Below are 144,179 nucleotides of genomic sequence, written 5' to 3' on the forward strand. Positions count from 1 at the left end.
TGGAGCTCTAAAAATATAAGCTTAACTTATACAACAACCTCTTCAGGACATTGTTTTAGGGTGTTATCAGTATCCAATAAAGGCGTCAGGGGAAGAGGTAGGTAGGAGTTGGTGGATACCAATGAGCTTGATCTGTATAGTCACACTGAAATATCACAATAATGAAAAAGGTTGCTGTGCAAGGTCACAATATTAGTTTCAGTGTCATTATTTTCTCCTTTAAGAAGGTAAAATGCAGGACTTCTGAATAAGGATAAAATGTTGAATGTATGGTTTTATTTTTAAAAAGTGAGGAATGACGTCACCAAGATGGCAGAATAGGTCATTCCTGACTTTGGTCCCCTTCACGAGAAGAACGACTAACAACCATTCAAGAACAAGACATCATTGAGAGAATCCTAGAACATAAGGGTGAGGCCCCTGCACCAGAGGGCCATGCTGAGAGGTCTCCCTTGAACCTCTAGTTCCTGCAGTGGAAAAAAAGAACCCAGGGAGCTAGTGGAGGGAGCTAACCCCTCTAGCCTTGGGTTGCTTTGTGGGACCCCCAACTCTGATTCACTCCACGAGGAGTGCTCAACAACTGTGAGACTCAACCACTGGGAATCTGTGATGGAGAAGAGGGAAGGGCTTGCAACCAGTACACAGATCTTGGCAGACCAAGTTCAAACCTGAAGTGCCCAAGTAGTAATCCCAACCAGCAGCTTTGCTCATATGCAGAACCAAGTCTAGGGTGCACTCTGACCAGGGAACTCAGCAGGGTGCAGCTCTGCCTGATTTGGATCCTCAAATGAGGAGTTTTGCTGGCCGTAGAGCTTGGTTTGCCCATGCCCAGGCAAAGAGCCTCATGCACTGTGAAGAGAGTCTTCCAGCTGCATCTGACCAGAGGGGCTGGTGACAATTTCCGGAAACTGTGTCCCAGTGCCGTTGGAGCTGAGAGGTCGGGGAGCACAGTCAGTTGCCTCCAGAGCAAAAGCCAGTACAGGGAGGGTTCCCATGCTATGAGTAGGCAGGGAGATTAATCCGTAGCCAAGGCTAAGGGTAGCTCCTGGCCCCTTCCAACCAGAGAGCTGGTTTGGGAAATTGAGAATAGCCTGGAGCAACCCCTCCCCCTCACACCCAGGAAAGGAAGCTGAGACATAGTCCCACTCACTGTGGAGAGTGTCTTCTGGCCCCCTGACCAGAAGGGCTGGTGACAACTCCTGGAAGCTGTGTGGCCCAGCAGTGCTTGAGCCCAGAGAAGGGCAGGCAGAAGAGATAGTTTGCCAAGTAAAGCCAGTGGCCTTATCCCGCCAGGGAACTTGGGATTTGGGTTGGCTTAAGTTAAGACAACAGACAAAACTCTTCCTCAGCTTTAGAGCTACTTCTCGTGTTGCACTGGGCAGGGAATCTAATTCACAGCCCCACTCATTGCTGAATACAGCCTTCAGCCTGTTTGACCAGGGAACCTAACACAGTTAGCTGCATAGGCCATTCAGCAGCCCTGTGTACTGTGGCACTTGAACAGAAAGCACAGCCTATGGCTTCCCTTGTCTGCAGAACAAAACCGGTAGCCTCACCCAACCAGGGAATTCAGTGCACACTTTGGCCTGATTGAGGTCCCCAAACAATGAGCTGGACCCTATCCTGTTGCCCTGCAAGGGCAAGGAAGCTAATTCATAGCCCATCTACTACTGAATATAGTGCCCAGTCCCAACCATGTAGTAAGCCTGACCAGAGAATCCAGGCAGCCACAGAGCTCATGCTGCAGCATCTCTTGGGTATGGAACCAAGCCAGCAGCCCTATTCAACTGTTCTCACCAGAGACACCCCACCCCCATCCTCAGAGCTTGAACAGTTGCCTTGCCCCAAAACAGACCATAATAGCAGGTCCCACCTGCCGAAGGACATTACCAGCAGGCATACCCAGAAACCCATACTGAGCTGACTGGTGTAGAACGGTCTCTGCCAGAGCAAACCAGTAAAGTCTAAAAGAGGAGGCTGATCATGAAAACTTAGGTAAATAGGACACCTCCAAAGAAATCTAATGAAACTCCAATAACTGACCCTGAAGAAATGAAGATCTATGAACTGTAGGACAAATAATTCAGAATAATCCTCTTAAGAATGTTTAGTGGGGGCTTCCCTGGTGGTGCAGTGGTTAAGAATCCACCTGCCAATGCAGGAGACATGGGTTCGAGCCCTGGTCTGGGAAGATCCCACATGCCACGGAGCAACTAAGCCTGTGCGCCACAGCTACTGAGCCTGTGCTCTAGAGCCCATGGACCACAACTACTGAGCCTGTGTGCCACAACTACTGAAGCCCACATGCCTAGGGCCCGTGCTCCTCAAGAGAAGCCACTGCAATGAGAAGCCTGCGCACCACAACGAAGAGTAGCCCCTGCTCGCAGCAACTAGAGAAAGCCCACGCACAGCAATGAAGACCCAACACAGCCAAAAATAAATAAATGAAATAAATAAATTTTAAAAATAATAAAAATAAAAAACTAAAAAAAAAAGAAAGTTTAGTGAACTACAAGAAAATACAGACAACAAAATTAGGAAAACAAGGCATGAACAAAACAAGAAGGTAAACCAAGAAATAGCAACCATAAAACAAACAAACAAAAACAGAAAACAAAAAAACAGAAGTCCTAGAGTTAAAAAATACAATTACTAAACTGAAGAATTCAATAGAGAGTTTCAAAAGCAGACTCAATCAGGCAGAAGAAAGAATCAGTGACCTTGAGGATAGGACATTAGAAATCACCCAGTCAGAGGAGCAGAAAGAAAAAAGAATGAAAAAGAGTGAAGAAAGGGCTATGGGGATTATGGAACACAATAAGAAGAAACAATATTCACATTATAGGAATTCCAGAAGGAGAAGAGAAAGAGAAGGGGTCAGAAAGTATATTTGAAGCAATAATGGCTGAAAACTTCCCCAACCTAGGGAGAAATGGACATTCAGATCCATGAGGCCCAAAGAACCACAAGTAGGTTGAACCTCTATAGGGCTACACCAAGACACATTGTAATTATCAATAAATTGCCCAAAGTCAGAGATAAAGAAGATGTCCTTCAGATACACAATATAAAAGACATGTAAATTGTGACAGCAATAACCTAAAATGTGAGGGGAAGGAGGAGTAAGAGTGCAAAGCTTATGAATTCTAGTGAAGTTAAGTTTTTATCAGTTTAAAATAGGATTCTATCAGTTTAAGATGTTTTATGTAAGCCTCATGGTAACCACAGGGAAAATCCTGTAGTAATTATCCAAAAGAACATAATAAACAAGTCAAAGCATACTTATACCAAAAGAAATCAAAACACATAAAGAAAGACAACTGGATAGGAAACAAAGAACAGTGGATCTACAAAATGACAATAAATCAATTAATAAAATGGCAATACAGGTTGTCCCTCAGTATCATGGGGAGTTGGTTCCAGGACCTACTGCAGATATGAAAATCTGCAGATGCTTAAGTCCCTTTTAAAAATTGGCATAGTATTTGCATGTAATGTAAACACATACTCCTGTATACTTTAAATCAGCTCTAGATTACTTAACACAATGTAAAAGCTATGTCAGTAGTTGCAGTCCACTGTCAAGTTTTGCTTTTTGGAACTTTATGGAAAATTTTTTTCCAAATATTTTTGATCCACATTGGTTGAATCTGTGGATGTGGAACCTGTGGATATAGAAGGCTGACTGTAGTAAGTCCTTACATATCAATAATTAAACATAAATGGATTAACTTCTCCAATTAAAAGACAGAGAATGGCTGATGTATATTAAAAACAAGATCCAACAATATGCTGCCTATAAGAGACTCACTTTAGCCTTAAAGACACATGTATTCTGGGAGTGAAGGGATGCAAAAACACATTTCAAGTAAATGGTAACAAAAAAAACAGACAAACAAAAAAACACAGCTATACTTATGTCAGAAAAAATAGACTTTAAAAATAGTAAAAAAGAAACAAAGAAGGTCATTATGTAATGATAAAGGTGTCAATCCATCAAGAAGATATAACAATAGTAAATATTTGTGTGCCCAACGTTGGAACACATATGTAAAAACTAACAGAACCAACAGGAGAAATAAACAGTAATACAATAATAATTGGGGACTTTAATCCCCACTCTCAACAATGGATAGCTCATTCAGAGTATCAATAAGGAAACAGAGAATTCAAATAACATTATAGACCAAATGGACCTAACAGACATATACAGAATGTTTTATCGAACAACAGCAGACTACACATTCTTCTCAAGTGCACATGAAACATTTTCTAGGATAGACCATATGTTAGGCCACAAAACAAGTCTTACGTAGCAAATTCAAGAAGATTGAAGTCATACCAAGTATCTTCTCTGACCACAATGGCATTAAAATAGAAATCAACTACAAGAGGTAAACTAGAAAATTCACAAATACATAGAAATTAAATAACACTCTTCTGAAGAACCAAAGGATCAAAGAAGAAATTAAAGGGGAAATAAAAAGTTTGAGACAAAGAGAAATGGAAACAGCACATCAGAACAAAATGTGTTGAAGCAAAAGCAGTTCTAAGAGGGAAGTTCATAGCAATAAATGCCTACATTAAGCAGGAAGAAAGATCCCAAATAAACAACCCAACTCTACACCTTAAAGAACTAGAAAAAGAAGAACAAACTGAGTCCAAAGTTAGCAGAAGAAATGAAATTATAAAGATTAGAGCAGAAATAAATAAAACAGAGAACAGAAAAACAGTAAAAAAAGATTAACTAAGCTAAGAGTTGTTTCTTTGAAAAGATAAACATTATTGACAAACTCTTAGCTAGACTAGCCAAGGGAAAAAGAGAAAGAACCCAAGTCAACAAAAGTATAAATGAAAAAGGAGACATTACAAGTGATAACACAAATATTCAAAGGTTCATAAGAGGCTACCATAAACAGCTATACACCAAAAAACTGGAAGACTACCAAGACTGAATCAGGAAGAAATAGAAAATCTGAAAAGACCAATTACTAGTAAGGAGACTGAATCAGTAATCAAAAATCTCTCAACAAAGAAAAGCCCAGGACCAGATGACTTCACTGGTGAATTTTACCAACCATTCAAAGAAGAATTAACACCAGTCCTTCTCAAACTCTTCCAAAAAATCTAACGGGAGGAAGCACTCCCAAACTCATTTTATGAGACCAGCATTATCCTGATACCAAACTCAGAAAAGAACACTATAACACTATTAGAAAAGAAAACTAGAGGCCAATATGCCTGATGAATATTGATGCAAAAATTCTCAATAAAATACTAGCAAACTGACTTCAGCAGTATTTTAAAAGGATCATTCATCATGATCAAGTGGGATTTATCCCTGGGATGCAAGGACGGTTCAACATATGCAAATTAATTAATGTGATCCATCACAGTAATGGAGTGAAAGAAAAGAATGATATGATCATCTCAACTGATGCAGAAAAAACATCTGACAAAAATCCAACATACATTCATGATAAAAACTCTTAACAAATTAGGCATAGAAGGAACATATCTCAACATAATAAAGGTCATATATGACAAGCCTACAGCTAACATCATACTCAATGGTGCAAGGTGGAAAGAGTTTCCTCTAAGATCAGGAACAACACAAGGGTGCTCACTCCCACCACTCCTATTCAACATAGTACTGGAAGTCCTAGTTAGAGCAATCAGGTAAGAAAAAGGAAATGAAAGGTATCAGAATTAGAGAGGAAGAAGTAAAATTGTCTCTGTTTTTCTTTTTTTTAAATATATTTATTTTATTTATTCATTTTTGGCTGCACTGGGTCTTTGTTGCTGCGCATGGGCTTTCTCTAGTTGCGGTGAGTGGGGGCTACTCTTCGTTGCGGTGCACGGGCTTCTTATTGCGGTGGCTTCTCTTGTTGCAGAGCACCGGCTCTAGGCGCATGGGCTTCGGTAGTTGTGGCACGTGGGCTCAGAAGTTGTGGCTCGTGGGCTCTAGAGCACAAGCTCAGTAGTTGTGGCGCACGGGCTTAGTTGCTCCACGGCATGTGGGATCTTCCCAGACCAGGGCTCGAACCCATGTCTCCTGCATTGGCAGGTGGATTCTTAACCACTGCACCACCAAGGAAGCCCAAAATTGTCTCTATTTGCAGATGACATGATTTCATGTATAGAAAATCTTAAAGACTCGACCAAAAAACTTTAATCAATGAATTCAGTAAAGTTGCAGGATATAAAATTAACATAAAAAATCAGTAGCATTTCTATACACTAACAATGAATTTTCTGAAGAAGAAAGAAATTGATCCCATTTACAGTAGCACCAAAAACAATAAAATACCAGGAATAAATTTAACTAAGGAAGTGAAAGATCTCTACTCTGAAAACTAAAGGACACTGATGAAAGAAATGGAAGAAGACACAAAGAAATGGAAAGGTATCCTGTGTTTATGAATGAGAGGGATTAATATTTTTTAAAATTTATTTAAGTATAATTTATATGAAGTATAGTTGATTTACAATGTTGCATTAATTTCTGTTGTACAGCAAAGTGATTCAGTTATACATATATATATTCTTTCTCATATTCTTTTCCATTATGGTTTATCACAGGATACTGAATATAGTTCACTGGGCTATACAGTAGGACCTTGTCGTTTATCCATTTTATATATAATAGTGTGCATCTGCTGATCCCAAACTCGCAATCCATCCTGTAATACCTGAAACCGTAAGACTCCTAGAAGAAGACATAGGAGTAAAGCTCCTTGACATGGTGTTTGTAGTGATTTTTTGGATATAACATCTAAAGCACAAGCAACAAAATAAAAAATAAGTGAGATTACCTAAAACTAAAACCTTTCTGCACAGCAAAAGAAACCATCAACAAAGTGAAAAGACAACCTATGGAATGAATAAAAATATTTGCAAACTATATATCTGATAAGGGGTTAATATCCAAAATATATAAAGAACTCGTAGAGCTCAATAGCAAAACCCCACAAATAACCCAATTAAAAACTGGGCAAAAGACCTGAATAGACACTTCTCCAAAGAAGATATATGAAAGACCAACAGGTACATGAAAAGATGTTTAATATCACTAGTCATTAGGGAAATGCAAATTAAAACCACAATGACCTATCACCTCACACCTGTTAGAATGGCTATCATCAAAAAGACAAGAGATAACAAAAATACTGTTGTAGATGTGGAAAAAAGAGAACCCATGTGCACTGTTGGTGAGATTGTAAGTAGGTGCAGCCACTATGGAAAACAATATGAAGGATCCTCAAAAAATTAAAAATAGAACTACAATATGATCTAGCACTTCCACTTCTGGGAATATATCCAAAGGAAACAAAAACACTACACTAACTCGAAAAGTAATCTGGGGGACTTCCCTGGTGGCACAGTGGTTAAGAATCCACCTGCCAATGCAGGGGACATGGGTTCGAGCACTGGTCTGGGAAGATCCCACATGCTGTGGAGCAACTAAGCCCGTGTGCCACAACTACTGAAGCCCTTGCACCTAGAGCCCGTGCTCCGCAACATGAGAAGCCACCACAATGAGAAGCCCGCGCACCACAATGAAGAGTAGCCCCCACTCACCGCAACTAGAGAAAGCCCGCACCCAGCAATGAAGACCCAACACAGCCAAAAATAAAATAAAATAAAATAAAATAAATTTTTAAAAAAAGTAATCTGCATCCCCATAGCAGCATTATTTATAATAGCCAAGATATGGAAACAGTTTGTGTCCATTGATGGATGAATGGATAAAGAAGTTGTGATACATATGTGATATCTATATCTATATCTATCTACAGTACACACACACAGGAATATTACTTAGCCATAAAAAATGCGGAAGTCCTACCATTTGCAACAATATGGATAGACCTGAAGGCATTATGCTAAGTGAAATGTCAGTGAAATACTGTATGATCTTATGTAAATGTGGAATCTTAAAACACAAAAACAAAAAACTCATAGAAAAAGAAATCAGACTTGTGGTTTCCAGAGGTGGAGGGTGGGTGAGGGGGAATTGGAGGAAGGGGGTCAGAAGGTACAAACTTCCAGTTATAAGATAAATAAGTACTAGGGATGTAATGTACGACATGATGGCTATAGCTAACACTGCTGTAGGATATATAGGTTAGTTACTAAGAGAATAAATCTTAAAAAATTCTCATCACAAGGAGAAAAATTTTTTTCTTCTTTCTTTTCTTTTTATTGTGCCTGTATGAGAAGATGGATTTTAGCTGAACCTATTGTGGTAATGATTTCACAATATATGTAAATCAAACCATCATGCTGTATGCCTTAAACAAGTAATGTATGGTAAGTACTTCTCAATAGAGCTGGAAAAAAAAAGTGAAAATTCTCTATGCACTCATAGAGCAACAAGAGCAGTTTTGGTTTTTTTTTTTCCCATTTTAACATCTTTATTGGAGTATAATTGCTTTACAATGGTATGTTAGTTTCAGCTTCACAACAAAATGAATCAGTTATATATATACATATGTTCCCATATCTCTTCCCGCTTGCGTCTCCCTCCCTCCCACCCTCCCTATCCCACCCCTCCAGGTGGTCACAAAGCACCGAGCTGATCTCCCTGTGCTATGCGGCTGCTTCCCACTAGCTATCTACCTTACGTTTGGTAGTGTATATATGTCCATGCCTCTCTCTCGCTTTGTCACTGTTTACCCTTCCCCCTCCCCATAGCCTCAAGTCCATTCTCTAGTAAGTCTGTGTCTTTATTCCTGTTTCACCCCTAGGTTTTTCATGACATTTTTTTTCTTAAATTCCATATATATGTGTTAGCATACGGTATTTGTCTCTCTCTTTCTGACTTGCTTCACTCTGTATGACAGACTCTAGGTCTATCCACCTCATTGCAAATAGCTCAATTTCGTTTCTTTTTATGGCTGAGTAATATTCCATTGTATATATGTGCCACATCTTCTTTATCCATTCATCCGATGATGGACACTTAGGTTGTTTCCATCTCCGGGCTATTGTAAATAGAGCTGCAATGAACATTTTGGTACATGACTCTTTTTGAATTATGGTTTTCTCAGGGTATATGCCCAGTAATGGGATTGCTGGGTCATATGGTAGTTCTATTTGTAGTTTTTTAAGGAACCTCCATACTGTTCTCCACAGTGGCTGTATCAATTTACATTCCCACCAACAGTGCAAGAGGGTTCCCTTTTCTCCACACCCTCTCCAGCATTTATTGTTTCTAGATTTTTTGATGATGGCCATTCTGACTGGTGTGAGATGATACCTCATTGTAGTTTTGATTTGCATTTCTCTAATGATTAGTGATGTTGAGCATTCTTTCATGTGTTTGTTGGCCATCTGTATGTCTTCTTTGGAGAAATGTCTATTTAGGTCTTCTGCCCATTTTTGGATTGGGTTGTTTGTTTTTTTGTTATTAAGCTGCATGAGCTGCTTATACATTTTGGAGATTAATCCTTTGTCAGTTGTTTCATTTGCAAATATTTTCTCCCATTCTGAGGGTTGTCTTTTGGTCTTCTTTATGGTTTCCTTTGCTGCGCAAAAGCTTTTAAGTTTCATTAGGTCCCATTTGTTTACTTTTGTTTTTATTTCCATTTCTCTAGGAGGTGGGTCAAAAAGGACCTTGCTGTGATTTATGTCATAGAGTGTCCTGCCTGTTTTCCTCTAAGAGTTTGATAGTTTCTGGCCTTACATTTAGGTCTTTAATCCATTTTGAGCTTATTTTTGTGTATGGTGTTAGGGAGTGATCTAATCTCATACTTTTACATGTAGCTGTTCAGTTTTCCCAGCACCACTTATTGAATAGGCTGTCCTTTCTCCACTGTACATTCCTGCCTCCTTTATCAAAGATAAGGTGACCATATGTGCGTGGGTTTATCTCTGGGCTTTCTATCCTTTTCCATTGATCTATATTTCTGTTTTTGTGCCAGTACCATACTGTCTTGATTACTGTAGCTTTGTAGTATAGTCTGAAGTCAGGAAGCCTGATTCCTCCAGCTCCGTTTTTCGTTCTCAAGATTGCTTTGGCTATTCGGGGTCTTTTGTGTTTCCATACAAATTGTGAAATTTTTTGTTCTAGTTCTGTGAAAAATGCCAGTGGTAGTTTGATAGGGATTGCATTGAATCTGTAGATTGCTTTGGGTAGTAGGGTCATTTTCACAATGTTGATTCTTCCAATCCAAGAACATGGTATATCTCTCTATCTATTTGTATCATCTTTAATTTCTTTCATCAGTGTCTTATAATTTTCTGCATACAGGTCTTTTTTCTCCTTAGGTAGGTTTATTCCTAGATATTTTATTCTTTTTGTTGCAATGGTAAATGGGAGTGTTTTCTTGATTTCACTTTCAGATTTTTCATCATTAGTGTATAGGAATGCAAGAGATTTCTGTGCATTAATTTTGTATCCTGCTACTTTACCAAATTCATTGATTAGCTCTAGTAGTTTTCTGGTAGCATCTTTAGGATTCTCTATGTATAGTATCATGTCATCTGCAAAGAGTGACAGCTTTACTTCTTCTTTTCCGATTTGGATTCCTTTTATTTCCTTTTCTTCTCTGATTGCTGTGGCTAAAACTTCCAAAACTATGTTGAATAAGAGTGGTGAGAGTGGGCAACCTTGTCTTGTTCCTGATCTTAGTGGAAATGCTTTCAGTTTTTCACCATTGAGAACAATGTTGGCTGTGGGTTTGTCATATATGGCCTTTATTATGTTGAGGAAAGTTCCCTCTATGCCTACTTTCTGCAGGGTTTTTATCATAAATGGGTGTTGAATTTTGTCAAAAGCTTTCTCTGCATCTATTGAGATGATCATATGGTTTTTCTCCTTCAATTTGTTAATATGGTGTATCACGTTGATTGATTTGCGTATATTGAAGAATCCTTGCATTCCTGGAATAAACCGCACTTGATCATGGTGTATGATCCGTTTAATGTGCTGTTGGATTCTGTTTGCTAGTATTTTGTTGAGGATTTTTGCATCTATGTTCATCAGTGATATTGGCCTGTAGTTTTCTTTCTTTGTGACATCCTTATCTGGTTTTGGTATCAGGGTGATGGTGGCCTCGTAGAATGAGTTGGGGAGTGTTCCTCCCTCTGCTATATTTTGGAAGAGTTTGAGAAGGATAAGTGATAGCTCTTCTCTAAATGTTTGATAGAATTCGCCTGTGAAGCCATCTGGTCCTGGGCTTTTGTTTGTTGGAAGATTTTTAATCACAGTTTCAATTTCAGTGCTTGTGATTGGTCTGTTCATATTTTCTATTTCTTCCTGATTGAGTCTTGGCAGGTTGTGCCTTTCTAAGAATTTGTCCATTTCTTCCAGGTTGTCCATTTTATTGGCATAGAGTTGCTTGTAGTAATCTCTCATGATCTTTTGTATTTCTGCAGTGTCAGTTGTTACTTCTCCTTTTTCATTTCTAATTCTATTGATTTGAGTCTTCTCCCTTTTTTTCTTGATGAGTCTGGCTAATGGTTTATCAATTTTGTTTATCCTTTCAAAGAACCAGCTTTTAGTTCTATTGATCTTCGCTATCGTTTCCTTCATTTCTTTTTCATTTATTTCTGATCTGATTTTTATGATTTCTTTCCTTCTGCTAACTTTGGGTTTTTTTGGTTCTTCTTTCTCTAATTGCTTTAGGTGCAAGGTTAGGTTGTTTATTCGAGATGTTTCCTGTTTCTTAAGGTAGGATTGTATTGCTATAAACTTCCCTCTTAGAACTGCTTTTGCTGCATCCCATAGATTTTGAGTCGTGTCTCCATTGTCATTTGTTTCTAGGTATTTTTTGATTTCCTTTGATTTCTTCAGTGATCACTTCGTTATTAAGTAGTGTATTGTTTAGCCTCCATGTGTTTGTATTTTTTACAGATCTTTTTCTGTAATTGATATCTAGTCTCATAGCGTTGTGGTCGGAAAAGATACTTGATACAATTTCAGTTTTCTTAAATTTACCAAGGCTTGATTTGTGACCCAAGATATGATCTATCCTGGAGAATGTTCCATAAGCACTTGAGAAAAATGTGTATTCTGTTGTTTTTGGATGGAATGTCCTATAAATATCAATTAACTCCATCTCGTTTAATGTATCATTTAAAGCTTGTGTTTCCTTATTTATTTTCATTTTGGATGATCTGTCCATTGGTGAAAGTGGGGTGTTAAAGTCCCCTACTATGAATGTGTTACTGTCGATTTCCCCTTTTATGGCTGTCAGTATTTGCCTTATGTATTGAGGTGCTCCTATGTTGGGTGCATAAATATTTACAATTGTTATGTCTTCTTCTTGGATCGATCCCTTGCCATTATGTAGTGTCCTTCTTTGTCTCTTCTAATAGTCTTTGTTTTAAAGTCTATTTTGTCTGATATGAGAATTGCTACTCCAGCTTTCTTTTGGTTTCCATTTGCATGAAATACCTTTTTCCATCCCCTTACTTTCAGTCTGTATGTGTCTCTAGGTCTGAAGTGGGTCTCTTGTAGACAGCAAATATATGCATCTTGTTTTTGTATCCATTCAGCCAATCTGTGTCTTTTGGTGGGAGCATTTAGTCCATTTACATTTAAGGTAATTATCGATATGTGTGTTCCCATTCCCATTTTCTTAATTGTTTTGGGTTCGTTATTGTAGGTCTTTTCCTTCTTTTGTGTTTCTTGCCTAGAGAAGTTCCTTTAGCAGTTGTTGTAGAGCTGGTTTGGTGGTGCTAAACTCTCTCAGCTTTTGCTTGTCTGTAAAGGTTTTAATTTCTCCATCAAATCTGAATGAGATCCTTGCTGGGTAGAGTAATTTTGGTTGCAGGTTTTTCTCCTTCAACACTTTCAATATGTCCTGCCACTCCCTTCTGGCTTGCAGAGTTTCTGCTGAAAGATCAGCTGTTAACCTTATGGGGATTCCCTTGTGTGTTATTTGTTGTTTTTCCCTTGCTGCTTTTAATATGCTTTCTTTGTATTTAATTTTTGACAGTTTGATTAATATGTGTCTTGGAGTATTTCTCCTTGGATTTATCCTGTATGGGCCTCTCTGTGCTTCCTGGACTTGATTAACTATTTCCTTTCCCATATTAGGGAAGTTTTCAACTATAATCTCTTCAAATATTTTCTCAGTCCCTTTCTTTTTCTCTTCTTCTTCTGGAACCCCTATAATTCGAATGTTGGTGCGTTTAATGTTGTCCCAGAGGTCTCTGAGACTGTCCTCAGTTCTTTTCATTCTTTTTTCTTTATTCTGCTCTGCAGTAGTTATTTCCACTATTTTATCTTCCAGGTCACTTATCCGTTCTTCTGCCTCAGTTATTCTGCTATTGATCCCATCTAGAGTATTTTTCATTTCATTTATTGTGTTGTTCATCATTGTTTGTTTCATCTTTAGTTCTTCTAGGTCCTTGTTAACTGATTCTTGCATTTTGTCTACTCTATTTCCAAGATTTTGGATCATCTTTACTATCATTATTCTGAATTCTTTTTCAGGTAGACTGCCTATTTCCTCTTCATTTGTTAGGTCTGGTGGGTTTTTATCTTGCTCCTTCATCTGCTGTGTGTTTTTCTGTCTTTTCATTTTGCTTATCTTACTGTGTTTGGGGTCTCCTTTTTGCAGGCTGAAGGTTCGTAGTTCCTGTTGTTTTTTGTGTCTGTCCCCAGTGGCTAAGGTTGGTTCAGTGGGTTGTGTAGGCTTCCTGGTGGAGGGGACTAGTGCCTGTGTTCTGGTGGATGAGGCTGGATCTTGTCTTTCTGGTGGGCAGGTCCACGTCTGGTGGTGTGTTTTGGGGTGTCTGTAGACTTATTATGATTTTGGGCAGCCTCTCTGCTAATGGGTGGGGTTGTGTTCCTGTCTTGCTAGTTGTTTGGCATAGGATGTCCAGCACTGTAGCTTGCTGGTCGTTGAGTGAAGCTGGGTGCTGGCTTTGAGATGGAGATCTCTGGGAGATTTTCGCTGTTTGATATTATGTGTAGCTGGGAGGTCTCTTGTGGACCAGTGTCCTGAAGTTGGCTCTCCTACCTCAGAGCCCCAGCACTGACTCCTGGCTGCAGCACCAAAAGCCTTTCATCCACAGGGCTCCTTAATTTGGGATGATTCGTTGTCTATTCATGTATTCCACAGATGCAGGGTAGATGAAGTTGATTGTGGAGCTTTAATCCGCTGCTTCTGAGGCTGCTGGGAGAGATTTCCCTTTCTCTTCTTTGTTCTCACAGCTCCCAGGGGCTCAGCTTTGGATTTGGCCCCGCCTGTGTGTGTAGGTCGCCGGAGGGCGTCTGTTCTTTGCTCAGACAGGATGGGGTTAAAGGAGCCGCTGATTCGGAGGCTCTGGCTCACTCAGGCCGGGGGGTAGGGAGGGTCAAGGAGTGTGGGGCGGGCCTGCGGCGGCAGAGGCCGGCATGACGTTGCACCAGCCTGAGGCGCGCCGTGCGTTCTCCCGGGGGAGTTGTCCCTGGATCCCGGGACCCTGGCAGTGGCGGGCTGCACAGGCTCCATGGAAGGGGGTGTGGATAGTGACCTGTGTTCGCACACAGGCTTCTTGGTGGCGGCAGCAAAGGCCTTAGCGTCTCATGTCTGTCTCTGGGCTCCGCACTTTTAGCCGTGGCTCGTGCCCGTCTCTGGAGCTCTCTTAAGCAGCGTTCTTAATCCCCTCTCCTCGTGCACCAGGAAACAAAGAGGGAAGGAAAAGTCTCTTGCCTCTTCGGCAGGTCCAGACTTTTCCCCGGACTCCCTCCCGGCTAGCCGCGGTGCACTAACGCCCTGCAGGCTGTGTTCACGCCGCCAACCTCAGTCCTCTACCGGCGCTCCGACAGAAGCCAGAGCTTCAGCTCCCAGCCCCGCCCGCCCTGGCGGGCGAGCAGACAAGCCTCTCCGCTGGTGAGTGCCGGTCGGCCCGACCCTCTGCGCTGGAATCACTCCGCTTTGCCCTCCGCACCCCTGTTGCTGTGCTCTCCTCTGCGGCTCCCAAGCTCCCCCACTCCGCCACCCGCAGTCTCCGCCACCCGCAGTCTCCGCCTCCGAAGCTCCCCCACTCCGCCACCCGAAGTCTCCGCCCGCGAAGGGACTTCCTAGTGTGTGGACACTTTTCCTCCTTCACAGCTCTCTCCCGCTAGTGCAGGACCCGTCCCTATCCTTTTGTCTCTGTTTATTTTTTTTCTTTTGCCCTAACCAGGTACGTGGGGGGTTCCTTGCCTTTTGGGAGGTCTGAGGTCTTCTGCCAGCGTTCAGTAGGTGCTCCGTAGGAGTTGTTCCACGCGTAGACGTATTTCTGGTGTATCTGTGGGGAGAAAGGTGATCTCTGCGTCTTACTCTTCCGCCATCTTCCCGGAAGTCTCTACAAGAGCAGTTTTAAATATCAATGCTCTTGTCCTACTCTCTCAGGTCAATTTTTCCCCCAATACTTAAATTTAAGTAAAAGGGCAGATTTCAACCTTCATTTGAAAAGTAGAGTTGGTAGGAAGTTCCAGGGTGTTCTAAGACACTGAAAATATTCACATTAGAAGTTTTCTAAAAGGCAAGGACAGAGGGTATTTTAAGAAGGTGTTTTCAAATTGGCTGAAATCCTTTGCATTAGTTATACATTTTGTTTATATAAAATATCCACCTTTTTTCTGGAAAGCACTCTTCCGGTGATTGATCCAATTATATTTCTCCACACATTTGGTTATAGTTGATAGTTCCAGGGAGGACATCTGACCCAAGCCTAACAGACCTCTTAAAGGATTTTTGAATTGGACGTCAGAGAAAGAAAAACTCATCGTTTCTTTAGAGGCAGATTTGGAGATCTGGGAGCTGTCAGCACTTCTGTTTTTGATTTGCAGAGATCAGTTCCAGAGAAGAGAGCCAATAAACCAGAGATGGCAAGTCTTGGGGTTGTGCCAGTCCAGGGTTGCAGTCATCCTGAGGTTTACAGTGGAGATTGGTAATAATATTTATCTGGTCCTTATTAAGTACTGGAGATTCAGCTCTGGGTGTTTTTTATTTAACCTTGAAAATCCCATGAGATAAATACCATCAAGATCATCCTCCTAGTTTTATAGATGCAAATATTGAGGCATAGGGGTTAAGTAACTACAATAAATAGCTGAGCTGGGATGCAAACCCATGGGGTCAAACTCCAGAGCCCATGCTCTGAACCAGTTATTATTTTTTAAATAAATTTATTTATTTTTGGCTGCATTGTGTCTTCATTGCTGTGCACAGGCTTTCTCTAGTTGTATCGGGTGGGGGCTACTCTTCGTTGCAGTGCATGGGCTTCTCATTGCAGTGGCTTCTCTTGTTGTGGAGCACGGGCTCTAGGCACGCGGGCTTCAGTAGTTGCGGCGCACGGGCTTAGCTGCTCCGCGGCATGTGGGATCTTCCCAGACCAGGGCTCGAACCTGTGTCCCCTGCATTGGCAGGTAGATTCTTAACGCTGTGCTACCAGGGAAGTCCTGAACCACTGTTATTTTGTCTCTAGGCCAGCAGTAATTTCCCTTATCAAAGCAGGTTTGAGTTGGGTATCTCCTACTTCTGGCCAAATTATGTAATGTGTTGTAAGCATACTAAGTAATATACTAATCAAAGGAATACCTCAGTATATGTCCAAAGCCACTTTAATATCCTCCCCTTCAAGGTTTCTCCTAGGTTCCCTTTCTCACTAAATCACATTTTCATCCATCCCAGAAAAAATGAATACTTGGGAGTCATTCTGGATCCCTTTCTTCCTGACCTCCACATCACCTCATTTTATATCCAAAACCACTTTATTCTACAAGCACATATTTGGGACTTACTATGGACAAAACCCTATCCTCAAACGAGTCCCCTTCTCTTTATTCCCGTAGTTAATGCTCTTGTTCATACAACTGACCTTGACCTTCTTCAGCCTTTTTGTGCCCTAGTTTCCTCACCTGTAAAATGGGGTCAATCATGCCTACTCTAGAAGGCTATTTTGAGGATAAATGAAATAAAATATAAAAAAGTATTCATCAACTGTTATTTATTCTACGAATGAAACAATTCTTATGTGTGATCATGGAGATTTTCATACTGTTTGCTTTTACAGTAAAAACATGGGCTGTAATGGGAAAATAAAGATTCCAAATGAACAGTTTCATATTTTTGTATTTTCCAGCTGACATGATTGCCTGCAGAAATCTTTTAACGTAATATAAATTCTTAAAACCCCACCAAAAAACCCAACAGCCCTAAATCCCCCCTCCTTATTCGCTATTAGCAGATATGCTGATGACTGTCATGTATCTGAATAGTGCAACAAATTTAGAGGAGATACTACATCCATAAGAAGAATCAAGCTATGAAGATTGGCATCTGCTACAATTTCCTTGATTATACCAAATCACCTACTGGAGCTTTAAGTTGTTAACACTGCTCTCCTTGATCAGTGAATACTCAAAGGTACAAATTCATTTTTTCAACAAAAGATGAAAGGGTCTATGTATCATATAGGTTACATACAAATATACTATTCATATTCAGCTTTATGTTAGAGATTTTTATCTTTTGCTCGATGCCAATATTTGTCCAGGTATTGAACACATTTCAGGCCTTTTACGAAAAAGAAAAACTTCAGTTTTATATGTTGGCCAAGTCTTTTTGTAGTGGCGTAATGATTATCTTTGATCCATGAGATTAGGGAAACTGCTACCTACACATCTACTTCTTCAGAGGCACTGATGTCCATCTCGGGAAACAAAAGTCAGAAGCCTTCACAAACATATTCAACAAAATCTCAGATTAAAGACCTGACTATAAAAATGAAATGAAATGAAGAAAATGAAAATAGAAGAAATTTAAAAAGACTATCCATGTAACTTCAAAATGGGAGAGGTATTTTGAAACAAGACATGAAATCCAGAAGACATAAAGACTGACAAGGGTTGACCACATAAAATTTGGTACGACAAAATGGTTATCATAAATCATGTCAAAAAACATTGGCAGAAAATATTTGCAACACAAAAAATTAATAATTACATAAGGAACTGCTACAAATTAAAAAATTTGTAAAATTGGCAATTCATTTATAGATGAGGAAATGCAAATAGTAAGCATGAAAAGAATGTTCAATAAAAATATCACAGACATGCAAATTAAAACAAGATGCCATTGAATTGGCAACAGAATCAGTCTTAGTATTATTAATCTGCGGTACAACTAAGGATATGGGGTAATGACTACTGATGGAAGAATCGTACACCAGTACAAGGCCGACTTCATTAATTTCTGGAAATCCATCTGTATCTACTTAAGTTTCACTATGTATTATGTAAAAGAATGTTCACCACCTTGCTTCCCTGGAGTCCAGTGGTTAAGAGTCTGTGCTAGCAACGCAAGGGGCACCAGTTCAATCCCTGATCTAAGATCCTTGGAACTAAGATCCCACATGCCTCATGGCATGGCCAAAAAAATAAAAATACCTAGTAATAAATCTAACCAAGGAGATGAAAGACCTGTACTCTGAAAACTATATGCCACTGGAGAAAGAAATTGAAAAGACACAAAGAAATGGATGTTCACCACATTAATCTAACAGCAAAAAACTACAAACAACTTAAGTGTTCATACCCAGCAACTGATTAAGTTGGGGAACCTCCATACGACAGCCTACGGTGTCCCTACTAAAAATAGGTAACACACATTGTTATTACCACATACAAGGCATTGTTTTAAGTGTCTCATATGCTTATATTTCATCTTGATTTACCTCTATTTTATAGATGAGGAAACTGAGGTAGAGAGAGGTGAAGTAATTTGTTGAGAGACTGTGCTATACTGGTTTTGAAGATGGAAGGGGCCAGGAACCATGGAATATAGATGGCCTCTAGGAACCAGCCCTAATACCTTGACTTTTTAAAATTTTTAGGCCATGCCGCATGGCGTACGGGATCTTAGTTCCCTGACCAGGGACCAAACCTGTGCTCCCTGCAGTGGAAGTGTGGAGTCAACCACTGGACTGCCAGGGAAGCCCCAATACCTTGACTTTGTATTTTGGACTCCAGAAATAAATTTGTTGTTTTAAGCCATTCAAGTTTGTGACAACTTTTTATAGCACCAGTAAGAAACAGATACAACATAAGGGGTATTAAAATACATGGACAACAGTTTCCAGAAATGCTCTCACTAAGCTAAAATTCAAGGTACAGTCATCAATTTCTGATCTGAACAAAAGGTTCTGTATTATTTACAAACCCACTGTTGAGAGCAGTGCTAGGTCTACAAAAAATTGATAAACAGCTTAGTATAGATGATTTCCTTTTTTCTGTATAGATTTTGGAAATTAGAAGAAATATATCACAACAGGATCAGTCCTATCAGAATACCTGTTTTTTTTTAAGATGGCAGCTTCAACAAACTAGAGTCTGGGTATCAAAATTTCACTTTAATGAAACAAGTTCCTCTTAGGCATCACCTGAAACTTATTTTTTTTAATAAATTTATTTATTTTTGGCTGCGTTGGGTCTTCATTGCTGCACACGGGCTTTCTCTAGTTGCGGTGAGCAGGGGCTACTCTTCGTAGCAGTGCGTGGGCTTCTCATTGCAGTGGCTTCTCTTGTTGAGGAGCACAGGCTCTAGGCACACGGGCTCAGTAGTTGTGGCACACGGGCTTATGTGCTCCGCAGCATGTGGGATCTTCCTGGACCAGGGCCCAAACCCGTGTCCCCTGCATTGGCAGGTAGATTCTTAACCACTGAGCCACCAGGGAAGTCCCCTGAAACTCATTTTAACAAGAAAACCTTTTTGTGTTAATACATGTTCTACTTGAAATTCCTAAACTCAAAGGATCTAAAACAGGTACTCTAATGCCTTAGTGATATCACACTATTTACAAGTATGAAGTTAATACAGTGAATGTGTTTCTACTCCCACTATAAAGTCATCAGATTAAAAAAAAAGTATAATCAATCACATAAAGGAATATAAAACTATTTATTGACCACTGTTCACCAGTATTTACAATAAAGTAAACAATATACAGTTGAATAACATTCTGATTACTACAAAGTTATTGTTTTTCCTGGCTTCTGCTGAACCAGTAACCCAAAATACTGAGAAGACTGAGCCTACATGTAAGGAATGGGTTGGGGTAAAGTTTGAAAAAACATGCAGGTGAAGTTTAGATTAGAAAACTTTGTTCACTCATTTATTCCTGCAGATCCTAAACTGCCAACATCTCTAACCATCTGATTAGGTTTCCATTAACAAGTCTGAGACATTGCATGTATTACAGTCTTTCATTAAATACAGCACACGGATTTCAACTTCTTAGAATAGTTTGCCAAGAGGAAGCTTTAAATGTCCATTTAACTAAGTCTTGCTTGGCTAATGAAAACATACCAGAATTTTTCTATTTTTTTCATTTGGGTTGACAGAGATAAAATTTTCCTTTCAGGGAGGTTTTACATATAAAACTGCATTTATATGATGGTAGATATGGATGCAGATTCTGATAGGGCTGCTTTAAAAAATTATCCAATTTAAATTGTTTAATTTGTCTCATTAATTACAAAATTATTTAATTTGAAAGGTTAAGACTTAAATTTTCAATTTAAGTTGAAGTGATTTCTTATATTGCTCAAAATGATAGAACCCCAGAAACATGGGCTCATCCATGGTTGTGAAAGGCTGTTTTTGTTTTGGTAAATGTGTTTAAACAATAACCAAAAAAACCCCAAACCATTTACATATGTATTTTATGTATACACATACAGAAAACCCAGAATGGTCCTTAGGCATATATGAGTTAAATGCAAATTCTAAATTCTGATTGAGTAATGACTATGGAGATTTTCCCCAACATTTAGAAAAGCTGTTCTCTAATGCAGAGGAAATAATATACCATGGTATATTATTCTTTTCTGCTAAAGGAAGCAACTTTAGCTTGCTTTTCTTTTCTGCTAAAGGAAGCAACTACAGAAAGCTTTTATTTGTTCAAAGTAACCAGTGCTACAGATGCAAAAAAAACCAAAAACAAAACCCCCAAAAAACCCCCCCAAAACCCAACAACTTCCCCAATACTACTTCAAAACGAACATATCAAACTTGACTTTCATTAGAATGTAGTTATTTCTTCACACTAATAAATCAAAAAACCAAGAACCAGATTTTATATATATATATAAATATATATAAAAAGCAATGCAAACAATTATTGAGCTTCATCTTCTGGACAAGAATGCCAAGTTAGTCTCTCCTCATAAAAAGCAATTACAATTTGAGGACACCTCATATTTGCCTCTTTTGCCAGCACCAAGTCCGCCTCATCTGAATCTTTCCTGTTGTGAGGGAAAAAAAAATTCAGTTAAAAAGTCTAAACTGTTTTTTGTCAATTGATAACCATTCACTTAAGGATCATAACTCAATCAAAAGGTATTGCTTCAGGGTTATGTGGTTACTTGTGGCTGTGTTCCAATAAAACTTAATTTTCCAAAACGGGCCACAGTTTGCCCCTTGTTGCTTTAGCAAAGTAACTAGAATCATCCTTCTAGCAGATAATTACTCTCTACCTAATGATGCTCAACTATTTATAAAACCTAGGTAGATATGTTTTCTAAAAATTCACAAGTTTTAAAAAAACATTATCTATTCTGACTGTAAAATATAACAGAAATTACCCACACACTTACCATTTCATGAGAAACATTAATTCTCCACTGCTGTCTGTGGCACCAATTATTCGCTCTGGGTCAAGACCTCTGGCAAAACCTCTTGGTTTATCAGCCTATTTAAAAGAGGTTAAATGATTATTTACATAAATGTTCCCACACATTTTTTTCAGAGAGCAAACTAACAATGTTAACTTCCAATTTGTTTTCATGATATATAACTTTTAAATAAAAACCTTCTGATGGTGAAACAAATGACCAGAGCAAGAGCCCATACTTAGTACTAAAACACATATTAATTTCCATTAAACTTACAAGCAGAAAAAACAAATCTGGATGTCTAAAATATTCTGAATCATAAATTAAGAAAACAGACAAAACTTTCTTCATTCAAAGACACCAAAAGGCAGGAAAAAAACCCCAATCTCTTTTTTTCTGGTAATTCTAAATCAATTAATAATTATAAATTCTTGAAAGTCAGTATTTCAAATTACTTCTAGGAATCCTCTAAATTACCCACGTTATTTTTTAAAGCACACAGAAACTATCAACAGCAAAGTAATAAAAACTTTAAAATGAGACTAATCAGTATTGTAATCAATCTGAATAACAGTAAACCTTATAAAATACTTAGTATAAACCAAAACTGTGGCCTGAGGGACTCCTGGGGATGCCTGAGACCTTCTGGAGTATCTGTTTATCTGCAAGATCTCCTCTTTTCATGTATCTGTGACTTTAGATTGTGTTTGCATATTTCCACCAAACAACATAGCACAGCAAATCGAATACAGGACTAATGCCTTATTAAGACAGACACTGACAAGATTTGCAAAAATGTAAAATGCCACTCTTCTCATTTAAAGTTATTTTTCATGAAAAGTTATGAATAACATGTAATAGTATTCGTCATTCTTAACTGAATATACAAAACTGCGTAAGTTTCTACTTTAATTTCTAATGCAGTTAGTACAGATAGTTATAATCCATATAAACAAGTTTTTTGGGATCCTCAATAATTTTCTAGAGTGTAAAGGGGGCTTGAGACCAAAAAAGAGAAGTGCTTACATAACAAATCCTTTCTCCCCATGAGACTTTTCACATCATTACCTCGAGCTCTGGAGTCAGACTGCCTAGGTTATAATGATGACTCTAACCTTCACTCGCTGTGTGGCTTTGGGCAAGTTAACCTCTTTGTGATTCAGGTTCACTTTCTATAAAATACATACAATTAATACTATCTGTTTCATAGAAATTTTAAAGTATATGAAAAGCAAATTAAGTCTTTAGAACACTGCTTGGCACATTACGAGGGCTCAATACAGGATGACTATTGTTATTAAACAGTGCTTCTGTTGAGCATGTGGTTGACTTCCAATTTACTTACAACTGATTCTTAAGATTGTTACCTTTTTGCCTTGGCTGCTAAAGTGTTCAGAAGCAAATTTGTAGCTCACTTCTGTTTCCCTTCTGTGAAAAATGAGGGTAATACCTATGATCTTGACAGAACTGTCATTAAGAGTTATTGGACTGGGATGTCCCTGGTGGCACAGTGGTTAAGAATCCACCTGCCGACGCAGGGGACATGGGTTTGAGCCCTGGGCCAGGAAGATCCCACATGCCTCAGAGCAACTAAGCCCGTGTGCCACAACTACTGAGCCTGTGGTCTAGAGCCTATGTGCCACAACTACTGAGCCTGCACGCCTAGAGCCCGTGCTCCGCAACAAGAGAAGCCACCGCAACGAGAAGCCCACGCACTGCAACGAAGAGTAGTCCCCACTTGCCGCAACTAGAGAAAAGCCCGCATGCAGCAACGAAGACCCAACACAGCCAAAAAAATAAATAAATAAATAATGGACTGCGAAGTACTTAGCATCTAGTTCAAATGATCAAATTTTTTTTTTTTTTGCGATATGCGGGCCTCTCACTGTTGTGGCCTCTCCTGTTGCGGAGCACAGGCTCCGGATGCGCAGGCTCAGCGGCCATGGCTCACAGGCCCAGCTGCTCCGCGGCATGTGGGATCTTCCCAGACCGGGGCATGAACCCATGCCCCCTGCATCGGCAGGCGGACTCTCAACCACTGCGCCACCAGGGAAGCCCCAAATGATCAAATTTTAAATCCAAAGTCCTTATCAATAAATCTGTATTGTATGTTTAGTCCCTAAGCCTAGATGTAATTTAGACCCAAGACTTTTCCCAAATTGCCGTATTAGGCCAAAAGGCAGGACAAGTATGTTTTAAAGTTGAGGGTAAAAGCAAGGATTTATGTAATTTGCTCAAAGCCACAAAGAAATCAACGAAGAAAAGACTGGCTCAAAATACACATGCAGTGAATGAACCAATTATCTCATTTTATGCTAATAAAAATTAATAAAAAAAATTATTATCCAAGATTATATACTTCAAAATCAAAGTACTGTTTGGCAATACAAGGATCATGTGCCAAAGTTTTGGTCACTACCACTCACTAATGATCTATAATCAAAATGTGCTATGTAGATTGTTTTCACTGTATTGTAAGGGATTTTCAATGATCAATTTTGTATTGTTTTTACTTAAGACAACTGGTCTAGATCAGAGGAAATTGTCTGATCTGAAGTCAAATTCATCAATCTATCCAAAGTAACACTAGCACAATTTTAAGTGGTGTAAGCACTTACTAGACATTTACACAATATAGGGTAAACCATGCCTATCCTTTCTGTCCCAAATATTAAATATTAAGTATTTAACAAAGGCCTTTTAATGATATTTTTAAAGTACTTGAGTTTTAAAAAGCATTTAAAAAATCAAGTCATCCTTTTACAAAAAGCCAGTTTGCTGGCCAATGTTTTATACGTACAGCATCTCTTTTCTTCTTTGATTTGCTATCATCAGATTCACTGTCAGATAAAGATTTTCTTTTTGTTCCATCTTTTTCTTTACCAGCTTTTTGAGAATTAAGAAATGCTTCAATTAACTCTGGACAATCTAAATTTTCTTCGGGTTCCCAAGTATTGTCTGCACTGTGTTCAGTTAAAAAAAAAAAAATTCATTCAATTAAACATGGTTCATCACCATCATCCAGATCCATTTAATACATACCTGACAAAAAGTCCTCTGTACTGCAGATATTAATCATTTCCCCCCTCCCCTCACATTCTTTTGAGGAAATCTATACTTCCTTTTGTGTCTACTTTCACAGTTCGTACGAAGTGGGCAACGTTATTACCTCCAAGGTTAACTGAATCTGACTCTAGCAGAATAACTGGAACCAATATTTTTCCAAGTTATGCGGACAACTCACTTTAGAATTCCTCTGGAAGAGCCTTTAAAAAAGGTGGATTCCTGGTTCCCACCTCAAATTACTTTATCAGATTGTTCTTAGGGTTGAGGCCTCCAATACTGTATTTTAAAACACAGCAATTCAGAGGCGCTCTCAAATGTGAGACAGTATTTTCAATTTCTGCTGGGTACTCAAATTGGGAAGTGATATAAAACAGGGGTTGGCAACTCAAAGTCAAATCCAGCCTTTTGTATGGTTGGCAAACTAAGACTGTTTTTTACATTTTTAATTGGTTGGGAAAAAAATGTCACAGTAAAAGTCATATGGAATTGAATTTTGGGGCCCATAAACAAAAGCATTATTAGAACACAACCATGTTCATCTGTTTAACGTATTGCCTATTGCTGCTTTTGTACTGCATTCTCAGAATTGAATAGCTGTGACAGAAGCCCACAAAGCCTAGATTATCTACTATGTGACTCTTATTAAAGTCTGCCAATCCCTGATATATGGCAGAGATGACCATTTCCATGTGTTTTTCAGAAGGGCTGGAAAGAAAATGAATATCAATTACCAAATGTGAAAGTAAGATCACCCTACACCACTAGTTACAAGATTGCTAACTTTGTGTGCTCTGATCCAGAAAGCCTTTACAGAACTAGACAGAATGAAATAAATCATTTTAGAGATGCTAGGAAAGATACTTTTAACCTCTGATTACAACTTGGTCTATTGATGCCCAGATTCTACTTCTTAGAGATTAAGATACAGTAAACCTAGTGTAGGATCTGAATTATGATGAGCACTTCTGTTTAAGACCTACTAGTATACCTTACATAGCTTCACTATTTTTTAATGTCCTCTGTAGGAAAACCGTGTACATTAGGTATTCTTGGTAGTACAGTATCCAAAGACATTAAAAAGCAAACTGTACTCTATATTATATAAATCTGACTCTCCAAGGTAATTAACTAGACTCAAATCTGCTAGGTTACCACTGCAGGCAAAAGACATGGATGGCTCTTTTTAAACATACCTCAAACAAGATACCCTGGGTTAAAGGTGCTTTTAAATTTAAAGAAACTTACAGAAAATGGATAAAAACATCTTAGACTAAAAACAAATTTTAAATGTTACTTAAGTGCAGTTAAACATATAATAAAAGCACTGAGATCTCTTACTCTGTAAATCCCTTCCACTTCAGGAAATACTCCACCTTCCCATTCACTACACGTCGGTCCAGTACTTTTTCTACCACAAATTCTTCAGGTTCTGCCTCTTCGACTTTTTTACTTTTTCCATTCTGTTTCTTTCCCATTTTTTGCTAAAACAAAACAAGACAGATTTAAGAAATGTCTTTTTTTGATTTTTTCAGTACATTTTAAAGGCTAGAGTACTTATATTACCATTGCATTTGACACCTAAATTTCCACTTCTATATCCCAGAGCAGATACCTTCTGAAAAGGTAAAAGTTAACAGATAATAAAATAAAGGAATTCTTGATTCTGTGGGTTTAACTCAAAACTATCACCCACCACCCTTCACTGAAATAATACAATCAAAAACATTCTTTGAAAGCACTGTTTTATCTTTTCCTGGTCTTATTTCTATGTAGTCTACAAGACCAATTTTTGTAGAGTTTTCACTCATTTTAACCACAGGACAGCAACAAACAACTATTAGAAACTACTAGAGAATGATACAAAGGAGAATAACTAGTAGTGACAGGTCTTATTAGTGAACCATAGACCCATTAAAACTACAGCCCCCAAACACTAAGACCCCCTTTCCCAATTGAAACACCGATGTTAAAAGCCTCGACAATTTAAGAGAAAAGAGAACTGCAGAACAAAAACATGGTTCAGAACCCTGGTATCAATTGCAGGGTCAACCAATGAGACCATAAATAGGTTAAAAAGGACAAGATCATTTCCCCATAATCTCTGCACATAATGTCACTGACCACTCGGAACAAACCTATAATGCTGTCACTTTAAGAGGCCAAAATGCTGGATCATTTTAATTATCTAATGTGAAAAAATCCTTTTCTTGGCTTCTCAAGAGAAAGACTCTAAAGTGGTAGCCAATGAAACTAACTTACAAGTTTTTAGGTTAGATTTTTTTTTTTTTTTGGTATAACACTCTTTGAGAGAAGCAGGAGACCAAGCTCAACAGACAAATAACTCAAAACAGATTTGTTATTGAAAATGGATAAACTTTCAAAAAAACCCGGAAATGGTTATTAAGAGATTAAGGGGGGAAATCCCACATGTTATGTTCATCTTGGAATCATTTCACCTTAAAACAGGTGCTATTAAAAAAAAAATTAATTGCTCAGTCACTAAAGTCATCCCTCCTAAAGCATGTAAGCAGAAAAATTAACAGCTATGCCTCAAGACTGCAAAGGACATTTAAAAATACGTAATCATTTAGAGGTGTACACACACGTAAGAAATAAAAATCCTCTGAAACTTAAATAATGCAGCAAACACCTGATTTTGTTGGATACCATTCCCCATGTCAGGTCTTATAACTTTCATTAGTCAAGATACTTGGGTACTGCACCCAGTCAAATAGCCTTCTGCCTCCGTACAGTACAAGGAAGGTAATGATGGTGGTAGTGGAAAGAGTGAAGAAAAACTGGTATAGACCAAAGCTTATCAGACACTGATCCTAAATGAAAAACAAAAAAAGTATGTCCATGAAACTAAGAGGCTAACAGGGTAAACAGGAAAACAAAAACAAACACAGAAAATGAAAGCTAAAAAAAATTTGGTCAAAGAAATAAAGTATTTACTACTATGGCACCCATAAACTAGTTTCAAATGCTCATCCTTTTCTTTTTAAAAGAAAATCCACCCACTTTCCCATTTAAATTATAGCACACATTATCTCACAAACCTAACAAAATTATTTTAAAATGCAGAGTTAGGTAGATTCTGAAGACTATCAAACTGTATGCAAAGCAATTTAATTTTAATAGAAGCATCTATTTGCTTTCTGTATCTATACTCATCCTCACAGTCTCAGGGACAGCTATTTCGTTTCCCATCCAATACTTCTGATACTGGTGATTGTAAAGCCAATTTAATTATCTACATTTTGGTTTACTGATTATGAAATTTGAAGGACAGTTCAATCCTGAGGAAGCACAGATTATGCTTTGTGCTTTTTCCATTGATGGCTTTGATGGGAATAAATTATGCCACCAGACAGGCTTTATATTTAAATGTTTCTCAGGATGTTTGACTTTAAAGTGCAATCTAATGATGAAACAAATTAAAAATCACCAACGTGCCCTTTATATTGCAAAACTCAAGGGGAGAATACACAAACCAAAACCATTTTGCTTTATTTAGATGTTTACACTCACCTTTATATACTTGCAATTGTTATTAACGCAATGTGTTAGAATTAAATACCGTGGGAACCATAACTTTGAATTTCGTGATTTTTATGTGAATATTCCAATGACTATGTTAAAACTCCAAAGTTGACATGGCTGAATACATACATGTCTCCAGGTTTACAGAGGTTTTAATGAAGCCTAAGAATGCAAACTGTGGGTTTAAGAAAACTGCTGGAGAGAAGATGCAGAAGATCTAGTTTCCTCTTTCCTGGACGTATGTGTGATGTTTTTTCATGTCGTGTATTAAAAAAACCACACTGCAATGATTTAAAGACCCTTCTGTATTTTAGAATAAGCAAGTTTGAAATATGACAGTGACCAAAACAATTCGAAACATTCAATGACTTTTGTCTCCATCTAAGCGTACACGGTAACCGTTCTTTAAACAGGGCAATGCTGAAAATACCTGCTTTCTCTAGAATTCAGTAGAGTGATTTCGAGAATAGTATGCCAATCAACAAGGGCTTTATTGCTTTGTCTGTGTATGCTTCTAACATTCTTCCAGGTCACATAACTTTTTGTATCTTTATTTCAAGATAAGAATACTTGGTAAAAATTTATTTCGTGCTACTCTCCCAAGATTAGGTTTCCCTAAACGAATCAAGACACTATTAAACCAAGTCAATAAATATCTAAATGTAGTAATTTCCTTTTTGCTCCTAACTCTCCCCATAATAACAGTGGGGAGAGAAGGGACTGTAAACTATATATGGATGTAAATTTCTCAACCACAGAGATGCAAAGTTTTAATTTTTGAAGAAAAAGTTTGTGTTAGATCCTTAAATATTTTAGGTTGTCATTAACTTACCAATGTAGTTTTATTGGACGCCATTTTTTATTGCAGACTTGAAGAGCTATTACTAGAAAAACGCATGACAGTTAAAAAAGTTTGCAAGACACAAAAAAGTAGCTAAACATAAGCTTTGTTTGGATTCCAACCCCCACCTAGGTAACTCACGTTATCAAACATGTATACAAATCCACAGAGAAGCAGTTTTGAGATTCTGCACAAACTAGTGATACATGCCTAAGAGTATATCAGTGTTGTAACCAAGTGTACCTAGATAACCTTACCGGGCACGTTAGTACCCGAGAAAGCTTTAGGTAAAAAATAGACAATTTTTTTTTCCCAGTCCAAATCCCACTTATAACCATAGTCAGAATTTTAAAAAAATGGCCAAATAGTTTGGTTCAAAATCAAACGACTGCCCGAACGATCACAATAACCAATTACTGTGTATTTCTCCTCTACACTTAACAGTCCAAAGAGTCGCCTATGTAATGTAATCCCAACCTGGTTTCTTCTTAGCAACCCTCCCTTTCCAATCACTAGTTAAAAAATTAAAGGAAAAACACACCGAGATGTTCCAGTCCCATTTCGTGCCACTTTTGAAACCAAATCACTTCTTTTCTGCACTTTCATCCGCTCCCCTCAAGCCCCTGCCCCACTCGGCTTAACAAGGCCTTAGCGCCCGGCCCCCGCCCCGCCCCCTCCCCCCCTCGGGAGCGCGGGCCTCGTGGTCAGCGCACACGCGGGGAGAAACAAAGGCCGCGGCGCGGGGGCTCAAGGGCACTGCGCCACGGGGCCCGCGCCTCCCCCGACCAGGCGGCGGCCACGTAACGGAGCGCCCGCCGCAGCCTCCGGACATCGGGCCGCGCGGATACGGGAGAATGCACCGCCCTCCCTGGAGGCCCAAGTCGCCGACCGAGGCCGGGAAGGGAAGGAGAGCCCCTCTTCTTGATCCGGGATGGGGGAGGGGAGAAAGAAATGCGCTTTGTCTAGAAATAAGGCAGTTGTCGCCACAGCTTTCAACCTTGGGGAGGAGTCTCGTCCCCTAAACCAACTACAGACGCCGGCCCAGCGCCAGGCCCGCCGCGGGGTCTCTGTTCGCTTCTCCTTTCCTTCCCACCAGCTCCTGATTCAGGGTCGGGCGGGGAAGGGATGGGAAGCGGGGGAACTGGGGGCCTCTGGGGCGCATATGGTATCTTAAGCAACACCACCGAGTGAAAGCTAGAGAAAAAGAAAGACACCGACTTCACCGCCTCCGAGCTGCTCCGGGTCCCGGGTCTGCACCGTCTCCGGCCCTGCGCGCCTCAAGCTCCAGCCACATCCGAAGGGGAGGGGGCTGGGGAGCTGCGCGCGGGGCCGCCGCCGGGGGGAGGGGAAGGTGGCACCGCCCACGCCCGGCGGCCGCGAGGGGCGGGGTGGGCGCGCGCCGCGCAGTGCCCGCCGGGAGCCCGAGCCCGGGAGGGAGAGGGGGAGGGGGTGGCGACGGTGGCGCTTACCGTTTGTGGCGTGGCGCCTGGTGGTCCCCGGAGGGAGGGGAGGGAGAGGGAAGGTTGGGGGGGGTTTGAGGGCCGTGACCGAAGTCTCGGCGGAGGTTTTTCCTGGTTTGCAGCAGTAGTGGCTGGCGCCAAAACAGGACTCCGCCCACTTCCTTGCCCCTGGGGTTGGGTGCCTCCGAACGCTGGGGGTAGGTGGCGGGGGGGGGGGAATCGGGAAATAAAAACGAGCGCCCCTTTCGACTACCCGCGAGGTCGACCCCAAAAGCGTTGGACAGGGTTGGGTTGGTGGAGCGTGAAGTGTAATTTTTTGACTAGAAACCGCTTCGGGTGTTTCCGGAAGGGGCCGAGTCGGTCCTCCGCGCAGAGGAGGAAGGGTGGGGGAGGGAAAAGGCAGTAGAGAAGGCTACTAGGTTTTTTTTAAGACGAGGGTGGGGGGAGATTATCAAAGTGTTGCTATAAAGACCACGTCCGGGGTTGAGGGGGCTGGACCTCTGGGCTGAAGATTAAGCTCCTCCCAACAGCGTTAATTTCAAAATGCGCGACCGTTTCTCACCTGCCCTGCGCTAAGGCGGGGGCTGGACCCAGTTCCGAGAGTCAAATACGCAGAACTCGAGCCTTCCACAATTCACAGAGCCCTTTTACGCAACTGACGTCAAGCACCACTACTGGCCGCAAGGGGGAGGGGCACGTAGTTGGCGCAAGGAGGTCGTAGAGCGTTCCCGCCATTGGCGGCGGTTAGGGCGTTTACGCAACGGCCTGACGTAGGGGAGGACGCGTTAGTCGGGGGGAAGGTTCTAGAAAAGCGGCGGCAGCGGCTCTAGCGGCAGTAGCAGCAGCGCCGGGTCCAGAGTGGAGGTGCTCCTAGCGGTGTTGTTTCTCGACCAGCGGCAGTTCTCACTACAGCGCCAGGACGAGTCCGGTTCGTGTTCGTCCGCGGAGATCTCTCTCATCTCGCTCGGCTGCGGGAAATCGGGCTGAAGCGACTGAGTCCGCGATGGAGGTAACGGGTTTGAAATCAATGAGTTGTTGGAAAGGGCATGGCGAGGCCGTTGGCGCCTCATTGGAAGTCGGCCATCCGCCTCCGTGGGAGAGCGGCAGCGAAATTGGGCCACTTCAGAAGCGGCTGGTCTCAGGATGTTTTTGAAGCGGGGTCGTTAGTGGAGGCCTGATTGTACAGCGCTTTCCCCACCCTCAGTCTCCCGGCGCCATTTCCCTTTGCTGGGGGTGGGGGATGGGGAGCTTCCACATGGCGGACGCAGCCCCACTTTAGTGAAAATGGGGCGCGGAGGCAGGAATTCTTACTCCCTTTTTACAGCACGCTGGTTTGGGGGCCCCGGCGTCTCCGCGCTTGAGCGTTTCGGCGGGCCTCGGGTCCTCGCGAGCGGGACTGCGGAGCTTCCCCTCCCCCCTCCCGGGAACCGGATTTGGCGGCCGCCATTTTCATTTCTCTCCTTCCTCGCAGTGTTTTCCTTTTAACTCTCTAAGTTCAACTAGTTAGACTCTTTTAACAAAGACTAGAACTGGTTAACTATTTTTTTTTTCTCGGACTGTTTTCATGCCGTTTCGAGGTGGACTCCTAGTGTCTTGTGAGCTCGGGTCTTTAAAGTCTTGCGCACCTCATTAGAGGCTCGCTCCCTTCCCCTCGATGAAATGGCGCCATTGCGTTCAGGAGCCGCACCGAAGGGCGGGGGGAGGGGGCGGCGTTCTCCAGGGCGGGTTCGCAAGGCTTAGGAGGTAAAACCGTATAGGGTGTCGGGCCCGGTTTAAGGCGAGCGGTAGTATGAAGACCACATTTTGTTTTCCAGCCCTTGTTTATTTGAGTAACGGTTTTATCTGGGTCTGCGGTAACTAAAAAGGCAGTTGAATCGTAGGAAACTTAAGAAATGAAGAATCAGATTTAGAGCCATCAGCTTACTACCGACTGTGTGGGAGGCCGTGGGGGAAGGAGGTCTGTGGGGGGCGGTATTTGGTTCAGAATCCTTTATTTTCCTGAAGGATTCTCTTTGAAACGTAGTATTTGTATTTTAAATATTATTTTTACTGGGAAATTTAATCTTTACTGGGCAAGACCACAGGTATTTATTAGTGATAAGTTAGAAATCATGATGAAAATGAAATAAAAATGACTTTATAGTTGTACTCTGGTTAAAACATGGTTCAGTCCTTCAATGCGTGTATTGCTATATACAAAACTTTTAGGCTGGGCCGCTATGTTTTTGAACTTTGTCACTTGCTTTTCTCGTTTATGTTTGCAATCATGGTTGATGATTACATTGATAAGCATAAGGTCTCAAGCGAAGGGGGTCTACCTGGGTATTTTCCTTGACCCTAAGCACGCTTATAAAATAACTTTGTTTGTAATCGATAGTGGACAGCGGGTAAGTTTGGAAAATGAGGTAAGTAATGAGTTTTTGCCTTTGTTAGTGATTTGTAAAAGTTGTTGTAGATGTATTTTTTAATCTATTTAATTTATTTGGGTTTTAAAAGGCCTATTAACTGACAATATTTGGAGTAAATAAAATTTGCTTAAGAGTCCAAATATCAGTATGCTAAGTAACTTCTATAATTGTTTTTTAAGTGTCTCAGGAGCTAGTTTGATAATTTGTTTTCAAAATTTTCAGAATCCTGAAAAGTTAACTATATAGGGAAAAAACTGAATTGCTTATCGCTGTATTTTCTGAGCTGTTGGGAGAACGTCATGCATGGAGAGAGGAACTTCATAGAACTATGGGTTGAAAGTTGTAATGCTGTTTGATAACAGTTGGTCACGGACATTGTGACTAACTTTCGTTTCTGAATATTCTTAGTTTTTTAACCTAGTCAACTGAAAACAATGACCCAGCCTGCTTTAACTCATAGCCCCAAATACAGAGCTGTTAATGCAACTTATTTGCTTGCTGGTTTGTAAGGATTGAGTTTTCAGCCCAGGCTCTTTTTCTTTTCACATGTGAAAGTTGTTTATGCTGTGTAATTTGCCAGAAGACCACTAAGTTCAACATGGTGAAGTGTAAATTGTAGTACTTTGTAGCTACGGGATAGTCACAGTGGTCATTTAAATATTTTTATGGCTTTGAAAAGTGAGATGATCACAGTGTCTTAACTGTGTTTCAGCTTTTAAGCTCAGTAACGGTTCAGATTGTTTCTGTGTTGTCTACATGTCAAAAACTAGCTATGTTAAAACTTTATTAAGTTTTAGACACCGTTAATTATGAAAGTTATTCTGCCTTGGTCAGAAGAGAGGTAAATTTTACGGATATTTTGGTACCTACATTGAACGCTTAAAATTTTCTGTAATGGAGAGTTGGTATATGGGGAGAGAACAATACTAGGTTTTTGAAAATTGCGTTGCATTAGAATCACCACCAGAGGGAGCAACGAAGAGAAACTCACTTTTCAAATAACTGAATCCTGAAATAAATGGCAACTCTTGGTTATAAAAAAGCAACAGTTTTTATATTTTAAAAATTTATATTTAAACGGAATATTTAAAAGTTCTCTGTTCTGGGTTATAGGATTGAATGCAGATTTTGATAAGAATCTTAACTTTTCAGTCACCAGGGAGTAGATCTGCTCCTTTTTCAGAAAGTTTTTTTTAAACTAAGTTATGCTAGATTTGTTTAAAATAATTTAATGTGAAGTAAATTTAGATCAAGCGTTAATGATTTTGAAACTTGTGTAGTTCAGCTGAGGCAATTTTTTTGGTGTAACACAACTAATGCAGTTTAACATATGGTTTAAATTTGATGTAAGTTTTTTTTTTCCCCCCCAGAAAACTTTAGAAACTGTTCCTTTGGAGAGGAAAAAGGTACTCTGCCAGCAGGTCACCTCATATTTAAGAATTTAATTTCCTGCATACAAAGAGAAAATGTAAATAAAAATTGAAATGATGTTTTCCTTTGCAGAGAGAAAAGGAACAATTCCGTAAACTCTTTATTGGTGGCTTGAGCTTTGAAACTACAGAAGAAAGTTTGAGGAACTACTACGAGCAATGGGGAAAACTTACAGATTGTGTGGTACGTTAAGTGTGGAAGTGCTTAGGGATAGTAGTCCTTCAAGTGTTGGGTTTCTCTGTTTAAAATGAGTGAATCATGGAGAAAATCACTTTAAAATTCATATTATTTTAAAATGCTGTAAGTGATGAGATTAAATGGTAACATCACTCCTTTGGATTTAAAGGTAATGAGGGATCCTGCAAGCAAAAGATCAAGAGGATTTGGTTTTGTAACTTTTTCATCCATGGCTGAGGTTGATGCTGCCATGGCTGCAAGACCTCATTCAATTGATGGGAGAGTGGTTGAGCCAAAACGTGCTGTTGCAAGAGAGGTGAGCAAATACATAACTTGTTTGTTCAAACAGTTTTGAGGAAAATTCCATTTCGTTCTTGCTCAAGATTAGAAAGTGACTTTTGAAAGAACAAAGTTATCTGTATTTAGCTCAAGGTGGTTTTGTTTCTTTAATAGAGCTTCGTTGGGTTTCTGTACTTATAATTTCCTAGACTTAAGTTATTTCAAAGATTAGGTTCTTATTCATAAGTTGCCTTAGTATTTGGTCATAGGGTAGAAGCCATGTGTGTTACTCAGATAGTGTGCCTTCGTTCATGTTTGTGGTTTCTTCAGTCAGGATGATTTTTTCTGTTTCAGGAATCTGGAAAGCCAGGGGCTCATGTAACTGTGAAGAAGCTGTTTGTAGGTGGAATTAAAGAAGATACTGAGGAACATCATCTTAGAGATTACTTTGAGGAATATGGAAAAATTGATACCATTGAGATAATTACCGATAGGCAGTCTGGAAAGAAAAGAGGCTTTGGGTTTGTTACTTTTGATGACCATGATCCTGTGGATAAGATTGTGTGTAAGTGTCCATAAGTGCTAGGGGTGTGGCTTTTTCACATTTTAAGTTTTGAGTATGTTAACACCTAAAACTTTGTTAAAGTTTAACTTGTAACTTGGCTAATATTATAGGATGCTGACTTAATGGACTCTGAACTTTTCATTCCAGTGCAGAAATACCATACTATCAATGGTCATAATGCAGAAGTAAGGAAGGCTTTATCTAGACAAGAAATGCAGGAAGTCCAAAGTTCTAGAAGTGGAAGAGGAGGTAACTTCAATTCCATTTTTTTCTTAAGATTTATTTGTATAAGTGTTTGTTACTAACCAGGGTATTTATTGTAGGCAACTTTGGTTTTGGAGATTCTCGCGGTGGTGGTGGAAATTTTGGACCAGGACCAGGAAGTAACTTCAGAGGAGGATCTGGTAAGTCCGTCTTCTAAGTTTAGAAGGGTAAATGTGCTTGAAAACTATGAGTGAGTTTTAATTAGAATCTAGGAAATCCAGCCTAATTTTTAAAAAGTTATTCTTAAGGTCTAATGTAGGTTCTGTCCTGATGGGATATTCTGATTTGGCTAGGCAAGAGGTAACATTTTAAAAGTCCTGTAGTTATAGTCAAGGGCAAATAATTGCATAGATCCTTTATGGTTTTCAGTTTCTGGAAAAGTTAAGATAGTGCAGCCATCTTAAATTTATGAGGTATTCCTGAATAGTCGGTGGAAATACTGTAGAGGCTTATATGTGTAGGTTTGAAGAGGTCTGTGTCTTTGTTTTTTGCTTTGGGCTTTATATGTAGGTTAATCTGAATTAAAGTAGTGAGGTGCCAACAGAAATACTGCCCCTGTCCATTGTCATTCCTTTTCATAAATGAATATCTTAAGTGGAGGTTTGCCAAGTGCAAGCCCCAAATCAGGCAGTTATCCTGATGATGAAATGGAATCACGTACTTTACTGTATTTTTAACACTAAAATACAGCATAAAATATACAGTAACACCAGTGTACAGCTTAAGGGGAATGGGTTCCTAATAATTCTTATTCATAGATACTAATAGATAACGTGGAGGAAGGGAGGGTAAGGAATTGAGTGGCATGAACCACAGGAAAATAATCTTCTTTTTCCTGCCCATAACAGATGGATATGGAAGTGGTCGTGGATTTGGGGATGGCTATAATGGGTATGGAGGAGGACCTGGAGGTCAGTTTCTTCTACACGTCTTAAGGTTTAATCACACTGTGTTGTCCGTTTTTGAGTGTATACATGAAATTTTTCTTAATGTTTTTTACCTTTTGTAAAGGGATTAGGTGATAATGGTTCTGTTATTTGGATTTTTATTCTGATTTGCATCTTGTTGTAAATTATAAAAGGAAAAATATGGTTTGTAGGTGTTTGTACTTTTGCAAAATCAATTGGGTAGATATTAAATGAGAATTTAAAAATGCTGTTTAAAGCTGTCCTGTTGTTTTTCAAGCAAGAGAATTGGAGATAGATGTGATATTTTGTATACTGTTTTCCTGAAAAAGTATAGAAAAGTGGTTACGAGCAAGATCAACATGTAAGGGGAATGTATATAAGAGCCCTGTGTTGTCTTAGCTCTTACCAAGATGAGTCCAGGAGGATAATGTTCCAAAAGTCCCCGAAGGAACTTTTCCAAAACATACACAAGTGTGATTCTGTGTCTAGCTAAGGTGGTGAGCCACTGTTAAATTTATCAAGTGGTATGTTTTGTTGAAGTACAGAAAAGAGTGATACTTGCTGACAAATGTCTTAATAGAAAGGAACAAGACATTTAAAACTGATCTAAATAATAGGCCTTATTTCTGGTTTTGATCTCATTAGGCATGACTTAGGAGTCACATAAATCTCACTATTTCCAATATTGCTTTGAAATCCAAATATTGATTTGGTTTGAGAAAGATGAGTTTTTGTACTAATTGCAAGCAATCTGAGAATACCAGTTTAAGTTTAATTACATGTGCAAGTTTGCTAATTTCTGGTCCTCCCCCCCATTTCTACTCAGGAGAAGGGTGGTGGGCATTTTATTTAAGAGACATGGTAATTCACAAGGAAACATGAGTTGGGAACTTAATCTTTTGGACCAGCAGGAAGATGTGGTACTTCTACTTTGTTCCATCAGTCTACACATCTTGTCTGCCCCACCCCACCTACAACCTTACACAAAACATAAATAGGATTTCAGGATACCTTCCAGAGAATCCATGATGTGTCTTTAGTTTTAGGGGAGACCTGTGGCATTACAGGTATTTGTTTCTAAAGGTTTTATCCAGTTGTTAGTGGGTAGGCACTCCCCACCCCCAACCGTTTACCAAGGATGGATATTAGAATCTGCCCTTGAGGATTTTAGAGATTTTGTAGAACGAATATCTTACTTAAAAAATACGTGTTTTGGAAAGCTGGAAGTGAGTGTTCAAATGGCATTGAAAATATTAAGTAATTACTTAAAGGCTTATTTTATAATAGGTGGCAATTTTGGAGGTAGCCCTGGTTATGGAGGAGGAAGAGGAGGATATGGTGGTGGAGGACCTGGATATGGCAACCAGGGTGGGGGCTACGGAGGTGGTTATGACAACTATGGAGGAGGTAATAAATTCACCTGCATCTTTATGTGGGAATTTGGATTGGAATTAATGATTTTCAACACGTGAGATTTTTCATTTCATTGTTGTTGATGGTTGTCTTTTTAAAAAAATGTAGAATTGTAGATAGGTGTTTTGCATTTATTCTGATTTGTTTCTGTGGGAATTTTAAGTACTTAGCATGTACCACTGGTTTAATATTTGGTTGTGTTATGGGGTTTATTGTACAGAAATTTCCAAATTTTTTACAGGAAATTATGGAAGTGGAAATTATAATGATTTTGGAAATTATAACCAGCAACCTTCTAACTACGGTCCAATGAAGAGTGGAAACTTTGGTGGTAGCAGAAACATGGGAGGACCATATGGTGGAGGTAATTTATTAGATTTTTCAAATTTGTGATGAAAATATTAAGTGTTCCATGACTTTGAAGAAAGATAACTTTCAAGTTTATTTATGCTTGGGTAACACTTCCCATCAAATACAGTGTTATTGAGAGTAAATTTTTGGGAAAAGAAAAATGTAACATCACTGGGGGGGGATTGTTGTGGTGGGATGTTCAGTGATATAAAATATTTTGGGGTTAGTGAAGTGGATTAGATGTTTTCAGTGGCTTTGGCTGATTAAGAAAAAGCCAGATAAAATTGCTGAGCATATTGCAAGTGGTGTAAATTTTGTATGACTCTTAGAAAGCTAATTTAGTAAATCTGAACTTTTCCTTCAAATCATCGTTGAGAGTTGTTAGTGGGACAGAAATAGATTCCTTATGTTTATGCTGGGTATACTTTCTTAAAAAATCATTTAAATGATCATGGAAGAGAGCCCTCTAAAGGAGAAGCAGTAGTAAAATGTTTTCAAGTTTAAAGGAAAAAATTGAAAAATCTGTGAATCTGGATAATTTAATCTTGAGTTAACGATGCTAACTAGAAACAAGTATGGTCTCTGATCTGCATGTTTTAGGGAGTGTATGGCTGTAAAATAAAATCAACTGTAGAACTTGGGAAATCAAAATAAGTTTGCTTTCTCTTGTTCTAATAATTCTAGGAAACTATGGTCCAGGAGGCAGTGGAGGAAGTGGGGGTTATGGAGGGAGAAGCCGATATTGAGCTTCTTCCTATTTACCATGGGTAAGTAGCTTTTAAGTTTCACGTTATTAATGTCTTGGGAGACCTAGCTGCCAGGAGTTAAAAGCTTTTTAGGATCATGTTATCTTTCCTTAAAATCTGGTTAGATGGATAATTTCATAACCTATTTTTTTTTTACTCTTTACTTCTGTTGAAACAGGCTTCACTGTATAAATAGGAGAGGATGAGAGCCCAGAGGTAACAGAACAGCTTCAGGTTATCGAAATAACAATGTTAAGGAAACTCTTATCTCAGTCATGCATAAATATGCAGTGATATGGCAGAAGACACCAGAGCAGATGCAGAGAGCCATTTTGTGAATGGATTGGATTATTTAATAACATTACCTTACTGTGGAGGAAGGATTGTAAAAAAAAAAAAAAAAAATGCCTTTGAGACAGTTTCTTAGCTTTTTAATTGTTGTTTCTTTCTAGTGGTCTTTGTAAGAGTGTAGAAGCATTCCTTCTTTGATAATGTTAAATTTGTAAGTTTCAGGTGACATGTGAAACCTTTTTTAAGATTTTTCTCAAAGTTTTGAAAAGCTATTAGCCAGGATCATGGTGTAATAAGACATAACGTTTTTCCTTTAAAAAAAATTTAAGTGCGTGTGTAGAGTTAAGAAGCTGTTGTACATTTATGATTTAATAAAATAATTCTAAAGGAAATTGTGTAATTATAGACTTTTTATTTTAAATAAGTTAAGGAGTGGGTAGTATAATTAAGGTCCATTGCAAAGCTGTTGTTATATTTGTGTAAGATAAATGCTGGTCAGATACAAGTGTGTTGTCTGCAATTCATCAGGATTAAATTATCTAGATAACTTAAGGGATATCTCTGCAAGGAGAAACACCTTTTTAGATCTTTTAGATGCTGCTTCTTCAATGCAAGGAAAGGAAATAACCCCAGCGAGGTACTCTTCAGGGATACAGGTCTAGTACAAGAGAACTCTTGACGGCTACTAAGTTCAGCCAGTCTTAAGAAACTGTGCTGTTTCTACAAAGCTTTAACTACAGTAGTTTATAAGGATGCCAACGAAAGCTGAGGGTGTAGAGCAAAATAGTTCTAAGCTTCAGTTAAACTTCTTTAGGTAAGATCTCATTTACTTTTCCTTTCTTAATTTTCCTCCCCAAAAGATAAACTAATACTCTTTAATGGTCTTTCAGTATAGTGGTTCTCATGTAGTTTAACATAGCTATAAATTGAGTTTAACAATTTATAAACTCAAGAGAATAATTTTATAAACCCTGTTTTCCAATCTGTCATTTACTTAAATTATTTTGGTTGTTTTTTTTCCCCTTTTTTTCCTTCTTTCCCATCCCCCTCCCCCTCTATGAAGATTCAGGTGCTTAACATATCATTTTTTTCCCTGCTGGAATTTTAGCATTGATATGAACCATGGACACGTATATTCTGCTGCCACAAAGACTGTAAAGTGCTTCATTTCAACAGCTGAGGCAAGCCAAGTGATCATTAATAAAGCTTTTCTTGGTTCCTTCAGTGGTGTTGGTAGTGAAATGGTAGGTAAAAGTTAGGCTGCAAGTTGAATGAATCATGAAATTTCCCATCGTTACACCCTTGTGTATTCACATTTCTTGGATCAAGCGTTTTGAGTGAACTAGGGATTTTTTTTTTATTAAAAATAAAGACGTTTTGTTCTTCTGTTATTTTGATACGGTTCTAGCTTTACATGCTTATCAGGATCAGGCTAAGGAGAAGGTAGGGCAAGATGGTTAAATCTACTTTCAGATAATTTATATTTATGAATAAAAGTGTCTACATTATAAATCTTGTATATATCCAATTCTAAATACTTAGGTTTAAATGTGGTAATTCTTTCCCAATCCCTAACCTATAGGAGAGACGTAGGTTGGCTGCTGAAGTTTCATTTCTTAGATGTCATCAGAGATTGATTGCCTGGCTTTATTGCCTTTTCAGGAATGTGATAATCAGGGCATATTCTACTGTATGCACCTGTGAGTCTTCTTTGATCCTAAGACCACCACTGAAATTATTTAGGTTCTTTGGACAAACATGATAAACTTCTTCAGATACTTTTTTTTTCCTTTGGCAGGAAGGTGTCTTGCTGCAGGTAACTAATGAAGAAGTGGTCAACCACAGAATCTTCAAGAAATAAGAAATTCTGTACCATCTGAAAGTAGTTCTTGTTGGTGCCTTCATTTTAAAAAGCACTCTTTAAGATTAAAGGGAAATGTTTTCTGATAAAATAACAGACTTCATTTAGTACAGGTTCTTAATATAAAACAATTACAAATTGAGTATTGTTTGTAACAGAGTAACATCAGTTCAGCTAGAGAGAGAAATGTATCGTGTTTTGAATTAGGTTTTGTGAGTAGACAGATTAAAATTCTATTTTAAATATAAAGTTTATTAAAATAAATACTTTTGTATTCAAATACTTGGTGTAATGTTTACACATAAAATGTGAATCTTGTTCTATGAACATTAAGTTGTCTAAAGGATTGCCATCCACTAGATTTCTAAAGCAGTTTCACAAAGCAATGCATATTGCCATTTTCCTTTCAATATGGATAGACAAACGAGAAAAGCACTGTGGACATTATTGGCTGTCCCTAATAAAATGCCATTCTTTATACACTGTATATACATGGTTTGAATAATGCTACAGATTTCTGGCTTTGCTTTGTATGTTTAACATTGCTGGTGGTGTTTTAAAAGTCATTACAGATTCTAACCAGCTAAAGTGGTCCAACCAAGTTTAAGTGGCTATGCAAAAGGCACTGAGACAAAATCTGTCATTAGTTTCTCTCAAATGTGAATTAGCTCTGTTTTCGTTATACACTTAGTATCAGGTGGTTGTCTTGAAGGGTTAAACATGGTGGATAAAATTTAATAGCAAGCAGTGAGTTTCTTACTTGGATGTTCACCTGAAATGATGAAAAACCAGAAAAATAGTAGGGGACAAAGTAAAGTTGACTTGTTCTAACTATCTCTTTTGGTTTTGATACGAGGTATCTCACAGGTAAGTCAAACTAATGATGGCTAACGGAAGATGAGCTTTGCGTCCATTGTCAGCTATAAATTTGTTTACATTTGGCTGTGGATTTACTAGGAAAAAATAATTCTTAATGTCTTAAAAATGTCTAGCTCTTCAAAGAAGTTAACTTCTGAAGATAAATCAAGTTGGTATAATACAACCCTAAAATACCCAGCATTTAACACTAGCACAAATAGGGGAAGACATCTGTATTACGTATTGACGGGGCGAAATGACATAGTTTATTGAAACATGCAATAGGTAATGTTGAGTATTTTGTGTGTGTATATGTTGTGTGTGTTGAGCTGCTAATTTTCTTTTAGAAATTGAGATTTAAGGACGGTTTTGTTCTAAAAGGAAATATTTTAGAGAACTTAAAATTTTCACCTCACTGTTTTTGTAGGTCAGCAGTTTGGAAACAGCTTAGCTGTGCGATTTCTAGCTGAAACTTAGGGTTGTGTGTAAGTCAGGGAAAACATGACTTGGGCTGGAATATTTGAATCCAAAATGGCCTGCTGACAGGACTGAAGGTTGGTACTGGCTATTTCCTTTACCCATAGTGAAGCAACAAAAGAATCTTCAAAATACAACCAGTGTTTTTGTAAGTTATCGTGTGATCACAGTGTGGGAGGGGAGGGTTTTACTCACATGACAACCAAAAAGCACGATATTGGGAGCCATCTTGGGGGATGGCTCCCATATCTGGAGTGTTTTCCTCTTTGGTAAAAGCTTTTGAAATTGGATCTTCTGTGTGGTTTTCAGTATTGCGATTAAGTGCATGAGTATGTTAAAGTTGGTCTGAAGTGATTCTTAATATTTAAAAGTACTGAGGCAATTAAGGGAGGCTTTAAAAGAATCGTGTCTTGGTTCCTTAGTAATGACAATTACTAGTTCAAACGTGTGGATATGTGGTGCCTTTGCAGAAGGTAGAAAACATCACTAATCTCAGTATACCCAAAGTGCGTGTTTACATTGTGGCTTAGTTATATTTTAAATCAGTCTAAAGTTTGGAACAAATATTCTCAGGTGGTATACCCAATGATTTTTTTTTTTTTGGCGGTACGCGGGCCTCTCGCTGTTGCAGCCTCTCCCATTGCGGAGCACAGGCTCAGCGGCCATGGCTCACGGGCCCAGCCGCTCCGCAGCATGTGGGATCTTCCCGGACCGGGGCACGAACCCGTGTCCCCTGCATCGGCAGGCGGACTCTCAACCACTGCGCCACCAGGGAAGTCCCCCTACCCAATGATTCTAATGCTGCTCTGCTATTACTGCAACTAAACTATTTAAGTGAAAAATATTTAAATTATTAAGCACTAATATGTACTCCATAGGATGACTTTGTTCACTTCGTTGTTCTGGCAGCTGGGCTGACTTCTTAACTGCTCCTGTATTCTAAAGGTCAGTGCTGAACTGGAGCCAGCCTAGAAATGGAATCCAGATACCCAAATCATATTGAGCACACGTTGCTTGAAGATTACACGCAATAGTTCTATTTCCCTGTGAGGATTTCATCATGGCCTGTTGTTAGCTACGAAAAGTAAATAAGGTTTTAATAGGAAAAGGACAAATGAGATGCTGAGCGCCTGTCGGAACCAGATTTCACTTTTAATTCTCAACTGATGTAATTCTATGACAAAGGGATGATTTCAGGAATAACAGTATTTTCTATAGGTAAGGAAGGTAAGACTGCTTTTATGTTGGGAGTAGCAAAAAATGTAAGTTTGGGCCAGTCCACTGAAATCAGGAGGGAAAATGATGCCTAGCAAAAAACATGCTTCAAAGAGGCCGAAGGCCAGTTATACAGACTACCAGATTTACAGGTGTAAACACTGCTGATCTTACCTAGTTCTGTGGGTCCTTTTGCGGCTACAGTCTGTATTTAAACCCCCAAACAAATACTTAGAGACACTTGGGAACTTAAGTTTATCATCCCCCTAACCTTGATTGATGGAACTGTTTCTCAATTCAAGTAAGTCTTGATTGTTTATCCATGTCTTGTTCAGATTAGCTGAAGAGTGATTTCACTATTTAAGGAATGGGTCAGATAGCTAACAGCTGTTCAACAGTCAGTAAAATTAAAATGCATATGGCTTCCATTAGAACTTGACATTTTGATCTGTTTATAAAAGCTTGAGAATCAAAATTTCTCAACACTCCACCTATTCCTTTCAACTGATAAAACCTGGCTTTTTTTTTTTTTTAAGACTACTGAACTAGCAGAATATTCAATCTTGGTGTATCTTAATCTGTAAGTAGGGAGCTTAGGCTAAAATAGTGGTGTGAAAATTTCACTGCTGACATCAGTGATGGAAAGCAGTGTGGTATTTGTTCAAAGGGACTGTCCAGAAACTAGACTATGGCAAATGAGATGAAACTGGCTGGTGAAAGCTGCATTCGTTGACCTTTGGTCACTAGTGCACCAAATACCTCATGGATCTCAAATTTTCAGTTGCTGCGAATGTTTTGAATCCCAGCTGTCTCTGCTGTGCGCCTCTTTTTTGCCCGTTTGATGTTCTGGATATTTTCAGGGATTGGGGAGAATGCTGAGCCTGACAAGAACAAGCACTGAAATTGAGCAAATTGGGATACCTGCAGTTTCAAAACTTATAATTGGTTGTGGCATTTTACATTGTATGTAGACTTGAAAGAATGTGCCTTGAAGCTCTGTATTTAAGAAGCTAAGACATCTGAGGTGGGCTCCCTTGCAAAAAGCCAGCCTGTCACCATTGAAAAAGTGGTTATTGCACAAAACTGGTCAGAAGAGCGAAACTTGCATCTAGAAGCATTTTGCTACTACGTGGGGCTTGGAACAAATTGTTAGCTCCAATTTAAAGTATAAAGGTTTACTATAAAAACCCACACCCTGCATTTCTGTAACCCAAAATAACTTTGACTTGTGACATTTACGTTTTGGGGCAGTTATAACCGCAGAAAACATCTGACAACCTTGATTCTAATTTTGATATTAGACTATTCATGTTAATGTTCTCAAACCGTGACAGGGCAGTTGTCTTCAGAAAATTCTTGAGGTTTCATTTCAAGTGCCATTCCTATTGTCCTTTTTATCAAATGGCTGTCTTTTTGCTTCTGAATATCTTTCATTTTGCTTCAGTATTTTCATTTCTTTACAAAGTCTGTGCTTATCATCCCTTAGTGGTGGTCTGAGTTCTTGTAGGGCCTCCTGTACATTCTTGATTAAATCTTTACATATTTAAGCAAGTTAGGGTTTTTTTTGGTGTGAGCTGTCAGTGTTCTAGATGTGGAGCTATCCCTACAGGCTGGCTTTTACTGTCAGGGAATTAGTCCTATTTTTGTATATGCAGGCAACTCTAGTTATGGGAGGCAGGGACGCTCTTTGTCTTCAGGTGTTAAAGCCTAATGCAGTAATATTTTAAAGCTTCAGTTTGTTTTGTTTGGGCATCCTGGTGTAGAGCTTGGTCTATTTCATGTCATGTTTTATGTGTTAGGTCTAAGGGGGGGTGGGATTTCACTTGTCAGTTCAGTGTTGACTATATTCGGTTTGACTTGAGTCTGATCAATTTGTGTAGTTTTTAAAATTTAACACTGCTGCCTGATTTGCTAGATATTCACCTGTGTTTTTAAATGTGGATATTTTGGAAGAGAAGTTTGCTTAGGATTTCTGTATAAAAGGGGAAAGTTAGTACTTTAAAATCAAATACAAAATTTATTTCCACAGAAAAAGCTACATAAGTTTTCATCAATTAAGCTAAAACAGTTCTTGAAAACTCTAAATGAAAATATTTTAAATCATAAAAACATGTTTTGAAATGTGTTTGCTCTCTTTGAAGGGACCATCACGTCAGCCTATTTCTACATTAGTTCATGAAACAGGCCCCCAAGTCTGATATTGAAGTCCTAAACTGGTCCATATAAGCTTCAAAATGTAGCCTTAACTGAGTGATTGAAGTAGCAGTAGATAACACTTGAGCTAAACTTCGAAGCAGATTCAATGGTTTTTGATCAGTTTCTGAACATTACGACTTTATGCATATGGATGGAATCCATCTTCAATTTCTTCTCTCACTTTTTCGTTTTCCTTTTTGGTTTTCCTTTTTTTGGCCTGGGGTCACCAATTCCTTGGGTACAATCAAAACACTTCCATCACGGCTGCACTGAAGAGCATACTGGTTTGGATTGACTGGCCTACCTTCATCATCTCTTAACCTACTAAAAACATCATGATAGAGATCGTGCAGTTTCTGTTTCATTATATTTATAGCTTTGTGACACTGGGATCGCTCTCTCTTAAGGGTTTCCTTCTTTGCTTGCAAGTTACATACGTCATCTTCCAGATTCAAAATTACATCCAGTTTGCGCCTACGGCAGTTCTGAGCAGCAACTTTATTCTTCCCTCTTCGTCTAATATCACGGATGAGCGACACTTGAAAATCTGTCAGATAGTACCTGCTTAGCATGCTGTTGAAAGAATCTACAGGCATCTGGACAATTTCATCCACAGAAAAAGGGATGTGCAGAGCTTTAGCACGCCGTTCATCACGGCTTAAGTTTCTGTCTGTGTCATTGAGGTACCCACGCCTTATTTTCTGTGACTTCCCAGGCCATGAAAAAGATTCATAAGTGGATTCTAGTGCACTTGGCTGTAAGTGGTAAGTGTGGTTATGTAATACAGGTTGAAATGCAAAGTCCCCGTGAAAATGAGAATCACTTCTGTGATCCATGTGACAAAGTTTAGTGGGCTCTGGGTAGTAGCCTCCTACAGCCCCTTCTAAGTCACGGTGGGAAAGAGATTCACTACTAGAAAGTGAAGCACCTTCACATATAGAGTGCGAGGAGTTAGACTTGGTGACAGAGGTGCTATTGTGGCTTGAGTTTAAGGAAAGCCCAGAATCAGAATCTGGTTCTTCAAAAAGCTGAGAAATTTCCATTGGATCAAAACCTTCTTCTGTGGCCAAAGACATTAAATTTATCTCATCAAATATGTTTACATCAAGGTCATACAGAAGGTCTTGGTTTGTTAGGTCCCTCACCTGATTGTCAAATGGAAGAAATCCTGTCAAATTAGTTCCAGAAAGGGTCTGTTCAGGATTGGTAAGAGGAGAATTTAACTGCAGAAATAGTTCTTGTGGCTGTGAAGTCCTTGCTACTGGATCCCTTCTAAATGTATTGTCAGGACACAACAACATGGCCTCATGGAGATTTACATCGTGACTTACAGCCTGGCTATAATTTGCATTATAATGTGTAGGAGAATTCATGCCATCATTGATACTTCCTGGGAGAGGACTGTCTCCCAGTGAGATGCCCTGAAAAAGGAAAGGAAAAAAGAGCACTATAAATAACATAAAACTATTTTAATAGCAGTTCTAGTACCTAATACAGTACTTGTTCTTCTCGTGTTAATTCCTCTATGTAAGTAAGGATATGCTGTTGGCTACGAATAACTTCCCTTAGTTAAATAATGCAGGCAATAGAATACATGATGTGAGCCCAGGTGAGAATATGCTATGTCAGGAAAGACCTGTTCTTTGAACATCATGGGAAATTAGAAAGATTTATGTTAGTGTGAAAGCAGGTCTTGTTATTCAAAAATTCTAATACCTTACTAGTGAAACAGTCTTAACTGCAGGGAGAGAGGTATCTAAAAGCAAATTGGACCAGCATAAAGTGTAATGCTGCCAGAAAAACTAAGGTGTGCCTTAGTTTGTCAAGTTGTGTACTGCCGTTTTGATTCAATATGGATTTTATGAATTTGATTATATCTTTGTGATTATTTGGAAGGGGGAACTATACATATTTGGCTAATTCTCCAAAGAAGTGTTTCTGTAAGAAGTAAATCTTAAGTCTGTGCTTAAATAATGCACTAGAAACCGTTATCTAAGTATTAGTTTAAACTGCTGTGTATCCTAGGTAATAAGGTTGTGTTTATTCACAGAGAGAGGTCACTGCAGATATTTTTCCTGCAAGGATAAAAGCCAAGATTGCCATTACCTCCAGTGGATTTTCAGGCTGTGATGAAAGCAACTGAAATAAGTCTTCCAGAGAGAAAACTGTGTCTGTTCCATTTCGATGTATCTAGAAAAAGAAGGTGCATCGTTCACTTAAATTAAGACTGAAGTGGTTGACTCGGGCTTTTAGGCTTAATCTGGAAAGGGTAACCAGGTGTTATATCCATGCTGGATTTTTATCTCTAGTTTTAAATTTTTACGTTCTATTCCTTTTTTAGTACTCAGTATTTTAACATCCTGCTGTAAACAACCTTTTAACTTGATGACTTCTCCATTCCTGCCCTAACCGTTCTTCATCTTATGTCTTTAGCTTATATCTTAGTTCCACCTTATTTGTCCCTCTCCAGCCAACTTTCCAAATTGATTACAAGATATTTAGAGTTACCAGAATTCTATCAACTTGTTATTGCTTTGTCTCCTGCCTTAAGGGTTTAAGTTTGTTGAAATAATTACTTTGATAGTTCTCTAGAGTGGCTCCAGGAACTCTTTAGTCTTTGTAACCTGGAATTATTTTGCCTTCATGCTTAAGTGATAGTTTATCTCTCACGCTTAATGTTTTCCCTCAGCCCTGTCTTATGGCATTTATTACTAATATGCTATCGGTCTGTCATTTTACAACAGCTAATCTTTTTTTCCCTTGGGTAGTTTTAAAGATTTTTTTCTTAGTCTTTGTTGCCCTGCCATTTCACTGTGATATGTCTGGGATTTAACTTACTTACTCTGCTTGGGACTCTGTATTCCTCTAATCTGAGACATAAGATCATTTTAATTTTGGATATATTCTGCCATAAACTCTTTGAATACTGCTTCTCCTTCATACTTCCCTGCCTCTCCTGGGACTCCTATTAGAAATAATTTAGATTTTCATATTCTATCAATCACTTTTTTCTTTCTTTATGTAAAGGTGAGCTCGTCTTTGAGAACAGTTTCTATAGCAATGACACATACCAAGGGTTAGTATGAACTAGGTTTTATACTTTTCTCTGCAAGGACCAGTTTTTGTATCATTTTCTAGACCTTTTCTTGACTCAGGATTCCTAATGGTGATGGTAGTCGGAATCCACACCATTTAGTGTTCTGATTTCTAAAGGTTGGATGGACAGCTTCCTTGCTCTGTCTCCTCGCTGGTGGCTAGGATTGTTCTATTCCTCATTTCCTGAACCAGAAAAGGCTTTAAACATTGAGCTTTAAAGCAGGGAACTCTCCAACTCCAGCCTCTGTCATGGCATCTGGATACAGTTCAGCCTTGGTGCCTGATTGTCTTAAATTCTGGATTTGAGTTCCCTCTTTGCTGCTTGTATCTGTAGAGTTCTGTGTCTTGCTTTTGAGTTCACTTATACATTTGCAGATACTATCCATTCTGTCTTATCCAGGATTTGTGCATCTGATGTGTCAAAGGGATGTCTTTACATGTTAGCAAGTTCAAATTCCTGACTTGTGCTGTGTGTAACTCCCATCCCCAACTTTTTACTTTAGGGGTTTCTCTGTCTGCAAAATACCTTGGGTTCTATGAAGCCATGTTTTCAAGGCTTCTATTTCTATGGATGCTATAGGACTTACTTAAGGTAAACTGGTGAATAATAAGATTTCTTGTTCTTCTTTAACTGGCAAATGACACATTCTTAGTGGGTAGCAGACTTCTTCACCAGTTGGATTATTTAAAATGATTCCTAGTTAAGAAATTTCATAAACCTGATTCATCAGTCCTGGCTAGCCATAGACCAAAATCTGCCTGATGGTCACAAGTGTGTGAGAATGAATAACAACATCACAAATCTGCATTCCTGCAAAAACAATCCTTAACTGTAGGTAAATAACACTTTGTAGAAAAGAAACCCGAAACCCTTAATATGCAGAATATGATGTATGAAGATCATTCTGCTTAAAATGAATTATGGACTTCTCCTTAGCTAGTCAAAGATGTGTTTTATTTAGATACCTGTTTTCCTCTTCAGTGCCCCTGGAGATAGAGGTCTGAGGAGCTAGCCCCCTGGGTGATCCACAGGAGACAGAGGCAAGAGATGGGAGGGTGCAAGGTGTGACAGAGTCCCTTAGACACCTCATCGAGCTGTATTTCTCCCCAGGTTCCTTTCTGCTCTTCAGGGTGGTATTGGCTGTGGTGGCTTCAGGTAACTGCTAGTCCATGGGGGGGCCTCCCTCTTCCTTTGTGTTTCCCTTAAACCTGCCTTCACCTCTTAAAAAAAACCTCATTCACTTCTCTTCAGAATCTCACGGGCTGGATGCCTTCTACTTGAGGGCTTTAACTATGGAGAGCATTCTGTTTGCAGTCATCCTCCTTCCTAAATCTTCACATAAAATACAAACAGTTCTATTTTTCGTCAAGAATTCACTGCATTTTGAACAGAGATCACTAGGAGTTTATACCTTTTAAAAGATGAAGCAATATATAAATTCAGCTTGTCTTTAGTGAGAGGAAAGTATCTTCAGAGCAGTATATATATATTCCTATATATACTGTGTATTTTACTTCATTAACAGCTAGCCAAGTCCAGGCTTGCAGTGGGGCTAGAAAGAACTTACTGTTAAAGAGTGAATTATGTCAGTCATCCTAGGTATTTTCAAATGCTAGTGATTCACTTTGGTCACAGACAACTCCCTCCTAAGTAACATATCTCAGTAAGAGAGCAGACGCGTTGTTAGACGCTTCTACAAGAAATGTGTGTAATTGTCATGTCATGTTCTAAGTGATGTGTTTCTAGAAGGTTTTGTTCAAATTGATGTTTGTCTCAAGTCAAATTTTAAATTCTGAGGAAAGCTCCCTACTTCATCTATCTCTTCATTATTATTTAACCAGTGCCTGTTACCTAGCAGTGATAGTAACTACCTTAGTTACTATAGGTAATTCTAGAGAACACAGTTGCTACTTTTCTGGGAAGTCTGGTGAAGGGGTGTAATTGCAAAGACATACCCAAGAGAAAAATGAACCAAGAGCATAAATCTATACACAGTGAAGTGGTAAAGAGACTGGTAAAAAAACATCTTTTGCCTCAAAAAAGGTAACTTGGGAGGCATTCAGGAAAGTGAGCTGAAATGTCTCCTTCAAAACAAATATGGTTCTTTCAGTGTTCACTGGCACTGATGTGTGTGTATAAGCAGGTGGTAAAGCCACAGGAAGGTACATGAATTACAAGGAAAACACAAGGCCTGGGGAGAACAACAGTGGGTAAGAGCAGAGGCAGATGGAAACACCTGCATTTCACAGTGAAATGCCAGGCTGCAATGGGATCCTCAACTGTAGGTCATAAAAGTGTTGAACAGCCTGAGAGGTAAAGTGAAAATGGGAGGGTTCCTTGGGGTGAGCTCCCCACTGTGAGACTAGCAAAAAGGGACTTAGAAACCACATAGAAACATGGTGTGTTTAGGGAACACAGCAGATATGCATCCAGAGCTTGCCTGAAAAATGAGGGCAAGAGGCCAAGCAAGGGCTTGTTAGAGAAGTGATTGGACTGATAAAGGAGGTGAGGTGCAGGTTTCCAGGACCAGCACGTGGTTGAGAGGCCACCTGGAGGTGGAGGTGTATGTGTCCTTGTGAAGAGAAGGGCAGGTGAAGGACTCCCAGCTGGGCGGTGGGGTCTCCAAAGAACCTGTGAAGTGAAAGAGCCCATCCAACAGAGAAGCAGTTTTAAATAACATCCTACAGTCCAGGGAAAACAGTTTCAGGCTGGCACCAGTCAAGGAACACCTTTCCTAAGCTCCTACCACCCATCACACCCTCAGCTCCAAGACGGCTGGCTGTACAAGCAAGGGAGGAAAAATGGGGGAAAAAGAGAAGCTGGCCACACACACCCCTTTCCACTCAGCCAGGCTTTGAGGCTGCAGCAGGGATAGGAGGGGAAGAACTAAATTTCAGTTCAGTTTTTGAGAATTAACACTGGCTATATTTATCAACTGCTGCACTGGGATGACGGGAGAGAAATCTTTGATTATCTAGAAGTCACAGGGTCTGTCCCAGGTTTCACCCAGCGTGTAGGGGAAGAACTAGTTCCCTAGAACAGCTTAGAACAGGCTGGAGGGGGTGGGGGCGTGGTGGGTGGGCAAAGGGAGCAGAGCTGTTTTCTGACTCCACTGTCAATCATGTGATGTTCGGTGTGATGTTACATAGGTAATAAGGCTACAATGATGGTGGGCTGTCTGAGAAGGGCCAAGGCATGGCCTAAATGCCACCTGGGGCAGTTCAGGGCTGAGAGAGACCCATCAGGGCAAGAAAAACCTGCAAGGGTGCCAGGGGAAGTGTCAAGTGGCTAAAGGTCTGTGGAACCTCCAGACCCGTCTGGAGCATTTGTTTGCCAGGCTTGTGGGCTAGGACCTCAGCAGGGCTGAGCAGAATTATGTTCCAGGTGAAAGAAGGGAGGAAGCACAGGCTACAGGAAGAATCCCTTCCTTCAGCCTAGCTTCTGGAGTTCATCTTTCTACACACCCTTTTCACTGCTGATGAGTGTAGTTATAGAGAGGAGCCAAGGAGGTTATCCTACTCGGCCTGGTCAAAGATGCAAAGTGGGCTCCTGGACTGCCCCTTCAGCATGGCATACCAGGAGACTGAGTGAGGACTTGCGCCTGAGTCCTAGCTGACTGAGGGTGATATGCCTGCAGGGGCCAACCTGGCTGCTTCTGCAAATGGTTGGTTGGTTGGTTGAGGATTCCTGGGTCAGGATGCCAGCCATCTCTTTATCCCTTGCAAACACAGCAAAACCTGCTAGCAAGTTTCTGGATGGGGTCTGTGAGTTTAACCAGATACAATGTTCTGTGGACTGATTCCTTTGTCAACCAAATAACCACATCCACAGTTTTAAAAAAACATGTATTTTCATATATCAGGTTTACTTAACGGTAAGGCACACATACACAAAATTCATTCTCAACACAAACTATCAAAAGCCGTAAAATCTACCTTAAAGCCAAAATGGTACGGCCAGGATATTCTAACTTGCTTACCTCGTTTCTAGGTTCAGAGGTCTTTTCTGCCTCCCAGGCAGGTTTATCTGCTACTTTATTTTCTTCATTCTTCTGCTGTAGTGATTTCTCCCTCTGGGTTGATGCTCTTTGCTCATTTTCCTCATGCTGGGAACTGTGATCCACAGCTCTTAGTACCTCATTCTCCTATAAAAGGACCCCAAAATGTGCTAAGTACAAATCCGCGTTTCATCAATTAAGTCAGATCTTTAAAACCGTTGTGTACTTAACTGCTCAGTGATCAGGAAAACCCACAAGTCAAAAGCTACATTATCAAACATTTAATTCTGAAACAAAGGTCAGTTTTGTGCCCTGTCCTTTTTAAGAACTCACTGTGAGACAGGCTGCTCTGATCTGGATAATTAAAATTATATGCATTTATAAAGCCCCTGGACTTCAGGGTGGGTTAGAAGAGCTGACTTCACTTTATACATTTCTGTACTGTTTGAATATTTTACAACAAACATGTATTTCTTTTACAATCAGGAAAAAGGTAAATATATTTTTATTTTGAAAAAATAAAGTTTAACAATAAAGCTTAAACTAGCATCTCTGATATTTTCAACTATGCTTATTTACGCAGATGAGTCCTTCCACCTTTAACTGAGGAGACAAAAGGCAAGAGAATTTTTCTGAACATTCAAATAGTTATCATTTAGCATATACTGTATATTCTGATACTTTCAATTATATTAAAAGTTCTCTGTATAATGTTTCCCCTATAACATAACATCAAGGCCTCTTAAATCCTTTCAAAGGATCTATTTTTAATTTCTTCCAGCAACAAAACACACTGGACTAATAACTCAAGGACAGCACCACTGCCCCCCACTCTAAACCACAGAAATGTTCATCTTAAAAACAAAAAAGTGAAGGTCAAAGAAATGGAAATCCACAGATGCCAGAAACAAGGAGAGAAATCAAAGCAAGAGCAGAAAAGGAAGTTGATGTGCTGGTGGCCCACTTGGTTTTACTTGCTTCTCTGTTCACTGTACCAAACTATACAACAAACTCAGCCTCCCTCTTGACACTGTGGATGCTAGTCTTCCTGCCTCAAGTGATCTCTCCGTTCAAGTACTTGATCACAAGGAGCTCGTGTGCTCAAGAACATTGCTTCTGCTACCCTATCCTCTTTTCTGCGTCAAGTTGTTTCTTGTCTATCAGCTAATTCCCATCAGCCTACTAACACACTAACACCTCCCATCTTGAAAAGTTCCTCCCTTGGTCCCACATTACTCTTTAGATCCCATCCCATTTTTCTGCTCCTCCGGAGAGCAAAATCCTCTAAAGAGTCATCCGGACTCTGCATTCTCTCTTGAACCTATTTCAATGAGGGTTTGTCTCCACCCCTCCACTGAAGCAGCATATCAGAGTCCCGCAAGGCTACAGTTCTCCGTCTTCAACCTATTTGACCCATCAGCAACATTTCACTGAGTTTACTCCCTTTTTCTGGAAACAGGTTCTTCACCTGGCATCCAAGTACCTTCTCTCTCTATTCTCCTGTCTCACCGACTACTTCTCCTTTGCTGATTCTTCATCTTCACCATATAAACATGGCAAATGCCCCAACGCTCAGCCTCAGGCACAGCAAGCACTCGCTCAACTTCCTCCCCCATTTCCCCGTTCCTGCTGCTTGTAAGGTGCTCCCTCTGCTCACCTCCCCCCATCTCTACCCCTCCCAGCGCCCCGGCCCCCCTTCCTTCAGGTCCCTATTCAAATATCACCATCTCACTTTTCTTTCCTAAGTACTCTATAAAAAAGCACACCCCTCCCATTAATATCAGTCTCTTTTATCTTGCTTTATTTTTTTCCCCATAGCATTTAGCGCCAGCTGATATATTTGTTGTCTATCCGACTAGTATGCAAATTCCCTGAGGGCAGGGACTGTCTGCTTGGTTCTTGCTGTATGCCCACTGCCTACCCCTGAGCCTGACACACAGTAGACCCTTAGTAACAGCTGTTGAATAGATGAACTCCCAAACACAACACCCTAAGACTTTGGTAGGGATCTGATTTCTGATGGGTGAGATACCACAGTCTTGCTCTTTCCTGCAATTAAAACACTGATTCCTATCTAAACTCAGGGAAGAAAGGAAAAGGTAGACTGGTCACCACTCTTTAACCTCAGTCTTTTGCCAAGGGAAGGTTTCTTTTGTTAAACCTTAAGAAAATCTAACTCAAAATTCTAGATTCCTGAGGCAGCTAACTTTGTTTACAAATAAATTTGCTGTTGGTGGGCACTGGAGCTGCTTATCTCTAATTCACATGATTTTAGAGCCATGAAGCAGGGTCCTCTTAATCTGTAATATTTGAGTTAACACATGTGGAGACACACATGAACTTGCAAACATAAGAATGTTATCTTTAACAATACATAAATAAACAATAACAGAGGGAACAGGTGGCTAATACACAACTAGATCAAGCCCATAAGGAAACTGATCAAACTTTTAGAGTGTATGAGAGTTTGGTAACAAAAGTATGTAAGATGGGCCTGCCTAAAAACTCGGGAAGAGGAGAACGGAAGGTAGAGAAATTCTGTACGACTACAAATCACATGGCAAGAAGCAGTTAAAGGACTTGCCTGGTGGCACAGTGGTAAAGAATCCGCCTGCCAATGCAGGGGACACGGGTTCGAGCCCTGGTCTAGGAAGATCCCACATGCCACGGAACAACTAAGACTGTGCGCCACAACTACTGAGCCTGCGCTCTAGAGCCCGTGAGCCACAACTACTGAAGCCCGCACACCCTAAAGCCTGCACGCCGCAACTAGTGTCCCCATGCACCGCAACTGCTGAAGCCAACATGCCTAGAGCCCATGCTCCACAACAAGAGAAGCCACTGCAGAATAAGAAGCCCACGCACCACAATGAACAGTAGCAGCCCCCGCTCACTACAGCTAGAGAGAAAAGCCGGCGTGCAGCAACAAAGGCCCAACGCAGCCAAAAAATAAATTTAAAAAAAAATCATAAATGAACGCTAAAATTAGGGAATAAAAATTTGATGAAAATAAGATAAACAGTCTCAAAGCGTCACTCCACAGATTACTTTTTAAACACAAAGAAAAAGATAATAACACTTTAGGAGAAACCTGGCAAACACCATCTAAACCAAGTGGTCAAATCTATCATCACAATATGGCGATAAACCAAGATGCCTCCTGATACGATATGAAGGATACAATACCACGTCTGTAGTATTCATCATCTCAATGTAATGAGGAAACATCAGATAAATCAAAATTGGGAGCCACTTTACAAAATAACTGATTGATGCTCTTCCAAAACTTAAAGGTAAAGAACTGAAATACCTTTTCCAAATTAAAGATGACTTACGAGATTTGAGAACTAAACGCAATGTGTGATCCTGGGTTAGATGCAGACCCAGGAGAAAAAGTAGTTTACACAGGACGTTACTGGGGCAATAGATAAAATCTGAATATGGACAACAGATTATAGTCTTAAGCTTATATTAAATTTTCCTGATTTTGATTCATTGGTCATAGAAAAAATCATTTTGTAGGAAATACTATACACAATAGCTTCAATTCATCCTTAAATGTTTCAGAATGAAATAATTATATGTGTATAGAGATGTAATTATAAATAGGTAACTCAAACGGGGCAAAATGTAAACAATAGGTAAATCTAAGTAAGGGATATATACTATTCTTGCAACTTTAAAGTTTGAAATTATATCTGATTAAAGCTATCCCAAAAATCCCTACACATAGCAAAATCACTTTGGCCAGGGCAACAGCAAAAGTTAGACTCAGGAAAACTATTCTTCCATTATAATTTCTGTTCATCTTTATTTTTCCCCCAAAGTATATATAGTCATATCAACTGCTTTACTAATTATTTTCACCTCTTCCTTCCCAACATTTAAATTTATTTCATTTTCTTGTCTAGTTGCTTTGATCATGCTTCCAGAATACTCTTCAATAACAATGATGATACCTGACGTAAAAGAGAACACTCTTCGCCCCTCTATTCTCAATAGTCTACTACTTCACTAGTTCACTTCTGACACCGGATGTGTGGGTCTTCCATACACCTAGCAATTCTGTGACATCAGCTGGGTGTCCTATAATTTAACTCAGTTCTGACACCATCTAATTGGGGATAATATCAGATCCCACAGCTTAACGGCTCGGTCTCAAAGACGCCACCTCCCCCTTCAGAGGTCAATTCCAAGTCCAGGTTGTCACCTGTGCCTCCCACCAAGTGCCTATAAATAAAAGGTCCCCACAATCCCTCCTCCTCCAGTTTAATTTGCTAGAGTGGCCCACAGATCTCAGGAAAACAGTTTACTTACTAGATTACCATCTTATTACAAAAGGACAAAACTCAGGAACAAACAGATGCCTAAGAGCAAGGATTGTGGGAAGGGGCACAGAGCCTCCATGCCTTGCACCACTCTTCCAGCACCTCCACGTGTTCCCCAACCTGAAAGATCTCCAAACCCCACCCTTCCGGTTTTTTATGGAGGCTTCATTAAACAGGCATGGTTGATCAAATCATTGGCCATTAGTGACTTAACTCAGTCTTCAGTTGCTTCCCCAGAGGTCTGGGAGGTGGGGTTTAAAATTCCAACCCTCTCATCACTTGGTTGGTTCCCCTGGCAACCAGCCCCCATCCTTAGGGGGCTCTCCAAAAGTCACCTCATTAACATAAGTCAGGTGTGGTTAGAAGGGGCATGTTATGAATAGGAAGACACTCCTTTCACTTTTATGGCTCTGGAGCTATTTCAGGAACTGAGGACTGAAAGACCAAATATTGTAACAAAAGTTGCTCGCATTGCTCTTAATGCTTAGGTAATTCCAAGGTCTTTGATAGCTCTGCCAAATGGGGACTGGGGGGGAGATGAGGACCAGATACACACTAAATCACATTACCACACCTGACATTCTTTATTTTTATTTTAATGTTTCACCAATAAGGATAACATGCAGTTTTATTTGAGATTCAACAGTCTTTTTTAAAGTCGTTCATTCAATCAATACATATTAAGTGCCAAATATTGGGTTGGCCAAAAAGTTTGTTCGGGTTTTTCGTAAGATGTTATAGAAAAATCCAAATAAATTTTTTGGCCAACCCAATACTATGCTATTGATAGATGCTGGGGATACAATAGTGAAAAAAGAATTCTAGACTGCCCCTTCAGAGCTTACATTCTAAAGGGAGAGGGAGCTCAAAATACAAGTGAACTAAGAAAATTTGCAAGTTATGGCAAGTGAAAGAGAGAAGAGGGGGCCCTCCTTTAAAAGACTGGTTAGGGAAAGCCTCTCAGGGGAGGTGATATTTTAGCTGAGATCTAAAAAAAGAGAAAGAGCTGGGTACAGAGGAGAGAAATGAATACATTCCTGTTACCATAACGTATTTGATTAGTTTCTTAATGATGGATATTTAGATGTTTCCAGTCATTTCTTAAAAAAAAAAAGATACTAAAATATCCTCACACATACTACTTTGCATTCATGTGCAAGTAGAATAAATTCCTAGAATGTATGCTAGGTCAACAGATAACTTGTATTTTTCATTTGATGGAATGTTTGTGGTAACTTACAATAATCCTACCAACAAAAGTGCCAGTGTGATAGATGAAAACTGGCATCTCGCTGTAGTTTTAATTTCTATTTCTCTTATTATGAATGAGGTTGAACATCTTTCACAAGTTTGAAAGCATTTTTATTTCCTTTTCTGTGAACTATTTGTGGTCTTTTCCATTTTCCTATCCGGGTCTTAGTCTTGATCAGTAGTAGCATAAAATTTTTACTCACCTTCTCCCATTCAGTCTCCGATCGATGCACATATGAAACAAGTGGTGACTATGAAGACAGTAGGGGAGAGAATGCCTGAGTACGCCTAAGGATGGAGGCATGAGGAGCAAACGGGCCAAGGAAGGAAAGTCACAGTCAGAGCAGGAATCTGAGCTTCCTCTGCAGCCACACAGCAAGGGGCAGAAGAGGCAGCGTGAGAGCTGGGGCGAGTCACCCCAGTGCTGAAAGCCTGGTTTCAGAAGAGGGCCCTTTCTGACACTCCAAGCGTCCGTGAATAAGTGGCTATATGATATATCACCCAAACCAGTCCATTTCTGAGAAGGTAAGAGGGTGCTATTAACAATTAAGCTGGACAACAGTCAATAAACCAAGACTGTCCCAATGGCCACCCTACCTACGAGGGCACAGGGGAAGACGACCGCCAAGAATCTTGACGACTGTCAAGAATCTTGGTGGAAGAATAAAAAGCACTGACAATGCCAAAGCCCTGGGGAAGACAGCTACTTTAACTTGCACAGCCTTAGTTATTCAGTGAGTATTTTTTTTAGCTAGTCCTTCACTTATTCATTCAACAATCATTTACTGAGAGCCTACTATAAAGCCAACAGAAACAGGTGTAGTAAGAAGTGACGGACGAGAATTTCCCCAGGTCAGTGTAACGCACATGGTGCTGTGCAACCCAGACAGCCCTCAGCTGGGCCTTTACGGAATGCCTCGCCTACCCAGGGCCACCTCACCTAGGGCCACACACTTCCCAAGGCACCCACATCCAAGGACTGAGCAGGGAGGGCCCAAAGGCCTGGCCACCTCGGCCCATCACAGGATAACTGTGATATGCCACTTTAGCCCCACAGCTCCTGGCTTTGTCAGCCTGCTCCGCAGCTTCACTTCTGCCTCTGTCCAATGTGCTTTCTTATACTTCCTTCCACAGCTGTAAATCCCAAAGGTATTCCCTTAGAAACATCCTGCCCACTAAACTTGGGCTCAGAGTCCCCTTCCCAGAGAACCCAATTTGTGACAGTCAGTAATCTGCAGGGGGGAGAGGGGTGCAGACACCAGGATCTCAACGCAGGAAGGGGTGGAGGGTCCAACATTATAATATTTCTATTTAGAAAGTGAAAACGGCCTATTGCACTTATAGTATAATTTGCACAGTCTGCAAGGCCCCACGAAAGCCTTGCGGCTAGGAAGGCTCAGGTCCAAAACAGGCTGAGTAAATGTGACCTTGGGCCAGCTATGTGACCTTGGGCCATTCTGACCCTCAGTTTCCTTGTCTGTGATGTGAAAGGGTAATATTTCTAATTCACATTTTAAGGAATTCGTTGAGGAAAAGCATTTTATACATTTTAAGATGCTATATAGACATTAATCACTACTCCTTTCTACTGCTTTTTGATTCTGAAGAGTTGCAATTAATGACTAACTGGTGACAACTCAATCAAAACCCCAAGAGAAAGTGAGTCCAGCCCTTAGTAGCCAGTAATTACTACCTCTTCGCTCTCTTCTTTTCCTGTCTTCCTCAACTCAGCGACATGGAGCTGAAATAGACGGTGCATGTGTTTTATTAGCACTGTTGTATATACTGGAGATTTATGGCCCATGCCCTTAAAGAATGGGTTAGCTAAACCCATTATTAGGTTACTTTTTATTTGTGTGTAGGTAGGTGATTTTTACTCTCGTGGGGCTGGGACTCAATTTAAAAAAAAGGAGAAGAAGAAAGTTTCCACGCTCACCACAGGAAGCCATCATAAACTTGTGAGCTGGGGTGCTTCATCACAACTAAACACCCAGGGACTTGTACTGAACTGGCAGCTGCTGGTAAGGCAGGCCCTGCCCACCACAGCCCTGGCTGTTGGGAGCTGACCCACCCCATCCTCTGCATGGATACAGAACCTTCTCAGTTTGGGCCCCTTAGCTAAAACTGGGTTCTTCTGTCTCTAAAATCCCATGGCTTCTAGGGTTTCTCCTAAGACATTTCTTCTACTCTACGTAAAATTACAATTATTTGGGTCGCTTCTTTCCTACTGGGCTATAAACAGCTTTAAAATTTTTTTATTTTATTGGGTTGGCCAAAACGTTCATTTGGTTTTAGGTAAAAATAAAACACACTTCATTTTCACCAAGAACTTTATCGAACATATTCATTAACCAAACGAACTTTTTGGCCAACCCAATATATTATAGTTGATTAACAATGTTGTGTTCATTTCAGGTGTACAGCAGAGTGATTCAGTTATACATATACATGTATCTATTCTTTTTCAAATTCTCTTCCCACTTAGGTTACTACAGAATATTAAGCAGAGCTCCCTGTGCTATACAGTAGGTCCTCGTTGGTCATCTATTTAAAATATAGCAGGGTGCACATGTCAATCCCAAACTCCCTAACTATGCCTCCCCCCACCCTTCCCCCCTGGTAACCAGGGCTGTAAACTTCTGACACCTGTCCTGCAGCTGTGAAGTCACCTTTGCCACCAACACAGGGAGCAGAGCTGAGCCTGGCATGAAGGTTTTCTGAGACAATGAAGGTAGTGGGAAGGTGAAGAAAGAAGCAAAGCTGGGCTTTTCTGCTGTCTTTGCTAAGTCTCTGAAGCTCCTGATAACTGACAACATGATGTCTGAGTCTGTACTTACTCTACTGTATCGGGACCTGAACAGTATGATGGAGAATTTGACCCTGAAAACACTCTTTGTGAACAGTCCCAGCTGGCTTAGCTGGGCCTTTCGTTTAGTCACCTGCGGTAGGAAGGACTGAGACCTGCTGTGACCTTCAGGGCTGGATGAACCTTCAAAGACAAACAACAGTGCAGGGCCTATGAGAAGGATGACATCAGAGGGACAGGGGTGAAGGCCAAAGAATTCTCAGGCCCATCTCTAGGCTGGAGGCAAGCTGGAGTCATCAGGTCTAGAGAGAAGCAAGGAGCCAGGTAAAGAGAGACTGTGACCTGTTTGGCCAGGGTGGCATCTAGCAGCAGTTTATAATAATTAGAGCTCACACTTACTGAGCACTCACTGTGGGCCAGGCAACACATATATGATCTCACTTAAGTTGCTTGGCATCCCTGTAAGGTAGGTACTGTTGTTATGTCCTCTTCCAAAGGAGGAAACTGAGGTACAGAGAGGTTAAGCAACTTGCTTTAAGTCACAGAGCTAGTAAGTGACAGGACCAGGGTTTGGCTGCAGGTGTTTTTACTTGATAGCCAGTGCTTGGACACTGTACTGATTCTTGTTTGCCCCTCCAGGTCCCCGCGTGTACCCCAGAAGCTGACCCCTGCAAACTCCGGGGCTCCCAGCAAGTTTCACCAATGGGAGGCTGCAGCAGGACACTGGAGGGGGCTGGGGAGAGGGGGGAGAAGCCTGGGCATTCCTCCCCGTATGCTGGGCTCCGGTAGTCACCGGGTGTCCCAATATCCCGGTCCGCTCCTGTGAGGAGTCATTCACTGAAGACTCTTCATTTGAGCCACTGGGGTGAAGCGTGCCTTCGGCGGGGATGCCGACTGCACAACCACCCATGCTGGCTCCCACTTGCTTCACACAGTTGAGAACAGCAGAGGTGGGAAGAGCTCATGCCGCCCAAATAAAGCAAGTTCCTCTCTGTCTGAATAGCACCTCATCAGGCAGAACAGCTAGCAACAGTGCAAGGCGCTGATCTTACTTGGATTGCGGGTCCAACAAACCAACTGAGAAAAAACGTATCATGAGATAACTGAGGTTAAATACCGACTGGATATTTGGTGATAACAATTTTTTGTTGTCTTTTTTAGATGTGGTAATGGCATTGTGGTGATGTTTAGAAGAGTCCTTATATTTTAGGGATATACACTAAAATATTTGTAAAAGATTTTGGGAGTTGATGAAGGTTGTGGGAAGAGTGAGAGAGGAACAAAACCAGGCTTTCCTCTTCTCTTGGCTAAGTGCCTGCAAAGAGCTGGTATAAGAATCACAAGAAATGATGTCTGGGACTTGTTTCAAAATAACGGGGGGAGGGCCGGGGGAGTGACGATAAGCTAAGACTGTTAAGCTGGTGACAGGGATGGGACTCCATTATCGAATCTCCATTCTCTCCCCTTATTATATGTGCTGGAAACTTTCCACCATAACATGTGATATAGACTAAACTCACTTCTGAAGTTCCCTGGAGAAGACAGGGAGGCAGCTAGAAAACTGGCAGGCGTCCTCCACGTGGTCGAAACAGCCATGCAATGTGACTGCCCACCAGGAGAAGCTCGGTATGAAAATAACCAGTTTCTAAACAGGAGCCTCAACACCTAGGACACAAGGGCACGAACGCCAACCTGCAGGCTTTGATTTTAAAAGAAGCTGCTCTTCCTGCAAGTCACCCCTGGTGCGGGCTGAGGGACCGGGAGAGGGTGGGGCAGGGGAGCAACAGAGATTCACTTATGATTCATTTAAGGCTAGATTACTCCAGCAGGCAGGACAGGCCAACTGGCTTTCAAAATGCATGATGTTTTTGTATTTTCTTTATAATAGAAAATTTCAAGCACAGAAAATAAACAGAAAGCAGAATACAGTAAGCCCTCCAGGTGCCCATCACACCCAGTGGCAACAATTACCTGCCATTCTTATATCACTAATACTGCCACCCCGTCCCCATCACTCAATCATTCTTTCAGTTTTTAGGCAGGATTTACACCGGCCAGAAATGCATAAACTTTAGCTGTACAATTCTGACAAAAGCAGGCACCCATTTAACTCCCACCTCAACTGTGAGGTAGAACATTTCTACCTCCCCAGAAAGTTCTCTGCTATTCTTACATTTTTACCTTAGCATCACCTGTTCTAGAACTTAAGCACGAGTTAATTTTAAACTGCACTGATTTGCAAGTTAGTTCTGCATTCATATTTAGTTTTGGGGGCAAGCTAGTTCCCCAACCCCAGCAAGGAACTAAAGAGATCTGGCTTTAACTTTAAAACAACAGCTGGCGTCTCGCAGTGAGAGACTGAGCGAGGAGGCTGGAGCTGCTGCTGGACTGTGCGCTTGAGGAATCTTGGTTCCCAGGCCGGAGGTCGGGCCTGAGCTCCTGTGGTGGGAGCTCCGAGTCCAAACCGCTGGACTAACAGAGAACCTCAGACCCCAGGGAATATCAGTCGGAGTGAGGCCTCCCGGAGGTCCTCATCTCAGCACCAAGACCAGGCTCTGTCCAACTGCCTACAAACTCCAGTGCTGGATGTCTCAGGCCAAACAACCAGTAAGACAGGAATACAGCACCACCATCAAAAAAAAAAAGATATAACAAAAAAATTTGTCACAGATGAAACAGCAAGGTAAAACCCTATAAGACCAAATAAATGAAGACAAATAGACAACCTACCTGAAAAAGAATTCAGAGTAATGATAGTAAAGATGATCCAAAATCTCAAAAACAGGGCTTCCCTGGTGGCGCAGTGGTTGAGAGTCCGCCTGCTGATGCAGGGGACACGGGTTCGTGCCCCGGTCCGGGAAGATCCCACATGCCACGGAGCGGCTGGGCCCGTGAGCCATGGCCGCTGAGCCTGTGCATCCGGAGACTGTGCTCCACAATGGGAGAGGCCACAACAGTGAGGGGCCCCGCATACCGCAAAACAAACAAACAAACAAACAAAATCTCGGAAACAGAATGGAGAAAATACAAGAAATATTTAACAAGGATCTAGAAGAACTAAAGAGCAAACAAACAGTGATGAACAACAGAATTACTGAAATTAAAAATACTCTAGAAGGAATCAATAACAGAATAACTGAGGCAGAAGAACGGATAAGTGAGCTGGAAGATAAAATGGTGGAAATAACTGACAGGGAGCAGAATAAAGAGAAAAGAATGAAAAGAATTGAGGACAGTCTCAGAGACCTCTGGGACAACACTAAACGCACCAACATTCGAATTATAGGGGTCCCAGAAGAAGAAGAGAAAAAGAAAGGGTCTGAGAAAATATTTGAAGAGACTATAGTTGAAAACTTCCTTAACATGGAAGAGGAAATAGTCAATCAAGTCCAGGAAGCACAGAGAATACCATACAGGATAAACCCAAAGAGAAACACACTGAGACACATATTAATCAAACCATCAAAAATTAAATACAAAGAAAAAATATTGAAATCAGCAAGGCAAAAGCAACAAATAACATACAAGGGAATCCCCATAAGGTTAACAGCTGACTTTTCAGCAGAATCTCTGCAAGCCAGAAGGGAGTGGCAGACCATATCTAAAGTGATGAAAGGGAAAAAGCTACAACCAAGATTACTCTACCCAGCAAGGATCTCATTTAGATTGCACGGAGAAATCAAAACATTTACAGATAAGCAAAAGTTAAGAGAATTCAGCACCAACAAACCAGCTTTACAGCAAATGCTAAGGAACTTCTCTAGGCAGGAAACAAAAGAGAAGGAAAACACTTACAATAACAAACCCAAAACAATTAAGAAAATGTAATAGGAACATACATATCGATAACTACCCTAAATGTAAATGGATTAAATGCTCCAACCAAAAGACAAAGAATGGCTGAATGGATACAAAAACAAGACCCGTACATATGCTGTCTACAAGAGACCCACTTCAGACCTAGGGACACATACAGACTGAAAGTGAGGGGATGGAAAAAGATATTCCATGCAAATGGAACTCAAAAGAAAGCTGGAGTCGCAATTCTCATATCAGATAAAATAGACTTTAAAATAAAGACTATTACAAGAGACAAAGAAGGACACTACATAATGATCAAGGGATCAATACAAGAAGAAGATATAACAATTGTAAATATTTATGCACCCAACATAGGAGCACCTCAATACATAAGGCAAATGCTAATAGCCATAAAAGGGGAAATCGACAGTAACACAATCATAGTAGGGGACTTTAACACCCTACTTTCACCAATGGACAGATCGCCCCAAAAGAAAATAAATACGCAAACACTAGCTTTAAATGACACATTAAACAAGATGGACTTAATTGATATTTATAAGACATGCCATCCAAAAACAACAGAATACACTTTCTTCTCAAGTGCTCATGAAACATTCTCCAGGATAGACCATATCTTGGGTCACAAATCAAGCCTTAGTAAATTTAAGAAAACTGAAACCGTATCAAGTATCTTTTCCGACCACAATGCTATGAGACTAGATATCAATTACAGGAAAAAAACTGTAAAAAAAAATACAAACACATGGAGGCTAAACAATACGCTACTAAATAACCAAGAGATCACTGAAGAAATCAAAGAGGAAATCAAAATATACCTAGAAACAAATGACAATGAAAACATGACAACCCAAAACCTATGGGATGCAGCAATGGCAGTTCTAAGAGGGAAGTTTAAAGCAATACAATCCTACCTCAAGAAACAAGAAAAATCACAAATAAACAACCTAACCGTAAACCTAAAGCAATTAGAGAAAGAAGAACAAAAAACCCCCCAAAGTTAGCTGAAGGAAAGAAATCATAAAGATCAGATCAGAAATAAATGAAAAAGAAATGAAAGAAACAATAGCAAAGATCAATAAAACTAAATGCTGGTTCTTTGAGAAGATAAACAAAACGGATAAACCATCAGCCAGACTCATCAAGAAAAAAAGGGAGAAGACTCAAATCAATAGAATTAGACATGAAAAAGGAGAAGGAACAACCGACACTGCAGAAATACAAAGGATCATGAGAAATTACTACAAACAGCTGTATGCCAATAAAATGGACAACCTGGAAGAAATGGACAAATTCTTAGGAAAGCACAACCTCTGAGACTGAACCAGGAAGAAATAGAAAATATCAACAGACCAATCACAAGCACTGAAATTGAAACTGTGATTAAAAATCTTCCAACAAACAAAAGCCCAGGACCAGATGGCTTCACAGGCGAATACTATCATTCAGAGAAGAGCTAACACCTGTCCTTCTAAAACTCTTCCAAAACACAGCAGAGGGAGGAACACACCCAAACTCATTCTACAAGGCCACCATCACCCTGATACCAAAACCAGACAAAGATGTCACAAAAAAAGAAAACTACAGGCCAATCTCTCTGATGAACATAGATGCAGAAATCCTCAACAAAATACTAGCAAACAGAATCCAACAGCACATGAAAAGGATCATACACCATGATCAAGTGGGGTTTATCCCAGGAATGCAAGGATTCTTCAATATACACAAATCAATCAATGTGATACACCATATTAACAAACTGAAGGATAAAAACTGATGATAATCTCAATAGATGCAGAAGAAGCTTTTGACAAAATTCAACACGCAGTTATGATTAAAAACTCTCCAGAAAGTAGGCATAGAGGGAACTTTCCTCAACATAATAAAGGCCATATATGACAAACCCACAGCCAACATCGTTCTCAGTGGTGAAAGACTGAAACCATTTCCTCTAAGATCAGGAACAAGACAAGGTTGCCCACCCTCACCACTGTTATTCAACATAGCTTTGGAAGTTTTAGCCACAGAAATCAGAGAAGAAAAAGAAGTAAAAGGAATCTAAATCGGAAAAGAAGAAGTAAAACTGTCACTGTTTGCAGATGACATACTACACATAGAGAATCCTAAAGAAGCTACCAGAAAACTAAAAGAGCCAATCAATGAATTTGGTAGAGTAGCAGGATACAAAATTAATGCACAGAAATCTCTGACATTCCTATACACTAATGATGAAAAATCTGAAAGAGAAATTAAGGAAACACTCCCATTTACCAACTGCAACAAAAAGAATAAAATACCTAGGAATAAACCTACCTAAGGAGACAAAAGACCTGTATGCATAAAACTATAAGAAACTGATGAAAGAAATTAAAGATGATACAGACAGATGGAGAGATATACCATGTTCTTGGACTGGAAGAATCAACATTGTGAAAATGACTATACTACCCAAAGCAATCTACAAATTCAGTGCAATCCATATCAAACTACGAATGGCATTTTTCACAGAACTATAACAAAAAATTTCACAATTTGTATGGGAACACAAAAGACCCCAAACAGACAAAACTATTGAAAAAGAAAAACGGAGCTGGAGGAATCAGACTCCCTGACTTCAGACTATACTATAAAGCTACAGTAATCAAGACAGTATGGTACTGGCACAAAAAGAGAAATATAGATCAATGGAACAGGATAGAAAGCCCAGAGATAAACCCATGCACATACAGTCACCTTATCTTTGATAAAGGAGGCAAGAGTATACAATGGAGAAAAGACAGCCTCTTCAGTAAGTGGTGGTGGGAGAACTGGACAGCTACATGTAAAAGAATGAAATTAGAACACTCCCTAACACCATACACAAAAATAAACTCAAAATGGATTAAAGACCTAAATGTGAGGCCAGACACTATAAAACTTAGAGGAAAACATAGGCAGAACACTCTGTGACATAAATCACAGCAAGATCCTTTTTGACCCACCTCCTAGAGAAATGGAAATAACAACAAAATAAACAAATGGGACCTCATGAAACTTAAAAGTTTTTGCACAGCAAAGGAAACCATTAACAAGACGAAAAGAAAAGCCTCAGAATGGGAGAAAATATTTGCAAAGGAATAAATGGACAAAGGATTAATCTCCAAAATATATAAACAGCTCATGCAGCTCAATATTAAAAAACCAAACAACCCAATCCAAAAATGGGCAGAAGACCAAAATAGACATTCCTCCAAAGAAGACATACAGATGGCCAAGAAGCACATGAAAAGCTGCTCAACATCACTAATTATTAGAGAAATGCAAATCAAAACTACAATGAGGTATCACCTCACACCAGTTAGAATGGGCATCATCAGAAAATCTACAAACAACAAATGCTGGAAAGGGTGTGGATAAAAGGGAACCCTCTTGCACTGTTGGTGGGAATGTAAACTGATACAGCCACTATGGAGAACAGTATGGAGGTTCCTTAAAAAACTAAAAATAGAATTACCATATGACCCAGCAATCCCACTATTGGGCATATACCCAGAGAACACCATAATTCAAAAAGAGTCATGTACCACAATGTTCATTGCAGCTCTATTTACAATAGCCAGGTCATGGAAGCAACCTAAATGCCCATTGACAGATGAATGGATAAAGAAGATGTGGTACATATATGCAGTGGAATATTACTCAGCCATAAAAAGGAATGAAATTGGGTCATTTGTAGAGACCTGGATGAATCTAGAGACTGTCATACAGAGTGAAGTCAGAAAGAGAAAAACAAATACCATATGCTAACACACATATATGGAATCTAAAAAAAAAAAAGGTTCTGAAGAATCTAGGGGCAGGACAGGAATAAAGACACAGACGCAGAGAATGGACTTGAGGACACGGGGATGGGGAAGGGTAAGCTGGGACGCAGTGAGAGAGTAGTAGTGACATATATGCACTACCAAATGTAAAATAGATAGCTAGTGGGAAGCAGCTGCATGGCACAGGGAGATCAGCTCAGTGCTTTGTGACCACCTAGAGGGGTGGGATAGGGAAGGTGGGAGAGAGACGCAAGAGGGAGGGTATATGGGGATATACGTATACATATAGCTGATTCACTTTGTTGTACAGCAGAAACTAACACAACACTGTAAAGCAATTATACTCCAATAAAGATGTTAAAAAAATAATAAAAGAAAACAACAGCTGGCAAACCAGGGCACTAGCCCAGGTCCTGCTGCCGAAGCAGGTAACTCTGGCCCAGTCCATGAGCTCTTCTGGGCCTTCAATTCACAGAAAGGCAGTTTTCAGCCAGGCACCCCCTCCATTCACACGTTGCCGGGTAGTCAAAGGCCCTGGGGGAGGAACACCGTGGCTGAGGTCAAGCTTGGGCAGCACAAGTATCACCTGGAGGTCTTCTAAACTGCAGAACCCAACCCAGGCCCCACCTGAGAGGCTCTGATTCAGCCAGTCAGGGGTGGGCCCTGAAATCTACATTGTAACAAGCAACCCGGTAATTGATACAGTCACTGGGATGAGAAACTCAGCTCTAAGAAAGGCTGAGAAGCTCTTCCTTCAGATGAGCCGTCAGGCTTCTGCCTCCCCAACACGCCCAAGGCCTCCTTCATGACCTAGCAGTCTTCCGTTATGTCCTCTGGAAGACAGGACTTTCCTGGGGATTCAACCCCCAGCTCAGGGGCACTGAGAGCAAATCATCAGTTGAATATTTATTAACATGCCAGGAACGGACCTAGTCCTTTAACATACAGCATTATTTAATCCTCAAACTCTCCCAGAAAGAGGTTAATATTCTCCTTTTACAATTTGGATACCACGGCTCATGGAGGTTGCCCAGGAAGAGACGGAGCTGGGATGGGGTGACGACGAGTTTTAGGTGTCAGCGTGCCCAGGCTTTCGTACCTAGAAGTCAGTCGAACACTAACCTAGGTGTTGCTGTGAAGGTATTTTGTAGATGTGGCTAACAGCTGCAACCAACCAGGTGACTTTCAGTAAAAGAGATTAACTTCTGTAATCTGAGTGGGCCTTATTTCATCCAATCAGTTGAAAGAAAGCCTTTAAGGGCAAAAGTGAGGTTTCCCCGAGGAAGAAATTCTGCCTCAAGCCTGCAGCATTACCTCCTGCTGGTGGTTTCCAGCTGCCCTAGAGTCTGGATGTGCCCAGCCTCCACAAACACGCTAGCCAATTCCTTGAAATAAGTCTCTTAAACACACACACACACACACACACACACACACACACACACACACACACACACACACACACACACACACACACACACACACACACTCATACTGGCTGTGTGCTCTAGAGAACGCTGGCTGATGCCAATGGGAACCCGGGTCCACCCAATCTCAAAAGGCCATGCCTTGCTTCTAGCCACTGCCCATACTCTGCCAACCACCACCTGCAACTCAACCAAAATCCACCCAGCTACGTACCTGAGGCCCAGCCTGCTCCAGCTCTCCAGAAGTGTATTTGAATATTAATGCAGATCCTTAACTAGATTTTGAGGATAAATTATTCATATCGAAAGGCTGCCACAAATGGGAGAAGCTTGTTTTTACGTTTTAAGTTTTGTAGTGGGTGGGAGGGAGGCATGGTTTACTCAGTGCTTAAGAACAGTGACTTGTGTATTCCGGGCAAGGTCACTAACTTGCTATATCACTTTAGGCAATCCTGAGTTTCACCACCTGATTAATGATGATGCCAACCTGCAAGTCTGCTTGCCACTGCCCCATCCGTTCAAATTGGCATTAAGGGGTCAGATGGCCCATCTGGATTTCGGATATGACCTACTTTCTGGTTGGGACTCTGGCCGTGAAGGTCCCAAGACATATTCAAGCTCACAGCATCTTGGCAGTTCTGCAGAGCCAACGTGGAGGACGGATGAGGGGCGCTCAGCAGACGCTGGCTGAACTGGCCTGTGCTCCCAACCCCGTCCCTGGGCGCCATTTGCAGGTTAAAAGCAAAGATCCAGTTTCCACACTCAAGACACTGCGGTTCAAAGTAGAGGATGCAAGTCCCACAGAAGAAATGTCACAAAGTGCAATAGGGCTCAAAGGAAAGAACAGGAAGTGCTTGTAGATGAGGTGATAGTGGAGAGAAGTCGGAATTTAACAGTAAAAGACTTGAGAGGAATGAAAGGAGGCATTCTGGGCAAAGGCAACAAAGTAAATGGCAGGAAAGCACTGCTGTCTGGGGAAAAGGAAGGGAGAAAGTTAGAGCGGGAAAGTAGGCTACAGGTGGAGGATCAGAGGGAGATGAGCTCAGCTCGGGGAGCCACACTGGCCAAACGGGGAGCCTTGAATGACAAAATATCAAATTGGTAGGTAACGGGGACCTAGTGGAAGCTCCCCAGATGAAAATGGTAAGGACCAAGGCGTGCTTTGGAAACCTGCGTCCCGTGGCAACGGAACGCACAGGAATAAGTTGGGAAAGGGCATTAGAGAGGCCCCGCTGAATTGACAGCAGCCGCTAACATTATCGAGGGCTTACCACGTACCAACCCTGCTGAACCTGCGTGATCTCTTTTAACCCTCACGACAGCTCCTGAAGGTACTCTTACCATCCCATTTTACAGATATGAGAACCAAGGCACGGGGAGGTCAACAACTGTGCTCTGGGTCATATAACGAGTCAGCGGTGAGCTGAGACCTACAGCTACCCAAGCCGGCCTAACTCCAGGCCCGGCACACTGACCACTAGAACAGCCTGCCGGGGTCTGCTCGCCGGTGCAGATTCTGAGTTGAGCTGAGAAGCAGGGGGAGCAAAGAGGAGACTCATACACCGCAGAGATGACCTCTCCGTAACCTACCACTTCGGGTGAAGGGGGCTGACTGGGAAGAAGTCTGGAGTAAGGTTCCTGGGGGTTGTGGCACATCAAGCCAGCAAAAAACCCCGATTTCCTCATGAACTTATACCAAGTCCTTCTGCAAATGCCACTACGCATAGCCTAGCTGCTTCCAGGATGGCTGACTTCGTTTTCAACAACTGGAGTATATACCTGATAAGCAAGCCGAACACCCCAAGAGGTGCCAGGAAAGAGAGATGGTGACTGCATAACAGATTGGCTTGAGTCCCTTGAAATTCATATGTTGAAGTCACAGCCCTCAGTGCCCCAGAATGTGACCTTATTTGGAAACTGGGTCGTTGCTGACGTGATTAGTTAGGATGAGTAGGGTGGGCCCCTAATCCTATATGACTGGTGTCCTATAAAGAGGGAAATCTGGCTACAGACATGCGTACAGGGACAATGCCACGTGCAGAAGGCAGAGACTGGGGTGATGCAGTAGAAACCAAGGGTTGCCAAAGATTGCCAGCAAACTACCAGAAGCTAGGAGCGAAGGAACCCTGCTGAGACCTTATCTCCAACTTTTTGCCCCCAGAACCGTGAGGCAATATATTTCTTGTTGTTTAAGCCACCTGGTTTGTGGTACTTCGTCGCAGAAGCCCTAGGACACTAACGCAGTGACCCATGCCATCCTTTCCAATAAGACGACCATAGGTGCATCTTCACTGCATATTTTAGTAAGTAAAACAAAGTCTACTGTGAAACCTTGTACTGCAACGGATGTAATTACATATAAGACTATCTCTGTACCATGGCTGTGAGCTGAAAACTGGCAAGTGTTTGATATTTCATCTATCTCCAATTGCCCGGGCATCAGGGACTATCTTTGATTTTGAAACAAAAACCAACTTTTACTTTATCATCAAGGACCTTCTTTCCCTTCCCTTTACTTTTAGAAGCAAATATTGACTGTATCAGATTCTTCCTGTGACCTGAAGAAACCAAGTCCAAAGGACAGTAAATCTGAGGTCCTGCTGTAGCCCTCTCCCAGCAGAGGGTCCCCGGTCTGTCCCAGGGCATGAAACCACATCAAGATGACCACAACCCCTCTCAGTTGTAAAGTGGCAACAGTTCTCTGAAATACGGATACTGGCTTTTAGCAGTCACCCCATCTTCATATATGCTCACACACACGATTCCGCAACAACTGTTCATTTCTTTGTTGAACCCATGCATGACTTTGAAGAACATGCGCTTCACGGGTTGGGAGTGAATGGCTGTGGTTAAGAAGGGAAGCTTGTCTACCCTGGGGAATTCCACGTACTGTTTGCAGCTAATGATTAGCCCCACTAAGAAGTGACACCAAAGCAGTACTTCTTTTGATACTTGGAAAATCCCCTACTCCAAAATATTTTTGCACATGTACAAAAATTATGGAAAGTTACACTATAAAACTGGAATCTCCTACAGCTCAAATGTAAGCCACCAGAATTATCTATTTTAAAACAAAACAAACTATGACGTTCCTATGGGGCACAGCACTCACTCTTCGAAGTTAACATTTATTGAGCATTTAAGATGGGACAGGCGCAGTTCTAAGCCTGTTGCATGGAATGAACTGTTTAATTCTCACAACAACCCCCTGTGGTAGGCACCATTATTATTCCCATTGTGCAGGTGCGAATGAAGCACAGACTGCTTAAGAAATGGCCCGAGGTCACACAGCAATGCGTGGTAGAGCTGGGATCCCAAACCAGGCAGTCTGGCTCCAACACACTCCACCCCCTTAACTAACAAACAACCAACCAAGCCAGACATATAGACAAACAAGACAAAAGGGAATAATGTGAGTGGGGACAGGTTAAGGAGGGTGGGTTGAGGATGGGAACAAAAGAAGAACAACGATTACATCCCAGGCACCGGGCTGGCACCTCACACGTGCTTTTCCTACTTCACTGGCACACCCTTGAGGGTAAGCATTACTTTCCCACTCAACAGATGAAACACTGAGACTAGGGGAGATTAAAGTAACCTATAATGAGGGCAGATTATTATGTGACGCCCCAACAGGCAGCTTTGCTGACTGCAAAAACCAGTGCTGTTTTTTCAGCTCATGTTCTCCAGAGTCATGGTTTCAAACTGTAACTTTGGCATTACGGATGGTGCAATCTGCTTTTCAAAGTCAATCCAGCATCAGAGAGCAGTGGTGCTAGGGTCAGGAGTGGGGCGCATTGCCCCATTCCAGCTGCAAGCTTGCACAGAAAACCTGAGTACAGCGTAGATGCTTAATGTGCCAGCCCGGGAGCCAGGGAGCTCAGGGTCTAGACCCACTTCTGGCACTCATTAACTGTGTTGGTTTAGCCAAGTCCCCCAGCCTCGGTGGGCCTCTATTTTCCTTAAATACGAATTGAATATAAGGATGCCTGGCCTGTGGACCTCATAAGGGCATGTAAAAGGTGTTACCAATAAAGGTGAATTGGCTGTGAAAACTGTAAGATGCTCGACAGCTGATCATCGTCAGAATGAACAAAATCAGGTCATCCCAGCAGCTACCACGGTCCAGCAGGTCCACACATGCCAGCTGGGGAAGGCAACACCAGAAGAATGGCCCAGCGTGAACCTCACCCTCTCCCCTAGGAAATCTGGGCTCAGGGCATCCGAGGTCTGGCTGGGCCTAGGTCCTCAGAGCTTCCCCCAAGGCAGGCTTGCTGGTCTAACTAGGTATCAACCAGGAGAGGCTGGGCCGGGGAGGGAAGTCCTTGAAGAGCGAACAGCCTCATCTCCCTCACCGCACATTTTGCAGGCCGGCTGGCATTCAGCAGTGATAAGGGCAGGGTGCCACCTGGGCCGGCAGCCCGCACTGGCTTTCACCCATGTATGTCGCAGGATCGGGAAAGGTAGCAGTGCAGTGCGTACCACTCCTGCAGGGGCAGGGGATGCAGGTGAGACCACCCCACAGGGTAGAGAGAGACTGGACGAGTGAGCTGAAAGAATCTTTCCCTCCTGGTGTTCTGAACAGACAGGAGCCCACCGAGACTCTCACCAACCCCCTCGCCATTAGTTCCGGCCCCAGGAAGAGGAAGGGATCAGATCTGCATAACACTGAATCACCCAGCACTTCGGCACAATGACCCCTCCAGGAGAGGGTGGAGAAGCTCGTCTGGCAACTGCCTACACAAACAGGGCAATTCTGAAGAGCAGCAAACAAACCAGTCTGGCCCCAATTCCCATTTTGCATAAGATTGCAGTCCACAAAAAACAACGTCCGAAGAACCCTTGTTGATCACTACCGACTGTTAACACTAAGGTTTGGGCCAAGAGTGAATGAAAAAGGCCCCTTTGAGGGAACTGTGGATAAGGCCCATTTTGTGGAAATTGCTGTGCTGCGTCTTTAGACTCCAACTGGCCATTGGTAGCACCAGATGCTTCAGTCAACAGATCTCAGTGAACTTTGTTTTAAAAGAAAGTTACACTGAAAGGTTTGAACCTACAAACCAAAGGGGACTTGTTAGTCACTAGGTGACTGTCAGGGTACCTGTTTTCTTTATGCTAAAAAGGGGTTACACGAGTTCCGGGGGCTGGAGGATTGTTAGGTGTGGGGGATGGTTAGGTACGAGCAGGTCCGTTTGTGTGCTAGCCTCGGAGCTGACACTCACCACAGCTGCTTAATCCAGGGACGCATCAAAACACGAACTGCAATGGGTTAAAATCCAGAGGGGGCCACCGTGTTGGGCCGGGTGCATGGTTCTTAAGAGAAACGTGCATTCTCCCGGGGGCCAAGGCTTCCTTCGGTTCCAGAAAAAGACATCTCAGTTTACACGAGGTACCGAACGAAGAGAGTGGGCCAGAAAATTTCCAGCATACCGTCTCCCCTCCCCACCCCCGAACTACCCTTGATCACCGTCAAACACAGCTGAAAGGTGTTCTCTAAAACCTAACGGATGATTTCACGCACTTCATTCCCAAAAGCCTAAGAGCCACAGCGACAGCACTAAGAGGCTTCGTTCGGATTCACAAAAAAGTGAGGCGCACAGTCGTCCGCAAACCCGCAGTCCCCCGGGGGTGGAGGGTGGAAGAACGCAGGGGTGCCCCCCTCAGGTCCCTCGCTACCCTCCAGGGCTCCCGGCCAGGTCCCCCAGCACCCCGCTCGCGTCCCGCTCTCCTGTTACCTCGCTCGCGTGTCCGCCGGCGTCCGACACTTGAGCCGTCGGTTCCGCGGGAGCCTTCTCCTCCTCCCCGGCGGCCAAGGGGCTACTCGGAGCCGCTCTGGGATTCCCGCTGCTACCCGGCGCAGCCTGGCTAACGCCGTTCACGCCGGCGCCCACTCCTCCGGCCGAAGAGGCGGCGGCGGCGCCGAGCAGCGCGTGGGCCCCGTCGGCGTCCCCGGCAGCCACGCTGTGCACCAGCCACGCGTCCACTCGGGTGCAGGGAATGAAGGGGACCCCCAGCGCGCGCACCTCCCGGAGCAGCTGGCTCTCCGGCGGCGCCACGGGGTCCCGCTCCCGGCCCTTAGGGTGCAGGAGCTCGGCGCGCCTCCACCCTCCTGAGGCCGGGAAGGGGCTGAGCGCGTAGGCAGGGCTCGTCGGGCCGCCCGAGAGCAGAAGCTCATCTCCGAGCAGGGTCCGCGGCGGGAGCAGCAGGTAGAGGTCCAGGTCCAGGCGAAGCCCCGCCAAGCTAAGCAGGATGGTGAGGTGCAGGAGGCTGCCGCCGTCCGACCACCACGGCTTCAGGTACTTCATCCCCCGCCGCGCGCCCGGGGACGCCCCTGCCGGCGCCCGCGGGTCCCTGCGCGCCGGCCGCCGCTTGGGCACGTGCGGCCCCTGCGCGCCGCCGGCACCTGCCCGGAAGAGACAGAAACAATGGACCCGGGCGTGCAGCGGCCGTCGCGGGCCCCCGGAGCCGGGCACAAAAACAGTTCCACCGCAGCCGCCCAGGTGCCTGCGGCTCGGGAGAGGCGGAGGAGGAGGAGCTACCTACGCGCAGAGCTAGCCAGCTTAGCCGCCCCGCTGCCCCGCAGCCGCGCGCTGCAACCAGGCCCCGCCCCGGGCCGCGGGCGCCGCCGCCGGGGACACGCCCACTGCCGCCCCAGGCCTGCGTGGGGCGGGGCTCCCGGGCTCAAAGGCTCTTTATTTGGGGGGAACGCAAAGCTTTCTGGGAGCAGAAGTTGTTCTGAGCGCGAAGTGGCCCCCAACCCCGTGGCCGTGGGCTGGGCGGTTGTGGCTGAATGCGCGGGGTGGGAGTAGGGGGTCCGCGGTAAAGGTGGGTGGGAATGGACCGGATGTGTAGACTGGGGGCGGGGGGGGGGGCGAGGAGCGGGGGAGTCGAGGCACTGGGCAGCATGCAAAGGGCTTCCACCCACATGAGAACACTGAGCTGGCACAGTGGGTTCACATCCCAGCGCCACTACCAGTCGTGTGACCTTGAATAAGTTACTTCTCTGTGCCTCAGTTCTCTTATCTGTAAAATGGGGATAGTAGTACCTGTCCAATAGGGATGTGGTGAAGTCAGAGGAAATATTAAATGTAAAGCCCAGAATTTGACATATAGATTCCACTGCTACCGTAAGGATCAAACAGCACTGCTCTCCGTTCCCTCCCGCCTCCCCCAACTCCCGACCCTGTGCTCCAGCCTCACAGACTCCTCCCTGTGTCCTGGGCTACCCCTGCATGAGGCTATGCCTTCCCTCATGGTCTCCTTTGCTCCTGAAGTGACGGTTAAGAGCACCAGCGCTAGAGTTATCGTGCATGACTTCAAAGCCCCCTCCATTTCTTACTAGCCTGGAACCTTGGACAAATTGGTCACTCTCTGTGCCTCAGTTTCCTCACTGTGAAATGGGACTAATAAGAGCACCCCCTCAGCACACCTGTTGTGAGCCCCAAATGAGCTGTATGTATACCACCAACCACAGTACCTGGTAGGTAGGAAGCAGTCTCTGAGTGTTACCCATTATTTGTACTACCTATCCTCCAAGGCTTAACCCAAAGATAACATCCTCTGAATTTTCACCATTTGTGATTCTCTTCCCCCATCTGTTCTCCCACAGTGATTTCTCCATATGCCAACATTGCAACACTTGGCACTTTTCACTTTGCATTGTAGTTGAAATTGTTCTGATTTGCCCATTATGAATTCTTGAGGGCAAAAAACCTGTTTGGCTCACCTTTGTGCCCGCGTGGTACCCAGCACTGGGCCTTGCCATTGTAGGTTTTACTAACTCCCATTTCCTTCCGGGGCGGGGTGGGGAGGGCAGAGAGGCAGAAGGTGGTGATGCCTACCTGAGGGTTGGCAGTTGTGTAAGAAGTTGAGCAAGATTTGTTTTTTGGTTTTTGGGTTTTTTTGCGGTACGCGGGCCTCTCGCTGTTGTGGCCTCTCCCGTTGCGGAGCACAGGCTCTGGACGCGCAGGCTCAGCGGCCATGGCTCACGGGCCCAGCCGCTCCGCGGCATGTGGGATCCTCCCGGGGCACGAACCCGTGCCCCCTGCATCGGCAGGCGGACTCCCAACCACCGCGCCACCAGGGAAGACCCAAGACTTGTTTCTAAAGGCCCCTTCCTCCACCTGGTTTTCTCCTCTGTCTTGGGCCTACTGTAATGAGAACTTCACACCAGATGTCAGTTTGCCCCGTGAGAACCAGGGGAGCTGAAGCAGACTTCTTCAAAGTCGCTTCCGCTTTAAGCCTTGGGGGTGGGGTTATGGGGTGGTGAAGAGGCTGGAAAAGAGACACTCGCGGGGTTAGTGAGATTTGGGACAGTAGCCCTGTTCACAGCATTTAGTCCCTGGACAGGGATTCAGGTTCTGGGCTTGGTTAACGTCTGCTGAATTCAGATATTTACCTCAGTTTTTACTGAGGACCCACTGAGCTGCCTAACACTGTGAAGGATAGGATATGATTTCATTAGGGATGGAAAGAATGTTCTCAAATGCCTAAATATTTTGGAGATATAAATGACTATACAGGAAGTGCCGTAACCCAGGTGAGAACAGAGATGGTACCTTCTTTAAGGTGGTATCTCCTAGAACCTTGCACGCAGTCGGAGCTCAAGACATATTTTTTTCAGTTGAATTGAGGCATTTACACTTGAGATGCGTTTTGAGGGATCCTAATAGACTAGGAACAGGAAGGACCTTCAAACTTCCTTGCTAATGTGGTTGGCGATAGAGGTTGACCCTCCACCTTTAAAATGTGAGCTGATAATCACAGTATCTGTCAGACTGCTCAATTCAAATGTGTGGATTATGGACTGGTGAGAAGGGGGGCACAGAAAGGACCTTGAGGCCAAATATGAAACAGGAGACTCATCATCAGTCCTACACACCTTTGACCTTCAACATAACAAAAGGTCCCATTTTTAGGAAGGCAGAGAGAGTGGAGTGAGAATGGGTTTTTTTGTTTGGTTGGGGTTTCTTTTTTGTTTTTTTTCCTAGAATACCTCCACCATTGCCTTGTAAAAGTCTTGAAAAGTTATCTATGTTTATTAAAATCCTTAAATCAGTGCTACTCAAAGGATAGTCCAAAACTGGGATCAGTCCATAAACTGCTTGTTTCTGGTTCAGATGAGGAGAGTAATAGAATTGAGAGTGTTTAGAAATGTTTATAGTAATTTGACATTGTTGTAACAACCAACCCATGATCAGTGGGTTTGCTTTTGTATACTTTTGTTACTTAATTTTTCTAGAAATGAATTTTTTTTTAATTGTACGGAAGTACTGACCTATAACAAATTGGGGAAAAAAAGCTGGTCCTTCACCAGGATTAGTTTGAGATGCACTTAATGCATTCTTGTGAGGTAGGCAGGTTCCAAGATGACTTCTAGTCCTCCCCTTTCCTCGAGTGTGGGCTGAACCTGGTGACTTGCTTCTAACAAACAGAATATGGCAAAAGTGATGGGATGTCATTTCCAAGATTAGGTTACAAAAAGACTCAGCGTCTTCTGTCTTGCTTACTATCCTAGTCGGGCTGCTATAACAAAATACCATAGAACTGTGTGCCTTACAAACAGCAGAAATTTGCTTATAGTTCTGAAGGCTGGAAGTACAAGGTCAGGGTGCCGGCACGGTTAGGTTCTGGTGAGAGCCCTTGTCTGGGTTGTAGACTGCTGGCTTCTGATTGTATCCTCACAGAGAGGAAGGGGCAAGGGAGCTTTCTCAGCTGCTTTCTTAAGGGCACTTATCCCATTCATGATGGCTCTGTACTCATCACCTAATCACCTTCCAAAGGCCCCACCTTGTAATACCATCACCTTGGAGGGTAGGTGTCAACACATGAATTTCGGGGGGATAAAAGCATTCACACAGCACTACCTTCTCTCTCCATCTCTTGCTCTCTCCCTCTTGGAGAGGGCTGCCGTGCTGTGAGGATCCCTATATAGGAGCTCACGTGGCAAGGCACTGGTGTCTTCAGCCGACAGCCAGTGAGAACCTGAGGCCTGCCGCAGCCATTTGAGCGAGCTTAAAGCAGATCCTTCCCTGGTTGAGGTTTGAGACGATGGTAGCCCTAGCCAACTCCTTGATCGCAGCCTTGTGAAAGACCCAAGCCAAAGGATGTACCTAAGCTGCACACGGATTCCTGACCCAGAAATGACTCTAAGATAATAAATGTTTCAAGCCACTAAGTTGTGGAGTTAATCTGTTACACAGCCTAGTTAACTAACAACCTGTGTCAGAAGTGGACATCAGACAAGTGGAAGGAAAAACTAAAAATGCAACTGCAGTTGTGTAGTATGGTTAGTGACATTCTCCATGAATCAGTTGTAACTGTGAAGTAACATTACAGTAGTACATTCTGGGTCCTTCATGCAATAATTTGGCTTACCCCTATAAATATAAAATTGTAACTTGGCATGAAAGATATCACTAAAACACTGGCACTGTCGGCTGCTGTGAGGTGACCACAAGCATCAGCATCTTCTCCCATGGCAATCGCTTTTATCTATCCAAAATAAGCAAGAGGGCTTCCCTGGTGGCGCAGTGGTTGGGAGTCCACCTGCCGATGCAGGGGACACGGGTTTGTGCCCCGGTCTGGGAAGATCCCACATGCCGCGGAGCGGCTGGGCCCGTGAGCCACGGCCGCTGAGCCTGCACGTCCGGAGCCTGTGCTCCGCAACGGGAGAGGCCACAACAGTGAGAGGCCCGCATACCACAAAAAATAAAAACAAAACAAAATAAGCAAGAAAGAAAACAGGTCCGAACATTGGCATCCTTCTTTTAGAAAGTTTCTGCTAATACTAGCTACAAGAAATTTAAATTCGTGGTAGAAATTCCAGGGTTAAGCAAAAAAAAAATTCCAGGATTAATAGCATATTAAAAATCTAAGACATAAATTAAGATATAAGTCATATTATCTAGGAGGAAGAATTAAGCATAGCTAGTTTCAAAACAGGCACAGTCACTAGAATTTAAATGACTCTGCAACTGTTGAGACATTTTGCCAAAGGCTTCTGCAAAATAGGTTCATGAATGGCCTAATTTGCGATCTAACATCTAACAGTCTTGGTGATGATGAATCAACTGATACTTCGTGAAGAGGAAGAGTTTATCCTCATTCTCTTATCAGTCTATAATCTTCTGAAAGTTGCTCTGGACTTTGGGATGGTGATGCTCACCATCTGTGTGTTCACACATGGCAGTCATTGGAGGAGCTGCGACGTACTGAACCCTGCTCTGTGCTGGGACCTTTCCAGGCACAATCTCATCTACTAGTCACAGCAACTCTATGAAGTATGTATTACCTCCACTTTGTATTATCTAGATAAGGACACTGAGGTTCAGTGTCATGATACCCTGTGCCCACAGACATGCCGGTGGTAAATGGCAGAGTCAGAATTCAAATGCACAATCTCTCCACTTTCCACTGCAGTTCACACCTCCTCTGTGCTGTCTGGCTTGTTTATTCATGACTCAACCTCCTGCTCCTGCAGGAGAGAATGCCCTTCCTCAATCACTGCATTCTTCCCACAGCTTTTGAAAGTGTAAAATCTGCTCGCAGTTTATCTTCTCTGCAGAGTTTCAGGGGAATTGAAGTATTGGTTTTGTCTCTCCGTACGATGCTCCACCTTCTTGATCTTTTACACAAAAATAACCATCTCTGGATTTAGAGCAGCCTGTGCGGTTCGGTGATCCCTGCACAGTTTTCACTCCTCTGGATCCACGTCAGCCTCAATTACCGTCAGTGACAAAGCAGGCACCCATTTGGTGACAGTCATTGGGATACAAAGACATGTAAGACAAGCGCTTACAGTCTTATTAGGGAAGCAGGATGTGCACAGGGTGAAATGCATGCCACTGATCTGGAGGCATAAGACTCCTCATGTGAGAAGTATGTTTAAGGCCAGGCCTGTGCCAGGGAACGCACAAGCTAAATAGCTTTGCTGCCCGCCACCTAGTCTCTATGGTGTGAATTCTTACATTCAGGTCAAGCTTCCAAAGTCTGCAGCTGTGTGTGTGTGTGTGTGTGTGTGTGTGTGTGTGTGTGTAAGGGGATTGCAGGGACAGAAAGGAAATTAAGAAGAGAGGTCTAGGGGACATTGGAGTGAGGCCGGTCGGCAGGGAATGAGAAATCTACAACAAGTTTGCAGTAGAGACATTTGGGAGCAAAGGGGAACTGCCATTGCCAACCCTCGTCCTGTCTATCACATCCAGAATGCTGGACCCCTAAGCTATCGTGGGCCTGTTCTGTTTAACCACAAACCTAGTCAGTGTGGCGAACCACTATAATAAACAACTCCCAGACTCAGTGGCTTAACCCAATGAAAGTTTACTTTCTTATTTCACAGTCCAGAAGAGGGTTTAGGATAAGGGGAGTCTGTGCTCTCTGGGGTCATTTGAGGACACAGGCCCTCTTCTTATGTGGCTCTGTCCTCCTCTGGGTCCTCAGCATCCTCTCCATTCAGCTGGCATATGGAGAAAGAGAGTAAAGAGCAAGCAGAGGAGGATTTTATGGGCCAAACCCAGAAGTGGCCCCCATGACTTCCGCTCACATGCCATTGGTCAGAACTTGGCCATGTGGCCTCACCTAAGTGCAATGGAGGCTTGGGAGGTGGGCCTAACTGTCCTCCCAAGACCAAAGGGAAAGGGTGGATACCTGTCTTTGCCACATCTGTCCCTTGGTCTTATTTTGCATTCTATTCATTCAGAAACCATTTACTCAGCACTACTGGGTATCTAGCTCTTTTTGACTAAAAATATTATTTTAGCCACTCATAGGCAATTAGCACACAAATGCAAAACTAGAATGGCTTGTTCAAGGCAGAGCAGCACTTTACACTGACAGTCTGAGTGTTTAAGAAATGCTGACTGAAACAACATGGATGGACCTAGAGATTATCATACTAAGTGAAGTAAGTCAGACAGAGAAAGACAAATATTATATGATATCGCTTATATGTGGAACCTAAAATATGACACAAATGAACTTATCTACGAAACAGAAACAGACTCACAGACATAGAGAACAGACTTTTGGTTGCCAAGGGGGAGGGGGTTTGGGGTTAGCAGATGCAAACTATCAATATTATATATAGAATGGATAAACAACAAGGTCCTACTGTATAGCACAGGGAACTACATTCAATATCCTGTGACAAACCATCATGGAAAAGAATATGAAAAAGAATGTATATATATGTATGAATCACTTTGCCGTATAGCAGAAATTAACACAACATTGTAAATCAACTATACTTCAATAAAATAAAATTTAAAAGAAAACAGAAATGATGCCTGATGAGAATGGTCAAAGCCGATGGTACGTATGTGGCGAGAGCTTGGGATTCCCCAGTCTAATCCCGGTTTGGCCCAAGCAAGTCATTTTGGGAAGGGCATGTATATCTCTGGACGCTGCACCTCTCACCTGCACAGTCAGAACTTGAACTGGCCAGGTTTCTAAGTTCCCTTCTCACCTTGAGTGTCCCTGAAAGTCCTGGTGACCACTGATGACTATGTTAGATGACTACTAAATTCAGGCACTCGGCAGCGACCACCGCGCAGACCGGACTTCAGCTCGCTCGCAACTCACTCTGCTTCCTCTGCAGCCGTGTCTGACAAACCCGATATGGGTGAGACTGAGAAATTCAATAAGTCGAAGTTGAAGAAAACAGAAACGCAAGAGAAAAATCCACTGCCTTCAAAAGAAACGATTGAACAGGAGAAGCAAGCAGGTGAGTCGTAATGAGGCGTGCGCCGCCAATATGCACTGTACGTTCCACAAGCACTGCCTCCTTATTTTACTTCTTTCAGCTGTTTAACTTGGTAAGATGCAAATAGGTTGGATCAAGTTTAAATGACTGTGCTGCCCCTTTTCACATCAAAGAATGGAGAACTACTAACAACAAAGGCCGCGCCTGCCTCTCCCGTCCGCCCGCCTGTCTGGCTGGCAGGGAAGGAAAAGAACTTGCATGTTGGTGAAGGAGGAGGCTGGGTGGGACGACAGTGAAATCTGGAGTAAAGCGCAAGCTGGTCCACAGTGTCCTGAGGGCTGTAAAATGCAGTTTAATCAGAGTGCCATTTGTTGTTGTTCAAACGATTTTAATTAGTGGAACGCACAATTTTTTTAAATATGCAAATAAAAAGTTTTAAAACCTGAAAAAAATATTACTACCAGGTCTGTGTTCTCACTTAACTATGAGGCTATCAGACCTAAAGCACCACCGCACAACTTTAGAAAAGAAAGCAAAAGACAATACACTCCACTCTTAACCATCTCCAACTAGAAGAAGAATCTGAAAGGCATCTCTCTCTGACAAGTTTGCATCTTTGTGAGCATCTTCCTTACTTTTTTTGCACATGCCCCGTCTGATGACATTCTGAAAGTCTAACACTCCAATTGATCTTCACTCTCCAACTTTACACTATTTGATGATAGGGAAGCAGCACATAAGTTGGGTTGTGGGGCAAGTCACTGATCATTCACAAAGTAGAAAACCCAAGCAACCACCATTGAGAATTAATATAGGTACAGTTTACAGAGGACTGATGTATTGCTCCTTTGCTATAAGAAACTCGTTTTGAGGCCAGTGACCCTGATCATTATTCCATAAGGTTGACGGTTTTTAAAAATTACCTAACGGAGGTTTCGTTTAGCACCTGAACTCTCTCATTTGCTTAATCATCTCCCTTAAGCATATTTGTAGTTTTGATAGCAGCTATAATGTTCTCTTTACTGATTCACATCATTAACCAGTTCCTGCCTAACTGTTTCTTTGTCCCTGCTGGTTTTCTCTAATTCCTAGTTTTATCTTCCTGAATTCTGGAATCTCTATCTGATCTTAACTCAGCAGCAGCCTTCTGATTGCCAAACTATTGATGCAAGAACAGAAGGCGGGGCTTCCTGGGCCATCTAGATCTGCTTCTGAGCCCCTGCCAACCTCTGCCTGCCTTCGTCCACCTTTTAAAAAGGTATATACTAGTCATAGTTTCTGCTTGCTGACCAAATGTTGTCTATGATATTGTAGTAGGTTGGATAGACCCCCCTGATTTCATGTCACCACACAAAACCTCAGACTGTGACCTTTTTTGGAAATAGGGTCTTTGCAGATGTAACTAAGGTAAGGATTGAGGTGACATCATACTGAATTAGGATGAGCCCTGAATCCAATGTGAGTGTCCTTTTAAGAGACAGACAAGGACACACACACCTATAGAGAAGGAGGTGATGCGAAGACAGAGGCAGAGATTGGAGTTAATGCTGAACAAGCCACCAGAAGCTGGAAGAAGGCAGGAAAGATTCTCCCCTTGAGCCTTCAGAGGCAGCACAGCCTGCCCGCGGTTTGATTTCAGACTTCCAGGTCCCTGGAACTGTGAAAGAACACATTTCTGTTGTTTTAAGCCACCAGGTTTTTGTGTCATTTGTTAGGGCATTTCTAGGAATGGAATACACATAATTTTACAATTTTCCTTCTCTTTTTGTTTTGTTCTTGTTATTATAGAAGAACGATTTTTGTCCCTGCGTAAAGACTGGGATACTCTGGGTACTGTCACGTTCATGGCAACCTCAGAGGCAGGATAGAGGAAGGAGCGTCGCTGAAACAGGAGTTACGACATTAGCACTCAGGAGGCCTGTTCAGGGAAGGGCAGATGGGTGGGTGGCTCGTCTTGGAAACCACCTGAACCTTGGGCCTCATCCTTGTGTCTTACCTTCAAGGCTCCATCTGCACTGACTCTTGTCCTGTCCCCCACCTCTCACCTGCTGGGAGGCCCCAGCAAAACACTGCATCAGGCTTTTGTAAGAGAAGTTGATAAAAACTTATCTGTGACTTCCTTCCTACAAACTTGAAATAACTTTCAGTTTTCCTCCTGATGATAAAAGTAATATGTGCTCCTTGTAAAACAACACCAACAGATAAGAGAGAAAGGAAATAGGAACTTGAAATCACCTAGAATTTCCCCACCCAACATAGTATACACACCTGTATTTATATTATTTTTATTAAAATAATTTTTATAATTTATATAATACCATATGTAAGTTATATAACAATTTTTATAAAAATAATTTGTTTTTGTAACAAATTGTTTTTGTAACTGCTTTTTAAAAACCACTATAAGCAAATACAGTTCCACACTGTCATCTTTATAAGCTGCAAAATATCCCAGAACACAGATGTGCCTTGATTTAGTTAGAGGTTACTACTGATAAATTTTAGGTTGTTGTCATATATTTTCACTATTACAAACAATTTTACAATAAACTTCTTTTAGACCTAATTTTGGGCACATATCTGATTATTTCTATAGCAAGAATTCCCCCAAATTTTTGAGTGAAAGAATATAAACTTTTAGAGGAGTTAGATATAGTCTGCCAATTACTCTCCCGAAAGGACCATGTATGATGACTTTCAGTCCTTTTCATCAATATATCCTAATTTTGAGTTACAGTAAATATTCCCTAATTTTCTGAATAAAACTATCATAACCTTGCTGTTACTAACATCTAGATTAGAAAGGATCTTAAAAAAAAAGAGTTTCATACAGTAACTGGAATTTTTTTGGAGTGCATTTTCCTTCAGTTGTCTCCTTTCTCCCTTTCTTATTTCTGTTTGAAAGTGCTTTGTGATCACAGTGTGTTATTTACTACTTTGTGACTCTTACAAGCATCAATTAACCATGAACATGACTCACCCTGATGTATGTCTTTCTTAATTCAGTGGTAAGTGCACTTTCCCAATTCCGTTGCACTAAATATCTCCAAACCTTCAGAACTGCCAGAATGAGTTAGGAAGAAACAGTATCTGGATCTGTTTCCTACAGAAGTGTCAATATTTGCTAAAACAAAGAGCTGGGACTACCCCCAATGGAACGCCATCTGTCCTTGTCTTTGAGAGGCTGCAGGAAAATCCTTTCACAGCCAAGAGATGGTTATTTGGCATAACTGATACTGAAATTCAGCAAGGTGGCTTTCAGAGGTGAAACAGGCCGATAAAGAGAGACTTTGCTGTGTGAAAATGGGAAGTTTAGAAATGTGTTTCAGTTTTGAATCTATAAACTAAGGATTATTTACTTTACCAAAATATTTCCCATAGGAATCTTTTAATCAGCACGATCACCTAGCTGACTTAAACATTCCGGTCATGAACATGTTATTTTCTTGTACAGCTTTTCAGGAAGTAAGCAGCTGGTAAGATGAGACACAGCTTCCTTCTCAGAGTCTCATTATTTCAACCATGCTGCTTCTTAAGCAGATAAGCTCCCTACTTTGTTCTACGATATATGGAAGCTCAGTTCTGTTGCAGTTTTAGGGTGGAGGCATAAGACACAGAGTCCAGCTTCTGAAGTATGGTTAGTTGCCTGACTCGGGTTCCAAAGGAAACCTGGTCACCTGGCTTCCTTTGGAGAAAACCCAGATTCCTTTGAACAGCAACCTGAAGAATAATTGAAGAGATCATCTCAGGTTGGAGTGAAATTCTTCAAAATACATTCGACGGCTTTCAGGGCCCAGTCCTCCTCCAGAGCACTGCTCAGTGGGATGTTTGCCACTTAGAATTTCAGTCCATCTGTGTAGTGTCCAGCTCTCCCCTGAGAACACATTTATTTGGGAACCTCGAACATTCCATAACATTCTTATGATTCCCCACTTTATCCAGCTATGTCACTTCTTCCAAGTTTATTTCCAGCAGATGCTGCCAGCCCTCAGTGGGACCTTCACCTAATCTCATTCTTCTCAGGAAAAGAGCAGTCATCCCAGCCCCAAGAGGGCTGTAGGCCACCGCCTCTAGCTGTCCCTGCTGTAGGCTGGAATGAACCAGGAGGGCAGATCTTCCCACACTGCTCTGCATCTTGGACATCTTGGCCCAGGTTAACTAGATCCAGCTAAACCAGAGGGTCTTGGCCACTATGGAAACATATATTTCAGCCCCCAAAGATACATGGGTATGTTTCTCTAATGGCTTTTTATATGGACTAAATTTATGCATTCATTCAATAAATACTTAGTGAACATTACTATGCGTCAGGCATTGTTCTGAGAACATGTTTCTGTGAATAAAACAAAGCGCCAGGTTTAATGGAGTCTGTAATCCACTGGGGGCAGACAGACAATAAATAATTTATCAGAGGGTGATACAAAAATAAATAAATAAAGCAGGGAAAAAGGGTTGAAGGGGAGGAGAGTGATGGTGGGTGTACGGTGCACACACCCGTGTTACATAAGGAGGGAGACATGGAAAGTCTGACCTGCAGGAGGTGAGGGAGAGCACCAGGCAGTTCAGTGGGGAAAGGCATAACCCAGCTAGTGAGAATAGCAAGGTCAAAGGCCCTGAGGCAGAAGAGCACCAACTGTGTTCAAGGAATAAGGGGAGGCCATGCGGAGGAAGGGAGAGCAGTATCCGGTGCCAGCTCACGCTGGACATGATAGCATGGTGAAGATTCTGTATTTTACTCTGAGTGGGATGGGAAGCCAACAGAAGATTGTGAACAAGAAATTAATACATGTAAGACACTTCAAACACTGTGCACAGTAAGTACTGAAAATTCTAGCTTTTGTTTTTACTTTTCTTGACTCTAAAGGTAACTAACCTCCATTCTGCATTATGAGAATGATAATTTTTAGCCTAAAATATGGTACAAAGGATAGAAGTCCTGATCTGACAGATCAGATTTGTGGCTACCAGTGGCCGGGGTGAGGGGAGGAGAAATTGGAGGAAGATGGTCAAAAGGTACAAACTTCCAGTTACAAGATAAATAAGCACTAGGGATGTAATGTACCACATGATCAACATAATGAGCACTGCTGTGTGTTATAGATGAAAGTTGTTAAGAGAGTAAAGCCTACGAGTTCTCATCACAAGGAAAAAATTTTTTTCTATTTCTTTAATTTTGTATTCATATGAGATGTTTACTAAACATATTGTGATAATCACTTCACCATGTAAGTAAATCAAATCATTATGCTACGTATCTTAAGCTTATCTGTATAAGTGCTGTATGTCACTTATATCTCAATAAAACTGGAAGAAAAAACCTCATTAATATTGAAAAATCCTGATCTTACAAACTTTAGGTCCAATTTTAACATCCTACATTTACAAAGAGGATTGATGATTAGAAAATTACCTCATGTCCAAGACTAGGTTCTTTTCATCTGCTGCTTGGCAATTTATTTTCTTTCTTTCTTTTTTAAAATTTATTTATTTATTTTTGGTTGCGTTGGGTCTTTGTTGCTGCGCATGGGCTTTCTCTAGTTGCAGCGAGCGGAGGCCACTCTTTGTGGCAGTGTGTGGGCTTCTCATTGCAGTGGCTTCTCTTCTTGCGGAGCACGGGCTCTAGGGGTGTGGGCTTCAGTAGTTGTGGCATGTGGGCTCAGTACTTGTGGCTTGTGGGCTCTAGAGCGCAGGCTCAGTAGTTGTGGCGCACGGGCTTAGTTGTTCCGCGGCATGTGGGATCTTCCCGGATCAGGGATTGAACCCGTGTCCCCTGCATTGGCAGGCGAATTCTTTTTTTTTTTTCAAAAAGCAGAAAAATCATTCTTACTTTTTATGCAAATGCAGCATAACTCTCCATTCTACACCGTATTTTTCTTACTTATTGATGTGTCTTAGAGTCCTTCCCTATTAGCACCTTTTTTTTATATACAGCAGGTTGTTATTAGTCATCAATTTTACACACATCAGTGTATACATGTCAATCCCAATCTCCCAATTCATCCCCCCACCCCCCAACCCCCGCCGCTTTCCCCCCTTGGTGTCCATACGTTTGTTCTCTACATCTGTCTCTATTTCTGCCCTGCAAACCGGTTCATCTGTACCATTTTTCTAGGTTGCACAGATATGCGTTAATATATGATATTTGTTTTTCTCTTTCTGACTTACTTCACTCTGTATGACAGTCTCTATCTAGATCCATCCACGTCTCAACAAATGACCCAATTTCATTCCTTTTTATGGCTAGTAATATTCCATTGTATATATGTACCACATCTTCTTTATCCATTTGTTTGTCAATGGGCATTTAGGTTGCCTCCATGACCTGGCTATTGTAAATAGTGCTGCAATGAACATTGGGGTGCATGTGTCTTTTTGAATTGTGGTTTTCTCAGGGTATATGCCCAGTAGTGGGATTGCTGGATCATATGGTAATTCTATTTTTAGTTTTTTAAGGAACCTCCATACTGTTCTCCATAGTGGCTGTATGAATTTACATTCCCACCAACAGTACAAGAGGGTTCCCTTTTCTCCACACCCTCTCCAGCATTTGTTGTTTATAGATTTTCTGATGAAGCCCATTCTAACTGGTGTGAGATGATACTCATTGTAGTTTTGATTTGCATTTCTCTAATAATTAATGATATTGAGCAGCTTTTCATGTGCTTCTTGGCCATCTGTATGTCTTCTTTGGAGAAATGTCTGTTTAGGTCTTTTGCCCATTTTTGGATTGGGTTGTTTGTTTTTTGAATATTGAGCTGCATGAGCTGTTTATATACTTTGGAAATTAATCCTTTGTCCATTGATTCGTTTGCAAATATTTTCTCCCATTCTGAAGGTTGTCTTTTCGTCTTGTTTATGGTTTCCTTTGCTGTGCAAAAGCTTTGAAGTTTCATTAGGTCCCATTTGTTTATTTTTGTTTTTATTTCCATTACTCTAGGAGGTGGATCAAAAAAGATCTTGCTGTGATTTATGTCAAAGAGTGTTCTTCCTATGTTTTCCTCTAAGAGTCTTATAGTGTCCAGTCTTACATTTAGGTCTCTAATCCATTTTGAGTTTCTTTTTGTGTGTGGTGTTAGGGAGTGTTCTAATTTCATTCTTCTACATGTAGCTGTCCTGTTTTCCCAGCACCACTTATTGAAGAGGCTGTCTTTTCTCCATTGTATATCCTTGCCTCCTTTGTCATAGATTACTTGACCAAAGGTATGTGGTTTTACCTCTGGGCTTTCTATCTTGTTCCATTGATCTATGTTTCTGTTTTTGTGCCAATACCATATTGTCTTGATTACTGTAGCTTTGTACTATAGTCTGAAGTCAGGGAGTCTGATTCCTCCAGCTCTGTTTTTTTTCCCTCAAGACTGCTTTGGCTATTTAGGGTCTTTTGTGTCTCCATACAAATTTTAAGTTTTTTTGTTCTATTTCTGTAAAAAATGCCATTGGTAATTTGATAGGGATTGCATTGAATCTGTAGATTGCTTTGGGTAGTATAGTCATTTTCACAATATTGATTCTTCCAATCCAAGAACATGGTATATCTCTCCATCTGTTGGTATTATCTTTAATTTCTTTCATCAGTGTCTTATAGTTTTCTGCATACAGGTCTTTTGTATCCCTAGGTAGGTTTATTCCTAGGTATTTTATTCTTTTGTTGCAATGGTAAATGGGAGTGTTTCCTTAATTTCTCTTTCAGATTTTTCATCGTTAGTGTATAGGAATGCAAGATATTTCTGTGCATTAATTTTGTATCCTACAACTTTACCAAATTCATTGATTAGCTCTAGTAGTTTTCTGGTGGCATCTTTAGGATTCTCGATGTATAGTATCATGTCATCTGCAAACAGTGACAGTTTTACTTCTTCTTTTCCAATTTGTATTCCTTTTTCTTCTCTAATTGCTGTTTGCTAGGACTTCCAAAACTATGTTGAATAATAGTGGTGAGAGTGGACATCCTTGTCTTTTTCCTGATCTTAGAGGAAATGCTTTCAGTTTTTCACCATTGATAATGATGTTTGCTGTGGGTTTGTCGTATATGGACTTTATTATGTTGACGTAGGTTCCCTCTATGCCCACCTTCTGGAGAGTTTTTATCATAAATGAGCGTTGAATTTTGTCAAAAGCTTTTTCTGCATCTATTGAGATGATCATGTGGTTTTTATTCTTCAATTTGTTAATATGGTGTATCACATTGATTGATTTCCATATATTGAAGAATCCTTGCATCCCTGGGATAAATCCCACTTGATCATGGTGTATGATCCTTGTAACGTGTTGTTGGATTCTGTTTGCTAGTATTTTGTTGAGGATTTTGCATCTACATTTATCAGTGATATTGGTCTGTAATTTTCTTTTTTTGTAGTATCTTTGTCTGGTTTTGGTATCAGGGTGATGATGGCCTCATAGAATGAGTTTGGGAGTGTTCCCTCCTCTGCAATTTTTTGGAGGAGTTTGAGAAGGATGGGTGTTAGCTCTTTTCTAAATGTTTGATAGAATTCACCTGTAAAGCCATCTGGTCCTGGGCTTTTGTTTGTTGGAAGATTTTTAATCACAGTTTCAAATTCATTACTTGTGATTGGTCTGTTCATATTTTCTATTTCAACTGGTTCAGTCTTGGAAACTTATACCTTTCTAAGAATTTGTCCATTTCTTCCATTTTATTGGCATAGAGTTGCTTGTAGTAGTCTCTTAGGATGCTTTGTATTTCTGCAGTGTCTGTTGTAACTTCTCCTTTTTCATTTCTAATTTTATTGATTTGAGTCCTCTCCCTCTTTTTCTTGATGAGTCTGGCTAATGCTTTATCAATTTTGTTTATCTTCTCAAAGAACCAGCTTTTAGTTTTATTGATCTTTGCTATTGTTTTCTTTGTTTCTATTTCATTTATTTCTGCTCTGATCTTTATGATTTCTTTCCTTCTGCTAACTTTGGGTTTTGTTTGTTCTTCTTTCTCTAGTTCCTTTAGGTGTAAGGTTAGATTATTTATATGAGAGTTTTGTTTCTTGAGGTAGGCTTGTATAGCTATATACTTTGCTCGTAGAACTGCTTTTGCTGTATCCCACAGGTATTGGATTGTCGTGTGTTGTCATTTGTATCTAGGTATTTTTTTATTTCCTCTTTGATTTCTTCAGTGATCTCTTGGTTATTTAGTAACGTATTGTTTAGCCTCCATGTGTTTGTGTTTTTTACATTTTTTCCCCTGTAATTCATTTCTAATCTCATAGCATTGTAGTCAGAAAAGATGCTTGATATGATTTCAATTTTCTCAGATTTACTGAGGCTTGATTTGTGACCCAAGATGTGATCTATCCTGGAGAATGTTCCATACGCACTTGAGAAGAAAGTGTAATCTGCTGTTTTTGGATGGAATGTCCTATAAATATCAAGTAAATCTATCTGGTTTATTGTGTCATTTATAGCTTCTGTTTCCTTATTTATTTTCATTTTGGATGATCTGTCCATTGGTGTAAATGAGGTGTTAAAGTCCCCCACTATTATTGTGTTACTGTCGATTTCCTCTTTTACAGCTGTTAGCAGTTGTCTTATGTATTGAGGTGCTCCTATGTTGGGTGCATATATATTTATAATTGTTATATCTTCTTCTTGGATTGATCCCTTGATCATTATGTAGTGTCCTTCCTTGTCTCTTGTAACATTCTTTATTTTAAAGTCTACTTTATCTGATATGAGTATTGCTACTCCAGCTTTCTTTTGATTTCCTTTTGCATGGAATATCTTTTTCCATCCCCTCACTTTCCATCTGAATGTGTCCCTAGGTCTGAAGTGGGTCTCTTGCAGACAGCATATATATGGGTCTTGTTTTTGTATCCATTCAGCAAGCCTGTGTCTTTTGTTTGTAGCATTTAATCCATTCACATTTACGGTAATTATCAATATGTATGTTCCTATGACCATTTTCTTAATTGTTTTGGGTTTGGTTTTGTAGGTCCTTTTCTTCTCTTGTGTTTCCCACTTAGAGAAATTCCTTTAGCATTTGTTGTAGAGCTGGTTTGGTGGTGCTGGATTCTCTTAGCTTTTGCTTGTCTGTAAAGCTTTTGATTTCTCCATCGAATCTGAATGAGATCCTTGCTGGGTAGAGTAATGTTGGTTGTAGGTTCTTCCCTTTCATCACTTTAAGTATATCATGCCACTCCCTTCTGGCTTGTAGAGTTTCTGCTGAGAAATCAGCTGTTAACCTTATGGGAGTTCCCTTGTATGTTATTTGTTGTTTTCCCCTTGCTGCTTTCAATAATTTTTCTTTGTCTTTAATTTTTGCCAATTTGATTACTATGTGTCTCGGCATGTTTCTCCTTGGGTTTATCCTGTATGGGACTCTCTGCACTTCCTGGACTTGGGTGGCTATTTCCTTTCACATGTTAGGGAAGTTTTCGACTATAATCTCTTCAAATGTTTTCTTGGGTCCTTTCTCTCTCTCTTGTCCTTCTGAGACCCCTGTAATGCGAATGTTGTTGCATTTAATGTTGTCCCAGAGGTCTCTTAGGTTGTCTTCATTTCTTTTCATTCTTTTTTCTTTAGTCTGTTCCACAGCAGTGAATTCCACCATTTTGTCTTGCAGGTCACTTATCTGTTCTTCTGCCTCAGTTATTCTGCTATTGATTCCTTCTAGTGCATTTTACATTTCAGTTATTGTATTGTTCATCTCTGTTTGTTCTTTAATTCTTGTAGGTCTTTGTTAAACATTTCTTGCATCTTCTCGATCTTTGCCTCCATTCTTTTTCAGAGGTCCTGGATCATCTTCACTATCATTATTCTGAATTCTTTTTCTGGAAGGTTGCCTATCTCCACTTCATTTAGTTGTTTTTCTGAGGTTTTATCTTGTTCTTTCATCTGGTACATAGCCCTCTGCCTTTTCATCTTGTCTATCTTTCTGTGAATGTGGTTTTTGTTCCACAGTCTGCAGGATTGTAGTTCTTCTTGCTTCTGCTCTCTTCCTTCTGGTGGATGAGTGTCTCTAAGAGACTTGTGCAGGTTTCCTGATGGGAGAGACTGGTGGTGGGTAGAGCTGGCTGTTGCTCCAGTGGGCAGAGCTCAGTAAAACTTTAATCTGCTTGACTACTGATGGGTGGGGCTCGGTTCCCTTCCTGTTGGTTGTTTGGCCTCGGGCAACCCAACGCTGGAGCCTGCCTGGGCTCTTTGGTGGGGCTAATGGCGTACTCTGGGAGGGCTCCTGCCAAAGAGTACTTCCCAGAACTTCTGCTGCCAGTGTCCTTGTACTCTCGGTGAGCCACAGCCACCCCCTGCCTCTGCAGGAGACCCTCCAACACTGGCAGGTAGGTCTGGTTCAGTCTCCCCTGGGTTCACTGCTCCTTCCCCTGGGTCCTGATGCACACACTACTTTGTGTGGGCAGGCAGATTCTTAACCACTGCGCCACCAGGGAAGTCTCCTTGGCAATTTATTTTCTAAAAAACTTCTTATTATGGACATTTTCAAACTTAATACAAAATTAGATAGAATACCCAGTTTCAAGCAATTATCAATTAATGGCTAATGTTGTTTCTTCTGTATTACTATTTTCCTCCCCCTCCTCACACTGAATTACTTTACAGCAAATCCCAGACATATCTTTTCGTCTGTGAATGCCTCAGTACATAGCTCTGAAAATAAAATCTTTCTGTTTTGCTTTACCATAAGACCCTTATCACACCTACAAATTTAATGGTAATTTCTTAAGATCATAAAAAATCCAGTCAGTCATCAGATTTTCCTGGTTATCTCGTTAATGCTTTTTAAAAATAGTTGATTTGTTTAAATTGGGATCCAGACATGCACGTTGCATTTGGGTGTTAGGTCTTGTAAATCTTTTAAAATCTGACTATTCGTCCTTCCTGTTTGTTTTCTTGTCATTTATTTGTGAAGAAACTTGGTCTTTTGTTCCTTAGTTGTCCCTCATTTTGGATTTTGCTGAATTCCTCCCCACGGAGTTGTGAATATGTTCCTCTTTCCCCTTGTTTTTCCTGTAAACTGGTAGTTGGCTCTAGAGGCATAACCAAGTTGGATTTTTTGGCAAGACTACCTCATGGGAGGTGCTGTGAACTTCCTGTTACACCCTATCAGGAGGTATGTCCTGCCTCGCTTTCTCTATCTCTTATATTTGGTAAAATACACATAACATCAAATTTACCCTTTTAGCCACACTGAAGTGTACAATTCAGTGGTATTTAGTACATTCACCATGTTGTGCTACTACCACCACTATCTAATTCTGGAACTTTTCCGTCACCTCAAAAAGAAACTCTGTACCCATTAAGTAGTCATTCCCCACCTCCCTCTCCCCAGTCCCTGGTAGCCATGAATCTACTTTTTGTCTCTCTGAATTTTTCATATAAATGGAATCATGTAATACGTGGCCTTTTGTATCTGGCTTCTTTCACTTAGTATAATGTTTTCAAGGCTCATGCATGTTTGTAGCACGTGTCAGTACTACATTCCTTTTTGAAATTAATTAATTAATTAATTAATTAATTTTTGGCTGTGTTGGGTCTTTGTTGCTGCGCGTGGGCTTTCTCTAGTTGTGGTGAGCGCGGGCTCCTCCTTGTTATGGCACGTGGGCTTCTCATTGCGGTGGCTTCTCTTGTTACGGAGCACGGGCTCTAGGTGCGCGGGCTTCAGTAGCTGTGGCACACAGGCTCAGCAGTTGCGGCTCACGGGCTCTAGAGCGCAGGCTCAGTAGTTGTGGCACACGGGCCTAGTTGCTCCGTGGCATGTGGGATCTTCCTGGACCAGGGCTTGAACCTGTGTCCCTTGCATTGGCAGGCAGATTCCTAACCACTGCGCCACCAGGGAAGTCCCCTGCATTCCTTTTTATGGCTAAATAATATTCCATTGTGTGGAATTTTATTTATCTATTCCTCAGTTGATAGACATTTGGGTTGTTTCCACCTTTTGACTTCTGTGAATAGTGATGCTGTGAACATACACGTACCATTTTGCTGGAACACCTGTTTTAACCCCTAGGAGTGCCTCTCTTTTTGTGGTGTTAGGACTCATCGGTGGGTTCAGTTGGCCTCAGCCTGATCCATATATGATAATGTTCCCTGTGGGCCTTTCATCTATTGATTTTAGCCACTATTGATGACCACTGCCTGTTCCAATAGGGTTCCAATAACACACTTCTCATAGAGGTCAAGGTGGTCTAACCATTTTACTTTCAGTTAACATTAAAGCAGCACTGTTTTGGGCAACAAAGTTCATGCATTCCTATGAGGGGAAGAAAATGGGGGGCAGGGGGGCTGGTGACCAAAAAGTGTGAGAAAAGCTGCATATGATGGATGCCCTTGCTGCTCACATGCAGTGCTCACTCACATGCTAAGGCCCCTGGGAAGCTGTGTAGTCAAAAAGCCTGTTTAGCTTTAACTCTGTATTTCCCAAGTTTATTTGACTATGAATATTTTTTTCTCTACACTTATTCTAATTATCCATTGGAACATGCTTTGGAGAATATTGTTTTAGAGTCTAGGTTACTTAAAATACTACTAATTAATTTATACCTATGTGTTTCTTAGCTGTTTGGAACTGACCTGACAGTCCCCAGAATCTTCTATTATCACTTAGTGGCCATAAGTTAACCATATTCTTGCAAAATCCCTGGACAGCAGAGTTGGCAATATTTCTGGCAAAGTTTCACCTGGAAACTCTGAAATGAGATTATGTCCTTGGGAATGAATGCTTGAGTCAAAGAAGCAAATATCAATTTCACCCATCACCTCCATCTTAAGTGTTTGATGGACACCTGTGATAAACCTTAGAGAAGCACCATACTGATGTGTAAGCCAGAGCTGCTTATCATTCCTCTCTGCTCTTCATTGCTTTACTCTGCACGGCCCCCAAACCATGCCGAGGTCCCCCTTCATGTTTCCCTGGGTCACACTGCTGGGGGCTCTGTCCCACCACCCACACGTCAGTGTGGTTAGATAATGCTAAACACTGAGGTCATGTGGAGAGAGGGTCTAGCAGACTCCTTGGTTGACTTTCTAAGGTCAGGGATTTGACAGAGCTCCTTTCCCGTGGTCACTTAAATGCATTTCACTTACTAGTTTGTTTTTAAAAGTTTTTAACCAGTCAAGCAGCCATGCAAAATGCTGTGATCTGCACCTTTGAGGCCAGAAGAATGGCACAAAGGTGGTGCCTGCCCTCACCATTTAGGTGGGCTCAGCAGGGTAGCAGGGGCTTGTGGGGAGTGGGAGGAGCTGGTAGGAGGAAGAGTAGTGAGCAATCCAGTGCGGGGAAAGTGGAAACCCTGGGCCATTTCACTGTTAGAGAGAGGACCCAGCTCTGTGAAGTGTGTGCTGTAACTGGGGCTTCTAGGTAGAGGCGGTAATGAAGGTCAGCCGGAGTATAGAGTGGTTCCAGGTCAGAGATTTGCTGGGGATACAGGGGAAGGGGCCTGGCCAGAGTTGGGCAGGGTGCCAGGACCCTGGAAGTCATCTGCCTTGGTTCTAATGGGCTCAGGAGTTAAGCAGGGCCAAGTATGCTTGCGGGAGGCCTCACTGGCCTAACCTAAAAATTAACTTATACAACCTAACATCCAGCATCCTAGGACAGGCTGGCATTGAGAGGCAGGATAATGGAGTGGTTGAGAGCACAGATGTCGGTGCCAGACTTCCAGGGTTCAAATCCTAGCTCTGCTGCTCACTAGCTGTGTGACCTTGGGCAAGTCACTCCACCTCTCTGTGCCCCTGTCTTCCCAGGGAGGAATAAAAGTAAGACCTACCTTATAGGGTTGTTTATGAAGATTAAAGGAGTTAAGATATGCAAAAGCACTTAGAACCATGCCTGGCACCTAGTAAAGTGTTGAGATTTACCTGTTATGATTAAATGGTGGGCTTAGAGGACAGATCCGTGAGCTGCTGGGCACTGAGAGCTGCTGGGGTGCTGGGTAAGTAGTGGGGAGGAGGGGGGCTCCAGGGCAGGTGGGCAGGAGCAAAGGAGAGAGGGAAGGGACTCTGCCTGTGGGCAAGCCAGGGAGGGAAGAGCTGGATCTTGAACTCACCAGACACCCCACCGTTTTTGGAACAGGGAAGGTTGCAGAGCCCTGTTCTGTGCCAATAGGCCCAGATCACAGTTTGCTCCTGTCTCCCTAGGAAAAAGGGGGTCATGGCCATGCTCACATCCCTGTCCCTAGGTTACCTGAGTTCCCCTCCTGGCCTTCTTCTCCAGTGGTTCCCATGTGTCGCTCATCTGTTCTCTTTAGAACAGTCACAAAAGTTTCAACTGAACTTAGTATCAGGTTATAATTCTTTTTCCTGATGACTCAGCTTGCTTTTCCTTTTTATTTTCTGCATGAGAAAAGGGAAAACCTTCCCTAGGATCACTGAACACAGCCTTCCTTTCTCTTGATAATAGCCTGGTGAAGGTGGGGAGGGGGTAGTGCGCGGAAACTGCCAGGCAAGTAGAGCTGACTGTCCACACGTCAGTGTCCAGAGGCTTCCGTGTCCCCGTGTCCCCTGCTACCTGGCCTGTCGGCACCGGCTCCAGGGGGCTCTGCGTGCTCACTGGCCCAGCTTTCAGAACCAGGCCCCCAACAGCCAGCCTGGTGGGGGGCTCCAGCTCCATCCCCCCATGGTGACGTGGGATCTGTTTCATCTCAGTATATAATTAGCTAAAACTAGACCAAGTCACTGCTTTTAACAGCCCTTTTGCCTCCTGATCTTACCCACTCCCATTTTTGTTTTGGAAGGATCGTCCTTTCCACTTCAGGGTCCAGAAATATACATTTGGTTTTGTTTAAACATTGTTTTCTAAGAATATCTATGCGACCGCCTTACTCTCTAACTTTGCCAGCACCCTCCTGCCTCTGTTTCTTACCTGTGCCATTTCCTCTCTAGGTCGTGTCCTCAGCCTTGTGTTTGGGCATGAAAGCATCCGGGACGTTGGGCATCTAGGTCTTCTCTCAGCACCACCTCTGGACCAGTTCGGTGGACCCCAGCCCTTGGTTCAGACCTTTCTGTTTTGGGGTCACACGGCAGCTTGGTGTGTTAAGGGCAAACCTCACTGGCATCTAGGTTTCCCCATACATTGCTTTGATGTTCCCTCGTCAGCAGCAGCCTCAGTCTCTGTGTCACACTGAGAGCCAGCCCCTATTTCATAATCACTATTAACTTTCAAAAGTAGGTCCCTATTTGGCACTGCCCACTCAGCACGAGGTGCTAACGTCGGCACTACTCACTGCTAAGTTCTTTGTGCGTCTGAGTCAGCTCCTTACTTTCCCTACTCCGTCTCTAAAGGTGGCCTCTGCTTCTTTTCCTGGCTTCACACTCTGGGTGAGGAGAAAGGTAGTGAGATGCTCCTAAGACCAAAGTCATGATTGCTCCCCTTTCCTGAGGGTCTCCAGACACAGGTTCAGGGGCACGTGTAGGTGGTGTAGGTTTGTATGTTCCGAGGGGAGAAGTGATTCCACAACAGAAAGAAGTGGCCTCACAAGAATGAAAGGACAACTTCAAACATGCTGTCAGTAACTCATCAAATGACAGCGATGCAGTAACCCTTCAGGTCACGCCTGGCAGCCAACTGATCCTGGGCAGGGGAAACCAATGGCCAAAGAAAGGAGGAAGCACACCTGAGCCAGCTTGCTCACAAGCTGCAATATGTAAACGTGGGTACAAAGCGGTTACTTAATTCCTGCACCTGTTCTGACTCAGCACACGCTTGAAGTACTTTTTTTTTAATTGTAACATCTTTAGTGGAGTATTATTGGTTTACAATGTTGTGTTAGTTTCTGCTGTATGATGAAGTGAATCAGCTATACGTATACACACTTGAAGTACTGGGCCAGGATTTGACAGGATGCCAGTGCTGGCAGCACACGCAGAAAATTTCATGGTGACACCACCCAGATGGTGCCAGGAAAGGGACACAGAGCCCAGTGGGCTCTGCCTGCAGCTCTGGAGGAGAAGCCTTCCTCCTGCCTGCAGGGAAGACTTGGGCTGATGCCTGGCTCCCCTGGAGTAGCCTGCAAAATAAACTAGCATGGACCTGACATTTAAAAATTCGTCAGCTGTAGATTTTCAAAGTGTATCAATGGGGTTTGGGTTTCATGATTGCTGCTAAAAAAATGTGAGCAACTCTCATGACTATATTCAATTTTCACTGATTTAATTACTGCTAAGAAAAGAAACTGCCAGATGGAAAAGACATCGGCATCACATTTCTCACGGTGTTCAAGTTGGCATCAGCATTGATCAAAACCTTGCAGTGGCCTCTCGTTTCCATTCGTGGTTTTAAAGTGACTGTACTTAGCTGACTTATTTGTGATCCCCTCTTCATTACTGTGTCTTGGACAGTATCAAAACAGACCTGCCTGGGGCTTCCCCGGTGGCGCAGTGGTTGAGAGTCCGCCTGCCGATGCAGGGGACACGGGTTCGTGCCCTGGTCCGGGAAGATCCCACATGCCGCGGAGTGGCTGGGCCCGTGAGCCATGGCTGCTGAACCTGCGCGTCCGGAGCCTGTGCTCCGCAACGGGAGACGCCACAACAGTGAGAGGCCCGCGTACCACACACACACAAAAAAGACCTGCCTGTGGCTGTTTATATAAATCTTTAAGTTCAGTATCTTGTGAGCTTCCAGAACTTTTGTTGGCAGAATATGGTAGTGCTTTATAAATGCATGTGGGAGAAAACCTTGAAAAGATGGTAGACTCGTTTATAGAAGAGGTAGCAAACACTGACCTTTCTGGAACATAGAAAAAAAAATATATGCATCTGCTTTAAGCAGCTTTTTATTAGTGAAATGCACGGCTTACGTTATAAGTAGTAAAACCTAAGCCTTGGCAGCAGTTTTAATTCTCCAAGGAGCACAGATTATGTTCAAAGGGCTAAGATGGTTCATGGTAAGATCAGAATGGGTTACGGAACAATTAGAGAGAAAATTCAACTCAAAATAAATGTCGACCGAGTGGTTCTAGGACTGAGCATTTTTACTGGCGGGTGAGGTGTCTAACATTTGGATGCATTTGAATTATCGTCACAGAGTGAGAGAGGACCTTAGCTGTCATCTTCTCTCTTTTTCCCAGCCTCCAGTCCTGGAACCTCTGACAGCCGATATGGTTGACCTTGCCCAGGACCTCACAGGCAGCCTACCTCGTGGATGCTTGCCCAGATCTAAGCTTACACGGTTTCCCTGTCGCCCTTAAATACCCAGCTTCCTCTCTGAATGGCCCACAGCGAATGCATGTCTATAAGACAGGTTTGCTAATACCTGAAGTTAGGTCTCAGGTGTCTTCCAACTTGGCTTTTCCTTTTTCAGGCTGATTCTGTGGATCTGGATCCTTCGTGAGGTGGCTCACTTAACCAAAGAGAATGAACTTCCTGGAGAGAAGAGAAGAGTGCTTCAGCCAAGCAAAGCTTGTGTAGCTGTGCTTCTAAACCAGACTGTCCAAAAAGCCCATGAGCATTTTCTAGACCAGCATCCCATCTCATTCAGCCTTTCCTCCCTTTCAGAGTTTCCAGAACTTTCACCATCCTGGAGGTCCAGCACTAGCTGGTATCAGTTAACCAATGGTCTTAAAAGAGATAATAATATTCCATTGTATATATACATATATACACACAGCATTTTGTCCATCTGTTCGTCCATTGATGCATGCTTGGATTGCTTCCACCTTTGACTCTTGTGAATAATGCTGCTATGAACATGGCTGTACAAATATTTGCTCAAGTCCCTGCTTTCATTTCCGTGGGGTATATACCCAGAAGTGGAATTGCTGGATCATATGGTAATCCCATGTTTTGAGGAACTGTTATGCTGTTTTCCACAGGAACTGCACATGATCATTTTTTTTTTTTACTGCATATGCTATAGTATAATTATAACAATTTATTAGATATTGCCAAACTTTTTTCTAAAATTATATATATACACACACACACACACCCCTACCAGCAGTGACCCAAATCTTTGCCAACACTATTATCAGATTTCTTAATTTTGGCAAATTTAATGGTTTTAAAATGATTATGTTATCATGGTCTTAATTTTTATTTCCCTAATTACCACTGCAATTACTCATTTTACATGTTTGTAAGTTTCGTTTTTCATATGGAAGTCATTAATCCATTAAGAATTAATTTTGGGGGCTTCCCTGGTGGTGCAGTGGTTGAGAGTCCGCCTGCCGATGCAGGGGACACGGGTTCGTGCCCCAGTCCGGGAAGATCCCACATGCCGCAGAGCGGCTGGGCCCGTGAGCCATGGCCACTGAGCCTGTGCGTCCAGAGCCTGTGCTCCGCAACGGGAGGGGCCACAACAGTGAGAGGCCCGCGTATCGCAAAAAAAAAAAGAAAAAAAAAAAAAAGAATTAATTGTTGTGTATGGTGTATGATAGAAATCTAATTTTACTCTTTTTTTTGATTTATTTATTTTTTTTGGCTGTATTGGGTCTTTGTTGCTGTGCACAGGCTTTCTCTAGTTGCAGTGAGCAGGGGCTACTCTTCATTGCGGTGTGCAGGCTTCTTATTGTGGTGGTTTCTCTTGTTGCGGAGCACGGGCTTTAGGCGTGTGGGCTTTAGTAGTTGTGGCTCTTGGGCTCAGTAGTTGTGGTGCACAGGCTTAGCTGCTTTGTGGCGTGATCTTCCCGGACCAGGGCTCGAACCCATGTCCCCTGCATTGGTAGGCGGATTCTTAACCACTGCGCCACCAGGGGAGCCCTTCACTCCTTTTTATGTGGATAACCAAGTGTCCTGGCTCCATCCTTTTCCCATAGCCACCATCTCATATGTCAAGTTTCCATATATGGTTGGTCTGCCTCTGAGCTGTTTGTTCATTTGGTTACTTTGTCAACCTACGTTAATGGCATCTGTTCTCTTTATCAGGAGGGGACAATGAGGTATTAAGAGAGACTGATCCTGGGTTAACTGGGCACTTACTGTCCGGCATTGTAATTGCACCTGGCTATGGACGAGGTGGTTGGAATTGGCCTGCTAGTTGAATAAAGTCCATGCACTCATGGAGCTCAAAGATACACATATTTAAATCCCAATGATGTAACGTGGTAAGTGCGGTAATAGAGGAATAGCTGACATGATATAAGAAAAAAACAGCAAAGAAACAACTAACTAGTATTTGGGTGTCCAAGAAGGTAACAGGGGGGTGACCATGTCAAATGAGCTGAGGTCTAGAGGTGCACAAATTTAATATCAAATCCCAGTGCTCCTACTTACTAGCTGTGTGACCCTGAAAAATTCTCAAGACATCGTTGAGCCTCAACTTCCTGTCTATTCAACAGAGGTAATAATAATACTTACCTCAGAAGGTTGCTGGGAACATTAAAACAAACCATATATCAGGAGCACTTAGCCCAGGGCCTGACACAGTGGAAGTACTCAATAAATGTACACCTATCGATTCATTCATCCAATAATATTAACTGAGTACCTACTATGTGCCAGGCATGGTAATAGGCTATAAGTACAAGTGTGAGAAGGCAAATAGTCTTTGCTCTCATGTAGCTTTTGGTCAACCAGGATACACATATGCTTATAAAATATTCACACAAATATATCATTACAGATTTGATGAGTGCTATAAAGGGAAATTATAGCATGCTAGGACAGAACAGAAGAGGGAAACCTGATTTATGATGAGTGTTTTTATTATCACTACACATTTCTGAGCTGGGACTTGAAGGGTGGATAGGAGTTTATGGGCACAGCAAGCGGGGATGGCCATTCCAGGCAGACTAGACTTCAGAGGAAAAGGCATGAGATGCGAAAGCTTTTCTCTAGGTCAGGGGCAAGTGTCCCCTCACTCAGGACCCCCCTCACTGCCCAAAGACTTAGAGGGATTCCTCATGTCCACCTTTTCCAGGGAACAGGCAGGAGAAGTTGAGTGCCTGTGGCCCCCAAACATGTCTGGTGGCTCAGTGAACTCTGATCTTTTGTCAGTGTGATAAACTGTTCTCAATCCACTGACCAGCTCCTTGGTAATACTGGGCTGAAGATAAATGGTGAAAATGGCTTAGATGAGCTGGATTACAGTGAAGTCCTTTTGATGTTAATGTTGGTCAAAAATGTATTTAGGACTGACCTCAGTTTGGCACTCCAAAGCTCAAAGATAAAAAGAAGTGCTCAGAGAAAAGAAAGTAAAGTGATTAAAAGATTTTCCAAGACGTATGTGAAGTATTCTTACAAGCTAACGGTGCATACTGTTTGCCATTTAGAGCAGATGGGACAAAGAGTTATATTTGCAAGAAGGGAAATACAGATGCTTGTGAGGAGGTTTTCTGGAACAAGTACAATTCAATAGTTCTCAAATTGCAGTGTATATCAGAGTCCCTCCAGGAGCCTGTTAAAAATTTAGACTCCCTCTGCAGTGATGGCCATTGTCAGTGTGCTCAGGAGTCTGCATGGGTTCTCTCCCAGCTGGAGAGCCCTGGCTCCGCCCACTCCACACCACAGCTTAGCGCTAGGTCTGGGGCAGACACGTCCTGGGAGAAGTTTGCCACAGAGGCAGCCCAGATCCCAGGGGGCAGCACAGCCACCTCAGTTCCTGCAGCCACTATGCCCCGACCCCCAGCCCCAGGCTACTCCACACCAGAGCCTTGCACTAGATCTGGGACAAACACAACAGAGAAAGGGTTGGGCAGCTTCTGAGCAGAACTGAAGCTGCCTGTGTGGGCAGTGCATAGGTCCTTACTTGCTTCAGCATCACCTCCTTTGAGGCAGGGCTCACACTCACAGGCAATGGATCCTACTGAATCCAACCCTCAGGCTTCTAATCCAACAACTGGGGGGGGGGCAGACCCCACCCCTGCCAGGGTGGCAAGAGAGGAAGCCCCATCTCATATCCTGCACAGGCTCTAGATACTACAACACCTACCACACCCCCTGTCCAGGGGATAACAGCCAGCACACCCTGAGGAAAGACGTGACTGGTGTCCATACTGAAACCAGCCCTTGCATGAAAACGCGGGACATACGTAGTCTACACAGGGATGTTCTCACATAAAAACACCCTTTCAAGACCACAGCAGATAACTGTTTCTCTTAAATTCATAGAGACAGAGAAAGTTAAGTAAAATGAAAAGGCAGAGGAACTACACCCAATCAAAAGAACAAGAGAAATCCTCTGAAAGAACAAATTATGAAACAGAGCTCATCTGTCTACTAGACCCCAAGTTCAAAAAGGTGGTAATAAAAATGCTAACCGAACTAAGAAAGATTATCAATAGAAACACAGATCACTGTAACAGGAACTAGAAACTATAAACATGAACCAATAAAAAATAGACAATTCCATTGCTGAGATAAAAACCAATCTAGAAGCAATGAATAGCAGACTAAATGACACAGAAGAATGAATAAGTGATCTGGAAGATAGGATAATGCAAATCACCCAATCAGAACAGCAGACAGAAAGACAAATGAAAAAAAAAAGAAAGAAAGCAACATATAAGATCTATGGGATAATATAAAACATGCCAACCTATGCATAATAGGGGTTCCAGAAGGAGAAGAGAGAGGGAAGGGGATCAAAAAATGTATTTGAAGAAATTATGGCTGAAAACTCCTCAAACCTAAAGAAGGAAACAGATATCCAGGTACAGGAAGCACAGAGAGTCCCAAACAAGATGAACCCAAAAAGACCAAGACACATTATAATTAAAATGGCAAATGTTAAAGAGAGGATTCTAAAGACAGCAAGAGAAAAACAAAGAGTCAGTTACAAGGGAAGCCCCATAAGGCTATCAGCTGATTTCTCTGCAGAAACTTTGCAGGCCAGAAGGGAGTGGCATGATATATTCAAAAAACCTGCAACCTAGGATATTCTAGCCATCAAGATTAGCATTTAGAATAGAAGGAGAGGTAAAGAGTTTCTCAGACGAGCAAAAACTAAAAGAATTCAGCTATACTAAATCTACACTAAAAGAAATATTGAAGGGTCTTCTCTAAATAGGAAAGAAGGGCATCCGGCTGCAAGATTGGCCTGTCCATCCTCAACAGCAACCTGGACAGTTTGGGGGCCGATTACCCGCACCTGGATGCATTTTGTTCCCAACATCACCTCTGGTCACCCTGTGGTAGAAAGCCTCCTAAAGCAGCTAGGCCAGGACCCTTTCTTTCTTTCTTTTTTTTTTTTTTTTGCGGTACGCAGGCCTCTCATTGTTGTGGCCCCTCCCGTTGCGGAGCACAGGCTCTGGACGTGCAGGCTCAGCGGCCATGGCTCACGGGCCCAGCCGCTCTGCGGCATGTGGGATCTTCCCAGACCGGGGCACGAACCCGTGTCCCCTGCATCGGCAGGCGGACTCTCAACCACTGCGCCACCAGGGAAGCCCAGGACCCTTTCTTTGACATGCACATGATGGTGCCCAGGCCGGAACAGTGGGTAAAACCAATGGCTGTAGCAGGAGCCAATCAATATACTTTTCATCTCGAGGCTACTGAGAACCTGGCGGCTTTGATCAAAGACATTCGGGAGAATGGAATGAAGGTTGGCCTTGCTATCAAACCAGGAACTACAGTTGAGTATTTGGCACCATGGGCTCATCAGATAGATATGGCCTTGGTTATGACACTGGAAGTTGGGTTTGGAGGGCAGAAATTCATGGAAGATATGATGCCAAAGGTTCACTAGTTGAGGACCCAGTTCCCGTCTTTGGACATTGAGGTTGATGGTGGAGTAGGTCCTGACACCATCCATAAATGCACAGAGGCAGGAGCTAACGTGATTGTATCTGGCAGTGTCATTATGAGGAGTGAAGACCCCAGATCTGTGATCAACCTGTCAAGAAATGTTTGCTTAGAAGCTGCTCAGAAACGTTCTCTCGATCAATGGAACCACAAGGAGTCCAGTGTTTCTGCTTACGAGATCTAGTTTTTACTGGAAAACAAGAATATTGCCTACCAAATCATACCACAGTTCAGGCAGTGCTGCTTTTCTGAGCAATTATTCATTCCAGTGACTAAAATCCATTTTGCAGAATGTTCCAAGAGGTTAGAAATTGGTGTGTATTACATTTTCAGTGATGCAATTTAAAGATTAGTGTGGTAAAATACCATTTTTACTGGGAGACTTGATTTTTATAAAGAGTAAAAATATGGCAATATCAAGGTTATGAACAGAAATGTGTCTTAATGCCTAAGAAAGGCATATTAGCTACTATGAAAAAAATTTTTTTTCTGAATTTCTAAAAAGAATTTTCTTTGCTTCTTGGCTTTTCTGAAAGCAAAGGAAGTCCGGTTTTTCCTGTTTCATGTCATTTTTCACTTGTGTATGTGCGTGATAACTAAGTTGGGATCTGGCTGGGATGGCTCTTCTAGCTTCAAAAACATCTATTTTTTACTTTGCACCTTATATTTGATACATTAAAAAAACAATGCATTATGAAGTCCAGGGATTTTCAGGTGGTCTGTTGTAAAACGCAGGCACAAGTTTTATCAGGGTGTTTTCTTTGTTAGCTTTGCTCTAGGGGCAGGTTATTCAGTGGTTCTTCCCCCAACCCCCACCCACCCTCCACCAACCCCATTTCCCCTTTTTCTTAATCACACCCGCTATTCTTAAGTACATAAGATGTTTTCCTAGCTCTATGCTAAAAGGAAAGGAAGGCCTCTATTTGGAAGTAATATTAAGTTGAATCCTGACTCTCTTCCCCTTTCTATTTGTTTGACCTTAGCAAACCAATCCAACCAACCTCTCTGAGCTGATTATTAACTGATTTATATATTGAATATAATCATAACAACAGTGGGGGGTTGTGTTGAGGATTAAGAGATACTATTAATTATATATGTAAAGCTTCCACTACTATTCCTAGAATTGTAGGGTAGTAGAATTTGAGGACGCTCAATACAAAGTAGCTATCATATAAATTTATGCTTTGTAGATTATAAAGTATGTTGATATAATCTCATTAAACCTACAAATCAGTCCTAAAAAAAAAAAAAAAAGGAAAGAAGCAAGACTCTATAAGAAAGGGAAAATCACAATAGAAAAGGCAATATATGAAAGGATTGAAGATCACTTAAATAAGCCAGTACCAAGATTAAAAAATAATTAAAATTATAAAAGAGGTTATAACCACAATAAACAGTAAAAGGATAAGCATGAAGACGTAAAATAGGATGTCAAAATCACAAAATGTAGGAGAGGGGAGTATAAAATGTAGATCTTTTAGAATGTGTCTGAACTTAAATGACTATCCATTTAAAGCAAGTAGATATAGTTATGGGTCAACATACTTGAAATCTATGGTAAACACAAATGAAAAACATACAATAGCTTCACAAAAACCAAAAAAGAAAGGAACTCAAGTATACAAAAGAAAATCATCAAATCACAAAAAGAAAAACAAAAAGAAGAAGAAATGAAAAAAGAAGAACTACAAAAACAACTGGAAAACAAGGATTAAAATGGAAGTAAGTATATATCTATCAATAATTACTTTAAATGTCAATGGACTAAATGCTCCAATCAAAAGACACAGAATGGCAGATTGGATAAAAAAACAAGAACCTACAATGTGCTGCCTATAAGAGACTCACTTCAGGGCAAAAGTTACACAGATACTGAAAGTAAGGGCATAGAAAAATATATTTCATGCAAATGGAAATGACAAGAAAGTGGGAGTAGCAAAACTCATATCAGACAAAATAGACTTTAAAACAAAGGCCATAAAGAAAGACAAAGAAGGCATTATATAATGATAAAGCAATCAATACTAGAAGAGGATATTACACTCGTTAACATATATGCACCCAATATAGGAGCACCTAAATATATAAAACGAATACTAACAGACATAAAGGCAGAAATTGACAATGATACAATAACAATAGGAGACTTTAACACCCCACTAACATCAATGGACAGATCATCCATATAGAAAATCAACAAGGCAACAGAGGTCCTAAAAGATACAATAAACCAGTTGGAATTAATTGATATCTACAAGACACTACATTCAAAAAACACAGAATACACATTCTTTTCAATTGCTCATGGAACATTATCTAGGATAGACCACATACTAGGTCACAAAATAAGCCTCAACAAATTTAAGAGGGTAGAAATTATTTCAAGCTTCTTTTCTGACCACAATGGAATGAAACTGGAAATCAACCACAGAAAGAAAAATGAGAAAAAAACAAACATGTGGAAACTAAACAATATGCTACTAAAAGAAACCAACGGGTCAGCAGTAAAACCAAAGAAATCAGAAAATACCTCGAGACAAATGAAAATGAAAACACCACTTTACAAAATCTATGTTTTGCAGCAAAAGCAGTTCTAAGAGGGAAGTTCATAGTGATACAGACCTTCCTCAAGAAACAAGAAAAATCACAAAGACCACAAAAGACCTAGAATTGCCAAAGCAATCCTGAGGAAAAAGAACAAAGCTGGAGGTATAACTCTTCCAGACTTTGGACTATACTACAAAGATACAGTAATCAAAACAGTGTGATATTGGCACAAAAACAGACATATGGATCAATGGAATAGAATAGAGAGCCCCAAATAAACCCACACATCTAGGATCAATTAATCTATGACAAAGGAGGCAAGAATATACAATGGGAAAGACAGTCTCTTCAGCAAGTGATGTTGGGAAAGCTGGACAGCCACGTGTAAATCAATGAAATCTGAACATTCTTTCACACCACATTCAAGAATAAACTCAAAATGGCTTAAAGATCTAAATATAAGACATGACACTATAAAACTCCTAGAAGAGAACACAGGCAAAACATTCTCTGACATAAATTGTAGCAATATTTTCTTAGATCAGTCACCCAAGGCAAAAGAAATAAAAGCAAAAATAAACAAATGGAACCTAATCAAAGTTAAAAGCTTTTGCATAGCAAAGGAAACCATCCAAAAACAAAAAGACAACCTACAGAATAGGAGAAAATATTTGCAAACAATATGACTGACAAGGGGTTAATATCCAACATATGTAAACAGCGCATACAACTCAAAATCAAAAAACACAAACAACCCAATTGAAAAATGGGCAGAAGACCTAAATAGACATTTTTCCAAAGACATACAGAAGGCCAATAGGCACATGAAAAGATGCTCAACATTGCTAATCGTCAGAGAAATGCAAATCAAAACCACAGTGAGGTATCACCCACACCGGTCAGAAAGGCTTTCATCAAAAAGTCTACAGATAATAAACGCTGGAGAGGATGTGGAGAAAAGGGAACCCTCATATACCATTGGTGAGAATGTAAATTGATGCAGCCACTATGAAAAACAGCATGGAGGTTCTTTAAAAAAACAAAAATAGACCTACCATATGATCCAGCAATCCTACTCCTGGGTATATATCTGGAAAAAACAAAAACTCTAATTTGAAAAGATACATGCACCCCAGTGTTCATAGTAGCACTATTTACAATAGCCATGACATGGAAACAACCCAGTGTCTATCAACAGATGGTTGCTTTAGGAAGATGTGATATATATACATGTATATATGGACTATTACTCAGCCATAAAAAGAATGAAATATTGCCATTTGCAGCAACATGGATGGACCTAGAGAATACCATACTAAGTAGGTCAGTCAGAGAAACACAAATAATATATCACTTATATGTGGAATCTAAAAAATAATACAAATGAATTTATATACAAAACAGAAACAGACTCATAGACACAGAAAACAAACTTATGGTTACCAAAGGGGAGAGGGAAGGCGGGGGAGGGATAAATAAGGAGTATGGGATTAACAGATACACACTATTATATATAAAATAGAAAAGCAACAAGGATTTACTGTATAGCACAGGGAAGTACTCAATATCTTCTAATAACCTATAATGGAATATAATCAGAAAAAATAACTGAATCACTTTGCTGTACACCTGAAACTAACACAATATTATAAATCTACTATAATTCAATTAAAAAACAGGGGAGAGGATCAGCAGGTGGTAGGTCCATTTGTGCCACAATCTATAAACACTTAATAACTGAGTAAAAACATTTCTAATAAACTTCTCGGGCTATAAAAAATAATTTAGACTCCCTGGCCATTCCCAAGGCTCAGCAGGTGTTCCCTGGGCTCCATATTTTTAACAAGCTCCAGAGAAGATTCTGATGCTTGAGGACACCCTTTGAAAAACCTTGTAGATTTAGCATCTTAAACTTTTCCCTTTTTTTGTCTTTGATTGCAAATTCTTCTTTAGAAGAATCTCAAGAATTGCTCTTTCTTTTCCATTCCCCCTTCCCCTGCCTCATCGTCAGCTGCGGGTCCCGAGCACAATTCCCGGGGCAGGTCAGCTGTCATGTCGGTGTCACTGCCCCTCTGTGGCTCCACTCTGAGATAGAGCCTGCTCAGAGACCCTTCTCTTTCCACCCCAAAATAGAAGGACACTCTTTTCAAGCAACAGTGTTCTCAGCCAGCAGTGGACAGTCTGCACTGAACGTGATCACTGTTCCAAGGGGCTGGGCTGGGGGCAGTGGCAGGACACACCCCATGCAAGTGTCTTTCTCTTTCTCCTTTGTCTTGAAATAAAGCACACAGATTTCAAATTTCCTGTATCCTAGATTTCTCTCTTCTGGAGACACTCTCCAAAAGAGTGGCTTTCAGGGGCCGAACCTCGGGTCTGGGGGCTTGATCTTTGATCCCCAACACCCTTCCCTTTCCTCCCGGGAAGCCCAAGGTCTTTAATGCACTGCGCCCTCTAGAGGCCTGCTGTGGCATGCCAGTTAAATCCCGCGGAGGTTCTCACTACATCTTGACGCCAAATGAAAAACCCAGCGTAAGGAGCCCGTGGTGAAATGGGTCAGGGAAATGGGGAAAACGTTTCAAAGTCGCTGTTTCGCTTAGAAGAAAAATCTTGGCCTTAACTCTGACAACCAGTTTCTCTGGACAGCTCCCAGTTTCTTTAGTACATTTTCGCGTGAAGTTGGTCTGCCCTGTCCCAAAATTTTCTGAGATGCCCAAACGCCTAATTTTCAGTTTAGATTCCTTGTTTGTATGAATCTCTCCATAAGTTTGTCAAATCCAGGTTTTCTAGGCTGACTTGATTTTTTTATCCTTTACAAAAAATCTTACTCAATTTAGGATGGGAGAAAAAAAAACCATAAGAAACATCCACACTGCATGGATGCGTTTTCATAAACTCACCTACTGTCTGCAGATAGTTTTTGTGGTGGTCTTGATGAGTTGATGAAAGAGAAGAACCTGAGGTTTTGCAAGGTTTTCTGCAGGAGGAAACTGAGAAGGACCTGAACTCTCTCCTGCCTGCACCCAAGATCTACAGACGTGGCCTTTTCTGGAGAGCCGGACATTTCACAGGACCAAGACTCAGCAAAAGAGACTCGCAGAACTGCGCATGGGAGCCAGAGCCGGAAGACCACATGAAGTGGCCTACCCCGGAGAGAAAACGTGCCCTGGTGTTTTTAGTTAAGAGATTGCTAACACTCACCTTGAGGAGGAAATTCACATCAGTTTAACCAACCTTGTATGCTTCCAATTCAATTCAAAAAACCTGATGTTGCCAAATAGGAACGTAGGCCCTTATGCATTTCTCAAGTAGAATGAAATAAAATTGACTGTCTATAAAATATTTATCAGATCTAGGCTACTGTTTGAATTATAATGTCTCCTGCAGGCTTTAAAATGTCCTCTCTCTGCTTATTTCATTATTGATTAGGCAGACAAAATTTTTACTTAATGCAGTCAGTGACTGTAATGTGTTTACTGGGATTAATTTACTCACTCTCGAGGATTAATTTAATTCTTTTATGATGGCAATTTTTCCCGGGACTTTTTTTCTCGCCCAAAGGTCACATCCAAATTTATTAGACTGTTACATGGTTCACAATAATCTGGATATAACTGAATAATTTATGCCTGTGTTTGCCAAGCCTGGCTGCCCATCAGAATTATCTTGAGGAATATATTTTTTTCTTTAATATTCATTTTTATGTATTTATTTGGCTGTGCCAGGTCTTAGTTGCGGCACGTGGGATCTTCGTTGCTGCATGCGGGATCTTTACTTGTGGCAGGCGAATTCTTAGTTGCGGCATATGGGATCTAGTTCCCTAACCAGGGATGGAACCTGGGCCCCCTGCATTGGGAGTGTGGAGTCTTAGTCACTGGACTACCAGGGAAGTCCCTCTTGGGGAGTATCTTATAACTATTTTTTTGATTTTTGGCTGAGTTGGGTCTTTGTTGCTGCGTGCGGGTTTTCTCTAGTTGCGGTGAGCAGAGGCTACTCTTCATTGCGGTGTGCAGGCTTCTCACTGCGGTGGCTTCTCTTGTTGCAGAGCATGGGCTCTAGGTGTGCAGGCTTCAGTAGTTGTGGCTCACAGGCTCAGCAGTTGTGGCTCACAGGCTCTAGAGCGCAGGCTCAGTAGTTGTGGTGCATGGGCTTAGTTGCTCCGCGGCATGTGGGATCTTCCCGGACCAGGGATCGAACCCGTGTCCCCTGCATTGGCAGGCGGATTCTTAACCACTGCGCCTCCATGGAAGTCCCTTGGGGAATATCTTAAAAATAGAGATTACCAGGTCTCACCCCAGAGCCAGTGAATCAGAATTTCTGGGGGTGCGGCTGGGACATTCTTCCATTTAAAGATGCTCCCCAGTGATTCAGGGGCAGTAGCCAAGCCCCTCTTGATGGACTAGGGTTTGGGAATTGATCAATACAGTTTAGTCTTGGGTAATTTTAAGGTTAAAATGTTACTGACTTTAAATGTAGAATTTTCTGCTGGTAGCACACATGTCCTTATTTCTTTGCATTTTCCCGTTCACTGGAATTACTCAAGCACCCCTCAGTATATTAGAAGTGAACTTCAGAGGAGGAGGATAAAGGAGGTGAATGAGGTTCAGAGTGGAACCGTGTTGTCACTGGCAGTAGTCAGTGTGGGTGAGGAGGCAGCCCAAACAAGTGGAACAGCCACCTCGTGGGCTCTCTCTCTCCCTCCTGCTGGATTAAGCTCTTCGGGTCAGTGTTGCTCCATTAGACTGGATCCCTAAAGATCCTCAGGAAAGCTAGGTGGGTCCCAGGTTATGTGCCAGGGGAATTCACCATATTCAGTGATATGAATTGGTACCTGGACACAGGACTTGAAGAATACTGACCTGTAAAGTCACTCGATGAGTAGAGACACAGTCAGACCATTTCAAAGCTCTCAAGACTAAAACACTCAATTATATCTCAATTTAAAAAAAAGGGCTTCCCTGGTGGCGCAGTGGTTAAGAATCCACCTGCCAATGCAGGGGACACAGGTTCGACCCCTCATCCGGTAAGATCCCACATGCTGTGGAGCAACTAAACCCGTGAGCCACAACTACTGAGCCTGCGCTCTAGAGTCTGGGAGCCACAACTACTGAGCCCATGTGCCACAACTACTGAAGCCTGCACACCTAGAGCCCATGCTCCACAACAAGAGAAGCCACCACAGTGGGAAGCCCGCACACTGCAACAAAGAGTAGCCCCTGCTCGCCACAACTAGAGAAAGCCCATGCGCAGCAATGAACACCCAACACAGCCAAAAAAAAAAAAAAACCAAACATTAAAACATGACAAGAAGAGATTGGTTCAAGATGGCGGAGTAGAAGGATGTGCTCTCACTCCCTCTTGCAAGAACACCAGAATCACAACTAACTGCTGAACAATCATCGACAGGGAGACACTGGAACTCACCAAAAAAGATACCCCATATCCAAAGACAAAGGAGAAGCCCCGATGAGATGGTAAGAGGGGTGCAATCACAGTAAAATCAAATCCCATAACCACTGGGTGGGTGACTCACAATCTGGAGAACACTTATACCACAGAAGTCCACCCACTGGAGTGAAGGTTCTGAGCCTCACGTCAGGCTTCCCAACCTGGGTGTCCGGCAACAGGAGGAGGAATTCCTAGAGAGTCAGAATTTGAAGGCTAGTGGGATTTGATTGCAGGACTTCAACAGGACTGGGGGAAACAGAGACTCCACTCTTGGAGGGCACACACAAAGTAGTGTGTGCATCGGGACCCAGGGAAAGGAGCAGTGACCCCGCAGGAGACTGAACCAGAACTACCTGCTGGTGTTGGAGGGTCTTCTGCAGAGGCAGGGGGTGGCTCTATCTCACCCAGAGGACAAGGACACTGGCAGCAGAAGTTCTGGGAAATACTCCTTGGTGTGAGCCCTCCCAGAGTCCGCCATTAGCCACACCAAAGAGCCCTGGGCAGACTCCAGTGTTGGGCCGCCTCAGGCCAAACAACCAACAGGGAGGGAACCCAGCCCCACCGATCAGCAGACAAGTGGATTAAAGTTTTACTGAGCTCTGCCCATCAGAGCAAAGGCCAGCTCTACCCACCACCAGTCCCTCCCATCAGGAAACTTGCACAAGCCTCTTGGAGAGACTCATCCACCAGAGGGCAGAAAGCAGAAGCAAGAAGAGTTACGATCCTGCAGCCTGTGGGACAAAAACCACATTCACAGAAAGATAGACAAGATGAAAAGGCAGAGGGCTATGTACCAGATGAAGGAACAAGATAAAACCCCAGAAAAACAACTAAACGAAGTGGAGATAGGCAAGCTTCCAGAAAAAGAATTCAGAATAATGATAGTGAAGATGATCCAGGACCTCTGAAAAAGAATGGAGGCAAAGATCGAGAAGATGAAAGAAATGTTTAACAAAGACCTACAAGAATTAAAGAACAAACAGAGATGAACAATACAATAACTGAAATGAAAAATGCACTAGAAGGAATCAATAGCAGAATAACTGAGGCAGAAGAACAGATAAGTGACTCGGAAGACAGAATGGTAGAATTCACTGCTGCAGAAAAGAATAAAGAAAAAAGAATGCAAAGAAATGAAGACAGCCTAAGAGACCTCTGGGACAACATTAAACGCAACAACATTCGCATTACAGGGGTCCCAGAAGGAGAAGAGAGAGAGAAAGGACCCAAGAAAATATTTGAAGAGATTATAGTTGAAAACTTCCCTAACATGGGAAAGGAAATAGCCACCCAAGTCCAGGAAGCGCAGAGAGTCCCATACAGAATAAACCCAAGGAGAAACACGCCAAGACACATAGTAATCAAATTGGCAAAAATTAAAGACAAAGAAAAATTATTGAAAGCAGCAAGGGAAAAACAACAAATAACATACAAGGGAACTCCCATAAGGTTAACAGCTGATTTCTCAGCAGAAACTCTACAAGCCAGAAGGGAGTGGCATGATATACTTAAAGTGATGAAAGGGAAGAACCTACAACCAACATTACTCTACCCAGCAAGGATCTCATTCAGATTCGATGGAGAAATCAAAAGCTTTACAGACAAGCAAAAGCTAAGAGAATCCAGCACCACCAAACCAGCTCTACAACAAATGCTAAAGGAATTTCTCTAAGTGGGAAACACAAGAGAAGAAAAGGACCTACAAAACCAAACCCAAAACAATTAAGAAAATGGTCATAGGAACACACATATCGATAATAACCTTAAACATGAATGGATTAAATGCTCCAACCAAAAGACACCGGCTTGCTGAATGGATACAAAAACAAGACCCATATAAATTCTGTCTACAAGAGACCGACTTCAGAACTAGGGACACATACAGACGGAAAGTGAGTTGATGGAAAAAGATATTCCATGCAAATGGAAATCAAAAGAAAGCTGGAGTAGCAATACTCATATCAGATAAAATAGACTTTAAAATAAGGAATGTTACAAGAGACAAGGAAGGACACTACATAATGATCAAGGGATCAATCCAAGAAGAAGATATAACAATTATAAATATATATGCACCCAACATAGGAGCACCTCAATACATAAGGCAACTGCTAACAGCTATAAAAGAGGAAATCAACAGTAACACAATAATAGTGGGGGACTTTAACACCTCACTTACACCAATGGACAGATCATCCAAACAGAAAATTAATAACGTTACACACGCTTTAAAGGAGACAATAGGCCAGATAGATTTACTTGATATTTATAGGACATTCTATTCAAAAACAGCAGATTACACTTTCTTCTCACGTGCACATGGAACATTCTCCAGGATAGATCACATCTTGGGTCACAAATCAAGCCTCAGTAAATTTAAGAAAGTTGAAATCATATCAAGCATCTTTTCTGACCACAACGCTATGAGATTAGAAATCAATTACAGGGAAAGAAACGTAAAAAACACGAACACATGGAGGCTAAACAATACATTACTAATTAACGAAGAGATCACTGAAGAAATCAAAGAGGAAATAAAAAAATACCTAAATACAAATGACAATGAAAACATGACGATCCAAAACCTATGGGATGCAGCAAAAGCAATTCTACGAGGGAAGTTTATAGCTATACAAGCCTACCTCAGGAAACAAGAAAAATCTCAAATAAACAATCTACCCTTGCACCTGAAGGAACTAGAGAAAGAAGAACAAACAAAACCCCAAAGTTAGCAGAAGGAAAAAAATCATAAAGATCAGAGCAGAAATAAATGAAACAGAAACAAAGAAAACGATAGCAAAGATCAATAAAACTAAAAGCTGTTTCTTTGAGAAGATAAACAAAATTGATAAAGCATTAGCCAGACTCATCAAGAAAAAGAGGGAGAGGATTCAAATCAATAAAATTAGAAATGAAAAAGGAGACGTTACAACAGACACTGCAGAAATACAAAGCATCCTAAGAGACTACTACAAGCAGCTCTATGCCAATAAAATGGACAACCCGGAAGAAATGGAAGAATTCATAGAAAGGTATAACCTTCCAAGACTGAATCAGGAAGAAATAGAAAATATGAACAGACCAATCACAAGTAATGAAATTGAAACTGTGATTAAAAATCTTCCAAGAAACAAAAGTCCAGGACCAGATGGCTTCACAGGTGAATTCTATCAAACATTTAGAGAATAGCTAACACCCATCCTTCTCAAACTCCTCCAAAAAATTGCAGAGGAAGGAACACTTCCAAACTCATCCTATGAGGCCACCATCACCCTGATACCAAAACCAGATAAAGATACTACAAAAAAAGAAAATTACAGACCAATATCACTGATGAATATAGATGCAAAAGTCCTCAACAAAATACTAGCAAACAGAATCCAACAACACATTACAAGGATCATACACCATGATCAAGTGGGATTTACCCCAGGGATGCAAGGATTCTTCAATATACGCAAATCAATCAATGTGATACACCATATTAACAAACTGAAGAATAAAAACCATATGATCATCTCAATAGATGCAGAAAAAGCTTTTGACAAAATTCAACGCCCATTTATGATAAAAACTCTCCAGAAGGTGGGCATAGAGGGAACCTACTTCAACATAATAAAGTCCATATATGACAAACCCACAGCAAACATCATTATCAATGGTGAAAAACTGAAAGCATTTCCTCCAAGATCAGGAAAAAGACAAGGATGTCCACTCACACCACTATTATACAACAGAGTTTAGGAAGTCCCAGCCACGGCACTCAGAGAAGAAAAAGAAATAAAAGGAATACAAATTGGAAAAGAAGAAGTAAAACTGTCACTGTTTGCAGATGACATGATACTATACATCGAGAATCCTAAAGGTGCCACCAGAAAACTACTAGAGCTAATCAATGAATTTGGTAAAGTCGTAGGATACGAAATTAATGCACAGAATCTCTTGCATTCGTATATATTAACGATGAAAAATCTGCAGGAGAAATTAAGGAAACACTCCCATTTACCATTGCAACAAAAAGAATAAAATGCCTAGGAATAAACCTTCCTAGGGAGACAAAAGACCTGTATGCAGAAAACTATAAGACACTGATGAAAGAAATTAAAGGTGATACCAACAGATGGAGAGATATACCATGTTCTTGGATTGGAAGAATCAATATTATGAAAATGACTACACTACCCAAAGCAATCTACAGATTCAATGCAATCCCTATCAAATTACCAATGGCATTTTTTACAGAAGTAGAACAAAAAATTTTTTTTTTTTTTTTTGCGGTATGCAGGCCTCTCACTGTTGTGGCCTCTCCCATTGTGGAGCACAGGCTCCGGACGCGCAGGCTCATCGGCCATGGCTCATGGGCCTAGCTGCTCCGTGGCATGTGGGATCTTCCCAGACCGGGGCATGAACCCGTGTCCCCTGCATCAGCAGGTGGACTCTCAGCCACTTCAACAGGGAAGCCCACAAAATCTTAAAATTTGTATGGAGACACAAAAGACCCCAAATACCCAAAGCAGTCTTGAGGGAAAAAAACGGAGCTGGAGGAATCAGATTCCCTGACTTTAGACTATAGTACAAAGCTACAGTAATCAAGACAATATGGTATTGGCACAAAAACAGAAATATAGATCAATGGAACAAGATAGAAAGCCCAGAGATAAACCCACGAACCTATGGTCAACTAATCTATGACAAAGGAGGCAAGGATATACAATGGAGAAAAGACAGTCTCTTCAATAAATGGTGCTGGGAAAACTGGACAGCTACATTTAGAAGAATGAAATTAGAACACTCCCTAACACCATACACAAAAAGAAACTCAAAATGGATTAGAGACCTAAATGTAAGACCGGACACCATAAAACTCTTAGAGGAAAACGTAGGAGGAACACTCTTTGACATAAATCACAGCAAGATCTTTTTTGATCCACCTCCTAATGGAAATAAAAACAAAATAAACAAATGGGACCTAATGAAACTTCAAAGCTTTTGCACAGCAAAGGAAACCATTAACAAGATGAAAAGAAAGCCCTCAGAATAGGAGAAAATATTTCCAAATGAATCAACGGACAAAGGATTAATCTGCAAAATATATACAGCTCATGCAGCTCAATATTAAAAAAACAAACAACCCAATCCAGAAATGGGCAGAAGACCTAAATAGACTTTTCTCCAAAGAAGATAAACAGATGGGCAAGAAGCACATGAAAAGCTGCTCAACATCACTAATTATTAGAGAAATGCAAATCAAAACTACAATGAGGTATTACCTCTCACCAGTTAGAGTGGGCATCATCAGAAAATCTACAAACAATAAATGCTGGAGAGGGTGTGGATAAAAGGGAACCCTCTTGCACTGTTGGTGGGAATGTAAATTGATATAGCCACTATGGAAAACAGTATGGATGTTCCTTAAAAAATGAAAATTGAATTACCATATGACCCAGCAATCCCATTACTGGGCATATACCCAGAGAAAACCATAATTCAAAAAGACACATGCACCCCAATGTTCACTGCAGCTCTATTTACAATAGCCAGCACATGGAAGCAACCTAAACGCCCATTGACAGACAAATGGATAAAGAAGATGTGGTACCTACATACAATGGAGTATTACTCAGCCATAAAAAGGAATGAAATTGGGTCATTTGTAGAGACACGGTTGGATCTAGAGACTGTCATACATAGTGAAGTAAGTCAGAAAGAGAAAAACAAATATCGTATATTAACGCATATATGTGGATCCTAGAAAAATGGTACAGATGAACCAGTTTGCAGGGCAGAAATTGAGACACAGATGTAGAGAACAAACGTATGGACACCAAGCGGGGGAAGCAGCGGGGGTGGTGGTGGTGGTGGTGTGATGAATTGGGAGATTAGATTGACATGTATACACTGATGTGTATAAAATCGATGACTAATAAGAACCTGCTGTATAAAAAAAAAAAGAAATATGGTGGAATTAGATAGTGGTGATGTCTGCACAACCTTGTGAATAAAAACTCCTGAATTATACACTTAAAAAAAAAAACACAACAAGAGCAAGCACAACAGTGACAACAAAAACACTAAAAAAACTACAGTGTTGTTTCTTTCCCCCTCCTGTCAATCAATAGGCTTTTCTTTACAGAACAAAGCTCATCCATCTATTTATAGATCAAGGATTTCATGAAAATAAATGTATCTACTAGAAATGGTCCAAACTGCCGCCCCCTCACCTCTGGGGGTTGTGCCAGTTTACCAGTCACCGAGAGCATATGAGAGTCACCTTACTGAATGCTCTTTTGTCTGTAATAGTTCTTCTGTTGATTTTCTGTTTCTGTGTTTTTCCAGTTTTACAGTTCATCATCCCAGATAAGGATAATTTTACCTCCTTATTTACAGTTTTTTTTTTTTTTTTTGTGGTATGCGGGCCTCTCACTGTTGTGGCCTCTCCCGTTGCGGAGCACAGACTCCGGACGCGCAGGCTCAGCGGCCATGGCTCATGGGCCTAGCCGCTTCGCGGCATGTGGGATCTTCCCAGACCGGGGCACGAACCCGTGTCCCCTGCATCGGCAGGTGGACTCCCAACCACTGCACCACCAGGGTAGCCCTATTTCCAGTTTTAATACCTCTATTTCTTTCTTTTTCAATGACTACTAATTCTAGAGCAATACTAAACCATAATGGGGAGAGTGGGTGTCTTTGTCTTTTTCCTGACTCTAATGGGAAAACTTCTATTATTTCCTTAGTAAATAAGAAAATTTTGAAACTTTATTTTCTTTACTTAGAATTTTAAAAATTGGACATAAAATGTTAAGTTTTATCAAATGCCTTTCGGGAATCTATATAAATTATTTATTAAAATAATTTTTTTATATTAAAATAAGATTGCCCAGGAAATCTAAGACTTCTGATTACCCTGAATCTATCAAAAAAATGTTATGGTGACAACATTACTTGTCATACAGCACAAAAACAAAAATCTAGAAACTGTGAAAATGTCTCTCAATGGGGAAATGGTTAAATATATTATACCACTTTCATATAGTGGAAAATGATTTACCTCTTAAAAAAAAATGAAGTAGATTATATATGCCAAGATGGCTCAAGCTGCCGTCTGAAATCAAGTAAAAGCGGCAAGCACAATATAGTGTGTGTCCTCATTCGTGTAAACAAGAAAAAGGGACATGCACATATCAATATGCATGTATATACAAAGGAAAATTCTGGAAGGACGTGGAAGGAACTATCAGAAATGTCTGCTTTTGATGAAGGATATGTGTTTGGGGATTTGAGATAATATGCTGTGTTTCAATTTTTTTAAAAAAAATACAAGCATTATTCCTTTTTCAATGAAAAAAAATAACAAAAAAGTAATGATTAAAGTTATTTTAAAAGAAAAAACGGAGTTCCCTGGTAGTCCAGTGGTTAGGACTTGCTGCTTTCACTGACACAGGCCGGGGTTCAATCCCTGGTTGGGGAACTAAAATCCTGCAAGCCATGCAGTGTGGCCAAAAAAAAAAGAAAAAAATTTTTGTTCATGTAAAAGGTTTAAATGCTAGTAACTAAAAGGCGAAGGATAAGCAATATTAATCATAACTCATTATGGGTCAAATTTGTCATGTAGAGGTTTTTGTGCTTTTTGGTTGTTGTTTTGTTTTGTTTTTGCACGTGAGGTGGGCACCTCTCTCCTCTTACCTTAGTCCCAGTTCTAGGATGGAGCTCCAGCTTCTGGAATTTTCCACAAGCCCCTAAGCCCTCTGCAGTGGGTGCTTATTCCAGCTGAGTTGGCCTCACTCTCGGGGAGTCATGTAGAGCTTTTATAGTAAATGTCCTCCAAATAGAATTCCCAATTCCATTCTTAATAGAAAATGGAAGCTTCTTTGGCTTTGTGCTAACAGGGGCTCTTGCAACCTGAATTAACAAAAGGAAAATGAATTACTAAGTTAGGGCCAACAATATGATGACATACGCTTTTGCAAAAATTATGATTATGAAACTTGAAACGGGAAAATGCCTGCCATAATGATAAGTGAAGAGAGCAGACAAACAGATCACATATACAATATGGTTTTAACTTTGCAAAAATAAAAGGAGGAATAATTTGATAAAGTAGCTTTGGTAGAGCAATTTGGTAAAGTGATGGGTTTTCCTCAAACATCTTTTTAATATTCATATTACATCAGTATATTTTATTTAAAAATTAAAAAGAGGTGGCAAAATAAATTGTTTTTGAAATCCTGATATGAAAAGAGGAAACATATTTTCTTGTTTCCTTTTAATGCCCAATACGGAGAAGGGAAGTACCCAGGCTCAAGGTCACACATAGCTAAGACATTTAAGACAGCAAGTCAGGGAGGACTTCTTATTGGCATTTCCAAGCAAATGAATTGAGTTTCTGGCACAGCAAGGCTGGGCACAACTCTGAGCATGAAATTAAGGAGGGATTCCCCTTTGGAGCTTCCAAGGCTGCCACCATGGTTATAGTTTATACCAGCATGACTGGTCCTGCTGCTCATTTATCACTTGCAGGTGATCTGTCTCACCACCAGACTCGCTTTTGGGGGGATCTACCCTCCTCCACTGCCCACTGTCAATCAAGGGTGGTAGGGAGGCAGGATCTGAGACCCAAGTGAGCCAATCAGACTCTTCTGGGAGTTTGGATCATGAGTGAAAATGACATCAGGTCAGGAAATCAATTCAAGTCCAGTGAGGCACCATTAATTCCCACTACTTAAAGTAGCATATGGAGGAAGCAGTGTAGCCTTCAGAGTATGGTTTGTGGAGCTAGGTTGAGTGAGAAACCCAGCTCTGCTACTTTCTAAGCTAATGAACCTCCTTATGCCTCAGTTTCCTCAGGTTGTAAGCAGGGGATAATAGTACTTTCCTCACAGGGTTGTTACATGAATCAATGCAAGTGTATCAGGCAGAGCTCTTGTCAGGAAACAAGAACCACTCTGCATATTTGAAGCAGAAAAGGAATTTGATGCATGGAATTAGGAACATAAAAATCAATGAAAGGCTAGAGCAGCAGGGTCCAGGCTGCAGGAATGGCTCTGGAACACACTTCCAAACAGGCCTGCCTTTTGTGTCACCATCAGGAAGGCGGACCACTGGACCATCACAAGGACTGCTGACTTCAAGAGCTCAGTCCCACAGCTGTGCCCCAGGGACCAGGATGGCACTTGGCTGTTACTGTGCCCACCTCTCGTCACTCAGGAAGTTAAGAACACAGGCTCTGGAGCCAGACCCACTTGGATTCAAATTCAAGAGCCACCATTTCCTTGGCGGTAACCTTAGGCAAGTCAATCTCTCTGTGCCTCAGTCGACTTATTGGTAAAATGTGGGTAATAGGACTCATCTCAGAGTTGTTGTGAGGCTTAAATGAGCTAACTCATGTAAAGTGCTCAGCACAGTGCCTGGCCTGCAGTAAGCTCTCCATAAGTACTAGCTATTATCACAAAAAAAGAGCCCATGTATGAGTGAAGCACAAACACATCTGCAAAACCAATATTATTCAAGTAAGCCATGGTCGTTTAACATAACAGATGCTGCTATTGTTCTGAAACTAACTGGTTGTGCTGGGTTTAACAGTAGAAACATGTGGTCTGAGGTCCAGTTCTGTATTTATTTTGGCCTTTGGGTTCAAGGCTAAAGCAGAGAATGCCAGTTAACCAGGCCTTATTTGCTAGTGCAGGATAATTAGACCTCATAGTTAATTAAAATTCTACCCTTTGAGCATTCCTGAAATGCCAATTTTAATGAAATGCCACTTGATAACTCTGTGGAATCATCTCATTCATTCATAGGTAAGGTTAGCACTGCCACATCCTGGAAATCTGCATTAAGTGAATGTCTAATTGCATTATTGCCACAGTGAGGAACAGAAAAGTTCTTCATTGTTCATTTACGGCTACATTCACAATAAATGAACTTTTACAAACTCGCAGGTGCAAAACAGACTCTATGAACAGAATGAGAATGTGGTTCTCACTACTACAAGCTTTCTTTCAGTTTGGACACCAAAACACTTGGCATTCTAACTACTTAGATTATTCAAATTATTTTGGATCCTTCATTGTTCATCATAACATAGTATCATTTGGCGTTCACTTGATGAGAATGTATTTAAGAATATAAACTCTATATGGCAGAATATCAATTAAAAAAAGATTATCAAAATGAAAACAGAAAATTGAAAAAAACAACCACCACCAATACTCATTTGGAGAACTGAAGTCTTGGGAGTCCAAGGACTTTCTCACTTTGGTTACTCAGTGCCTGGTATACAGCAAGTACTCAATAAATATTGGTCTGATTGAGGAAAAGAGACTAGTAAGGGAAATGAAGGCAACAGCCATTTCTGTGGTCTGGGTCGATATGGCAAGGTGTGTAAGATGCTGGGACTTAAGAGATTGGTGGACCCACAGGGCTCACTTCTGGCACTCTGGCTTGGGGCATCTTCAGGGAACAAGTAGGAGCTGGGCTGGTTGGGCCCAGGATGTCAGGTCTGGAAAGGATGACCTAATTATCAGTCACCACGGGTAGAAGGTGGGGCTGAGATCCTGCCGTTGGGATTATGGCAGAAACTGGGAGTGCTAGCCCTGCAGCTGGGGCCCGTGTGTAAGACAGAGTCTGGGAAAACCCGTCCAGGGTACAGGCAGGGAGCGAGAGAACCTCCACCCATAGACCACATCTTAGTGAACAGCGGACAAACCACACCAGATACCTGTATATGAAGACTGTCAGTGCCTCTATTTTGTTCAACTGGAGAAGAATTCATTTTAACCGGACGTTCCCTGCAAACAGGATCCAGGATGCAACAGTTTCTGAAGTAGATCAAGATGGCCCACATCCACAGCAGTGCAGCCCAAAGGGTGATTCCTGGGCCCAACTCTAGAGCTCAGGATTCCTTCTGGCTCTTCTGGAGCCTGGTATCTGCATTTTAAACAGGCTCCCACGTGATCCTAATGCGGGAGGGCCATTTCCTTGAAGGCACAGGCAGACCTGATTTAGCTAAATAAGCTCCTGAGTTAATTAAACAGCCAGCCAATCTTTATTGATTGGCTACCCCATGCAGGGCTCTGGGGCTGTGTCTCTGCAAGAGGCGATTGTTCAACCGTGTCCCCAGTCCTCCCCTCACTGTACGCCCCACACTGCGCTACTGCTGTCTTTTTCCTGTAATTAAGCCTCCCTCTTGTGCCCTGGTTTTTTCACTGGCTACCTGTATTGTTCCCCTGGGCCAGAATCTGTGCTATTTGTCTCTTTGTTCCTCTGGGATCAAATTTCCTGAAGCAGCAGGAGTCTCTCAGGTTTGGGGAACTTGCCTGTCCTGAGCCCCACTGGCCAAAGAGCCACGCCAGTCCCACGGGTTCCGTTCTCTCTTCAGCCACGGCCCATTGGATAAGTGACTCAAGGACACCATTCTGCTTGGGCTGGAGGTGTGTGCTGCTGGGAGAGATGAGCTGGTTCTTGGGAATTTGGAGTCTAGTGTCATCACAGACCATGAGGAACTTCGGTGCCAGTTTTGTAGATCTGTTGGATTAATTTTGAAGTTGTTTAATTTATGCCTAGATTTGAGGAATATAATCAAAAGGACAGACAGTAGAAAGAAGAGTGGCCAGTTCTCAGTTGTGGCAATTCTAAACGTCCTGAGATCTGGCTGCCTTTCCTGGGACCCTGGGCATGTGTGTCCTGTCCATATGCCTTGTTGTGGACAGGACCACAAGTCCTGACTAGCTCAGCCCACCTGACTGCCACCCTGAGCCAGTGCATCTCACCTGTGTCTATACTGCGCATCCCTCCCTACCTGCATGGACGACCCCCAACCTCAGTCAGCACTCTCCGTATTACTTTATTGCTCTTACTCAGATGGACTGCCCTCACCTGTGTGGGGCGTGGCCCCAGGGTCTCAGGCGCCTCATTTGAGGAGTCTATTCCATGACCAGCCGTGCTCCTGAGGTAGCCTATATTTAGACTTCAGAGTAAAATGTTAAGTTTTAATTTCTGATCCATTCTTGCTTTTTAGAAAAGAAATATCACTTCCTAATTTTTTAAAGACTGGACCTTCTCTATTTCCATCTTTTCATCTAACATCAGAATTAACTGAGGAAAGAAATGTGATTTAAAAGGAAATGACAGAGCTTCCGCAGTGGCGCAGTGGTTGAGAGTCCGCCTGCTGATGCAGGGGACACGGGTTCGTGCCCTAGTCCGGGAAGATCCCACATGCCGCGGAGCCGCTGGGCCCGTGAGCCATGGCCGCTGAGCCTGCGCGTCCGGAGCCTGTGCTCCGCAACGGGAGAGGTCACAGCAGTGAGAGGCCTGTGTACCGCAAAAAAAAAAAAAAAAGGAAATGACATTTTTCTTTCAGGAGGCCGAAATTTTTACTTGAAGCCCTAATTATGTAAAAATTCTGGCACAGCTTTTTTTTTTTTTTTGTAGGGGGGACTAGAAAACAAAATGGTTCCCTAATTGTGATTTCTGATGTAAAAATTGCTAACTTTCATGCTTTCTATATCCTGCTATTGCAAAGTGACAATCCATAAAATTATACTTGTTCTTTTCCTTAGCAGTTTGCAGATACCTGTCACGTTTCATGCTCCTAGAAGTGATTGCTGATGTGTAGTTAGTGCACAGCTGTTTTTGATTCTAGAATGTATCTGTTCCCCATTTCCCCCACCCCACTTCCCTTGCTAGAGTGTTCATCCCTCCAGAAATTGAACCAGATTGTTCCTGAAACCAGGAGTGTATCTCAGTGTCAAAGTCTGCATCTGCAGAGGCTGCTGCCAGCATGGTTGTGGCATTTATGGAGCTCTCTGAATTCTCTCAAGCTGAAAGGCAATGATATTCAAGAGGCTATTTTCCTGCTGGTTGGTACAATCACCCAGCTCTGGGACTTCCGCTTCTGTTGGAGATGAAAGATAGCACCAAAGTTCATGTTGGAGTGTGTTCTTGTTGAATGTGCTGGAATATAAGAAACATTTATTGGGAGTGAACTAACTGTAAGGCCCCGTGCTGGGTGCTATGAATAGGGCAACAATAACTTTTATTCTAGGATCTTTTACAATAATAAAAGAGAAAAACCAGTTACAAAACTGACTTCTGGGGCTTCCCTGGTGGCACAGTGGTTAAGGATCCGCCTGCCAATGCAGGGGACATGGGTTCAAGCCCTGGTCCGGGAAGATTCCACATGCCGCAGAGCAACTAAGCCCGTGAGCCACAACTACTGAGCCCATGTGCCACAACTACTGAAGCCTGCGCACCTAGAGCCCATGCTCTGCAACAAGAGGAGCTGCCACAATGAGAAGCCCATGCACCACAACGAAGAGTAGTCCCCGCTCGCCACAACTAGAGAAAGCCCACGAGCAGCAACGAAGACCCAACGCAGCCAAAAATAAAAATAAATAAATAAATATTTTTTTAAAAGTAGGTTGTAAAATAATATTAAAAAAATGAATTGTGAAAAAAAGGAAAATGAGATCCAATAAAATATGTATACACATTAAAAAAAATGACTTCCGTAGGACTGCAAAATTCTAGAGTCAGCAGGAAAGTTAGAGATGATCTAATCTGTTGGCTTTAAATGTTTGCCTGCAACCCACATCAAGCAATAAATTCGACATTGAGATCTGGTAGACAAGGACATATATAATTGAAACATGCTTTACAAACAACACTTCCCTGCCATGTGCAATGTCCTCTAGTAGTTTCTACTGGGTTGGCCAAAAAGTTTGTTCGTGTTTTTCTGTAACATCTTATGGAAAAACCCGAATGAACTTTTTGGCCAATCCAATACTTGTTTTGTTCTGTTTTATTAAAAAACATTAAAAGTGCTGTTCGTACCATAAAACTCCTAGAAGAGATCACAGGCAAAACATTCTCTGACATAACTCGTACTGATGTTTTCTTAGGTCAGTCTCCCAAGGCAACAGAAATAAAAACAAAAAATAAACAAATGGGACCTAATCAAACTTACAAGCTTTTGCACAGCAAAGGAAGCCATAAACCATAAAATGAAAAGACAATCTATGGAATGGGAGAAAATATTTGCAAATGATTTACAAAATATACAAACAGTTCATACAACTCAACAATAAAAAATCAAACAACTCAATCGAAAAATGGTCAGAAGACCTAAATAGACATTTCTCCAAAGAAGACATATAGATGGCCAATAGGCACATGAAAAGATGTTCAAAAGATGTTCAACATCGTTAATTATTAGAGAAATGCAAATCAAAACTACAGTGAGGTACCACCTCACACTGGTCAGAATGGCCATCATTAAAAAGTCTACAAGTAAATGCTGGAGAAGGTGTGGAGAAAAGGGAACCCTCTTACACTGCTGGTGGGAATGTAAATTGGTGCAGCCACTATGGACAACAGTATGGAGATTCCTCAAAAAACTAAAAATAAAGTTGCCATATGATCCAGCAATCCCACTCCTGGGCATATACCCAGACAAAAGTATAATTCAGAAAGATACATGCACCCCTAGGTTTATAGCAGCAGTATTTATAATAGCCAAGATATGGAAACAATCTGTCCATTGACAGATGAATGGATAAAGAAGATGTAGTACATATATACAATGGAATATTACGCAGCTATCAAAAAGAATGAAATAATGCCATTTGCAGCAACATGGATGGACCTAGAGATTATCAAACTAAGTGAATAAGTCAGAAAGAGAAAGATAAATACCATATGATATCACTTATATGTGGAATCTAAAATACGATACAAATCAACGTATCTACAAAACAAAAACAGACTCACAGACATAGAGGACAGACTTGTGGTTGCCAAGGGGGTGGGGGGTGGGGGAGGGAAGGAATGGGAGTTTGGGATTACTAGAGGCAAACTATTACATATAGGATAGATAAACAACAAGGTCCTACGGTATAGCACAGGGAACTATATTCAATATCCTGTGACAAGCCATAATGGAAAAGAATATGAAAAAGAATATATATATGTATAACTGAGTCACTTTGCTGTACAGAAGAAATTAACACAACTTGTAAATCAACTTTACTTCGATAAAGTTAAAAAAAATAATAGTTCCAGAAAAGAAAAAAAAATGCTGTTCGTAATCCAATAAATTGATTTCATGACCCATGAAAATCAAATTATTGTCTGGTGTTTGAAAACTATGATGTGTAAGTTCCTTACTTACACTTGATGGCCCTGAGGCCCAGGGTGGCAAGTGCGGTATGGCCCAGGCATCACGGTGAAGTTGGGGCCTAGAACTTGCCTTCGTTTTCTTCTCTTAACCTGCTAGGTCACAAGCTTGGGAAGATTAGTTTTTGAAGGTGAGCACCAGACAAATAGACAAGATGACCTGACAGACGATGTCAGGAGAACTGTCTTCGATTCCTCATGGGCAGCTGTAATATATCTTATGGCCTCAGATGGGCACCTATTTCCTGTGATCAATGATTTGCTCTAATTTGCCTGGAATTGAGGGATTTCTTGGGATGTGAGACTTCCAGTGCTAAAACCAGAACATTTTCTGGCAAACGGGGACAGTTAGTCACAGTAGGAGACATTTATGTCCTATCACTCATGGAAAAGGAATGGATGCCATTTAAATTCCACGTGCAAACGGCTATATGCACGAAGAGAGCTACTATTTTGATCTTGGTGTGTATTTTGACGACCACTAGGGAATGACTTGTCTCTTCAAGGTAATACTAACCCAGTGCCATAGACTTTCCCATGTGCACCAGTCTACCTGGTGCCACCAGAAAACACTACTTAAATCCTCACCTCCAATAGGTTCCAAAATTGTCCTTGGGGAGTGTTGGTGGCCTAGAAGTTCTTCTGGTTGCTCACAGGTATCTTGTAGGTTGTAGATATTTGATGCCACAATTATGTCTGGGTGAAAAGGATGGGAGGTAAGAGCTGTTAAGAAATGATGACTCGGGACTTCCCTGGTGGTCCAGTGGTTAAGACTTCAAGCTCCCAATGCAGGGTGCCTGGGTTCCATCCATGGTCAGGGAACTAGATCCCGCATGCCGCAACTGAAGATCCCCCGTGCCGCAGGTAAGACCTGGTGCAGCCAAATAAATAAATACTAAAAAAAAAAAAAGATGAGTCTAATGATAGTAACAAAGATAATTTGGAATTAGGGTTTTACATTTCTTGTGGTATTTTAACTTCCTGTTTTCCCCTTTTGTTCTGTTGGCTTAGCATTTGTGTGGGATAAGGAGGTTTCACTCACGCCTACATAACCTAGCTGAAAGATCACATCCCTGTTCCTGCTACTGAGTTGCCACCTTTACCTCTAAATTACATACTTTACCTTGAGGCTCTTGTGGGTTTGGGGGGACTTGCTTAGCTGCTAGAGGGACTCACCAAAATTGAGGACTATTGATACATTTTCATTGTTAAGTATTTAAAAATATACTTTACTAATTGTAGAACGTTACAAAAAATGGTATTAATATTATACTTCCTAGATGCTTTTCGAGGCTGTACACATCACAGACCTGTACTGAGACCTGGGACAGGGGGAGTTAAGAAGGGTGAAGGAGGGTCTGTTATGCTGAAGCTCATGGTAAATGATAAATCCTAACACATGGGTATTCGGTGTAATGACACTTATGATGTGTTCTTTGTTCTGGTTTTGTCCGCTCTCTGGAAGTCAGTAGACTGACTAAATCAACCCTCAGAAACCACTTCTGGACCTGCTCCTTGAGATTTGCTTTTAGGGCCAGTTTATCAGCTACGTTAGAAAATTGTCTCGTTACATGGTAATCACATTCTCCTTTTGGCTTTAAACCTAGAATACTCAATCACCCATCCGTTCCTAATGCCTTTTACCTGTCTAAAAGAATCAAATTTACCCTCCAAATATGAAGATTTGTCACAGTAACAGATACTAAAAAGACTAGGCCTCAGGCTCCATACAAAGTTTCTGAAGAGGAACTTTTAAATGCTTTGAGCAATGGTGTTGTTGTTGGAAGAAGACGGTAGACTCCTCAGGTTTGCACTCATGAGGATGTGTAAGTTTGGATGGATTTGTTTAAACATCTGTCCCATGACTTAGCGTCTCTAGACACAAATACTACAATCTGAACCACGTATCAGCTTGTTGTTGTTTGCACACCCTCTTCAGCCTGAAGGAGTACATGTGTGGCTCTCTAAATTATTCTTAATGGAGCATGAACATTTTCTATAACTCAAAATAATCATGTAATTTCGTAGGATTCTTCATCTTTTTGTGATTTGAAACTGTCAGGCCAAGCTGGTTCTCGGGACCTGTTTCATGGATGTCAGGACAGATTTGAGCAAAGAAAGTAATTTATTGGGCCATGTAGTAAATATTTACTGAGCACTTACTCTGTGCTTGGCTACATGGAAAGAATGATTTGAATGCCTTATGGTTCTAATGAGTTGGATTTCCCTTTGTGTTGGAGGATTTCCTCTAACCTCAGGCCTGGAGTGAAATTCAAGGATTGTAAACACTATTCAAATGAGAACAAAAAAATCCCTGCAAGTCCTCTGTAAAGTGAAACCTTGCTTCTCCCAGCAGGCAGGATAATTCTCAGATGACATGGGGTATAGTTTTCCTCCTTGGGCTCCACTAATCAAAGCGGTAGCTCGTCTTGGACAAGCTTTACCCGGCTCTGACACCTTTCACTGAAGATGCTGAGGTTCTCTGTAAATAGCAATTATGTCTTATAACAGCCGTGTTGGCCCCATTTGACGGAAAAGAAAAGTCAGCTGGTGCAATATTCCATTGCTCACAGAGGAGCTACTAGCGAGGGATGATGCCTTGTCTGCTGAGTCCAGCTCTGTCTGTGGGTAACCGAAAAGCACCAAGTAATTCATTATGCTCCAGTTCACACCTCAGTAAATTAAATACTCTGGTTTCTTGGTTTGATTTTCTGACCAGCTGGGTTCACAAAGTGGGCTTTTCAACATCCACCCTAGGGAATAGCAGGGACCTGTGATGAGGTTCTGTAGATCCATCCCTTTTCTTTGTATGGGAAAATTGCGCCGGCCTCTTTTGGAGTGAGTATGGACCATGTTTTCAGAACCCCAAATTGGGGTAGTATGGAAAATATGAGTGAATTCACAAGACTGATGGAAGAGAGATTCCACACTGGGGTTGTACTGGAAAATCCTGAGCATATGGCAACCCTAGGCACAGGAAGTGGAAGTGTCTTTAAGAGGGATATACGGAATAGGTGATTTTGGATCTGCCAAAGTGAATTATACTGCATCCCAGCAAATGTGGTGGTAAGGGGGGAAGGGGAATAGAAATTTGGTAACCTTCAAAGGTCAGGCAAAAGAGAAAGAGTTTGCACAGACATGGAAAACAAACTTATGGTTACCAAAGAGGTAAGGGGGTGGGGGAGGGATAAATTAGGAGTTTGGGATCAGCAGATACAAACTACTATATGTAAACTAGATAAACAACAAGGTCCTACTGAATAGCTCAGGAACTATATTCAATATCCTATAATAAACCATAATGGAAAATAATATAAAAAAGAATATGTATATATTTGTATAACTGAATCACTTTGCTGTACACCAGAAACTGACACAACATTGTAAATCAACTATATTGCAATAAAAAAAAGAGAGAAGGATTACAAATTTATGATGCTCAATGATGGAGTGGAAAGGAGGGCATGATAATCCAGGTAACGTATGCAATGATTTATTTAAGCAAATATATACATTAAGCTCAATGTAGTTGCAGATGATTAAAGATTTTCTGGGTTTCAGCTATCATTAATGCTTAAAAGTAATTTAACATCATTTTTTCTGCACTTGTTGACGCTTTGGAAGCCTTGGTAATGACACACACAGACACACACATACCTTAAAGGAACATCTCTCTCTAGCTCCCCTTTCTTGGAGCCCTCTGGTTTCTTTCTTTAACTGAGTGAAGTGCCCTAGCTGTAGACTACCACATTCCCCAGAAGAAAGCCAAGATGCTTTGGACTGAGGAGTTAGAGGTGTGGAAGGCAAAGGAAGAAGGGCTGTGGGTAAAGGTGGAGCCTGGGAAGGTTGTAGGGTTAACACAGCCACCATTAATTGCTCCTCGAAGGGGAACAAACACAAACTCTTAGAAAAACATGTTGGGAGATGGTATTCTAATATGCCCAAGAGAATCGAATTGCTTTGGGTTATGTGAGTTATTGTGGTAATGATGATGAGGACGGTGAAATTATACTAATAGTGATTATCTACTTTTTACTGAGTACTTACGTGTTCGGCATTTTCAACACTTTAATTCCCAAAACATCTTTTACATCAAGGTTGCAGACTTCACACTATTACACTCATATATGCAAGAAAACGTAGTATCTTTCTTTATAACTAATATGATATTATTATCCCCATTCTACCAAGTATATGAAAACTCCTATATTTAAGTCTAACCTGAGTCCAATTCAACAAGTGAATCTTTTTTTTTTTTAAATAAATCCCATTATCTGTTAGATAAAATGGTCAGAGTTCTACATCACCTCAACAACTCTCCAAGATGCCATCTCTGTTGGGGACAGATGGCTTACGAAACCTCATGGCATGAGAGGGGGCAAGGGGCTGTGGCCTGGTGTTGACGCTTGGGTGTCCAGTGATGCTTGGTTGGTCCAGTCCCATTCCCCATTCTGCTGGTACCCACTGCTTAACCTGCTGGTACCCACTGCTTGAACTGTACCTCCTTCAGGGCATGGTGACCGTCTCTGCTGAGCAGACCCTGTCTCTTTTAGGGAGTAGTATGGATCCCACTGAAATTTGGGCTGTGACTCCCATTTGGAACAGCTCTAGAATCTACCCTCTGACCCACAGGTATAGCATCCCCTCACTCCTACCACGGGGGCCACAAATGCCAAGGTCCTTAGCCAGTCCCTCGGTTCCCTCCTGCATCCTCCACACGCACTGCAAGGACATTTGAGAACCTCTGGATACTGTCTGAACTCCAGGGTAACAGGGCAGCTGGGGAAGCAAATGTTGGGCTAACCCTGCTGCAGCATGAATTTATTTTGATGTGCACACGCATTAGGAAGGTGGCCTGGGGAGACTGTCCATTAGCAGGGAGGGGGAGGATGCCATGCGATGCCCCACTTCCCTTCCATGTCCCCTTTCACAGAGTCCCCTCTGCCCTTTGGAACTTGAGCCCAGAGAGGGGGGAAGGTTGGGACACAGAATGGATTGCCTCTCTTCCCTCCTCTGTCACCCCTTTAATCCTTCTTGGTATATTAAATAGGAGCTAAAGGAGTTTAGAAATTTTCCTCTCTCAACTATATCTGGCTTTCATGAACATTGTCTTATCTCCTGAACATAAAAATAAGACAGATTTAAAATTCAAAGGTGCTCCCTGGCCTCTGTGTTCTAGGCAGTCCCTGCCGTGTTTGCCGCAGTATAAAGCCATGGTGAAATATCCAGAAAAGGCAAATCTATGGAGACAGAAAGTAGGTTAGTGCTTGCTGAGGGCTGGGATGGGTAGCGGGAGGGTGAGGTGGTCAGAGACTGCTAAAGTGTTAGGGTTAGGGTTAGGTTTCTTTTTGAGGTGATGAAAATGTTCTAAAATTGTGATGATTGTTGAACAACTGTGAACATATTCAAAGCCACTTTAGACAGATGAACTACATGGTATGTGAATTATACCTTCATAAAGCTGTTATTAAACAAAAAACAAACACACCACCTGGCTTGGCCTTGGAGGAAGCAGACTGCAAGGGAATATGATTTGAACAACTGTGGTCTATTCATACAATGGAATAGTATGCAACAGTGAGGAGGAACAGCCTACTGCTTGTCACAGCAACATGGCTGTTTCTCAGGTAATATCATACTGAGTGCAAAGAGCCAGATACAAGGGATACATCATGTATGATTCCATTTATATAAAGTTCAAATCAGGCAAAACTAGTCTATGGTGTTATTTTTCAAGATAGTGGTTATTCCCCTTGTGCACTGTTGATGGGAGTGTAAGTTGGTGCAGCCACTGTGGAAAACAGTGTGGAGGTTCCTCAAAAAACTAAAAATAGAACTACCATACGACCCAGCAATCCCACTCCTGGGAATATACCTGAAAAAATCAAAAACATTAATTCAAAAAGATACACGTGCCCCAGTGTTCATAACACCTACAATAGCCAAGACATGGAAGTAACTGAAGTGTCCATCAAGAGATGAACAGATGAAGATGTAGTATGTATATGCAATGGAATACCACTCAGCCATAAAAAAGAATGAAATTTTTGCCATTTGCAGCAACATGGATGGACTTTGAGGGCATTATGTTAAGTGAAATAAGTCAGAGAGAAAAAATACTGTATGCTATCACTTATATGTGGAATCTAAAAAATACAACAAATTGGTGAATAAAACAAAAAAGAAGCAGTCTCACAAATATAGAGAACAAACTAGTAGTTACCAGTGTGGTGGGGGGGAGGGGCAATATAGGGGTGGGGGAGTGGAAGGTACAAGCTATCCGGTGTCAGATAGGCTCAGGGATGTATTGTACAACATGGGGAATAGAGCCAATATTTTGTAATAACTGTATTGGGAAAGTAATCTTTAAAATTGTATAAAAAATTTAAAAATTAAATTTAAAAAATGGTTATTCTTGGGAAGGAGGGAGGTGCAGGCTATGTTTTTTCTTTAACCTGGGTGTGTTAAAAAAATATCCACTGAGTTTATGATCTGTGCAACTTTTCTATGTAGCAATATATGTTATACTTCATTAAAACGTTTACTGAAAAATGTATCCATTTACTGTTTGCAGAAAAGTATCAGTTATACCTGCAAGATGGATTTTGTTATTCCCATTTAACAAATGAAGAAACTGAGGTCCAAGCGTTTAAGTGCCTTGCTGAAGGCCACGCTGCTACAAGTATTAGTAGAGTCAGGTTCTAAGGGGGCCTGCCTGGCTACCAGGAACACAACTTCATATCCTTCCCCTGGGCTCCTCCCTGCTAGGTCTCCAGCCCCTTCGCCCTTTGGCCATGAGTGGAGATTGCTATGGAGAAATGTGTTCCTTTTATATAACAGCTACAGAGCTAGAAGACCTTCCATTCCATTCCCCCCAAGTCTTCTTAGGCCTGTCCTGACTTTGTGACCAGCTCTGCCGTGTGAGCTGTGACCCTCTCTATTGCTAGCACCTTTTACCAGCTCTAAATTCCCCGAAAAGTTTTCAATAAGGGGAGCAGCATTTGAAATAGACGGATGGTATTCACCTGTCACATAACAGCTAAAAATAAAAAAGGGGAGGTGATAGTGAGATGCCATTGGTGGCATAATACCAGCTGATTGACACATTCTCATTGTTATTTCCAGTGAAAGGAAATATCTAATGCACAGCTGGCCCTGTCATCCAACATGGCAGTGAATTCTGGTCACTCATTTAGTACAGTTTGAGCCAGAATGAGGGTATTCTATGTCTCCTTTGAATACAAAGGAGAATGATACATTGTGGAAAAGTGAAATTTAGATATGCTTAGCATAGGATAATTGGATCAATGCTGCATCCAAGGATGACTCTCTTTTACATCCCGGAGAGGTAAGTAATGAGAGGCTCAGGCCAGGATTCTGCTGGAAAAAGACAGAGCTGTGTTTGGGCTGATGTGCCTTTCATTTGAAAATATGTTTTTCAACATAAGTTGACTCATTGAACTGAATTAGAATTTTAAGTGGAATTGTGAGATCTGAATAATTATTGGAAGTTCTTGAGGCTTTATTTCCATTAGGATCAGTCTCTTACTAATGAGCCCCTTTTCATGTGGACGTGTGTTTTTAAGTGATGAAATAGGAGTCGATGAGTTTGCCTTAGTGGTCAGGATGTAAGAATGTGTCACCATAGAAACCTGAATCTTGCCGGGAACAGTTTGCCTGGGGCAGGTTTTGAGTATTTGGCACTTGACATTCAGAGGTTCTGGTTGAGAAGGTTTCCTTGTCTCATGAGGGTCATGCTTACCGAAAAGAGTTCCAGCAGGACTGGCCTGCTTTGACACGGGGAAGCCATTTCTCAAAGCCCATGTGGATATATTAAAGATGGGACCCCAATTTGTTTAGTGAGAAAAGCCTCAGCAAATATTATTATTTTCATTTAATTTTAAAATTCAGATTTCTTGAGGGGAAAAGGCATAGCAGGAAGGAAGTAACAGAACCTCTGAATTGCACTTTGGGAATATTTTAAATGAAAAATTACTGCCATCATAAGGTTAAATTCTTTTTCGGCAGCTCTTCTACTGTAGGGACTTTCTAAAGAGGGTGTTCCATCTCTACTCAAGCTGGGCTTTTTAAATTATTAACAAAAGTTGGTCCATTCAGAAACTTTTACTTTGAGAGCCCAGAAGTTCACTTTTATCCTTGGGATGAATCTGCGTTCCTTAAGCTACTTCTGCCAATTGTAGCGAAATTTGCCAATGAGTAGGATTTATAGTAAGGACTAAAGTTGAGGATAGCATATTCTTTAGTATAAGCTTGGTTTTATAAGATTTACTAGATATGGGCAAATGAGACTTGAATGCTGATTTTTTTGGAGATACAGACACTAACTCATTGTATTTCTCATTTAAAAATTAAGGAGGAAGGAAATTCTTTGCTTTTAGACAAAAGCATGTTGGGATCTCTGGGGACAAGTTGAGAAAGGGTTTTCTTTAATTGGATCTGAAATGTAGTGGCTGAGAACGGGGCGAGCGCTATTCATTTAGGAAAAACAGAGACATCTGCTGGTGGATTGGCAAACTTACTTTTCCAGATGATCCAAAGGCTCCTGAAGGGGTAATACTTACAAGACAGGGGCAAATCTGTCACAGTTTATACATTTTAAAAGAGCTGTTGTTTAATCATGGAATGAGAATGTTCAATAGAAGGGAAGAAAATTTACACATACCGTTTTCTGCGCTATGCTGCTTTAGTAAGACTTCCTCTTGACTACACCCGGATCAGAAAGCCAGAATTCTTCCAGAAAAGGTGTGTTCTTGTCTACTCTGTTTTCTGACTCCTTTTAATCCGCAGCCTGCGGTGAAAAGTCCCTGAGGGAGCAGAGAAAGGATCGCTCATTTCCAGTCCAGCCAGCGTATGTCCTGGTGTGTGCAGCTTCTGGAATAGGAAGTGTTTGACTGGGGTCTAACCCAGCTTCTCTACCGGCTAGCTTCTGAAGTTGCAGTGTGTTACCGCTCACAGGGACTAAGCAATACTCACTTCTAGGACTGTCATATAGATCAAATGAGATTTTTGGATGCAAAGGTTAAGCATGGTCAAGTAAGGCTCCCAGGGCCGTCCTAGGCACAGTCACCATCTTTAAGCTGGACTCAATGTTCAGAGATGAGCTCTGTTCTTCATCTAGTATTTTAAACTCTCTGCACAAATGCACTGTAAGCTCAGACCCAACTAACCCCAAACAGGATCCATCACCTCCAACTGCCTCCCTGCCCTCAACTGGATTTGAAGCCACTCAAAGCAGTCATTCCTGCTAAGAAGTTGAGGCATCTATTTGTTGCCAGAGCCTGTTCACGTCACTATGAGCACAAGCTCCGGAGTCAGGACCTTGGTTTTCTCTTCTTCAGAATGGCGACAATAATACCCCTGCTGTCAGGGTTGCTGTGCCGATGCCACAAGATGAGCTCTCAGGTTCTTAGCGCAGGGCCTGGCTGACAGGTGAACTCAGCGTGGTTACTCACTTTTTAATACACAGTCTCACATATGTGTCTTCTTTTCTCCATTTCTACTGCCTCCAGGCCTGGCTTAATGCAGCTGCTGCCATATTGATCTCCTAGCGTTCAAGCGCTGCTCTCTTCCATTCTTCTTTTTATTAAAATAAATTTATTTGTTTTTATTTTTGGCCGTATTGGGTCTTCGCTGCTGCACGCGGGCTTTCTCTAGTTGCAGCGAGCGGGAGCTACTCTTCGTTGCAGTGCGCAGTCTTCTCATTGTGGTGGCTTCTCCTGTTGCAGAGCACGGGCTCTAGGCACGTGGGCTCTAGAGCTCAGGCTCAGTAGTTGTGGTGCACGGGCTTAGTTGCTCTGTGGCATGTGGGATCTTCCCAGACCAGGGCTCGAACCCGTGTCCCCTGCATTGGCAGGTAGATTCTTAACCACTGCACCACCTGAGAAGTCCCTCTTTCATTCTTCTTACAGGATGTTGCCAAGCTAATGTCCTCTATAGCCCTTGCTGGGCTATTTCCTACTCAAGAAGACAGATATGCTTCTTAAATAATCAGTTAAACTCCCTTGCCTGGTGTAAGTCCTTTATAACCTGACTCCACCAACCATTATCCAAACTAACTCCTCACTAATCCCTGATGTACAGATTCCATCCCAGGCAGGAAGGCTCCCTGACCATACCCTCTGCATCCTGGTCCCTGTGCCTTCCTTTATGCCGTTTCCCTTATCCCTTATGCTTCCCTCTCCTATCTCTTAGTCTTGCCTGTATTTTAAGATGCAAATAATCTCACTCCCACCATGAGCTTTTCTCCAGTTCTGCAGCTTATAATGATTTTTCTGAAGGGCTAACTCCTATTACCCTAATAATCCTTAATTCCTATTGCACTAAGAAATCCCACCCAAGAGCCATAAGTTAGAATTTACTTGTTCTCAAAATTTTATTACAAGCTCTGTGAAGAAAGGGCCTGTGTTATTTCACCTCTCTGGGTCTCAGTTTCCTCCTCTGTAAAATGGTGATAAGGACAGTTCCTGCCTCATCGACTTGTTGTAATGATTAAGTTAATATATGTAAAGCAAGTGTCCAGCACCTTGAAAGTGTTCAATAAGTGTTAGCTTTATTATTATTGTTCTGAGCACATAAATAAGGGATCAATACAGCTTGTTTGATTACCAGCCATGTTTCACTAAGAAGCCATCAGGTGCTACACTTGGGCCCTTCACAGCCATCTGACCCAACATTGTGTATCTTTTAAAGAAGACAGTAATTTATTTGACAAATAATTGAGTGCCTACCATGCTCCAGGTATGCACTGTACTGTAAGTGCTGGTCTTAGCTTTGTTAATTTTTACATATGTGGCCAGCCAGCCATTCACACTTGTAATTAACAGTGTAGGTCAAATATCTTCATCAAAGAGGATTTGAATTCAAGTCTTGGCTCCACACATATGGCTTTGAACAAATAATTTACCATAGCTGACCTTTAGTTCCTCCACTGTACAATAAATCCTAAAGTTTGTTTCTCTATTTTGTGATACGTCAAAAGAACCAACTATAGTTTAAGTCACATATTTTCAGGCAGATAGTGGCCGTCTCTCTGCTCTTGTTCATGTCGGCCCTGGATATGTGATCTCCTTGTCCTGATCTGACACTCCACTATCTTGCTCTGTGACTGTTACTCCACCTGCTACTATTTAAGAAAGGGCCTCCGAGGAACTCCCTGACCTCATTCACATCACTATCCTTTTTTTGTGTGTGTGGTACGCGGGCCTCTCACTGCTGTGGCCTCTCCCGTTGTGGAGCAGAGGCTCCGGATGCGCAGGCTCAGCGGCCATGGCTCACAGGCCCAGCCGTTCCACGGCATGTGGGATCTTCCCGGACCGGGGCACGAACCCGTGTCCCCTGCATCGGCAGGCGGACTCTCAACCACTGTGCCCCCAGGAAAGCCGCCACTATCCTTTTTTAATTGTAGAAGAATAGAGGAAATCTAATCTTGCTCCAGAAACGTTATAGGAGAGGAAGGGACGTGTGTGCCTTTAACCATTTGTCATCTCCCTCTTCCAATTCCCCCATTTCCCTGCCTTTCCTAATTAAATTACACACATGCACACACACACACTTCATCTGTCAAAAGAACCAACTATGGTTTAAGACACATATTAGTTAGGCAGATAGTGGCACATACACACACACACACACACGAGTTCATTTACATGCTCCTTAACCCAAGGCTCTAAGATATATTTTTAAAAAACTATCTGTGCCCAGGGCCCTCCTAGTTCCTTACTGTTGCTTAATGCATACTTAGCGACAGATGGAAATTGCCCTGTCATCATGGAAATGGAATGTTTTGTTTTTCCAGTGGTTTCCAGGTATGGGTGGGCTGTGAACTATTATCATCTCCCTCTCTCCTTTCCCTGTCTGAGTCAGAATTTCTGGAGATAGGGCTCGGGAATCCATGTTTGACAATAATGCAGGTGACTCCTCTGCACATTAGAGCTGGAGGCCCAGGGAGGCCGGCCCACCTGTGTCAAATTCAAATCAACTAGAGCTGCACATAAGCTAGATGTGGATAGGGGCCCCATTTATTTGTCTTGTTGGATGGCCTGAACTACCAATGCTGCCTTGTTAGATGCCAACTCTTTGTCACCCAGTGTGGAAGCATGGTGTCCCCACGCACTCCCTCAGGGCTCTTAAGTCACCAATCGTGGCTTTTCCTTCTATTCTTGGCCTTCATGATGTGGGCTCTCCTAAAGAGGTTTAACTTCCTTTGAATGTGAGGTCTGCATACCTGGGCATGGTCCGGTTGCTTGGATTTTTCAGGAATAGGTTGCTGTATTCTGGAAAGGAGCATATTCTAGAGCAGATTCTGGATTTCAAACTTTTTAGACCATGACTCAGTATGAGAAACCCATTTTAAGTGGAAACTCACACCTGTATAAATATGCCCAGTGAACAAACAAATACATCCATCATATCTCTGCCCGTTGATATTTTCTATTCTATTTCATCAAAAAGAGTCTTTAGGTACAAAATCCAGGCAGATCTAGAGTCTCTGTCAAAAATCTGATGGAAGCTGTAGCTCTAACCTTCATTATTTGCAAATGATTGCGGGGTCCACAATCTCCCCAAACCGTCTATGGATCACAGATGATGCAGTTTCTCGCTTGCTCTCAAGAAAGCTCTCACCACACTTCTAGTGAAGCAGGGCAGCACTGGGGTAGGCCTCTCCGAGCTAGATGTGGAATATCAGTATGCTGCTCCCCCAATACACCTTCAGAATATCTGGGGGAAGGTGGGGCTCTCAGCCTTAGGAAGAGTAGTGGAAAAGCTTCTCAAATGATTTCTACCTGAACTGGGAGCGGGGTATAAACCTCCTTATAAAATCACTGCAGTTGGAAGCCGGCTTAGTATTTTAAGGGGAGACAAAGCTGAGACTCCTTCCGCTATTAATAACAAAGTACTACCAGTACATCCCACAAGCAACAGTGTGTGGTCACACCACGGCCAAAAAGCTGGTTCCACCTGCCCTGGCTCTACCTTCGCCGTGGGCCTTCAAACCCGCCTCCCAGCCACCGGCCTCGCCTTTCCTCATGCCATTCCCTTTCCCACCTGCATTTCCTCCCTTTCTTTCTGAATGGTTCTCACCTTCCCAGATTTTTCCCGTGCCGTCTGTGCTGGGTAACTCCCAGATTGCATGACTGATAGCAGATACATGCTTCTTAACTTCAAATGAATGGACAAAAAGCCTAGGTCT

At 41.7% G+C, this 144,179-nt stretch overlaps 4 protein-coding genes and 1 pseudogene across 13 annotated transcripts; 3 read left to right on the forward strand and 2 right to left on the reverse strand.

Annotated features, from left to right (window-relative positions):
• Window positions 1–19,871: 19,871 nt before the first annotated feature.
• Window positions 19,872–30,628, reverse strand: CBX3 (chromobox 3). 2 transcript variants are annotated; one of them, XM_082661642.1, is made up of 6 exons: window positions 30,521–30,628; window positions 29,043–29,094; window positions 26,006–26,148; window positions 24,402–24,564; window positions 21,584–21,678; window positions 19,872–21,232 (listed from the first exon to the last, which is right to left on the reverse strand). In XM_082661642.1, the coding sequence occupies exons 2-6, from the start codon at window positions 29,064–29,066 to the stop codon at window positions 21,106–21,108; spliced, it is 552 nt and encodes a 183-aa protein (XP_082517768.1). In that variant the 5' UTR covers window positions 29,067–29,094; window positions 30,521–30,628; the 3' UTR covers window positions 19,872–21,105. The 2 variants fall into 2 exon arrangements, with proteins under 2 accessions (XP_082517768.1, XP_082517767.1); XM_082661641.1 differs by lacking the exon at window positions 30,521–30,628 and adding an exon at window positions 30,270–30,416.
• Window positions 30,629–31,295: 667 nt separating this feature from the next.
• On the forward strand, window positions 31,296–41,692 carry HNRNPA2B1 (heterogeneous nuclear ribonucleoprotein A2/B1). 7 transcript variants are annotated; one of them, XR_014297183.1, is made up of 14 exons: window positions 31,299–31,520; window positions 34,290–34,325; window positions 34,423–34,533; window positions 34,697–34,843; window positions 35,161–35,371; window positions 35,519–35,620; window positions 35,695–35,775; window positions 36,484–36,546; window positions 37,831–37,950; window positions 38,198–38,320; window positions 38,992–39,074; window positions 39,232–40,158; window positions 40,453–40,588; window positions 41,143–41,485. XR_014297183.1 is itself a non-coding variant. In XM_082661742.1 (12 exons), exons 1-11 carry the CDS (start codon window positions 31,515–31,517, stop codon window positions 39,051–39,053), a joined length of 1,062 nt encoding a protein of 353 aa, XP_082517868.1. In that variant the 5' UTR covers window positions 31,298–31,514; the 3' UTR covers window positions 39,054–39,074; window positions 41,143–41,692. The 7 variants fall into 7 exon arrangements, 1 of the variants encoding a protein (XP_082517868.1); XR_014297184.1 differs by having other exon boundaries at window positions 40,453–40,525; XR_014297180.1 differs by lacking the exon at window positions 37,831–37,950 and having other exon boundaries at window positions 31,296–31,520.
• A 4,179-nt stretch (window positions 41,693–45,871) lies between these two features.
• Window positions 45,872–76,784, reverse strand: NFE2L3 (NFE2 like bZIP transcription factor 3; the record flags this gene model as incomplete). 2 transcript variants are annotated; one of them, XM_082661754.1, is made up of 4 exons in its annotated part: window positions 45,872–47,372; window positions 48,058–48,141; window positions 53,028–53,192; window positions 76,215–76,784. In XM_082661754.1, the coding sequence occupies 4 exons, from the start codon at window positions 76,782–76,784 to the stop codon at window positions 46,116–46,118; spliced, it is 2,076 nt and encodes a 691-aa protein (XP_082517880.1). In that variant the 3' UTR covers window positions 45,872–46,115. The 2 variants fall into 2 exon arrangements, with proteins under 2 accessions (XP_082517880.1, XP_082517881.1); XM_082661755.1 differs by lacking the exon at window positions 53,028–53,192.
• Window positions 76,785–84,048: 7,264 nt separating this feature from the next.
• LOC309827241 (thymosin beta-4) lies at window positions 84,049–84,345 on the forward strand. Its single transcript, XM_082661783.1, has one exon. It carries the CDS (start codon window positions 84,094–84,096, stop codon window positions 84,208–84,210), a length of 117 nt encoding a protein of 38 aa, XP_082517909.1. The 5' UTR covers window positions 84,049–84,093; the 3' UTR covers window positions 84,211–84,345.
• A 4,492-nt stretch (window positions 84,346–88,837) lies between these two features.
• LOC309827152 (ribulose-phosphate 3-epimerase-like) lies at window positions 88,838–107,990 on the forward strand (annotated as a pseudogene). The gene is made up of 3 exons: window positions 88,838–88,966; window positions 107,073–107,226; window positions 107,454–107,990. The product of its transcript is annotated as a ribulose-phosphate 3-epimerase-like (transcript).
• The last annotated feature ends 36,189 nt before the right edge of the window (window positions 107,991–144,179 follow it).

Source organism: Grampus griseus, assembly GCF_964374135.1.
Source record: "Grampus griseus genome assembly, chromosome: 9".
In the NCBI taxonomy this organism is placed as follows: domain Eukaryota; kingdom Metazoa; phylum Chordata; class Mammalia; order Artiodactyla; family Delphinidae; genus Grampus; species Grampus griseus.

Coding starts and splice junctions, on each gene's coding strand:
- CBX3 (XM_082661642.1), bottom strand. CDS start 29,066: ATGGCGTCCAATAAAACTACATTG. Junction 21,679..24,401: donor CAAAGAAGAAAAGAGATGCT/GTACGTATAAAA, acceptor TCTTTTAAATAG/GCTGATAAACCAAGAGGTTT. Junction 21,233..21,583: donor TTAATGTTTCTCATGAAATG/GTAAGTGTGTGG, acceptor CCCTCACAACAG/GAAAGATTCAGATGAGGCGG.
- HNRNPA2B1 (XM_082661742.1), top strand. Junction 36,547..37,830: donor GTATGGAGGAGGACCTGGAG/GTCAGTTTCTTC, acceptor ATTTTATAATAG/GTGGCAATTTTGGAGGTAGC. Junction 38,321..38,991: donor GGGAGGACCATATGGTGGAG/GTAATTTATTAG, acceptor TAATAATTCTAG/GAAACTATGGTCCAGGAGGC.
- LOC309827241 (XM_082661783.1), top strand. CDS start 84,094: ATGGGTGAGACTGAGAAATTCAATAAGTCGAAGTTGAAGAAAACAGAA.